This window comes from Nannobrachium achirus (assembly GCF_963921795.1).
Source record: "Nannobrachium achirus genome assembly, chromosome: 6".
NCBI lineage: Eukaryota > Metazoa > Chordata > Actinopteri > Myctophiformes > Myctophidae > Nannobrachium > Nannobrachium achirus.
The window spans coordinates 63586019-63713357 of record NC_137815.1 but is presented as its reverse complement, the minus strand read 5'-3'; the positions used below and the strand labels follow the sequence as shown (position 1 = coordinate 63713357).

Sequence of the window (127339 nt, the reverse complement as noted above, 5' to 3'; positions counted from 1 at the left end):
TGAGTAAAATATTGTCTGGGTGGAAGTGTGCATTTGACATTTGGATTTCATGGCACATACAAATGTATACATCTTCCTGTTGAAACACTTTGACTTTTCACTGCGCAATTGGATCAACTCAGGACCAACAAGAAAAAACAAACTCTCTTCTATCAACTTCACTGTTACCTTCAGAAGCCCAGGAACATCAAGTAAGACATGTGGCTGCCTTGGATATCGATGGGGTATGTCGTTGTTGTCGGGTGGAAACCTTATATGTCCAAGACCGTTTGTTTTGTATTTATCATTTTAAAAATCTACAAGCACACAACGCCTCGCACCGCGAGGCGTTGTGTGCTTGTAGATCGGCTGTTTTCACTACTTTTGTGCAACAGCCTTGTATGATGAAGCAGGGCTTTACTTGGTGAAAAAACATACAAATTTGAAACTTGGAGATACGAGGTTTCTGCCCGACAGTGACGATATGACAGTCTAGAATGTGTGGGAGTGATAGGAGTGGTTGTTGGGTCTAGTTTCCTTGAGGTGATACAGAGGTGATACATACAGTATCAGTAGTTCTGTCCACAGCAGGTGGCAGGTTGTGCACCAGCTCATTCTTGATGTCAGAACTCAGACCAAACCTGCTGGTAGGCAAAGGACATTTTATGTTTTGTTTGCGTCAAAAACAGTTTCAGTGTCACAATAAATTGAAACTAACAGATTTCTACATATTTTGTCTGTAATGCTTTTTCTTACACAGCCAAAACACAGCCTGGCTGTAATGTTAATTGCGACCGAAGGTCACAGTTTACCACGAGAAATGTCACAGCTTGTCTGTGTCCGTGTAGACGAGTGTACACATTTTGCAGCTCTGACATCATGCTCTGATGTCACTGTGATGTGTATGGGTATTCCCCAGAATCCCTTTTATGCCCATATATAGAGATGTCATCAATATTAAGCCCATATCTAACAGAACTTCATATGGGAATGCCCATATATGGACGGAGATCTCCATGTATGGGCATAAAAGGGATTGTATGTATGATGTCAGATGTGATAGACATAGGATTTTCACATAACGAATTACTGAGTAAGCATGTTTGGGGTCTCACAGCATATCTCCATCCCATATATGGGCATTCCCTGATCACACTTGCAAATTAATTACGTCCTTGTCCGTTTTATGCCCATATATGGAGATCCCTGTCCCAATGTAAACATCTGGGAATGCCCATATTTGGTAATACCCATATATGGGCATGTTCTGACATAACTTGTTGACTATCTCCATATATGGGTAACTGGTCTGATATACATCACTGGCCAGATGGCCAAGAGAGTTTTTATTTATTTCTACACACTAAGAAGTAAATCATATACATGGTACCACGTTTAAATGCCTTTATTTATCAACCAACTCCAATGTTTCCCTTAGTTGTCTGGATTGCACAAGCGGCGCTGCCACTCTTTGTATCCTACAGCAGTAGAAAATATATTTATTGACACTATAAATAACATCAGTGGAAAAGGCAAAGCAGCATTCCTCTACTTTATACAGCACACAGGGACACCGACATTCAGTGACAGGCTGTCTCAAACAGAGGTAGAAGATGTCTGATACATCCTAAAAACTACACCCTTCCTGTAAATACTAAGATTGTTTACAGTTCCCTCTGGCTTTGAAAACTTGTATTTAGGCAATGATTTTCCACCATTTTGAAGAATCTGACCAAAGCAATTATTATCAAGTTAAAAAATAATGGTCACTATGACTGAGACTAAGGACCTTATTGCGGCTACTGTAGTAGATATTGCTTATAAAACATTTTAGAGGATGTAATCATGCATTGGAAATTGCAAGCAATGAACATTAGGCCTATGTACGTTTTACGTACCACCTTTTTTGGAAAGAAACCCTCTTTTCTCCCCTTTAACCCATTTAGGCCTAGAATTATTGAATGCTTTAACCAGTGAAAAATAGCAGATATATAAGCTCACAGCGCGGCACCGAGTGCCACGCTGTGAGCTTGTAGATCTGCTATTTTTGAAAAAGTCGTAAAAAATGTGTGCAAATCTTTTAATATATGTATTTTCAAAGCGACCGTTTGTAACTCAAATTTTGCTTCTGGTTGGTCCCTGGAACTAGATATTTTGAGATGGTGGTCCGTGGCCAAATAAATATCAGTTTGGGGGTCCTTCACATGAAAAAGTTTGAGAACCACTGACATAGTAGTCTCTCAAGAACAGACTAACTGAGTGAAAAGGACCTTTTCTTTGACGATAGCTAGCCAAGCCATATTGCTGACATAGAAACATAGGTTTTTCCAAAAAACCTTAGAAGGATTCAAAAAAGACACTTATAGAATTGCGTCAAAATTCAAATTTTCACGATTTTTCAAAAATAGCAGATCTACAAGCTCGCAGCGCGGCACTCGGTGCCGCGCTGTGAGCCTGTATATCTGCAATTTTTGGAGCTGTGTGAAGCACAGGCTCCCTATACGTGGCTGTGTGGGTCTGTCTGTGTGTGTGTGTATGTAGCCTGAACTTCCTAAACTTCGGCACGCCACTAGTCCCACAGTTTTGCCACCACACACTCGCGCCATATGTCAAATCGACCGGCTTACTCGGGAATCGTGGGCTATTACTTTTCTAAGAGAAAGGTTCTATAGTTTAATTGATATTAATTTATTAGTGAATTAATTTTCCCCATTGACTTATAATGGGAATCGCAAAAACTCACATTCAATTATTTGTCTCTCGCAAACCATAGGGGCTAGAGTTTCAAGACTTGGAGAGGAGGTTCATAATGATTTCAAGGATTAAATAAAAAATAATTGTGTCATTTGGCCGCATGGTGGCGCCATAACACCCCACTTTACGTTTTGGCCTGTAACTCTTGAACCGTAGGTCGGAAAATTTAAAATATTTTTTCCCTGGATTCCTTGGGCCATGACGCATCTCCCCATATAGGCCACGCCCATTTGCGCCATGATAGATTTTCCGCCATCTTGAATTTTCTCCAAAACACACTTTTTGCTCCTTTTCCTACATATTTTCTTCAAATGTCACAAAAATCGGTACACATGATCCACACACACACACACACACACACACACACACACACACACACACACACACACACACACACTTCACACACTTCACACCCGTGTGAAGCTCCACTTCACACGGGTGTGATTTTCAATAGTTAAAGCATAATATAATAATAAACTATAATGTGTACCCGTTAATTGTTTCCACTTTTTTGTCCCCAATGTAGTTGTAAATGCCAATTCCCTACGTGTACCCCTGTCGTTAGCGAGTTGCCAGCTGCTTCTTTTCAGCTAGGGTGGAGTTTAATGGGGTTTAATGCACCTTCCCTGTTGAACAGGTTCCCTTGAAAACCATCAAGCAACAACCAACAAGCTACCCACAAGCACATGATCCTTTGCCCAGGACCGCTGCCCCCGGTCTCTACTGTGGTGGGCACCTTTTTTTATGCCTCCCAGACACCTGAACGCCTTAGAGCAGGGGTTCCCAAACTTTTTTGTCTCAGGTCACCCCATAAATATTTTTTTAATCCGAGGCACCCCTACATTATCATTTTCACTCCCAGCACCTTATATTTATAGCGTATCGTCGTTGTCAGGTGGAAACCGTGTATGTCCAAAACCGTTCGTTTTGTATTTATCCTCTATTAAATGATCTTGATGCGAGGCGTTGTGTGCTTGTAGATCTGCTGTTTTCACTAGTTTTGTGCGACAGTCTTGTATGATGAAGCAGGGCTTTGCTTTACCAAAAGACGTACACATTTGAAACTTGGAGATACGAGGTTTCTGCCCGACAGTGACGATATTTTAGTGATTATGTTGCAAGGGAAACGTTGAGATAAAAGCCATTTTGGTTAGAACTGACTGAAAATAACTTCGAGTACATCAAGTTTAAAATGATACTAAATATTTTTTCAAGTGTCCAAATAAATTCCAAATATTATCAATTTATCTCGAAAACCCCTGCCTTAGAGAAGATAGAAATGATTATCAATGGAGATCATGGGTGTTTGTCTTTCTGTCTTCTAAAGATCCATGTTTATCCTCTTTTTACCAAACATAGTGAGTCTCTAACAGTTGATAATGCCAGACAAATACGAACATCAATGACTATGCATAATGTAAATTATACAAAAGTTTCTCCTGAGAGCCAGTTGTCTCCCTACCCTAGATGTAATTCCTTTAATACAAAAGAAAACAACAACAACAACAGAGAAAGAACAGCAGAAAGCACAGAAAAAGACAGGCTTTACGAGGTAGAAGTACGGTACAGTACAACAGCTCTAGCTTTAATATCATTTGACTTGGTCCGTGTGCGTGTCTGTGGAACAGTGCGTTTTCAACTCAGGGGTTGACCAACTGTCAAGCGCCCTTTTCTGCACCCCAGTGGGCTGTCTGAGAAGTCCTGTGTGAGGGCATTGTGGCTTTAGAGATTCCCAACACACTTCCTCTAGTGCAGTGGGTCTCAAACTTCAAGGATCTCCATAGTTCTCAGAGTTACAGACCCATATGGGTCTTTTATTTGGATTCCCCCCCCCCTCCCCATCAGGGGCATCACAAGGGGGGGAAGTGGTACTGAGTTCCTAGGGCCCAAGGTGGAGGGGCCTTCATTATTTCATACTTTAGCTATTGAAAAATAGCAGATATACAAGCTCACAGCGCGGCACCGAGTGCCGCGCTTCGAGCTTGTAGATCTGCTATTTTTGAAAAGGCGTGAAAATGTGTGCAAATCTTTGAATATATGTATTTTTTTAAGCGAACATTTGTAACTCAAATTTTGCTTCTGGGGGGTCCCCGGAACTAAGTATTTTGAGATGGGGGTCCTTGGCCAAATACATATAATTTTGGGGGTTCTTCACTGACATAGAAACATGCTTTAGAAACGTTTTTTCAAAGACTTGCACAAATGTTCATGATTTTTCAAAAAATAGCAGGTCTACAAGCTTGCAGCGCGGCACTCGGTGCTGCGCTGTGAGCTTGTATATCTGCTATTTTTCAATAGTTAAAGCACAAAATAATGCGTAATTCCCAGTCTAAATGGGTTAAACCACCCCCAGAACATTCATGGGGGGCCCGCAGTGAATCCTTGTACCCAGGGCCCAGGATTTGGTGCGACACCCCTGGTCCCCATACCCCACTTAGCATCACTGCACACCGTGTGAGTGCGGCGTTGGGCTTTGGGGAACCTTGTGGCGGAGGCTGGGGTTAAGGAAATCCATTTGGTGACACAGGGGTGAGAGCCAAGCAGACGTCCCCCACACTGAGCTGACGGCACTGCAGGCCACACAGCCGGGCGGTCCCCTGGGGACAACAGGACGACCAGCCTTGCCCGCGCACGAAGAACGGGTACTCTGGGTACACATCCACTGATTCCTGTATGAATGGAAACGCAGGATAACGTAGATTAATGCCACAAATACAATAATCAATGTGTGTTCATTCATGCCCACTCATGACAATGCAGTTTGTCTACCATTTGTTATTTAGACTTTAGATCTGATTAGAAAAATATGCCTATATACCCAGTAATGGCGAGTGCCAAAGTGCGGCCGGCCCTCGGCCGCGGCGGCACTCGCCCTCTCTCTATATACCCTCCCAATGAGTACTATGGGGATTAGCAGGGATGGGTCTAGCGTACACTGTAAAATAATTCGCTGTAAATTTACAGTAAATTACTGGATACTAATTGCATTACTTTCACAGTAATTTTCACAGTAAATATTGAGCAGTAAATTACTGTAATTTCACAGCTGTGAAATGTTAGTAATTTACTGTGATTTAGCAGTATGTATTGCAGTTATTTACTGTAATATTACAGTAGTTGCCTGTATTTTTACACTATTACTGTGAATGTAAGGCTGCTCAGTAGCCAGTAATTTACTGTAAATTTACAGTAAATTGTATCTAATACAGTAAAATATAGTAAATTTGAATTCATAGGCCCATTCCCACTGGGCCAGATAACAGATTAAAAAAAGCTCTTTCTCCAGATATTTTTCCATTCAAAGTGGATGGTAGATACAGATAAAACATATCTGCCACAGATATTTCTTTTATCTGTGACAGATATTTTTTATCTGTATCTATCATCCACTTTGAATGGAAAAAATATCTGAAGAAAGAGATTTTTTTTTATCTGTTATCTGGCTCAGTGGGAATGGGCCTTAACTGTGATTTTACCATACATACACAAACATGCTAAAACAAAAACAAAAAAAATACAACTTCATTCATTTAAACTTTTTATTGTACAATTCCAACACAAAGTGCAACATTTCAAATGGACAAAGAAGAACCACACCAGTCTCTCTTAAAGCCTTTTACTCAGTAGATGTGTTAAGTCTACAAACACTCCTGGAGTTTGGTCTGGTGTCTGGAGGCACTCTTTTTTAACCAGTTTGAAAACTGGTTGTCATAGACTTTAGTTATTTAGGAGACTGCAACACAGTTTTCCTGTGAAACTCCAGGAGTGATGTTGTGGACTAAAAAACTTCACCTGACTTTGTATCAGCATGGTGGTGAGTAGATACAACATTTTCCCTTTTGGGTGAACTGTTCCTTTAACTGCAAAATAACTAATCTACTCACCCTCATGCCAGTTGGAACAGAGGTGAAATGTGTCCATATAACACAAATGGAGGTTGCCTTCACAACTTGGGGAGAAATGGAGACTGGTTCTCTCTGGCAACCCTCCTGTGTGTTATATGAACACACTTCAGCAGGCACGAAGTATGTGAAGTACACCTCAACATTGCACTCAGTCACATAAGTCCTGAAGGTATAAGGCAACACAGCAGTGTTAAAAACAAAGCTACCTAATGATTACAGTATGCACCTTGCTAACATGCAGGCCGAGACAGAAGAGACAAAAGTGAAAGGGCATCGGCAAAGAATATTGGCAATTTTACATATCCAGATAAGAATAATGGCTGGTGGAGTTGGACAAACAAGAGTAGGGCATCTGAAACACGTATGAGTGTGTCTCATATTGGAGTCCTGAATGCCATCGACCATTCAAAGTCCACAAGTTTTCTCAAATGCGTATGAGTGTGTCTCATATTGGAGTCCTGAATACCATCGACCATTCAAAGTCCACAAGTTGTCTCAAAAGTGTGCTCACGTGTGGGTTGATACCGCCACACTTCTTCGATTTGGAGCCTCTCTCCCATGAAGCACCTGTAAACAATAAGACAAGACAACAACTTTTAGTTTCACATAGATATATATTGCATCGTTTATACAAGGCACATGCAGCGGTTCCCCTTTCCCTTAAGTAAACGCTACACCAGGGGTTCCCAAACTTTTTTGTCTCAGGGTACCCCAAAAATATCTTTTTAATCCGAAGCACCCCTACATTATAATTTTCACTCCCAGCACCTTATATTTATAGCATATCTACGTTGTCGGGTGGAAACCTTGTCCAAAACCGTTAGTTTTGTATTTATCATCCATAAAATGTACTAAACTAGTGAAAAGTGATTATGTTGAGAGGATAACGTTGCGATAATAGCCATTTTGGTTAGAGCTGTACTTAAATGACACTAAATATTTGTCCAAATAAATACATTCCAAATATTATCAAATGATCTCGCGGCACCCCTGGACTGCCGTCGCAGCACCCCAGGGTGCCCCGTTACCCACTTTGAAAACCCCTGCCCTACACACCACAGAAAGAAAGTAGTACTGAGAGTAAGTAACATTCAAGTATCAATGTTGCAAGCAATCCAGTATAATGTTTCAGTACACACCATCCTCAGGAGCAGATTGAAGTTGTAGTAGATCGCGAAAACCACAGCTATCCAATAATGATCCCATCGTGTTGTCCCATCACCACTTGTTCTTCAATGGACAGCATCCAGGCCATAGACTTCATTAAATCACCTGAACAGAGATACCCATTATGTGATATTGTAGAGGTGAAATGCTAATTGAACAAGAGTAGAATTTCAATGATCAGCAACATCACAAACTGTGACACAACTCACTTTATTTTGATTTAACGGGCATTTAGGACAATTCTCAAATTAGGGTCAGATTCAGCAATGTTTTTTTGTCTGGGATTTTGAAGGGTAGGTAAAACAGAAATATAAGCCAGATTTAGTCACTTTACTTACACTATTTTTACAACCAGGTTGATGAATCGTCTGGGGACCCCCAGGGGTCCTTGAGGGAGTTCTAGGGGGTCCCCAGCTAAATGATAATTAGGAACTAAATGGACCCTTATTGGGTATGTAACTCAGAACCAAATGGACCCTAACATGTCAATTTTGTTCCCATTTGTACACTCAGAATTAAATTAACATAGATTTTACAATATACTGTAGATTGGGGTCTCAGAGATTGATATGCTATTAAATGGGGGGTCTGTAGCCTAATCTTCTCTTATGGGGGTCCCTGGCATTGCTTTTCAAATGGGGTCTACTGGCTTGTCAATTCGGGGGTCCTTGACACGAAAAGGTTTGAGAACCACTGCTGTAGATCAAGACACTGATCAGCTTATGTGAAAAGTAGCTTATGATCATGTAGATTATAATATAAAATCCAGATATCAACAGTACCTTGAACAATCAAGCAGGGGGTGCTTGGTAATTTCTCTGTCCTCTGCGCATCGGCGGCTGCGGCACACGCCTGTAAAATAAATAAGACAAGACAACAACCACCTCAATGACCATGCCCAAGAGATCTCAAGCTGACACCAAACTCTCTCCAGGACCTCTAAAACCTTATCTAGAACCTCAATCAATTTGTCAATCACATTAGATCTACTTTGTATTATTCTATGCCAAATTCTATTAACAATGTTAAATTCAGTATAATTAATTTTCATTAGCCTATAAGTATAATACCTTTGGATAAACTCCAGAGTGCACGTGCAATCCTCAGGATACTGCAGACATACTTGTTCTTCAATGGACAGCATCCTTCCAGGCCCAAGGTTTCATTGTATCACCTGAACAGAGATACCCATCGTGTGATATTGTTAAGAGGTGAAATGCTAAATGCATTCCACAATCCACACACACACACACACACACACACACACACACACACACACACACACACACACACACACACACACACACACAAACAATTTATTTATGCCCACAGAGTGGTGTATCACTCTGTGGCATGTACTGTTTTGGTACATTAAAAAAAAAAAAAATCTTTCCAAAATGTTCAGTTTATTTTACTTTAATATTATTTGATGAAGATAAAAAATAAAATCTCTATTCAGACACATTCCAGTATTTTCTGACTTACATTATTAGGTATGCTAGGTATGCTTACATTATGATATTAAGGGGGAAAAAATCACCCTATGTCACCCTAATGACCATAATGTCTCACATGTGGAGAAAAGGGGAGGGGCGAGGAGATTCCAACAAAGTCAAAACAAAGTTTTAATGTAGGCAATTAAATATATAGATGTAATCCATGCATAAGGATTTAAGGACATTATACTTATGATGGGATTTCTGACAGAAATTGAATTTATGCTCCTACTGCAGTGGACAGCACAACGTCAGGTATGCTAATAATCAATCATTAATCTGATGGTGTCACCCGTCGAATATAGACCAACTACAGCAGTGGTTCTCAAACTTTTTCACGTCAACAAACCCCAATTTAACACTTATCTGCCAGTGGACGTCCATTTGAAAAGATATACACGCCAGGGACCCCCATAAGAGAAGATTTTTAAGGCTCTGTAGTGATTCCATTTTAATTTCAAGGACCCCCAGGACACCCATTTAATGGCATTTCTATCTCTGAGATGATATATGTTAATTTAACTCTCAGAATGTACAAATAGAACAAATGGACCTGTTATCATTTAGCCAGGGACCCTCTGGAACTCCCTGAAGGACTCCTGAGGGGTCCCGGACCCCACTTTGAAAACCAATGATCTACAGACTCCTGTGTCGTGATGCTTGGCTTGTGTTGTGGATCGGTTGCTTTTACAACAGCAACTTTTAGCCACACTGGAGCATAAAACCTCCCCCGCGGTGCAAATATTATCATTGATATAGTTGAGAACCAAATGGACCCGGCGTAACGCGTAAGGATACAACAACTGACACAAGGATTGTCTGTGGTTCTCAAAGTGGTGTCCGGTCATTATCGCGTCTGGGTGATGAAGTTCCAGGTGGTCCACAGCTAAATGATAGGAACCAAATGGACCCGCATTCTTCCCCGCGCCGGCTGTATTGAACCGGCGGGGCGAACGTTCCCTACCGCTAGTAAGCAGCCAACATATGACACTAAGCCCCGCTGACGTGAGCCTGTGTCCACACCGAAACCACACAATGGACCCGCGTAACTCGTGCGTCGCGGGAGAGCTCCCCGCGCGTCGGTCGGCGAACATTGCGTAGCCGACTTACATAACACTAAAGCCCCATGGACGTGAGCCTGTGAGCGGCACAAACCACACACACACCGGCTTGGCTTACAAGCTCACAGCGCGGCACCGAGTGCCGCCGCTGTGAGCTTGTATATCTGTTATTTAGTTACTTATAACGGTGTGTGAGGGAAACACACATTTAAAATGTTATTACAGACATGAAAAACTTCGGCGGCAGTGCTGCACACAATTTGCTGGAGCAAGACTGATAGCACAACTATAAGGTGGAGGAGAGAAAACTGACTTACCTTAGCAGAGCACTGTTATGAACTTCACACGACTTCTGAAAGCTCCTTTGAATTGAAAATAATTTCATAATTCCATCTTCACCATCAGTTCACTGCTTCTCCCTCTCACAATGGATGAAAATTTGAAATGAAATCCCACAATGCAGCGCGGTTCAAGTCATTTGTTGTGATATCACAATAACATTCTGAACACAATATTTTATTGTGAGATATATTGTAAAGTGTTGTGTAATCCTGATAACAATTTAGAGTACAGTCATTCGTTGTGTTATCACAGAGGATGGTGTGATTACACAGTAATATTCAGAATACAGTATTATATTGTGAAATAATAATGTAAAGTATTGTGAGATCCTGGTAATAATTAACAGTGTAGAGTATGGGGAATGGAGGAATTGGCTTAACACTAAATTGGGTATAGGGGAGAAAATGTTTTCTTTTATTATCTTCTATGGGCAGGGTTTCTCTTCTTATACTGAATTTCTACGTAGGCCTACCGTGATGGCCTCAGATCTCGTGCTAATTTGTACCAATGATTACTGTGATGGGAATGGGACTTGGGGTGTCATCAATATATGTATGCACCTGCCTCATTATGACACTGACTGTACTTTAATAAAAAAGATTTGAAAAGAAAAGAAAAATATGCCTATATAGAGGGGTGCTGCAACTTTTGTGTGTGTTTCATAATGAAGTTAAAATAGTATTATAATACTATCCATTTAATATTACCAGGCTGATTCCCGTGGGAACTACTATGCCAGCAAGCCCCTGGGCATGAAAGGGAAGAAGACAGCGGGTATTCTAACAACGGATACAACAGATATAGCATAACTGGGCATAACTCCCTGCATTATTTTCCAACTTGCATCTTCCTGACTTGTATCATTCCCGAGTAGGCTGGTGCTCTGACTAGTACAATGATAAAAGCACAGGGATACAGTATGTGCAAAGGTCTTCCGGAGAGTTTACGTGCTATGGATATGAGCTGTGCGTATGCACATATACTATTCTCTCTCTCAGGGGTGTCGCTCCAAATTCTGGGCCCTGGGTACAAGGATTCACTCACATGTTGTGCTTTAACTATTGAAAAATAGCAGATATACAAGCTCCCAATATATAAATATATAAAAAAAAAATCCAAACAAGCATTTTCAAGCAACATAGTAAGTCTCTAATAGTTGATAATGCCAGACAAATACATTTTCAAGCAACTTATTATGTTGCTTGAAAATGCTTGTTTGGATTTTTTTATATATATATATTTATATATTGTGAGCTTGTATATCTGCTATTTTTCAAAAATATTTGTATATAAAAAATCAGATATACAAACTCATGCTGCGAGCTTGTAGATCTGCTATTTTTGAAAAATCGTGAAAAAAAAATCCTTCTAAGGTTTTTTGAAAAATCTATGTTTCTATCAGTGGTGCTCAAACTTTTTTATGTCAAGAATCCCCATCTCAAAATATTTAGTTCCAGGGACCCTCCAGAAGCAAAATTGGAGTTACAAATGTTCGCTTAAAAAGTATATTCTTAAAAAAAATAGCAGATCTAGAAGCTTGCAGATCTGCTATTTTTCAATAGCCAAAGTATAAAATAATTAAGGCCCCTGCACCTTGGGCCCTCGTAACTCAATCCCACTTTCCCTCCCCTTGTGACGCCCCTGCTCTCTACCTGGGAGTGCTGGTCATGGAGCAGGATCAGCAGGTGTGAGAATGCTGCGGAGGTGGCAGAAGGGGAGATGATGTCCTGCACCGTGCAGCAACTCAGGCGGAGTTGCGGACAGGCCAGCGAGCCGAGCAGGAAGTCCTCCGTCTTCAGGTCCTCCACCCTCCTCAGGCGGCCGTCTCTCAGCTCGATCAGAGATCCCACCGCAAAGTGAGGGAGCAGCCAGGGGACGGTGACCGGAGAGGAGGAGGAGGAGGAGGTGGCGGGAGACGCATGGGGGAGGAGGCGCTGGGAGAGCAGGATGGGAGGTTCTACATCCTCTGGCACCCCTGTGGAGGTGAATTCAGTATGGGACAGTATGAAACAGAGCTGCTACCTTTAAATGCATTTTGAGAAAAAAAGATCAAACCTCGGTTCGAAGTGAAGCGGTGAATTTGTATTCTATGTGTTCTAGAGCTATGAAATCTGTGTTCTAGATCTATGCATTCTGTGTTCTAGATCTATACTTTCTATGTGCTTTAGTTCTATATTTTTATGAATTCTGAAAGAATTAATGATTTTGGGGCCAAATTGGCATGTGAAGCTTGACCAATCCTCAATTCACTAGTTTGCAAATCCCGCCCCATTCTGCCCTGTTACTATGATGGGACATTTGACCCTGGGCAGATTGTTTTTATAGTGGCAGTGAATGGGATTTTTTTATTTTTTCATAGCCTCATTACAGCTATATAAAGTACCAAAGGAAAAACATCTAGGTGATATTAATAAAAAGGGAAGACAAAGGTACAGTAGTTACATTGCAAAACAGGGGGTTTCCCCGAAAATATATGTTTTAATTTGTTTAATCCCAGTGGGACAGAATCACCCATTGCAGATTCTTTTATAGTGGCAGTGAATGGGATTTTTTATTGTTTTCATAGCCTCATTACAGCTATATAAACTAAAGTACCAAAAAAAACACATCTACGTGATATTAATAAAAAGGGAAGAAAAAGGTACAGTAATTACATAGCAAAACAGTAGTTTTCCCCAAAAAATATATGTTTTAATTAGTTTAATCCTCTGGATCAGAGAGAGAATAGAAATAGAAAGAAAAAGCGCATTGCATCTTGGGTAGGAAGAGGACAGGCTGATTATAGTTCTCCTCACATAATAGGCTGGCTTTTCGTAATTCTGCCCATTTAAATTATATGTACCCAATCGTGACTCTTAGACCATTGATAAGGTCCATGTGAACTAGTTTGTTGAAGCTTATTCGTTATGATGAGCGAGATCGCTTGCCGTCGCTATCACCTCCCGCGGCCGTACCGGGCGAACTCCGTGTCGCGCAGTGCGGACAGTTCTTGAAAGCCACATTCAACATTCTCCACTGCACAAACTCCACCCCCGATAGCAAAAAGTGAATGGTTTTTTCTGGTTGGCCAGTCAGGGAGTCTCAGGGACCAATCAGAAGGCTGACAAACGGTGAATTCTGCATTCATGGGACATGTACAGGACAGATAAGGCCACTCCTTGGGAATCTATGGGAATCCTCAAAAAAACATGTACGGGACAGACAAAGCCACACCTTGGAAGCAGCTTTCACCGCTTCAATAATGCTGATATTTGTTCCAAATGCTTTACACCCTGTATACCAGTAAGACTCCCTAATCAGGAGATAAGCGACCGTCACGTCGTAAACACAAACTTTAGAAGGCAATCGTAGCCAATCAGGAGGGAATATGGGAAATGGGACAGATCCATGTTGATGACATGACTTTAGAGATAGTGTGTAACGCTTTGAGTGATTTTAGGCCAAAATCTGTAGGAGAAGTGTCCAAAAATATGTTTTGCAAAAATCGGCCTGATGGTGGCGCTAGAAGAGGGCCATATGATAAATCAGGGCTGGAGGTTGTGATTTGCCATCCAAGGAGTGTGTGTGCAAAGTGTGATGTGACGGACAGACATACAGACAGACAGACAGACGGACAGACAGCCGGTGGAGCTTTTCATAGTAACTTGCGACCTGACGGTCGCAATAAAATGTCACAATGCGACCAACCCCAACCCCGTCCAACTGTATATATTATGTTCCCGATTTTCAACTGTTTTATTTTATTTGCGACACTTTCTTTGACAACGTAAACGTATGTTTTCTCATGCCAATAAAGCTCCTTGGAATTGAATTGAAAATTGAATTCACCATTCAAGGAATCTCCTAAGGATGGCGGGGAGCGCAGTAGGGAACTGCGTCTGGAAAACGGATGCTCGGCCGCAACCCCTGTGGTCGAGTGCTTGTACATCAGTCCAGCTTGGCGTCCTCCACGGTCCTCTGTGTGCAAATGAGATCTGAGCCTGTGTGTGTTGAAGGAAACACGGCCCGTATGGGAATAGCTGACCTGCTTGTCTCTCCTCTTCATATACAGACCTCTGTGCCTCCCAATGCTCAGCCTCTCTCCGTTCAGACTCAACTGTTCCCTTAACATGGGCGCTTCCCACCTGTGTCTTATACCCGCCCCATAGTCGCCCTCAGTCTCTGGGGGAGGGGCAGGTCTCAACTTCAACAGGTAGTGGAGATGGTCCGGGTGGATGCCGGGGGGATAACCGGCCCTGCGGTGGTTCCCAGGGAACGGGCTGTGGTAATGGGGATTGTCCCATCCGAAGTACAGGGGGTTCCATTCTCTCTGCTCCTCCCAGGCACGGTGCTCTCTGAAGGCAGAACATGTCTGAGGCTTGGTCCAGGTGGATGTTTGGGTCTGGAGCCAGGGTTGGTAGAGGGCCGGCACTCGTCTAGGTACGGGCTGGAAGAGGCCAGTGTGCGACGTGGCCTTCAAAGCTTTATGGCTCTTGCAAGGGTACGGCACCTTGAAGGTGGCGTCGGGTGACTGCACCGGCTTTGGGTCCCCGCTCGTGGGCAGGAGGCAGTCCCCGTCCGGGTCCAGCATCAGGTCAGTTGGGATGCTCATTGGTTCGACTATCTGTCGCTCACACTGGGTTCTTATCACATGACTCAGATCCCGCCATTCCCTCGACAAACATGATGGTTCACCGGTTGTCACAGTCCTGAAAAGTAACAAAATGAAATGTTTTAAATATAGTATTTCAAAACTTGGAACATTGTTCTATTTTCTACCCAGAGTATCCAAACAAGCATTTTCTCTGTCTATATTGCTCTTCTGCTCTCTCCCTCTCCCTCTCTGTTTATATAATCTTAAGAATAGAGCCTTTCTCTCCCCTTCATATTATCTGCCATGTGTTCATATGACTTCATATGAGTACAAATACTGTCCATCGTCTCTATCTGTTGTGCTTGTGCTGTGTGATTCTCTCTTGTTGCATGGAGGGGTCTCAACATATACACAGCACATAAACAAATGCAAACAATGCAGATTTTGTCACACGAACAAATTAAAATTCGTGATTATAATGTATTTGTCTATTTTACATACTGTGGTGGCACTCACTGTGTGAGTGTGATTTTGAGACTTGTTTCACCGTACAGTGAGTGTGACTTCTGAGATTGTTACTTCTCGGTTCTCGTTCACAGAGCACTGAAGCCAACCACCCACTGAAGCCAATAGAACTTCATGGCACATGTAGACAGTTATTTTAATCAGCTATTTTATGTTATGTGCACGTGTCATTTGGCATGCCGCCTTTTGGTCAATTGGCATGAAAGATTTATCGGTTCTTCTGTAGTCCAGGACCAACAAGTTTTGTTCAAATCTGTCGCTAACTACTTGAGATATCCTGCCAACATCCAGACAGACAGACAGACAGACAGACAGACAGACAGACAGACAGGCAGGTGAAAACATTGATGGAGGTAATAATAATGATTGACTAATGACTTGCTCCAAGTCTACGAATGGACTAATAGGCCTACATTTAGCCTCAGATTATAAACGGTTACACACCTCTATTCAGAAGATTGACTTCCATTATTCTAAATAGAGGTGTCACCTAACCCTAACCTAAACCCTAACCTCAGTGGGGGTGTTTCTGAATAGGGGTGTTTCTAAGTAGGGGTGTTTCTGAATAGAGGGCTGCCCCCATTATAAACAGCAGGCCTATTCTATACACACACACACACACACACACACACACACACACACACACACACACACACACACACACACACACACACACACCTGCCAAGCATACACTGTATCTGAGACATGACTGTCTGGGGATGTGAAAGAGCTTGGTTCAGTGGCAGTGCTGGGTGCACTGGCATGGGGATGACATAATGTCAGTGCTGGAGATTAGCTTTGCACTGGCCATAAAAGCCACTGCTGTCACCTCCCCGGCCCCGCGGCCTCGACCGGTTGGTTTAAATAATGACCGTGGGGACATTTGAATAGGTACATACTACAACTGTTTTTATAACTGTGTGTGTGTGTGTGTCTGTGTATCAAGGAGACAGACAGACAGTACACTGTGATTACTGAGACATGGCAGACATGGAGATGATTACAGGCAAAAAGGCGGACAAGTATAAGAGGATATGTTGATAGACAGATGACTAATGGGAACATAGAGCTCGTTTCAAGTATGGATGCTGAATGACCTTATGTGGTGATCATGACATGCCTCTAATCTATGGAAATGAGGCATACACACACAACACTGCTATAAGTGTTTTTGGTGCCATCATGATATAGTTCAATAAAATGTAATTGCAATATTCACTGACGTAAAGTTTCTTTTTTGCATACATACAAACCCACAGCCACAGCTCTCACTGCACACTATTCTATATATAGCTCTTTAATGTGAAAACACAAATGTTAACGTCAAATACAGTCTTGCAGACTTGCGAATTGTTCTTGTGTTAATAATATTTTGCATCTTATTCTTTCTTTTTATACATTTTGGTAGAGTAAAGGTGTTGCATCATTGCTATTACTTTGCGTTCCTACACAGACTGTTATGCATTCTAATCATTAGACATTCACTAAACAAAACACACTCATGGACGTTAGACTTTTTTCCTCTGGTTGGAAAGAGAAAACGTGTGAATGCTGAGTGCTGAACCGCATTGGTAGATGAACAAAGACTAACAAACTCGAAGTACCACCACCATTCTGGACTCGCATGATCCTTGTCTGTACATCCACCCTGCAGCCCACTCACCCAAACCCTGTCATCCATACATCCATTCAAAAATAGCTGTAATAACTGCCAGTCTACAAGGCAAGCTCACAACGATCTGCTATTTTCTCTATATTTTCGAAATAGTTGTTAAGAATGTGTGCTAGACTATACTACCCACCTGTCTAGTCTGTCTGTCCTCTCCAGGGCTGGTAGATACCGCAGGGTTCCTCAGTAGGACATGACACCACGTAGCAGAGTCAATGGAAGCATCCAAGCTCAATAGACTGTCTAGTCAGATGCATTCACTCTCTTCTCCTCTCCTCTCTCTCTCTCTCTCTCTCTCTCTCTCCTCCCTCCTACTTGCTTTTATATTTGACACCCCCTCTCTGCTCATCCAGTCCTCTCAAACTGTCTCAAACAGATTTCATGTTTCTGTTTCTCATCCTCTTTCTCACTGTCTTTGAATCTGTCACAGCTTTCATCTTTTTCGCTCCTATATGTTAATAGCTCTTATCATCAGCAGAGTAAGAGTTACCAGGCACGTGCACACATTAGACATCAAAGGGGGCTTGAGCCCCTGCCCTTTTATCTTTCTGTAAAAAGTGCCCTCCCTAGACCATGAATGCAGTTTTCAGTATGGTGAAAGAAATGCAAATGCCCCCTTTCCATGCCATACCCAAAGGCAGCATTCAAGAGAATTGCCTTGTCCAAACTCTCCTGAACTTGAATGCAGCAATTGCCCTCACTGTCCAGAAAGCCACACCACATTTCCACTATCGCCTTTTTTGTGCTTAGTTTAGTGTGTTATGAAGTACCGAAAATAGCCGACCTCCAAGCTCACAACGCGTCGCGCTCGCGCTGCGACGCGTTGCGAGCTTGGAGGTCGGCTATTTTTGATATTTTCACCAAAAGGCCCTTTAAGAAATGTCAGCCCCTGCCTCTCTAACATTCTCTGCACGTCCCTGAGAGTTATATCCTCCACTTGTAATCACCCTCCTCCTCCTCTTCCTCTCCTCTCTCCCTGGCTCTCTCCCTCTCTTTAGCTGGGTGTATAATTAGACATGATGCTCTCTGCTGTGCGACTCCTCAGCTGATAGTAGGCGTATGACACTATGGCTCTCTGCCTGCATGTACTGTACTGAGGGCGGGAAGGGAATGCTATGCACCAGTATGGCCACACTTGTTTGATTATGTGTGTGCGTGCATGTAAACACACACAGGCACGCACGCACGCACGCACGCACGCAGGGGTGTTGCACCAAATTCTGGGCCCTTTAACTATTGAAAAATAGCAGATATACAAGCTTAAAGTGCCGCACTGCGAGCTTGTAGATCTGATATTTTTTTTAAATCGTGAAAAGGTATTTGAAAATACTATGTCAGTGGTGCTCAAATTTTTCATGTGAAGGACCCCCAAAATGATATCTATTTAGCCACGGACCCTCATCTCAAAATATTTAGTTCCAGGGACCCCCCCAGAAGCAAAATTTGAGTTACAAATGTTCGCTTGTGTTGGCTTGCGTGTGTGTTAGCACACACGCTGGTATATGTGCGTCCGTGACCAAATACATTTTTTTATTTACAATTTTGAGAACCACTGACCACAGTGCTTTTGCTGTTAACTGTGATACTGTATCAGGATATTGCTCACATGACAAGCTCAGCATTAAAACTCAGCCTTAAAACCTAATGTAAGCTCCATCGTACAATGGGGTTGCTTGCTTGCCCAAAACAATAGATTTCGCATCACTTTACATAAAGTGCAACATTGCTTCGAAAGAAACGGGCCTGTGTAATTTAATTACACCCAACTGAAGGGCTAAAAGGTCACAACGTCCACTTTCTGCACCTGAGTTCCATTGTGTTTCACCTTTAGCCCATTTCTTCCACCTGTTGCCCTTTAGCTCAGTTTAACGTATACAGAGAGAGAGATCCTGGCTTCTATAGCAGCTTGCCTCAGCAGCAGTCTTTAGCCTGTCCTCTATTGATTGATTCTGCAGGCCTCAGCAGGTGAAAGCGTCACGGTGTGGCCCACGCACACATTAGACAGAGGTGAGAGGACTTCTCATTTTGAGTCACATCATGCTTCCTCTGCCCACACAGACAGACAGACAAACACACTGGCAGACAGCATGGAGCAGCAGTAGACATAGAAGCAAAGAAGTCTTCACTGCACCCCAGCAACCTTTACACCACCACATCCATCACATGACATTTCAAAACCGTTTCATTTGTTGGCATTGAACTCCCTCATCCCACACTCCCACTTCCATACCGCTTGTTATGTTGCAATGTAAACGGTTTCAGTCTGCACACACTGGCCCAGTTGACAATTGTGAGTTTTAATATAGGCCTAATTAGATATCATACCTTTACACATGAAGACAAAGAGGCCAAAGAAGCAGCAGTGTCCTTTCACTCTTCTTTTGCAGTATGTACAGTATATTATTACGACCGTATACAGCATATATCATTGCGACCGTAGGTCGCAGATTAGTATGTAAACGGTCACAGCTTGTCCGTATATATGTACGTATGCATCTCTATATATCTCTGTCACGGCTGACACTGTGGTTCTATGGGTTTGTCGCTCTGACATCATGCTCCGATGTCACTGTGATGTCAGGGGAACCACTCTTAACAGAATGGGTTTGCCGCTCTGACATCACGCTCTGGCTTCATTGTGATGTCACACTAACATAATCACTTTTATACCCATATATGGAGTTCTGTGATGTCATCAATATTAAGCGCATATCTAACAGGACTTCGGGAATGCCCATATATGTAGGCCACATCGGACAAATAGGCCTACCACAATAACGGCTGGTTCTACAGACAGGGATCTCCATGTATGGGCATAAAAGGGTATGATGTCAGACATCATAGGACACTGAGGACACTGAGTAAGCATGTTTGGGCTCTCCCAGCATATCTCCATATACAGTACATGGAGTCTCCATATATGGGTACCAGGGGTCTCCATATATGGGTAACTGGTCCGATATACATCACTGTGGCCCTTTAGGGCGAGGTTGCAGGTCGCCCTGAGGCGTCTTACTAGTATAGGCCTACTAGAGGTTCAGGCAACTATGCGGCCCTCACAATACTTTGCACCGCTGATCCGACCAATATGCCCATAAATGGAGATCTCTGTTTCTGTCAGTCTGTGTCCATTTTATGCCCATAGTTGCCCAAATATGTGTGTGTGTGTGTGTGTGTGTGTGTGTGTGTGTGTGTGTGTGTGTGTGTGTGTGTATGTGTGTGTGTGTGTGTGTGTGTGTGTGTGTGTGTGTGTGTGTTTCCTTGTCTTGACTCTACATCTATGGGCATAAAAGAGACACAGAAAGACAGACAGGTAAAATGCGTAGCCTAACCATGTTTGTGGGACATGAGTAGGCTGATATTAAATGGAAGAGGTTGGGCTAAATGGAATAGAGAAGAATGACACAATGTTATTGTTATTGCGACCGTAGGTCGCACTTACTACAGAAAGCTGCTCGAGGTGTCCGTCTGTCCGTCCGTCCGTCCGTCACACACGTCACACGTCACACTTTTGCCCTGCTCATATCTCCGCAACCGTTGCCCCGATCCATGCCAGATTTTGCACACACACTCCTTACCTGCCAAACTACAACCTCCAAGGACCCCCGGAGCTCCAGGGACCCCCAGCTCCCTCGGGGACCCCCAAGTGTAAAAAATGAGCACATGTGCAAAAATTACCAAATGACCACCCCAACGGGGCTGCTCACGGGGCATTCCCGGGGACCACCCACTCCTGGTGCTCCAGAACGGATGCAAAAGTGGTGGCGCCCCCAGTGGAGGACCCCCTGCCACTGCAGCTCACATAAAATGCCGTAACTCGGGCTAGGAGCGACCGGGAGAGCCGGGGCCGGTACCTATTCGTCCGCCTTGGCGGCGCGGAGACCCCACCCCTCATTTCTCACATGGCCCTCTAGCGCCACCATGAGGCCGATTAAGATTTTGCCCTAAAATCACGAAAATCACTACACAGTATGTCTACACTCATGTCATCAACATGGATCAGGAAGATTTTGGAAAAACACATTTTTGCTCTATTTGTGGAGATAAGTGACCTACGGTCGCTTATCTCCCGATTAGGGAGTCTTACTGGTTAAAATGCAGTTTTAGCAGCCTAAACTGCATGCTAAATGTCATGATGACATATTATCTAATAATTATCTAATACATTATCTAATATTTTTCTAAATAGGGAATGGTAGACATGCAGTCATTGTGCTTGAATTAATTAGAGGTTTAATAAATTATAGAAAAACTTACTTCACATAACTTTTATAATACTAGGCCTACTAACACCAACAACAGCAACAACAACAACAACAACAATAATAATATCATCATCATCATCATCATCATCATCATCGAAATCATAATAATACCTCATTCTTTTACCGCATTACTTGATGTAGTTTACAAAGGGTGGGGTTTTACAACTTTTACACACAATTGTTTTCATAAAGGATCCTACACTTCACTCACGTGACCATGAATGCACTTACTCACATCCTCTCGATGCGGTTTGCTAGAGTCTATTTTGAAAGAATATGCCTATTCACCACTAGGTGGTACTAAGTACATACATATTATTATGTTGTAACAACCTGCCACTACTACATGATAGATTGGTTCAAGTGGTTGTCTGTAGCTACTGAATTTTAGACTTGGATCAAGACTAATCAAGTAGGCCTATTTCATAGATTTTGACATTTGTAGGTCTATATCTATCCAATACTAAAAGTCAGACTCATCAAAATACCTCTTGATCCAATAATGAATGTAGGCCTACTTCAATATTTCATTCTCTTCAAATGTAACCATGAATATAAAAGTAAATGTCATCTCATAATGATGAGCCTACTCTACTCTACATAATCTGTCATTGTTGTGTATGACAAATAAGAATACCCCAAATGTACAGAAAGAAAGAAAGAAAGAAAGAAAGAAAGAAAGAAAGAAAGGGAGATAAACTCACTTGGTATCTTCTGCTATTAATCTACTTAATTACCATACATAAAATCCTCCTTTTCATTTCCCCATAATCCCTCACATCATGCTCCTCCCCCCTGTCCAGTGGCCAGATGGTATGCTCCACAAAGCCCTAAACTTGCTCTAGCCTTTTCCCAAGTAGCTGAGCTGTCAGCAGACTGAGCAGAGTGAGTCCACTGTGGGAATCAGGCTAAGCAGAGTATTTGTGTGCACACACTGGAGGAGGAACACAGTCAACGACAACCGGTTTGGACTGCTACAAGCTTGAGTCCATTAGAGGAGAGGAGGAGGGAGCTGTCTCCAGGAAGAGCTAAACTGACCTGTGGGCACTGTAAAGGCACTCTGCATCTGTATTTGTGAATAAAGCTTCATCCTAGTGTGACTCTGGGCTGGAGCAAGTATGACTTCCCCAGCAGCCAGCCTCCACAACCAACGTGGTGAGTAAATGGACCATCAAAACCTGCTGCTCTTAAAAATGCTATTATTAGGGAAATATGTGTGTGTGTGTGTGTGTGTGTGTGTGTGTGTGTGTGTGTGTGTGTGTGTGTGTGTGTGTGTGTGTGTGTGTGTGTGTGTGTGTGTGTGTGTGTGTGTCTGCTGTAGAAGTGGATGGTGAAGAATATATTGGGTACCTGAAGTTAATTGCATATACAGACCCATGCATTAAATATTTAATGGAAACAAAACCCAGGACACAATTAGATGCTATTGAAGTGATTACTGGTGATTCATTCCCTTTCAGACTGACTGTTATAGTGTGTGTGTGTGTGTGTGTGTGTGTGTGTGTGTGTGTGTGTGTGTGTGTGTGTGTGTGTGTGTGTGTGTGTGTGTGTGTGTGTGTGTGTGTGTGTGTGTGTGTGTGAGAGTGTGAGTGTGAGAGAGAGAGAGAGAGAGAGAGAGAGAGAGAACATCATAGATGTATTTGATCGATTTTGGCATTTCTAAGAAAGTAAAAGTCAGATTTGATAATGCCAGGCATGCCACTGTCCATATAATCTAAACTGTGCAACAACGCAATACAATGTGTTCATATTGGATAGAGAGCCAGTGTGGAACCTGACATGCAGCTCAATGTGTTAAATAGCTTCTGTGGACGCTGCCCTGAGTGACATGTGGTGCTGGAAGTGCTGCGCAAGCCAAAATCAGACAGGAATGTTGAATCATCACCATGAGTAATGTCCGCTAATACTAATGCTGAATGGGTCTCACACACACACACACACACACACACACACACACACACACACACACACACACACACACACACACACACACACACACACACACACACACACACACACACACACACACACACACTGCATGAGCAGATGGATACATAAACAAAAGTGATGAATGCACACATGCACACACACTAACAAATAGGTGGGGACTGTGGGAGCCACAGAGTGCCAGACAAAGATCTCTTTACTCTTAATGGGATTGTGCCTGTTGATCTCATTGGGTCAGATGGACTGCAGCGACTGGGAATGGTGGTCTGGACTGGAGGCTGTCCTACAGGCACCACGACCCAGTTACACCACCTGGAAATGGAATTAGGCCAAGCGAGATCAGTGATCGATTGTGTATGTATGGCAAAGTAGGATCAGACCCCGGGTTGTGTTGTGAGAAGACTGCCTCCAATGTCAACATTGATTGAATGATTGAGTGTTTTATTAGACAAAATGGAGAACATAACAAGTATAGTCAATACATTGAAATAATGTAGTACAGTACAAGTACAGTTAAACACCCTGCCTAAAAGGAGCATCCCAAATAAGTCCTTTTATGGTCTTTTTTACGTCGAAAGTCCTAGGTATTCAACTCATGGATAAAACAAATAGCAAAAAACAAAACAAAAAAAACATTCAAATATTCATCACATACTCATCGTTGCTGTCGGGCAGAAACATTTATCTGTCTCTTTTATCTCCATATTTTAACTTATGTTTCTTCATAAATGAATGTCCCACTTCATCAGTGTCACACGAAAGTAGCAGAACATTGCAGATCAGATCTGAGCTTAGCTTGTATAGAGCGAATCTGAATACCGAAAAGTAACAGTTTTGGACATATGAGGTTTCCACCGAGAGCTACATCATGCATGTGAGCAGGCATGTGCACTACATAGACACCATCTGTAAAAAGTGCCCTCTCCAGACCATGAATGCAGTTCTTTGAAGAAATGCAAATGCCCCCTTTCCACGCGTTGCATTCAAGAGAATTGCCTTGTTCAAACTCTCCTGAACTTGAATGCAGCATCTTATGTTGAAAGAATTGCCCTCTCTGTGTATAAATTCATGCCGTTACGCCACAACTACAGTATTCACTTGATTATGATTTGTTCAGTGTGGTATCACGCACCAAAAACAGCCGACCTCCAAGCTAACCCCTAACCCTAACCCATTTCCACCAAAAGGCCCTTTAAGAAATGTCAGCCCCTCAGGGTTCCCACGGTCATGAAATTCCTGGAAATATTTTGAAATTAGAAAAATATTTTTCCAGTATTGGAAAAGTTTTGGAATTTATCAAGGGTCCTGGAAGGTCCTGGAAAAAATACCTATGCATTGTCTTTGGTTATTGATTTTGTTAATACCTCTGAAATGACAAATTAAACATGGGCCAAATTGTCAAATATTAGAGGCAGAAATTGTGAAAATAGCCGATCTACATGCTCACAACGCCTCGCAACGCGAGGCGTTGTGAGCATGTGGATCAGCTATTTTCACAATAGAACCGTGTTATACAAAATTCCTCAACTCTTAGTGCTCGTCAGGGTGGGGGTCCCCAGTTAAAATATGATTATTTCGGGGGCCACGGCCTGAAAAGGTTGAGAACCACTGGCATACACTACCTGTCTTTGGGCATTGCGCATAGGAGTAAGCGACCTGTTATTGAGCTGAATTATTGTTATTATAGTCCTGGAAATTGGGTTAAATATTCTGGAAAAGTTTTGGAAAGGTTTTTGAAATGAATTGGTAAAAATGTGTGGGAACCCTGGCCCCTGCCTCTCTAACATTCTCTGCACGTCCCTGACGTCATGCATGTGAGGGTTTGATTGCATGGGGACTCGTGCCAAGGAGCGACGTACTGGTGGCTGTGGCATGAAGGATTGACCAGCTGTTGTCAGTATTTAAAGTTAGATGGAGGGCAGGAAGCTGGAAAGTGAAGGGGATCTTTGTATTTGTCGTGTTCTCCACTCAGCTCACTTTGGATGGATGACCCAGATAAGATGAAAGGGAATCGATGAGGTTTAACAAGTAAAATGAATTACATTCTGTATCTTTAATTCAGTGCACTATGCTCCCCACAGAGGAGCAAAGAGCTTAAAGGAGTCATCCAGACCAAAACACATATAGGGTTAAATCTGTCTTTTATCATACCCCTTTATACCTGCTTTAGTCCATTTTTTTCATAGCTGCCCCTGTTGCTAGATTTCGGCTGCCCCTGTTGCTAGATTTCGCAGGCCCTCTCATAACTAACAGAGTAGATAGACTTTATACTAGTGCGGTTATTTCTTCAGCTTCAAAGTTAGTATTTTTTTATTGGATTGTGTTTACACAACGTCCTGAGACCAACCACACCACTGTTTTGACCTCACAGGCACCCTTACTTGTCAAACCAACCCCTCCCTCCCCTCCCTTTCTAGCCTCTCCTCTCCCTGCTCTGGTGCAGAGCAGAAGCCGTTTGACAAGTAAGGGTGCCTCGTGCCTGTGAGGTCAAAACAGCGGTTTGGTTGGTCTCAGGACGTTGTGTAAACACAATCCAATAAAAAAATACTAACTTTGAAGCTGAAGAAATTACAGCACTTGTATAAAGTCTATCTACTCTGTTAGTTATGAGAGGGCCAGCAAAATCTAGCAACAGGGGCAGCCGAAATCTAGCAACAGGGGCAGCTATGAAAAAAATGGACTAAAGCAGGTATAAAGGGGTATGATAAAAGGCAGATTTAACCCTATATGTGTTTTGGTCTGGATGACTCCTTTAAGTCAGACTCTACACTGCCAAATCCTGAATGATAATTTAATTCATTTACATGAACAGATTTGACTGTACATGAATGTTTTCTCATTTATCGGCTCCAGTTGGATAACTCTATATTCGTGAGCCTTATGATGCCTAATTGCCTAATGACACCCAGGACTCCTTTAATTACTTCGATTTTGATCCCTAAATATTGCTGGGAAAATAAATAGGTTCATAAATATTTTGTGCGTGTTTGTAAAGCTCTGAGACAGAAGGAACTGTTGTATACACATGTCTGGATAACTATGGACACAAGAAGGACTTGATACTGCATACCCATCGTAAAAAGAGCGTATAACAGCACGTGACCAGCTGAAATATATTTGTTGCCAGTGTAACAATCACTGCTGCTGCTATTTATGACTGCTGTTTCCATGGGTTGGAAATATGTAAGAAGCAATAGGAAGAATGATGACTTTTAACGAAAGACCAATGTGAAACTGTTTGTGTTACAATCAATGTGTGTCACAGCCGCAGGGTGTTTAACATTTGAAGAGAATGGGTGTGTGTGTGAGAGAGTGAGAGTTAGGGAGCTTATATTAAATGTTGACCTTGACTAACAGTCTCAGTCAGGGGTCTTCAACAGGGGGTCCTCAGAGTTACTACAGTTTGTGTGATAGAAACTGTTTTTCTTCTTTTTTATATTAACCACTTGAAACCTAGTGTCCTTATTCTGAGAACTTTAGCCAAAAATAGCAGCTCTACAAGCTCACAACGCCTCGCACTGCGAGGCGTTGTGAGCTTGTAAATCGTCTATTTTTGGCAAAGAGCTTTGGTGTAGAGGGGAAAAAGAGCAACTAAGTACAGAGTGAAAGGTCAAGTTTATTAATTATTGACGGTTCAAGTGGTTAAATATCTGAAAACACAAATCGACATGAATCCAAAATACACTGATGATCGATCGTGCTGTCAAACAACAATGAAACTATATGGAATCTATGAAAAGGTTGTGGGGGTCCCTGCTTCATCTCTCTCTCAACTAAGGGGTCCTTGGCCTGAAATGTTGAAGACCCTGATCTCAGTCATGGTTTCCATCTAGTCTTCTTGTCTAAATGTTCGAAGAAGTTGCACAGACCGGGGCCTTTCTTTGGTTTCCTAACAAATCATTTCTTTGCTGTTAACAACATAGACAGAGTTAAATGCCTCCAGCTAAACGTTACCTGTTAAGGGTCATATCAGAGAAAAGCAGAGTTGATTTATTTTGTACAATTGCACCCCCCAAAAAGTAATGTTTGTCATACAATCAATCATAGGCTAATTTGGTTGGAGAGTAGGCTAAATCACGACTTGCCCCAGAGGTATTAAAGGTGAAATGCCCCTTTGATGAATGAAATCGCCTCCACAACTCCACAATCCAAGTGCTCATAGCAGAAACTCCATGGTAAGCTTACAAAACATAGTGTTTGTCCCAATCATTTTTACTGTATCTGTCTCACAGCCAACCAGCAGTATTTATTCTGTATTTCTGTCAGGCGAAAGCGTTGTGCAATTATAAATTAGCCCTTAGACTCAACAAAAAGTGTGAGCAATGCCAGAGGTATTTCGTTGAGTTTGGCCAGCATTCCAGTGGCTGTCCGTGCTTAACTGAAAATAGCATTCATCTTCCCTCCCAGATATGAGGAGTCATAACAGTCTTCCAGAAACACTAGAGAGCAACACAACGTGGTGTTTAATTTCATTTCATGTCATCATCATGTGAGTAGACTGAGTAATAGAATAGGATTGTGAACTTTAATCATCTGTGAGAAATGTGAAGGGCGTCTGTTCAGCTAATCGTACCCTATGACATTCACTTCCTTGAGGTGAACATACCCCGAGCAAAATCCTTGAATGTTGCTTCCGTCTCTCCTCCTAATAGTTCTGTGTTGTTTTTCCCATTGATTGGGAATAATAATTCATAATATATATGAATTACTCTCTTAAAGGTGATACACCATGCATTTAAAAAGTATTTATGTCATATTGTGTATGTCCCAAAAACGTTTTTCAAAAGGTTTGAGGCTAAATTACCACTCCTAAATAGAGAGCCTCTCTCATTTTTGAATGGCTCTCAGAGCATTTTCAGCTGCAGTACCACCTTTGGCCTGAACTTCTTTTTTTTAAACATTTTTTTTATGATTATTTTTGTGATGATGTCACAATCGGCAGATGACGTCACAATCGGCAGCAAATCTGGACAGCCTGTTTTGAGAACCCGTGGGATACTTTTAACCTTCGCCTTCTCAAAACCAGAGAAAGACACAACGGTCAGAAATGGGACTTTGTGAGGATAGAAGGTGCTAGTGGGACCCCCAAAAAAGGTTTTAAAATAGGAAAGGTGAAATTTCATGGTGTATCACCTTTAACATTCTGAAATACATGCTGCTTGAAATACAGTAATTATAAGAAGTTAATCTCATTCTACTTTTTACTTAAAGGGGCACTCCACCGCTTTTCAACCTATGTTCATATAATTGGTCCTCACTCAAAAATAGCTTTTCTTTTTTTTTTTCTTTTTTTTTCTCAGAGGAGGGCTGTGGGCAGGTCAGAAACCCATAGTCTTGTGACATCATCGATTGCCAATCCAGCTTATAGAAACTGCAGGCTTTCTATTCCTGAAAAGTTGCAATTTTAAAGTGGAAGCCATTGTTCTCGCAATAATAAAAATCTAAATATTTTTTTCAAAAATATTGATTAATTTTTTTTTTTGGAAAATGATGATGTCACAAGACTATGGATTCTGAACTTCCCACAGCTCTCCTAGGAGACTTGGACGGAGTAGAAAAAAATGGTGATATTTTATCATGAACATTAGTGAGGACCTATTATATGAAGACAGGTTGAAAAGTGGTGAACTACTCCTTTAAGTTTTGATTCAAGTTTGCCTGGACAAGACAAATACATGTATAACATGTAAACGTATAAAACAGAGCTGAAGATAAATGTTGTGTGGAACAGAATTCCCAGTAGTTTATGTTTACAATTTGAATTTGAAGAGTCTTCTGCTTATGGAGGGCCATAAGCAGGGCGCTGACGTTGCATATTGCCAGTGAGTCTGTGGTCAAATCTAGGCAGGGAGGGGAGAGAGTTAACCATGATGTCACAGTTGAGCTTAGCGATGATGGTGCTGGGCACTGCTTCACCCCACTGAAAACATATACTCCCATCTTGGACTTTGTAAGTCACTCTGGATAGGAGTGTCTGTTAAATGCTTACATCATACTTTTAAAACAGTCACACACAGTGAAACACAACACTGCAAGTGACTGCATATACAGACATGGACATAGACACAGTTGCACACACACACTCACGCACGCACACACACTTAGAGCTTGACCTAGACAGGGTTTAAGACAAAAACAGTGAATGAGAGACACCTAAACTAAAAGTGACAGCACAGCTCCCAGATATATTTTATTCGCTTCATCACAAGAGTGAAGTTGCTCTCTGTTCCACACAGTGTTCAAGCTAATAGCCTATGTTTTTCTGTCAATGTCTAATGGATAGGTCATAGGTGCAGATGATTGATGATTGATTTATTGACATATTGATTGATGATAGATTCCTAGCTCTGCAAGTAATTCTAGATGTAAAAAAAAAAAAGAAAAAAAAAAAAGAAAGAAAAAAAAAACTTCTACCACTTTTTCGAGTCACGTGTTCAAATACTGGATTCTGATTGGCTAAATTCCGGAGGTTATGAGAGGACAACTGCCGCAAAGTTGTGTGCGGACTTGTCCGAGATCAATGCGCCTCAGTGTACATCCGGGGACTTCAGGAGGTAGTCGGAACACCTTTCCCCCAACCAACAAATGAAGGTCGCAGCGGTCCTATGTTTACTAACGTGCGTACTATCGTCGCCGATTTATTTGGATCCAATGCAATCCGCCAACTTTAAAGCCCCTTTTCTCTGAACCTATGCCTTTCTGGAAGCGAACAGCCTCTATTTACGGCCGGAACGGTGCTTTTAACTGACGTTAGCTTAGCTGTAAGCTAGACGCATGGATTAGTATGGAGTTGGCGCCATCTGTTGGTGAGTAGAAGATGTTGTTGGTGGAACTATCTGCTGTCTCGCGGAAGTTTTATAGGCAATAATGATTGTAACTTAAGATCCTTGCAAGTTACAACTATGTGTTTTCTTTCATGTATAAGGGAAAAAGTGGTAGAAAAGCTATTTACCACTCGGGGTCGGCTTCGCCTCGTCCGATAACACCCTAACACAGGACATTATCAGAGCATAATGTCCTCTCACTCGGGATAAATTGCTTACACTGTCATCGCTAGCCACCCAGGGTGGCCTTTCTGGTCTGTCTTTCTTTCTAATGTTTCAGAAACTAAATTGTTGCACTTCTGCTCCTGTATGTTATGGCAGGATGTTTCTTCTTCCTATACAACATTTTGACCAGTGTCTAGTGACCCACTACTAGATACTGTTGTGTCAGTGACCTACTAGCCACTAGACACTGTTATGTCAGTAGTTGTGTCATAGAAAATCCCTGGCCAACAGATTGACCTGTCTGGTAGAGGCCAGCCTGTCAGTAGTTTTATGCAGACGGTCCTATGCTGCAAAACATGGGAGAGTCAAGTCAGTAAAAAAGAATCAACATTTCCAGAATTCCCTTTCTCTATAGCCTCTCCCTCCACGTCTTTTTTCCACTTTGGCTCTCCCTCTCTCAAGCATTATTAGACAAATTGCTCTCATCATACTCATCGTTCTCTGCTCTCACCAGAGTCCCTTTCCGTCCTGACCTCTCCTCCTCCTACACTCGAGTCCTCACTACTTTCATGCTGCACCACTCCCCTGTCTTGTCACAGCTGGGAGCAGTGTTGTTTTTGACATCAAATTTTGATTTAGTTTTAGTCATAGTCTTTTGAATAAAATGTCTTTTAGTTTTAGTCATAATTTAGTCACCTGAAAAGTTTTAGTTTTAGTCTAATTTTAGTCGACTAAATATCATAAGATGTATTTTGGCAGGCCTTGATGGCATCGCAATGACTGATTTTACACTTGGTTGCGTGCTGAAAATCGCCAATCTACAAGCTCACAATGCGTCGCAGCGCGACACGTTGTGAGCTTGTAGATCTGCGATTTTTAGTATGCAACACCGGAGACCAACCAAACATAAAATTACTCTCTTCTCCACTAGTCCCTCCCTAACGTTTTACTCTAGTTTTTATTTTGTTGACGAAATTGTCAATATATTTAGTCTTAGTTTTAGTCACCATAGCTTATTTTTCATTTAGTTTTTATTTAGTTTTCGTCAGTGAAAAAAACGTAGTCGACAAACATTTTTCGTCGTTGTTTTAGTCGACGAAATCAACACTGGCTGGGAGCTGGCCCTTGTGAAACAGAATCTCTCCTCTCTGACCGGCCATTATGCCTGGAATGGATAGAAAGGACAGAGCTAGGGCTGTCACAATTATTACATAATCGTCTAATCGTGATTATTTGACATTATCGCAATTATTTTGTCATAATCGTCATAGTCGTGAATGTTGAAAAATTACCGAAATAGTGGAAATAGCAGATCTACAAGCTCACAACGAGCTTGTAGATCGGCTATTTCCACTATCAAAGTTATTTTTTAAGTAGTAAGTTGTCAAATATGTCAGTCATTTCTTTGTATATTTAGATTATGTGTCATATCTACCATGTACAACTTCAAAGCCTAAAAGCCAAACAGAAATGTAATTATCAACGACAAAAACACAATTAAATCGTTAATCGCCAATTATTTGAGTGACAATTAATCGTCATGTAAAATGTCATATCGTGACAGCCCTAGACAGAGAGAGAGTCCTGCTATCTCACCCTCCAGCCCAAACAAAAGTTATGTCAATGTTATGGATCTCGTTGATGGGCAGTTGAAGCCGCTGGCTGGCCCAGTACAAAATGAAGATTTGTGTGCTTTATCTCCAGTATCACGCATAGACAAGTCGAGAGAAAGAGAGAGAGACCGACAGATTGGAAAGAGGGGAAGGATGCTAGCCTGGCTTGGCCAGACTATATACTAATGCAGCTAACTAACCCATGTTAAAACTCCTTGTTTTAACATGGGTGGGTTGTCTAGCTGCGCTAGGCTAGAAGGACGCAAGTGTGCGACAATTATGAGTTTATTATGGCATTGGCTCTTCACAATACTTCATTTGATATGATCTATTAATCTACATGATGAGAGTCGAGTGGAAATAAGTGTAGTCTTCCTCACATTGGAGGTTCTAACCGTGATGACCACATCAGTTCCTTCTTGGAAACCTTTTCGTAACCACCTCAACATGGTTTGCGCAGAAACCTTCAGAATGAGGCTCTCTGGCAAAGTAATCTACAATCTGTCTAGGTGAGGGATGGTTCCTATGGGGATTTCTGTTTGACTGCTGCGTACCAGCAGACTGTAGCCAGGGTCACTCAGCTAAGCAGCACATCTATAAACAACTGGATCTTCTGGAAAGGCCATCCTGTCTGCTCTGTTCCCAAAACGCCTGTCCTGAAGTCCTCTCTTCCTGCAGTCACAGTGGCATTTGCCATAAAGCAAAGTCCTCTGTGTTAAATTAACTGACAATTTTACTATTGTGCCAAGCTCCGACTTTCATTTATCATGGTGATGGGCTGTAATATCCACATGTCTGGACCTGGTATCGGCCCCCAGAGCGATTCCTCACCACTACCGCACATGCATTAATTATAATATAATGCGCTGTCTGAGAAAATGTGAGTGCAAAAAGACTTGGTTGTTATGTAATATTCCCAAGGCAAATCTGCTAACACAATGCTGCGTAATTCAGACGTATTACAGAAAATAGTCTCTTTACTCTTATTTGTTGCACTTTGGAAAGTGTGTGGTGGTACTTGTTGAAATTATCACCATGTCAAGATGAATGTGTTTTTTTACACTTTGTTATACAGTATGTGTGAACATGTGCCTTGGTTGTTCCCATTAGGTTTATCATACTAAGGCAGTACTACACAACTCATAGTTATACAGTACATATTTTCTTCAAACATTCACAGCTGATAGTGTGAGTAATATGCACACTGAGCTATACTTTATATGACTTACTATAACTTACTAAGACTTTAATTACCAATTCCTCCACAAACAACCATTTTCCACTACTAATGCAAAGACCGGTTTTAATGCCAGTTGGGTTGCATACAAATAGGTACAGAGACTTGTTTTAGTGCTTTTGTTGTTTGTTTTCAGTTCAGTTTCAGTTCAGGCATAACTAATGCACCTTTTGAATATTTTTCCAGTAACATTGTAAAATCACTGGGTTTTTGTTAAGGTTCACTGGCTATACAGAAACTCCTACGCCAGTTTGGCTGCCAAAGAATGAGAGCCAGGGTTTTTAGCTTTTATAAAATTGTTTTATCGACTCCATGCATAACTTACTTACTTACTTACTTATAACCTTATATGGACATATAACCATGGAGTACCAGACAGCATGCAGTGCAACATCTTCACCCTTCTGATAAAGTTGATCTGACACTCTACCATGTATAGACCCAGGTAGGGTTAGGCTAAAACCAGACTCCACTCACCACTGAGTATGATTAGAACCACCAGTATCCAACTCCACCCACTCCAAGCCAGAGAGAGGGGATTTTGTGCAACATGTTTTTAAACCCCTAGAGGCTGGTCTGCCTCTAGGGGACCCAGCCGGACCAAAGTGGTTTGATCTGACCACTTTGCTATAGATTTTACATTCACTGAATGATTAAACACAACAACAGCAAAGGGACTAAAGCAGGGGTCTTCAACAGGGGGTCCGGGACCCCTAGGGGGTCCTCAGAGTTACTACAGGGGGGCCGCCAAATCTTTGTGATAACAACTTTAACCGCATCCTTATGAGGATAACTTTAGCCAAAAATATCAGATCTAAAAGCTCTCAACGCCTATATGTCCACAGCAAATTCCATGGCAAATCCAGCCAGTAGTTGTCTTAAGATATGGTGGTTTGGACCGTAGTGTTGGATGGACGGATGGACATTGGGTTTACCCTCCTCAACACTAAAATGACTTCCTGTCACTGGCGTCATGTCTAGGGCGTCCAGGCCGTGTGTATCTATTCTGCATCTAGCTTGAGGCATGACCCAAATTCAGAGTGAACATTTTTAACTCAAATCTTTGCTTCTGGGGGTCCCCGGGACAAAATATTTTGAGATGGTTGTCTGCGGCTAAATACATATCATTTTGGTGGTCCTTGACAATGACAAAGTCTGAGAACCGCTGATATAGGCCGATTCTACAAATGTTTTCTAAATCCTAAGAGCTTTCTGAAAAACTTATGTTGCTATATCAGTGGTTCTCAAAATTCGTCATGTCAAAATGATTATGTATTTGGCCGCGGACCCCCATCTAAAAAAATCTGTTCCGGGGACCCCCAGAAGCAAATATTTGAGTTAAAAATGTTCACTCTGAATTTTGGTCTTGCCTCAAGCTAGATGCAGAATAGATGTACGCGTCCAGGCGAGTCCCTCTCCTCCTCCTCTCTGCTTTTGTCTGCCACTGAATGGATCCTTTCTGTTTCTGCCCTCAGAACAGTGGATCTGGGTTTGTCTCTTTGTGTGTGTGTGTGTGTGTGTGTGTGTGTGTGTGTGTGTGTGTGTGTGTGTGTGTGTGTGTGTGTGTGTGTGTGTGTGTGTGTGTGTGTGTGTGTGTGTGTGTGTGTGTGTGTGTGTGTGTGTGTGTGTGTGTGTGTGTGCGTGCGTGTTGGGCAGACAGACACTTCCGGCCCTCTCTGTGCGTCAAGTCTTTCCAGTCATTCTACATGATCATCTGGGTCAGAGCCCTGATGTAGAATTATGTTCGATGAAGCCTACTTTATACTCCGTACTGTTCACCGAAAATACATTTTGTCAAGTGAAACGTCAAGTTATGAATTATAAATTTAGCCACTGATGGATATGGATTATGAATATGATACATAAATATATGATCCATGTATGAGGCTATGACCATGAAGTTATATTCTGTGAACTACTGTCTGACTTACAGGTCATTGCGACTGTGGTTACCCTGACTACGAGATCATGTTTGGGTTATAATGTAGGTTCTGGCGTGTGGAAAGTTACTAGTGAAGAACCTATTGTCTCTGTCATGTTGTTATGATCTGTGAACCAATCAAAGACTTGCACAGTTATACTGTATTCTTTTATATATTTGATGTCTAACCTCCATCTTGGGAGAGAGAGAGAAAGCTGCCACTAGGGGATGGTATGCTCACTGTTATGTCCTCTTCTCTGCTCTCTTCAAATACAACAATTTAAGATATAGTCCTTTGGGTGTCTCTGAGTCTTATTTGGTTATGGATTTATTCACTTATAGCAACAAGCAATGACAATGATGTAAGAAAGAAAGTAAGAAAAACTGTCAGGGTACTAGAAAGAAAGGGTAGATGGCAATGCATTAAAAAAGGGTGACCCCTCTCCTGCAGGATGTTAGGTCAGTTAGGTCACTCAAAACCCAATCTGGCAAGCCATTATCAAAGAAAGGGGAACGCCCACTCGGTCTGTCCCTCTAGCTACAGACTCTGTCTCGAGTAGCCTGGGATCGCTTCCAATTTCGGGCTTTTGATCCAGTCGGGAGCGGATGACGTCTTACGTCATTTTGTATTCAAAACTGACTACACTTTGGCCGGAACTACCAACCGGAATCAGTTTTAACCATAGAGTTGGTTTTAGTTAGCGCCAGTTTTGCGCATACGCTAACTGGGTTAAAACTGATTCCGGTTGGTAGTTCCGGCCAAATGTAGTCCGTTTTGGATACAAAATGACGTAACATGTCGTCCGCTCCCAACCGGATCAACCAACCTGTTTAGTAAACGAATACCAGGCTTTCTCCCTGAAAGCCTGGTGAGGTGAGGTTAGTCTCGAGAGACTGCTCAAAACCTAAAGATGTTTGGTCAGAACTGGACACGTCATGTGCTTTTTTAGCTTGTTTCTGCTCATCATTTCAAATGCCTCCCTCATTTTCCCTCTGGTCTTGAATAGCCACTCTGTGCAGCCTGCTGGCTGGCACACTGGATGCCCTGTGGTGTGAAACTATGGCTTTTAGGTCTGAGGCATGACTGACCGGAGATGTGATCTCATCAGCGCGGGACATCGTGACCCTATTTATTTTTTCATGTGTCTGAGCATTTTCCCCCGTGACCACCAGCTGCACTAATCAGGGGTCACCGGGGTTACTTGCGGTGCACAGGGAAAAGCCTTATTGATCGAGATGATTCGATGGTAAGCGAATTGGATAGGGTAACAAAATCAATTTGAGCACATGCATCTTTAACTTTCAGGTCTCAGCGGTGCTGAGACTCAAGGTAAAAACAATCAATACCACAATCGATCTGTGTTCAATGGTATGGAAAATTCACTTCATAAGGATTAGAAAATGAACAAGCTGACATCTGATTTGAGACTGTACTGTGTATAACCTGACCACGAGATCTTTAACGTGTTCTAATGCCTTGTTATCAAAACAAAGAACTGTTTACAACCAAACACACTCATCAAATTAGTCAACCCCAATTAATACTGACATCCCCCTTTGTCAGTGCGGCTCCCATAGTTCCTTATGAGTCTATGCACAATGGCATCTCTGATTGTGTAAGAGAATGAGGAGAGGAAAGACACACACACACACACACACACACACACACACACACACACACACACACACACACACACACACACACACACACACACACACACACACACACACACACACACACACAGTTCCAATAGGCACACAATCTGCTCCAATCACATAGACACAGTCCAATATGAAGTGCCCTCTATATTCCTTAAGGCCATGCGGTACAGTGACCGTAGACTACCATTCTGACATCACTATCATGCCTATAGTGCCATGGCAACAAATAAACACTGGCATTCATTCTTCCAGGGTCCAGATGGTAAAAATAGGAGTATTCCCTGAAGTGTGTCCGAGTGAACTCTGTTCAGCTCCTTTGTTATATAATCTCATCTCCTCCCCATTGCTCACATCACAATTGCTGCAGTGCCACTGAAAGTGGCACCTGCTTCACATGATTTAATCTCTTAGAAAAGCCATGGTAGTAGTGCTAGAAATGTGATCACCTGGGGTGAGTAGGGCTGACATGCATGAGAGGACGGAAATAGCTACAGTATTCAACCATTGAATCCAGGATTCATTTGACTAAAGATCACATGACAGAAAGGTCTTACAGTAAATGATCTTCCCTCTCAAGACTGGTTGCTCACACCAATCCATTTCAAAATAAAGGTTCCTGTTTCAATTAAATACCAGTAAGACTCCCTAATCGGGAGATAAGCGACCGTCAGGTCGCATACACAAACTTTAGAAGGCAATGGTAGCCAATCAGGAGGGAATATGGGAAATGGGGCAGATCCATGTTGATGACATGACTTTAGAGATACTGTGTACCGCTTTGGGTGATTGTATGGCAAGATCTGTAGGAACGTCCAAAAATGTGTTTTGCAAGAATCTGCCTCTTGGTGGCGCTAGAAGAGGGCCATGTGAGTGGGTGGAGGTTGTGGTTTGGCAGCCAAGGAGTGTGTGTGCAAAGTTTGGCATGGATAGGGGCAACGGTGGCAGAGATATGAGCAGGGCAAAAGTGTGACGTGTGACGGACAGACCAAATACAACTTACGTTACACTCACATCTTTGAGAATTTGTTGTTGTGTGCCTGCTGTGTTACACCCACCACATTATGCCCCCGAAGGACATTGCTGTCAGCCAGACAGAACCATGTCACTCTATCTTGTCCCAGAGACAGCCAGTACCCAGTGCTTAGGAGGCAGGCTGTCAAAGGAAGAGAGAGCAGAGCTACTGTGACAGCTCTGTGTCCAGTCAACGTGGGCAAGTGCCCGGGCAGGACTCAAGGGCGTGGGCGATGGCCCGGCACTGACCCAGCAATGTAGAAAAGGCAACCTGTTGCCCTTTTTCAGTTCTCAACATATTTCTAAACATTCACAATGATGGCAGTTTTTATGGAGAGTTGTTGTCGTAACTACATGGCTATTATTGATACTATCAATATTAATATTATGTCGATTTTTTTTTGCAAGTTCATGTTATTGTGAATTTTCTTGGAAATTTGTGTTATTGTTAGAGGAATAAAGAGGAGGAATTAGACGCATGCATATGCATAACCTGTGAGAAAATGGATAGCCCTGGTATTTTTAGTCTTCCTTGGTATTGTAGCTATTTTTAAGGTGTTCTAGTTCTATTACTCTGTTCTGTTTATAGACCCTTATGAAACAGGCCAGATCATCTTCTTTACAATAATCCAAATTCAGGCAGGGCTTAAAAGCCTCATCCAATTAGTTCAGGCCCTGCCTTTGGCTTCGAATTATGCTTCACGCTACAGACCTTTGTCTGAGGGAACATTCAATATTATAGATTTTAGGTAGAGGGGAAAACAAAGGGGGGGATGCACTTTAGTAGTTGTGTGTTAAAAGGCAAAAAAAATAAGTTAATCCTCCTCATTGTGTTTCATGAAGGCCATGAGTCTTGCCAACAGCAAAATTAAGTGAATCCATCGTTCATTTGATGTGATTTTCATGTTACTCTCAGACATTTTAAAGGCTAGTTCTGACTGAGTGCATGTTGATTTATATTTGTCGCTAAAAGGCAATCTTAGACTGAAATGAAAAATATCACTCAGGATTTATAGTGTTTATGTCTGCAGTTTATAGAATGACAACAAGGTGTGTTTTATATTCTCTGAGAACGCCATAAAAGGCAATGGAAGATGCTGTGGCAACTGAAGAGACTAGGATCACTTCTAGTAAGGTCAACCCAGACACTTTAAAGAGTATATATAGCAGGGGTCTTCAACAGGGGGTCCGGGACCCCAAGGGGGTCCTCGGAGTTACTACAGAGGGTCCTCCAAATCTTTGTGAGATAGAAACCTTTTTCTCCTTTTTTATAATAACTAAACTTTGCCAAACTTTAGCCAAAAATAGCAGATCTACAAGCTCAAAAGCTTGTAGATCGGCTATTTTCGGCAAAGAGGTTTGGTGTAGAGGGGGAAAAAGAGCAGACTAAGTACAGAGTGAACGGTCAAGTTTATTACGTTTTGACGGTTCAAGTGGTTAAATATCTGAAAACACAAATTGAAACTATATGGAATCCACAAGGTTGTGGGGGTCATCTCTCTCTAAAATAAGGGGTCCTTGGCCTGAAAATGTTGAAGACTATTTTGAAAGACATTTAAAAATACTTAAAAAAGCCAATCTACATTGACATGTTGTGAGCTATTTGAACTAAATGTTACAAATAGTAAAAAAAAAAAAAAAAAAAAGGCAAAGCAGTTTAGGAATAAGGGGTAAGGCATGGACAAAAACAGGGCCTTTTGTTTGTTTTATCTACTTCTGTCTGTCTGTTCCTGCATAACATTCAGACAGATGGCTCATGTGCCGAAGCATTCAAAGCCTCATTTCAAACATTGTCTCCTCTCTATGGTGACCATAGCCTGATGTTTACAATGTGGCACTTAAACCGAGAGCAGCCTGAATGTGTAGCTATTGAGATAGAGCCTGGCTGGCCAGCCCTACGAGAAGGGGTGTCACAAGGGGGGGAAAAGTGGGACTGGGTTACTAGGGCCCAAGGTGGAGGGGCCTTAATTATTTTATACTTTAACTATTGAAAAATAGCAGATATACAAGCTCACAGCGCGGCACCGAGTGCCGCGCTGCGAGCTTGTAGATCTGCTATTTTTGAAAAGTCATGAAAATGTGTACAAATCTTTGAATACATTGATTTTTTAAGCGAACATTTTTGTAACTCAAACTTTGCCCCTGGAACTAAATATTTTGAGATGGAGCTCCGGGGCCAAATACATATCATTTTGGGGGTCCTTCACATGAAAAAGTTTGAGCACCACTGACATAGAAACATAGGTTTTTCAAAAAAGCCTTCAAAGACTTGTACACATTTTCAAGATTTTTCAATAGTTAAAGCACAACATAACGCAGTGAATCCTTGTACCCAGGGCCCAGAATTTGGTGGGACACCCCTGCCTATACGAGCAGCCTTTTGCCTTCTTCTCATCCTTCTTTTCACACCCACACACTACGCTAGCATGTGCACTTTGCTTTATTGCAATGATGCTGATGACACAGAAAAGGGGATTGCATGTTAAAGGTAAACAAGATTAACCCAGAGAATTGATGACTCACCTGCGGACTCCATGGGTATTTGGACATTACAGCCAACGAGCCCAGTATTAGTGAGGCCATTTATAACCTGCTGTGCAGCGGCGGCAGCAAAGGCAAGGCAATGTGTGACAATTAATGTCATGATACTGTATGTTAGTTGCACCGATGTAAGCAAGAAAAAAAGTTTCAAATTAGAGGCCATGGTTGTTGAAGATAGCAGACAGTGGCGGAAGTAGAGTTCAATATAGAAGAGGGAAAAAAAACAGTGGTGGAAAAGGTTCTCTGATGTTTTACTTAAGTAAAAGTCAGAAATTCAAAATGTAGTTGAGTAAAAGTATGAAATTGTAAGCACCAAAATGTACTTAAAGTACAAAAGTAAAAGTACAAAATGTTTGAAAATAGCATATCTACAAGCTCACAACGCGTCGCATATCTTCAAGCTCACAACGCGTCACGATGCGAGGCCTTGTGAGCTTGTAGATCGGCTATTTTCAAATAGCCAGGTATAAAATAGTGCCAAAGTGGTTAATTTATGTTTTATAATATAATCATAATCATGTATATCTGCAAAGTAACTAGTAATTAAAAATGTCAAATAATTGTAGTGGAGTAAAAGTACAATATTTGGATCCCAGACGTAGTGGAGTAGAAGTAAAAGTATTGGAAATTGGAAATACTAAGTAAAGTACAAATACCTCAAAGCTGTACTTAAGTACAGTACTTAAGTAAATGTACTTAGTTACTTTACACCACTGCAAATTAAAGGCCATGGTTGTTGAAGATAGCAGACAGTGGCGGAAGTAGAGTTCAATACAGAAGAGGGGAAAAAAAAGCCCAACTGGCTAAAAAAATCCAATAATCCCTGGTTTATTTCACTCGTAGCTCAATGGCGCCCCCTTTTGTTTACAAGCAACTGGACCTGCATCTATTGCAGTGTTGTTTTTGACAGCAAATTTTGATTTAGTTTTAGTCAGTCTTTTGAATAAAATGTCATTTAGTTGTAGTCATAATTTAGTCACCTGAATTTTTTTAGTTTTAGTCTTGTTTTAGTCGACTAAATATCATAAGATTTTAGTCGACTAAATCTAAAGTTGATTTAGTCAACTAAAATGTGTTTTGGCAGGCCTTGATGGCATCGTAATGATTGATTTTACACTTGGTTGCGTGCTGAAAATAGCCGATCAACAAGCTCACAACGCATTGTGAGCTTGTAGATCTGCTATTTTCAGCACCAGAGAGCAACCAAACATAAAACGACTCTCTTCTCCACTAGTCCCTCCCTAACGTTTTAGTCTAGTTTTTATTTTGTTGAGGAAATTGTCAATATATTTAGTCTTAGTTTTAGTCATCACAGCTTAGTTTTTATTTAGTTTTCGTCAGTGAAAAAAAACACATCGACAAACATTTTTCGTCGTACATTTAGTCGAAGAAATCAACACTGCTCTACTGTAGTCCAACTCCAGTATTTTGTGTCACCAGCAGAGTCAGAGCACAGCCAGAGGGTTCCAGACGTCGACTCTGCCCAGCAGATGAAACTGAAGGAGAGACAGCGCTTCTTTGAGGAGGTCTTCCAGCATGATGTGGATCATCTGTATCACTCCTCGTCTCACCTCACTATCAGAGACTACAGGAGACGTGAGTTCAACTGCAGTGAAAACACCTTCACATCTTTATTTTGCATTGTATTATTGCACTTGTATAGTGTTGTTTCTCTATCATGTTTGTAGCCTACTGTTGGTTTGCTGCTGTATTGCTGCTAAAGCAGGGGACTTCAAACAGGGGGTCCGGGACCCCTATAGGGGGTCCTCAGAGTTACTACAGGGGGACCCTCCAAATCTTTGTGTCATAGAAACTTTTTTTTCTCCTCCTTTTTCATATTAACCACTTGAACCTTAGCGTTCATATTCAGAGAACTTTAGCCAAAAATAGCAGATCTACAAGCTCACAACGCCTCGCAGCGCGAGGCGTTGTGAACTTGTAGATCGGCTATTTCCGGCAAAGAGGTTTGGTCTAGTACAGAGTACAGACTAAGTACAGAGTGAAAAGTCAAGTTTATTAAGTATACGTTTATTAAGTAATGACAGTTCAAGTGGTTAAATATCTAATATATGAAAACACAAATTGACATGAATCCAAAATACACTGACGATTGTGCTGTCAAACGATGAAACTATATGGAATCTATGTATGATAAGGTCGTGGGGGGTCCCTGCTTCATCTCTCTCTCAACTAAGGGGTCCTTGGCCTGAAAACGTTGAAGACCCCTGATCTAAAGCATTTGAGGAGAGTATCTATTTAGACACACACACACACACACACACACACACACACACACACACACACACACACACACACACACACACACACACACACACACACACACACACACACACACACACCCATGACTATCATTTCACTTTGCCTTCCATGCCCATGGCAGCTCCCATTGGCAGCATCTCATCCATGGAGGTGAATGTGGACATGCTGGAGCAGATGGAGCTGTTCGATATCCCCGACCACGAAACTCTGGATGTGTTCTTCAGCTCCGGGGCAGAAGAAGGGATGACCTCCCCAGTGCCAGGTACGGAGGGTTGAGCTGGGATGGAGCTTAATGGTAAAGACCAGGGGTGTCGCACCAAATTCTGGGCCCTGGGTACAAGGATTAGATTCAGTGCGGGCCCCCCATGAATGTTCTTCAGGGGGTTTAACCCATTTAGACTGGGAAGGCATTATTTTGTGCTTTAACTATTGAAAAATAGCAGATATACAAGCTCACAGTGGTGCCGCGCTGCGAGCTTGTAGATGAAAAATCGTGGAGATTTGTGCAAGTCTTTGAATATTTCAAATCCTTCTAGGTCTTTTGAAAAACCTATGTTTCCCATCTCAAAGTATTTAGTTCCAGGGACCCCCCCAGAAGCAAAATTTGAGTTACAAATGTTCGCTTAAAAATTACATATATTCAAAGATTTGCACACATTTTCACGACTTTTCAAAAATAGTAGATCTACAAGCTCGCAGCGCTGTGAGCTTGTAGATCTGCTATTTTTCAATAGCCTAAATAATTAAGGCCCCTCCACCTTGGGCCCTAGTGACTCAGTCCCACCCAGCCCCTCCCCCCCTTGTGACGCCCCTGGTAAAGACAATGGAAGGCGTTGATGTATAGCAGTGGTTCTCAAACCTTTTTTATTTCAAGTTCCCCCATAACTCTGAGCGGGTACAAACGGAACCAAATGAGACAGACCTATAAGAGTCCAGTAAGAACTGCAGTAAGGAACCCTGAGGTGCCCCTGGACACCACTTTAGCCCCTTTTCCACTGACATGGCCCAACACCACACCACTCCACTCCGCCCACTTGTGCCAGGTTTTCCACTACAAGGACCTGGGTACTGGTGTGAAAGTGGTACTAAACGTGGTACCAAAGGGTATCCAAACTAGAGTAGGTCTGAGCTAGGCCAAACAGGGCCAAACACGTCATAATGACATATTCACTCACTGACTTTTCATTTAGACCACCATGATATAGTATAATACATGATTCTATTGTGTTATAACCGCTATTATAATCTATTATAGTGTATTATAGTTATCATAGTAATACATTAATACTTTATAGTGAATTATAATCACAGTTATAATCCATTATAGTGTATTGTAATTAGGATAGTTGTAATACAAAGATTGTATTATAATAACAGTTAAAAGGGTAGATTTGTTTCTTACCGATAGGGGTACTTTTGTGTAATGGAAAATGTAGACATTTTTATGTGGTGTGGTGTGGTGCGGTGTAGTGTTGTGTAGTGTAATGCTAAAGCTGCAGTCGAAAAGTGGCTAAAATTGTGATCCATTGATGCGGTATAACCTTAAGTAGATGTACAAGCTCGAAGCGCGGCACGAAGTGACGCACTGGGAGCTTGTATATCTGCTATTTTTGAGAGCTACTGTTCTAAACCATTGTTCTAAAGAGTTTTCTGAAAAACGTATGTTGCTAAAATCTAAAATGACATGGTTTTAATGGGTTATGCATGGTCACCCTGCGTCCAGAAGGAAACAACGTAAGAGTGTTTCAGGACCATAGACAGTGCCTTTAATTTACCCAGACAAAGGCGGTCTGTATAAGCCTATTTTCCAAATAAACTTGTAAAATTAATTCAGCTACATTAAATGGTGCAAAAGGCATTCACACCCATGATGAGAATGCAGCTTATTTACTTCTACATTTATGATCTATTTTAGTCGTCTTTATGTTTCATTTTTTGTTACTATTATTATTATTATTATTATTATTATTATTATTATGTTGTGCCTTTTGCCATTTAGGGTGGGGGAAGGGAGCAGGTAAAAGTTTAAAGAAAGGAGTGATAAACTGTATATCTCTGCTGCCGGGCTGAAACCTCCTAACTCCAAAATGTTCATTTTCGGGAAAATGAGCTCAAGTGGAGTTAGGAGGTTTTGAACGAAGGGCTTTTCACTACTTTTCATTGGTTCAATATTATTTTAGCCAACACACAGATGTAAATGTTGTTCAGTAGCACATATAGAGAGGGCCAATCGGGTGGAGTTAGCTGGTTTGGCAGAAAGCGTGGAGTTAGGAGGTTTTGTCCCAAGCACCTTTTACTACTTTCCATTGGTTCAATATTACTTTAACCAACACTCAGATGTAAAGGGTGTTCAATAGCCCTGATTTATGCCAAAAAATCTAAAACCTCAGAAATGGAGTTAAGAGGTTTTGGCCATACAGCGACAAAATGTATGTTAGAACTACCAAATGTTCTATTTGTATGCAAACATTTGTGCTGTAGAAATGCCTGTCTGATCCTCCAGCAAGGTTCTTTTTTTCTGTTAATTTTCCAATACAACAAATAGGACATCAGACAAACATAAAACATTAGACAGACATCCTCCAGCAAGGTTCATATAAAAAAAAGAAAATGATGAGAATGCTGTGTCAGCTGGGGAGTCAGTGTCTGACTGTCTGTAATCTACCCTACAGCACAAGGAAACGACAACAACAACAACGACGGCGAGGAAGAAGTCATCGGCAACAACGGACTCCTCCGACACGTCCTGGAGGGCTGGGACGCCAAGTACCGCATGTCCTCCACCTCCTCCAACTCTTCCTCCAACAGCGACAACACCACCCACAACATGGAGGGAGGAGACACTCCGGTCATCCAGTCGGATGAAGACGAGGAGGAGGAAGCAGCACACGCCAGCGCAGGCCTGCACAATGCTTCGTCCATGGACAGAGAGAAGGGGAAGCAGTCTCCGTCATCAGGGGCGTCACAAGGGGGGGAAAAGTGGGACTGAGTTACTAGGGCCCAAGGTGGAGGGGGCCTTAATTATTTTATACTTTAGCTATTGAAAAATAGCAGATATACAAGCTCGCAGCGAGCTTGTAGATCTGCTATTTTTTGAAAAGTCATGAAAATGTGTGCAAATCTTTGAATATATGTATTTTTTAAGCGAACATTTGTAACTCAAATTTTGCTTCTGGGGGGTCCCTGGAACTAAATATTTTGAGATGGGGGTCTGTGGCCAAATACCTATCATTTTGGGGGTCCTTCACAAGAAAAGGTTTGAGCACCACTGACATAGAAACCGATTTTTCAAAAAACCTTGGAAGGATTTTTCAAAAATAGCAGATCTACAAGCTCACAGCGCGGCACTCGGTGCCACGCTGTGAGCTTGTATATCTGCTATTTCTCAATAGTTAAAGCACAACATGTGAGTGAATCCTTGTACCCAGAGCCCAGAATTTGGTGTGACACCCCTGTAGAGCACCCTGCACTCCCCAAGACCTTCAGCGTCAGTAGGAATAGACCGGCGGGGAGAGGACATTGGAATGGGTGATATTGTATGTGGACTCTCAAATGCAAAAAAACTTGTTCCATAGACTGTGCTCCTATAATATAACTCGCCCTCTCAAGTGTGTGTGTGTGTGTGTGTGTGTGTGTGTGTGTGTGTGGTGGTGACATGTTTGGACTGTATATAAAGAGAAATGTACACAAGGCATCCATATTTCTTCTTTGTAGTTTTGGCATGTTTTAAAGGATATCATATTTTCCCTGTTTTCTGCTTTATAGAGAGTTGAAATGCGAGATAATTATTGAAGTTGTGACATTGTATATTTTACTGAGCTTTGTACAGTGTAAACACGGCCCGGAGGAAAGTGTATGAATCACAATAAATTGTGAATGAAAATATACCATAATTGCATTAGCCTGCTATTATTAGACTATTATTTAGAACCGGGGGTTTCAACTGATTTTGAACCAGGGACCACCGAGAACCACTGATCTATGGTTGCCCTTATTCTGTGATCTTAACCATCCATATTAAACTCTTGTCAACTGATAATTGCAACTTATGTGAGTCAGCAGACACATGCATTTGATTGTGCACATTTCCTAATGACTGACTCAAACTCTGGGACTCTTTCATTTTGAGATTCGTTTTGAGAATCTGGGCCCTATTATGATCCAGGTCTTATGCCTTATGCCTTAACTTCTTTGCCTTTTTTTTTACTATTTTGTTTTTGTTTTTTAAATATTTCAAATAGCTGATCTGCAAGTTCACAACGTGCAAATGTAGATCAGCATTTGAAGTATTTAAAAATGTTTTTCAAAATAGTGAAAAAAAGGTAAAGAAGTTAAGGCATAAGGCATAAGACCTGGATCATAATAGGGCCCCTATCTCATTTTCTGTGGAAGTTCTTGACTAGACATTGATGCGTCATCATACGTCAACCGATACCAGTGATTTACTGTTTCTCAAGGAGTGGTCGAAAAAAAGAAGAAGAAAAAATCTTTACTGCATTACTAAATGCATGGTTAGGGACCACTAGTGGTCCATGGACCACCAGTTGAAAACCCCTGATTTAGAACTATAATATTACACCAACAAATGAAGTTTCTCTTTCCTCTTTTGTGTTTGATTTCAACACACTGTCCTGACATTGATTATTTGGTTGCACATTGTTAAAATCAAAGAAAATATCTACTTTACTTTGGCAAACCATATTGTTTGACTAATGACCTGTTGAAGCCTATGACTGTACTTTTACATTTGTAAATTTGTACCCCTGTGTACGGGGGAAGAGACATTAAAAGTAGATGAAGTGATATTTTATGGTCAAATCTTTTTTTGTTGAAAAGCTAAAGCTCTATATTGTGATAGCAATCATTGCTTTATAGAATGTTTGTTCAGTAACAGAGTGTTTCACTGTCTCTCTACATCTTTAATAAACATGAAATACATTTTCGGGTGCAGGGTTGCCAATTTCAGCCAATAGAGTAGCCATATATCAGCTTCAAATTTAAAGTGTTTAGATTTTGTCTGCTCTCTTCTTTGTGTCATCATTTCCAGTTTCACCTGTTTGCATGTATCCTGTATGAGTTCTCTCCTCTGATTGGATAACATTGGTATCCTGACCTGAAAATGTTTGCTAAAGACAGCAGGACAAACACTTCACTGAACAAACACTTTATAGCAATGATTACTATCAGAAGCAGAGCTATTTCACACAAAAACTATCTCACTTATACTCTACCTTAAACGTGTTTTCAGCACGAGTTGGCTTCAGTTTCCCAGATATTTATTTAGGACACTGCTCTCAAGATTATAGGTGTGCTCTAAAGCAGCCACCTTTCATCTCAAACATTGCATGTAGAATCATTAAATTGGGTTAGAAAAGGAATCCAGACATCCACATCTTCTCTTCATAAATCCACGTCAAAGTCCACAGTCATTTTGTGTCATTATTCCATTATGTGTCTTAGTTACTAGTTACTAGCCTACACAGCATAACAACATTCTCCTCAAACATTGCAAACAAAGCATTTAATTCATGCAAGGAATGATCTCTCCATACCCAAGAATGCAGCTCAACTCCATTCAATTCATACATCAAAACGCAATGAGCAGGACAGGTAATGTGTTGAATGTTTGAATCCATCACCTCTGTAATGTGCTGCATGTGTAGTGTGGGGGTGTGTGTGGGGTGTGTGTGCGCGCGCGCGTGCTGGAGAAAGTGATAAAGGGTTGAGTCTCTTGGCTGCCACTTGCTCATAGCTAACAGAAAGGCAGGTCACAGATTGAGATCAACACCACAATGCTTCTGCTCTACCTACTGGTAAGTAAAGAGAGGATTATCCTTTGTTGTTGCATATATTATTGATGTTTTGTTTACGAGATCATAGTTTATTTAAACCAAATTTTCTTAAACAAAGTTTTCTTAAATGTCTGTCAATATTTACTTTGTGTTTTGTGTATGACACAACTGTCACACTACTGTGAAACAATGCTGTTTTCTTTTGTAGACCAGGTCGCTTCGCTACTTTAAGTACTAAGTAGCATAGGTTACTATTGTGAGCACATTTATGTTATTGTATTACCTATTGCAACATGTGTGTAGCAGTCAGTCTAATTATTAGACTCTAATATGTGATAATAGATTTAAATTCAGCATTTTTATTGATGACACATCAATGTCAAGAACTTCCACAGAAAGACCTTTATTAGGAAATGTGCACCATCAATTGCACAAGTCTGCTGACTCACATAAGTTGCAATTATCAGCTGACATGAGTTTAATATGGACGGGTAAGAGAACAGAATAAGGACAACCATAGATCAGTGGTTCTCAATAGTTTTTGAGCTCGGGACCACTAGCATATCTCAAAATCTATAGTCAGGCAATACCTTGTAAACAAGTGTACAAACCTGTTCTCATTCCAGATAAACACTGGGTCTGTAGGACTATGGTCAAACATGCGGAGCATTTCTGACATTTTAAGTACTACTCTTCACCTCAAGAACCAGTTTAACAACTACAGTGGCTCTTGAACAAGTAGAAATTCTCAGACATAAAACATGTACTGCTAACCACTGTCAAAAATGTTGTGTTGTTATGCAGGCACGTGCACACATAGACATGAAAGGGGGCTTGAGCCCCTGCCCTTTTATCCGTCTGTAAAAAAGTGCCCTCTCCAGACCATGAATGCAGTTTTTACTATGGTGAAAGAAATGCAAATGCCCACTTTCCATGCCATACCCGAAGGCAGCATTCAAGAGAATTGCCTTGTCCAAACACTCCTGAACATGAATGCATCATCTTATGTTGAAATAATTGCCCTCACTGTGTAGAAATCCATGCCGTTACGCCACATCTCCAGTATTGCCTAGTATAGTAGTTTAGTGTGTTATCAAGTACTGAAAATAGCCGACTTCCAAGCTCACGACGCGCCGCGCCGCATTGTGAGCTTGGAGGTCTGCTATTTTCAATATTTTCACCAAAAGGCCCTTTTAGAAATTTCAGCCCCTGCCTCTCTAACATTCTCTGCACATCCCTGTTTTTATGGCTTATAGATCTTCTGTAGTGCTGCCAGTTCAGAGCAGCTAAGACGGGAAAAAAGGGCTTGGATCATTGACTCCTTTAGCATTGTGGAGGAGCACCCTGGGCCCTTTCCATACGAGCTGGGAAACGTAAGCAAGCTATTGAAGAGAGAACGTTTAAGGGTTCTTTAAAATTATACCTGTTATTTTCAGAAATGTCATATTTAGATCAGTGGTTCTCAACCTTTTCAGGCCGCCACCCCCAAAATAATCATATTTTAACTGGGGACCCCCCCACCCTGACGAGCACTAAGAGTTGAGACATTACATTTTGTATAAAATGGTTCTGTTGTGAAAATAGCAGATCTATACATACTCACAAAACCTCGCGTTGCGAGGCGTTGTGAGCATGTAGATCACAATTTATGCCTCTAATTATTTTACAATTTGGCCAATGTTTAATTTGTCATTTTAGAGATATTAAAAAGTCCTTAAATTGTCAAATGTGCAGATGCCCTCTACTCAAACTTTATGTTGGTTTGTTTACTGTTGAGTGAGAAGACAATGTTGCACATTATTAAGTTAATCATCTGGGGACCCCCCAAAATAATTTGGGGACCCCCCTGGGGTATCCCAGACCCACAGGTCGAGAACCACTGATTTAGATAACAATTACTAATTTAGCTATTTTTTGTGATTTGATTCAACCAAACATTTTCAGATGTTATTTCCATTCAAACGCATTTGATGTGTTTTTTTTTCAAAGGTAATTCACATTTTTGAGGTTATATAAAGTGTGTAAAATATGAGTGCTCTGATATTGCAGATCGACATCGAGCGCAAGTACCGTGTATATTTTGGTCTCTATGGAGCAGGGGTGGACGAGGAGCCAAAGGGAGTCCTCTCCATAGATAAAGAATCTGGCATCGTGTACGTCCACAAGGCTGTCGATTACGAGGAGATCCAAGTCCTCAAGGTTTGGACCTGCACATATTACGACTTACGTACATATCATGACGCTATGGGCCATATTTTCATCCATGCCATCTCTAAACACTTTTGCCATTTTTTTACTTTTTTCTTTTTCTTTTTTAATAGTTAAAATAGCTGATCTACAAGCTCACAACATGTCGATGTAGATCGTCTATTCAAAATATTTTAAAATATGTTTCAAAAGGGCAAAGACGTTAGGTAGGTAGGTAGGTACGTAGGTAGGTACGTACGTAGGTACTTTATTGATCCCCAAGGGGAAAGCAGCTCATATAGACATCAATGAAAACATGTCATGATAATAAATAAATATCTAAAAAAGTGTCTAAGTGTCTATCTAAGCAAGTGTCTATCTAAGCAAGCTAAACTATACAATAAATAACTGACAAACCAAACCAAACCAAACCAAACATTACTAATAGAGATCTGAAAGCTTGTATCCCACATCCCCCATCCTAACTGGCCTGGTCAAGCCAACCAGATGAGGAGTTGTACAGTCTTATTGCTGTGGGGGGATAAGGGGTAGTTTAGGGATAAGGGGTAAGGCATGGATGAAATATAGGGCGCATGTTTTTTTTTACCCCATATATATCTGCTTTCCTAAAAGCAATGTGTACATTTCAATGATTTCAAATGGGTGCTGTCTTATATTCTGTATAGCTGAGATTCGAGGCACTAAAGGAAGACCTATCATTGGACACCCAGTTGGGGGTTGAAGTTACCATACAAGACATCAACGATAACCCACCACGCTTTCAGAGAGACTTATATGAGTTAACCATCCGTGAAGAAGAGGTACAAGGTAAAGAATACAGATATACAATGTACATTTGTGAAATGACACTGTGACTGCATTTATCATAGTTTTAACGATTGAAAAATAGCATATATACAAGCTCACCGTGCGGCACCGAGTGCCGGGCTGCAAGCTTGTAGATCTACTATTTTTGAAAAAAAAAACATGAAAGTTTGTGGTAGTCTTTGAATATTTCAATAAAGGTTTTTGAAAAACCTATGTTTCTGTGTCAGTGATGCTCAAACCTTTTCATGTGAAGGACCCCCAAAATGATATGTATTTGGCCACGGTCCCCCATCTCAAAATATTTAGGTCCAGGGACCCCCCCAGAAGCAACATTTGAGTTACAAATGTTTTGCTTAAAAAATACATATATTCAAAGATTTGCACACATTTTCACGACTTAAAAAATAGCAGCTCTACAAGCTTGCAGCGCGGCACGTGGTGCCGCGCTGCGAGCTTGTATATCTGCTATTTTTCAATAGCTAAAGTATAAATTAATTAAGGCCTCTCCACCTTGGGCCCTAGTAACTCAGTCCCACTCCCCCCCCCCCCCCTTGTGACGCCCCTGTGTTTCCCCTCCAATAGGCTCCTTCCTCCTATCTGTGCTAGCCCATGACAGAGACAAGCGAGGAACACCAGCGTCAACCTTCCACTATGAAATCAAATCTGTGTCTCCAACACCACCGAACGCTGAGTTCTTTATTAATGATGTTGGCAGGATCTCATTTAAAGGATGTTTGGATTATGAGGCAGGTGACACATTTAACACCTAATATCTCAAAATTGTTTGAAATGTGTGAGTGAAGATAACTGAGCAGTAGGTCTATACATTTACCCAGTTTGTACTTTGAAACCTATCCACCTGTTTCCGCGGGAGTTTACTGGAGATTATTTGGACCACACTTCCGGTTTAACATGCAGCAGACATACAAGCTCACGTCGCGTTGCAGATGCAACCCGTTGTGAGCTTGTAAATCACACTCGGCTGCGGTGCCGGAAGCTCGGTACAACATCTGCGCAATGCACTATGGGCGTTGGAAACCTGTGGATACTTTGTTTTACAAGTCCATGCTTTTCATGCTGAAAAAAAAACACTCCAAAAACAAAAAAAATTGATTAAACACTATACATTATTTTAATGCCCCGACTTACTTACAGAACATAACCGTAAAGGCCTGTTTTATTGTTAATGCAAGAAATACGTAAAGACACCCTTTTCTTGAAAAAATAAACAATTGATGATCCTTCTTTTAATCCATTTAGGCCTATTAGTTAGGCCTAAATCAGAAATTAGCCTACAAAAACAAATATGTTGCTACATACTGTACATGTACTGTAAGCCCCTCCCATACACTAAAATGTGTTCCCAGCCTGAATTAAGTAACATGCCATGCATCCGTATTTACGTTGAGTAACCCTCCATCCCCCAACATTCACAAAAACGATGTGGTTGTTCCAGTTTTCTTACCTCACCTTAACTTTTATTGGGACAGAAGGATGCTACTGCAAATTATGAACGTCATTGTGCAATAATATAGGCATGAAACCTCTGTGTAGAATGTAATGTATGTAGGACAGATACATTCAACACAATCCATACAATAAATAAAGATTTACAGATTAATTTACAATTTAGGCATTTACAATAAGGTAATCACATACATAGAATGCAGAGAGATAGAAACTATAGGATCCCAGGTACAACAAGAACCCAGCACCCGTCTAAACAATATACAGATACAAAAAATGACCTGTTTGTTTATCCGTACTCTGTATTCAGGTGAGTGACAGTTACACAGTGCTTGTGGAGGCCATGGACCATGGAGAGGTGGTCCAACTGTCAAGTTCAACCACGGTGCTAATTCATATCCAGGATGGCAACAACCATCTGCCGACTATCAGCGGACAAACAGTACGTATTCACGTTATCAACGCTTTAACACCAAATTTAGGAACAAATACAAAATGTCAGATAGTCAGGCATCGATTGTTGTAGTTCAGGAGACGATCACTTGGGTTAAGATATACTTTATTGACCAGAATGAAGCAGAAAGCAAGCATCACACAACATGGCATATTGAGCACCCTACTATAGAGACAGCATAGAATCTAAGCCTATATCTAAGCGCATAGTATTGGCAGCCTACCTTAGCTCTACTATAAGACAGCATAGAATCTATAGCCTAAGTTAGCATGGTTTGGCATGGGGTTCTGCCTCGGGCCATGGCTCGCTGAACCCACGATCCTCATGTTACCATGAGCATCGAGGGCATAATCTAATTACAGCGAGCCCTGGCCCGATACCCCCCGAGGGGGATCTAAGGCAGAACCTGAAGGTGGCGCTGGGGTGGTGGCGGGGCAGTGCTATGCAACGAGACTGAGTCCCACCATCTGACTTCCCTAAGAACTATGGGTAAGGGGGGGGCAGGACCTAATGACCCACCCCCCTCCGCGCGCGCGCTCCCTTGGGACCGCCCCCTGAACTCGCTTTGATCCTTACGAATCGTCGCACTATTTCAGGAGACGATCACTTGGGTTAAGATATACTTTATTGACCAGAATGAAGCAGAAAGCAAGCATCACACAACATGGCATATTGAGCACCCTACTATAGAGACAGCATAGAATCTAAGCCTATATCTAAGCGCATAGTATTGGCAGCCTACCTTAGCTCTACTATAAGACAGCATAGAATCTATAGCCTAAGTTAGCATGGTTTGGCATGGGGTTCTGCCTCGGGCCATGGCTCGCTGAACCCACGATCCTCATGTTACCATGAGCATCGAGGGCATAATCTAATTACAGCGAGCCCTGGCCCGATACCCCCCAAAACTACAAACCCCCAAAGCACGCCAAAATCTCAGAATCCCATGCCAGTGCTAGCCAATATTACTAAGCAAAATATTAAGCAATGATATTGGCAGCTTGCCAAAACGCTATAAGTACTGCTAAAGCAATTTAATAATTAAGAATGTTAGCAGCTGCAGACCGAAACCAACGGTGAGGAAGGTGGTACTGCTGACTATAACGATATACTGCAATCTGACTGAAGCCATACTAAACACCCTAGAGAAAGCGGAAGCAGCAACATGGACGTATATATATATAGACAGCAGAACCAAAAGCAGCGATGAAACCTTTAATTCATATAACTACAGCGTCATACAGCTTCACATCCTACCTAACTAACACCCCAGCAACCACCTAGCTTTTGCATGATAGAATATTGGAGCGCGCAGCGATGCAATTAACCTAGAACGAGCAACCTATCAGCAACACAGTGGCCTACTATAGTGCGGCAGCACTGACATATCTAACTTGCAGCAATACTGAAACTATCTAACTTGCAGTACTGCTAAACGGCCCAAGTGAATAACGGGAGCAGCATCACTGAAAACTATATAACTGACAGCAGAACCAGAAGCAGTGGTGAGCACCGTTTATTCAGAATAATAATCTTATGCCAGTGCTAGCCAACGGCGAAGGAGGCAGCTTGGCTGTAATCTAAGCAAAACCTTTTAACCTTACTGCGGAGCGGGGGGCAACTAAACTATGTACCGCCTAACCTAATGCTTTAGAGCGCTATGGAATACTAAAGGCAACAGCGAATGAATGCGCGATTACTGCTGAGCCGGAGGCAATTACACTATACCTACTGACCGACTCTAGAGCGCTATTGTATACTAGAATGAGCCAGCAAAGAAAAAGCACAGTAGTACCGAATGTATTAATACTAGCAGCTTCCCTAAAGCCAACCAGCGATAAGAAGGTAGCTCTACTTTTAGCGATGCTAGTGGGCAGGAGCCACTAAGTATAACACTAATTAAAGACCTGTGGAGCGCAGCAGAGAGGCAGCACGAAAAACACACAAATATATCAGGTATACGCCGAAGCAGAGCAGCAAACTGTACTGGTGTAACCTTGAAGGACACCTTGCCTTGCATTTTACATACATGTGCAACACAGCAATAAACCTATGCAGGTGAGAGGCAGCAATAGAACACACAACCTTAACAGGTATACACTGAAGCAGAACCGCATAATGTAACCTTCTAAACCTGTGCTAATGGTGCGGCCGCTTCAGTCCTGAGTTGCGTGGTCTTGATGCTCATGACAGCTGGGCGTGCTGGACTTCATATGCAGAGTGTGATGAACGGACACGGCTGCCGATGCCCGATGGCTAAAGGATTTCATGGTTGATGACGGCACCCGGAGCACTGCTGTTGTCGCTGCACCGGTCCAGAGAGAGAGCTGTGCGAAGGTTTGGGAGACAGGCTGTCGGGCGGGGGGGCCGGCGTGCAGGCAGCCAGCTGGGTGGGCAGGCTGCAGCTCTCGGTTTTATGCCGAACCAGGTGCGTGTCATGGGTGCCCGGCGTCGGGAGCAGACATCAGGCGGATGACCAGGTGTTTCGGCATGGAAATAAAGGACGGAAAAGTGGGTTAGTTCTGCTGCAGAGTCCGCTGAAGCACATATAAGAACTCAACCCAAACCACATCTTGACTTTTAAAGTCAAGCAATGCAAGAGAGCGGCTAAAACCCAACAAACAGAACAAGCGAATGTGCTGCTATTTAACTATGGCTACCCTTTATTTCCCAGCTTAGAGAGCGACTGACACCCCAACAGAACCGACCAAGCAAATGCGCCGCTATTTACCTGCTAGAGTCTGGCTCCGCAATGCTTCCGGGATAGCCGTCGCTGGTGAGAGGAATGGAGTTCCCGCCGCTGGTGCTGGAACTGCCGTTCCCGGGTTCCTTCGCGGCATGATGGCGGCGTGACCGGCGTCGGCGTGTTACAGCATGACAACGCCCCCGGAAAAGGGGCCTGCGCCCCACAAGCTTCCAGCACGATGCGGCGGGTTGGCGGGCATGCCGACCGCCTTGCTTGCGTTAGCTGATGCTGTAGTAGCAGAGCCCTTTGCCATGCCAATCGACTCCTGACTGGCTTCATGGTATTATACAGCCGTGGACGAAGCTATAGAGATGACATGTTAATAGAAAAAACGCAGCGGCTGCGGCATGACGCTGCAATGCCATACATGCAGCCGCTCCGGCCTGAAACTGAAAAACATGATGTTAGCAGGCATGTAGCAGCCGCAGCACGAAGCTATGAAGAAAACACACTGTTAGCGGAACATGTAGCAGCTTAGCCTGCAGCTGCCATGATAACATGATGCTGTAGTAGATGCCTGCCGCCGCTCCGGCATGGATCTGTAGAGACATAATAGTGTTAGCAACAGACCTGTAGCACTTTAGCCTGAAGCTGCCATGATAACATGATGCTGTAGTAGCGGGCCTGCCACAGCTCCGGCATGGATCTGTAGTGATAAAGTAATGTTAGCAGCCGACATGTAGCACTTTAGCCTGAAGCTGAAAAGAAAGCATGTCGTTAGCAGCCTTTATCCTGGAGCTGCAATGGTGAACATGATAGCAACAGTCCTGTGGCCGCTTTAATGTGCTTGTAAAGATAAACAACTCGTCATTTTTCACTAGCAGTAGCCTTAGCTGTAATTATTAGCTCGAGTGCCGCAGCTACGGAAACACCACAAGGACATACAGCTCGATACGCGGTGACCCAGAACTATAACCTTAGATAAAAACGAATACGGCAGCTCGATAGTGGATAGTATCCAAATACTTCACCTCATGAACAAACACTAGTTATAGGGCTTGTCAAACCCTAAAAACTGAGAGGAAAGCCTGCCGATCTGCAGCTTGTCAAAATGCCTTTAGAATAAACAAGCTGCAAACGAAGCCTGAATGAATGACTTCCACTGGCCCGACGTGACCACGATTCTTACTACTAACACGACCTAGCTTGTATAGTAGCATGAGTGAAGCATAGACATGCTAGTACGTGCGCATCCCTGCCATATTAAACTGCGCGTGCACATAAATAATATAACGAAAAGAATCGTAACGGACCTATTGACAAGTGACAAGGAGGTTGAATGCTAGGCTACATTACCCGTTGTGCTCGGTATGCGCAGAACGTGCGCAACCCTTCGCTTCGTGACGTTACCCTCTGCTAGCCTGTATGCTAGGTAGATGCTGACTACGGACACACGCAACTCCCAAGGAATAGACAGCTTGAAGAGTCATTACAGTTCGATAGCCAACATCTTTAGCTACATGCGTCCTGAGTTGTAAGCTAGCCGACTATCAACAAACAGCTCATGGCTGGAATGAACCATAGCTCATACAGTAGCAGAACGGACAACATCATCGATAATAAAATATGTGGAACAAATGAGGGCAGCTAGACGTTAGGTAGATGCTGTTTACAGACACATGCAACCTACATAAACAACCCTCCTGAATTGGGCCATCGACATAATAACTAAAACATACACATGGAAACCGAGGAGAGGCAGCCTTCTCCTGGCCCGCCATGCCTGTAGTTCATACGCCTCTTACTTCTAACACGGCACCGCGGCTTGAAATGATAGATAACTACACTTCCCACCCACCGTGCTTAGTTATGCACCGACGGGCGCAACCCTCCGCTTGATGACGTAACTCTGTTAGCGTGGACGCCAGGTATATGCTGTTTACATACACACGCAACCTACGTAAAATAATATCATCCTGAATTAGTCATTGCTGTTCATAGGGGCAACGATTTAACACGGGCCATTACTTGTGCTTTGGATATGAATAGCAAGCTGTTTTAGCAGCTAATAGCTACTATTAAAGAAGTTATAGCTAGCCAGCTAACAACAGCACAAAACTACCCCCTGGCTGACTGTCTGAATGGAGAAAACGCTTGCCCAACAACTAGCAGATAAGGCCAGCGCCATCAACAACAACACGGCCACTGTTACCAGCACCGCACCTGGGTTTACCTTAGCGAACGGTAGCAGAGCAATGGCCCGCAAAGGCACAATAAGAATAGCTTGGCAACAACAACAATGGCCCAAACATATTTAAATTAGCTTAGCAACAACAACTGCTGCATTGGATCAGCAGCACTGCACTGCGGATATCAGCTGGGAATCAGCAACATCCGCTGAGACCACAACTTGTTGAAACAGTACTAGAACCCTTCTACAGTCTATGACTAGAATACAGCAGTGTCCACCCGAATCCACGATCCCAGAGTTTTTCCATACAACCTTGCCTTGATCCCAGCATAGACAGCAGCGAAAAACACGATCCAAGCAGAAGTCAGCAGCACAAACAACCAGTAACCCCTTCGAGACAGCCATGCGTAGCAGCAGCAGCAGTGCTATGCAACGAGACTGAGTCCCACCATCTGACTTCCCTAAGAACTATGGGTAAGGGGGGGGCAGGACCTAATGACCCACCCCCCTCCGCGCGCGCGCTCCCTTGGGACCGCCCCCTGAACTCGCTTTGATCCTTACGAATCGTCGCACTATTTTTGAGTTTTTGCAGTGGACTTTGATGACACTGTGCTATAGGGCATGGGTCTTCAACAGGGAGTCCTGGACCACTAGGGGGTCCTCAGAGTTACTACAGAGGGTCCTCCAAATCTTTGAGCGACAGAAAGTTTTTTTCTCCTTTTTTATATTAACCGCTTGAACCCTAGTGTCCATATTCTGAGAACTTTAGCCAAAAATAGCAGATCTACAAGCGCACAACGCCTCGCGCTGCGAGGCGTTGTGAACTTGTAGATCAGCTATTTTCGGCAAAGAACTTTGGTGTAGAGCGGAAAAGGAGCAGACTATGTACAGAGTGAAAGGTCAAATTTATTAAGTATTTACGGTTCGAGTGGTTAAATATCTGAAAACACACATTGACATGCATTCAAAATACACTGATGATTGACTGATGAATCTATGATAAGGTTGTGGGGGTCCCTGCTTCATCTCTCTCTCAACTAAGGGGTCCTTGGCCTGAAAACGTTCAAGACCCCTGCTATAGGGCCATGGAAATCAGTCACTATAGACACCTTCCATTCATGAAAGAAGAAATGACTAACACTACCACAGTGAAATATAGGCTTATATAACTTGGATTGTTTGTTTTGACCTCTCTGTCTTTGCTGCATATGGCAGGGCACTGGAAACGTGACAGAAGGAGAGACGGGGTCGTCTCCTCTCAGACTACACACCACTGATAGGGACAGCAAGAACAGCCCGGCATGGAGGGCCACATACAGCATCAGCGGTGACAAGGGCGGGCATTTCATGATTCAGACCGAAAGAGACACCAACGATGGAATCCTGACTGTTGTAAAAGTGAGTTCTGTTTGACTGCATACTTTGCATTTTATTGGCGAACCCCTCCAGTCTTAGAACATTGTAATTACCATATGTTTTTTTGCTGTGCAAACGTACAGCCTCCTGTGTGCTAGACTCAAATGTATAAATTTAGTTTTCATTCATAAACACATCAATAATAAATAATATTAATGGCAATAATAAACGCTATTAACGATTCTAATTATCTATTCAAAACATCATCACAATAGATGAAGAATGGAAGTTCTTCAGTGAAGAAGAGGCACTGCATGATATATTTTTTGATAAAAACATTGTTTTTGTTGGACCTAACAATCAATGTTTTTTTCCCCTCCATGCCTTCTAATGCAAGTTGTCAAAATACTTCAGGCTCCGCTCCCTAAACCCTTGCCAGATTTGTTGAAACACCTGAGGACCTACACAATCTGACCATGATTCCCACTGATGTACTATGGCAGATTTTCCAGCACAAGTTTACGTCTAACCGTACTTCGGCTAAATGGCGATTATTATACTCTGTAAATCAGGAGTCTTCAACAGGGGGTCCTCAGAGTTACTACAGGGGGTCTTCCAAATCTTCCAATATTTTTTATATTAACAACTTGAACCCTGGTGTCCATATTCTGAGAACTGTAGCCAAAAATAGCAGATCTACAAGCTCACAACGCCTCGCGCTACGAGGCGTTGTGAGCTTGTAGATCGGCTATTTTCGGCAAAGAGGTTTGGTGTAGAGGGGAAAAAGAGCGGACTAAGTACAGAGTAAAAGGTCAAGTTCATTAGGTAATGACGGCTCAAGTGGTTAAATATCTGAAAACACAAATTGACATGAATCTAAAATACACTGATGATTGTGCTGTCAAACGATGAAACAATATGGCATCTATGAGAAGGCTGTGGGGGTCCCTGCTTCATCACTCTCTCAACTAAGGGGTCCTTGGCCTGAAAACGTTGCAGACCCCTGCTGTAAATCCATCCAAAACAACGAGGGCAACCTTATAATGGTATTCATAGTTGAGCTGCTAGAGTGGGATGTTTACTGCGCTCTCAGTAAAATAGAATAGAATAGACTTGATAAACAGGTTGCTGCAGCCTGCAGGGGAATGTAGTCAGTGGACTTAAGTATAGGTGCGGTCAGGTCAGGTCAGGTTAGGTCAGGTCAGGTCAGGTTAGGTTAGGTCAGTTCAGGTCAGGGAAGTGGACCTCAGACTGCACCAGGATATCAGCAACAAATATCTTGAATCCAACCATTGTGCAAAACAATTAGAATGTGCAAAGAAGTGTGGGATGGGTGAATTAAAACAAGATAGCAGGTTTCAGTTACATGCTCTATTCAGTGCTCATTGTAGAGCCATCCATTTACAATGATTTATTTATTATCTTAACATCATCTAGGAAACTTAATGCAGGGAGGTTGTAGTGTAGGCTATAAAACACATCAGCCTTCTCCTTTGGAATTGCATTACGGAACATACACGTTGTTACATTTTATGGGTTTATTTCGTCATATAACGCAACATATGGTGAAGTATTGTAGTGTAGGTGATTGCAACAACGCACAATGTAGTGAAAGTTGAAAACGAATTGAAAGCCAAATATTTGAAACCTTCCGCAATTCTGCCAATAATATATCCTTTGAGACACACATCCGATTTTTTTCCCCAGGCCAAATAAGGGAATCGCGTGAGGTTGATCCGCTTGCCCAATTCGCTCATTCTAGGACATGGCGTGAGTGTAATCAGAAGAATAGATCAGAAGTTATGACAATGTGTTGGTTGTTAGTTTTGTCCCAACAGGTTGCAGCTTGTGCCTCTGGTATACATGAATTATACATAACATGGACTACATGGTGTGGTGTGTACATGGTGGTATATAGTCAATTCTAAAATGGCTAGTTCCATTCCTTGATTCTGATTGGCTGGTTTCTCTTTAATTGCTGTGGTATATGAGACTATAATCCACACCTTGAATCAGTTTATATCAAACCCAGGTGCGTTATTTCTTTCCACAGTGTTCCACTGTGCACCAATTATCTGCATCTGTGTTGTTGGCAAAAAAGCTGGGAACTACTTTCTTGTAGCTGGGAACTACTTTCTTGCAGACCTTGTAGTGAATTATTAGTGAAATAGAACAGCGGCCGGAATGAGGATCAGCATCTCTAAATCTGAGGCCATGGTTCTCAGCAGGAAACCGATGGATTGTGCAGTCCAAGTAGGGAATGAGGCTTTACTCCAGGTGAAGGAGATGAAGTATCTCGGGGTCTTGTTCACGAATGAGAGAAAGGGGAAGACGGAGAAGGAGATCAGCCGGAGAATCGGAGCAGCAGGAGCGGTTTTGCAGTCGCTAAATCGCACTGTGGTGAAGAAAAAAGAGTTGAGCCGGAAGGCAAAGCTCTCTGTCTACCAAGCAATCTTCGTTCCTACTCTCACCTATGGTCATGAAGTGTGGGTCATGACCGAAAGTATAAGGTCGCGGGTGCAAGCGGCCGAAATGGGTTTCCTCAGACGGGTGGCTGGTATCTCCCTTAGAGATAGGGTAAATCTGGAGGTCTCAGTTGGAACTGTTACCCCCGCGACCCGATTCCGGATAAGTGGTTGAAGATGGATGGATGGATGGATAGAACAGTTTTAATTGGTACATGTCTATGATTTATCATGTTGCCATTGCCATATTGTAACCGTTTTATAAAAGCAATAAGCCATGCGAGGCATGTGGTTACCTGTATTATAACGGCTGAGAGGGTTTGGTTTCGCCTCGTGTCTCACCACGCCTCTCGGCCATTATAAATACCAGGTATGCTTCTTGTGGCTTATTGCTTCATCCTTGCACAATAGAGGCACTGATTCATATAATTTTATTTGGAAGAAGAAGCAAGTGTTACGTGTGTCAATCCACATGTTTAATTATATTGTTTATGGATCTCGTTTTCATGTCTTAGGGGTTTCTGGCGGTACGGACTGACAATGTAAACTGGCAAACAAATCAGTCAGCTTTAAAGGACAACTTTGTTTTTTTATAACAAGGGTTAATATTTTAGATTGTAATTAGAGAAAAGAAAAAGTGAGTGTTAAAATGTTTTCATTTGCTTCGTTCTATTGTTTTATCGCGTTTACCGTGCTAAAATGTGGGGCATGCTTACTCATGGGGGCAAGCGTACAAGTGGCTAAATATGTCTTTTTAGACACAATAAGCCAGCAGTTTCTTTATTGCTATTTACAGTAACTCTTCTAGCCCCCATAAGTCACATCCAACAAGGTTGCGTTGTATCTTGGGAATGGGCTTATTTTGTGTAAAACAAGATATTTAGCCACTTGTACGCATGCCCCCATCCACTGAAATAAGAATACAATAGATAGAAAACAATAGAAAGAAGTACATGAAATCAATTTAACACTCATCTTTTATGTTCTTTAACCCATTCAGAATTTAGCCATCAGAATTTAGCCTACAAAAACAAATATGTTGCAACATACTACATAGTACATGTACTGTAAGCCCCTCCCATACACTAAAATGTGTACCCGGCCTGAATGGGTTAATTACAATCTAAAATATGAACCCTTGTTGTAAAAAACTAAAGTTGTCCTTTAAATAATAATTTGGCTCCTTACATTTGGGTGCACTGTGTCATTTCAGGCCTTGGACTTTGAAGAGGGTGCAGAGAGAGAACTATCCATCTCAGTGGAGAACGAGGTGCCATATTTCTCGTGTAAAGTGACGGAGAGGACCTCCTCTGGCCTCTGGAAGGTTGAGACCACCAGGGGAGGCAGAACTAGTTCAGCTCGAACAGTGTCAGAGTCACAATCTGTGACGGTCATCATTCAAGTCGAGGACGCCAATGACGCCCCGATGTTTACCGTGGCTGTCACAGAGGTGGTGGTGGAGGAGAATGCAGCCATTGGAACAGATGTGGGGGGCGTAACAGCTGTCGATCCTGACAACAGTCATGCTAAAGATTTTGTGTAAGTAAAAAAAACAAAAAACACTTTCTTTCTTTTTTTTTACCAGGGGTCTTCAACAGGGGGTCCCCAGAGTTACTACAGGGGGTCCTCCAAATCTTTGAGTGATAGAAATATTTTTGTCCTTTTTTATATTAACCACTTGAACCCTAGCGTCCATATTCGGAGAACTTTAGCCACAAATAGCAGATCTACAAGCTTGTAGATCAGCTATTTTTGGCAAAGAGCTTTGGTGTAGAGGGGAAAAAGAGCAGACTAAGTACAGAGTGAAAGAGAGTTTATTAAGTATTGACAGTTCTAGTGGTTAAATATCTGAAAACACAAATTGACATGAATCCAAAATACACTGATGATTGTGCTGTCAAACAATGAAACTGTATGGAATCTATGAACAGGTTGTAGGGGTCCCTGCTTCGTCTCTCTCTCAGCTAAGGGGTCCTTGGCCTGAAAACATTGAAGACCCCTGTTTTATACAAATTGATAATTCATTTGGAACTGAATTATGGGCTCAGACGATAGGATATCAAATATCTTCTATGTATCAACAGGTATATGATAGCAGATGATCCTGATGGTTGGGTGAAAGTGGATCCTCACACAGGCAACATCACTACAGCCAAGATGTTGGACAGAGAATCTCCTCATGCCAACAATGGCACCTATACCGTCATACTGCATGCGGTTGACAATGGTAAAGCACCAAAGTCTGACGTCATTTACGTACACATCCTACCTGGGTCCTGTTTTTTCCCATTTCGTCATATAAGAACTGTTTTCCAAAAACAAATTATTTTGGCGGTTTGACTCATGTGGATATGAAGAATCAACTGACTGCGAGAAAGCGCTAATGTTACTCCCACTGAATTTGTTATTTTTTTGTCAGAAACAGACTATTATCTATTATCAACCGGCTCCCAGGCGACCCTGTGGGGGTCCCCGGAGTATCAAAAATGAGTGACTTACCATCGTAAACGATGCAGAGCCAACTCCCGACAATATCGCAGAGACAGTTTGTTTATTTTTGGACCACGATTCTTATCTACCTGTTTCCAACGTCCCATTGTGCATTGCACAGAAGGCATGCAGATTTCCAGCGTCGCAGCCGAGTGTGATCTACAAGCTCACATCGGTTGCATCTGTGACGCGGCGTGAGCTTAGATAGATACCTTTATTATCCCAAGGGGGAAAATCAGTTGCCCAGAGGCAGCACAGCAGTATAAAAAGCTTGTACGGCTGCTGTTAACCGGATGTGTCCCACAAATAATTCTACCGTAAATTCTGCCGGAAACAGGTGGATATGAGAATATTTTAAGATGACCCAAAGTTAAGGCCTATGCATACTAGGGTGAAGTTAGTAGCGCCTCACCTTTTTAGGTGAGGAGCTTGTTCTGTTCTGGAGTATGAATGAAACTTTATTCTCCATAGAGAAATTAGAGAAGTCAGTACTTCACTACTCTATGCCATGATATGGACAACATTTATTTATTTCATATTTTCACAACCATGCAATTTATTTCAATTGCGCTTTTCCCTGCACTTGTAACACAAGTTTGTGTTTGTCACAGGTAACCCGCCTATGACAGGTACAGCTACTCTGCTGATTCATGTGAAGGATCAGAATGACAATTTGCCCCAGCTGACCGTGAACCATGTGGACATGTGCGTGTCTGACGGCCCCACCACCAGCACAATAACAGCCGTTGACCTGGACAGTGAGCCTTTTGGAGGACCCTTTACATTTGAACTGCTGGGGGACGTAATGGGAAAATGGAAATTAGATCCTTTACATGGTAACACATTTATTATTTTTTGTTTGAAGCGCTGTTGAACCTTGCTAGAACCTTGGCTTGTAATAGCTACCTGGCATTGAATAATTCTAAATATTGTCCATCATCTATCATCTATCTGTCACTTCTATGCTCCTGGATGGAGTACAGAAGAAGTGATTCCATTAACACTCACTGCCAAAACAGGTCTCAGAATCGCACTTTTAGGACATAAACTAAATGTATTTATGTTAATGCAAACAAAGAGGACTTGTAATACATTAAATAAAATATACTGGTATTGGGTAAGGTGAGATAGCTGTATTTCTGTCATAATTACCCTTCAAGGCTCAATGCAAAGTTCAATATCGCTTATTGCATGACCAGAGAAGCACAAAATCACAATATTACAAATATTTAATGCAATTTACCATTCATTCCCTCAGGCTACACTGTGAACCTGGTGAGAGATTCAAGTGTATTTGCTGGTCCACACACCGTCGAGCTGAAGATATCAGACCTGCAGGGCCAGAGTGGCATCTACAACCTCTCTGTGACAGTGTGTGACTGCTCTGTGACGCCCAACTGCCACATCAGGAGGACCACAGGCTCCAATGTCAGCTATGGCGCCGTCATGGCTGTGTTTGCTGCCTTGCTCCTGCTCCTGTGTAAGAACATCTGCTCCATTTGTTTTGGTGGCTGAACGTTGTAATTTTGAGAACCCCCAGTTTTGGTATGGATTAGGCCAGGGGTCTTCAACAGGGGGTCCGGGACCCCTAGGGGGTCCGTAGAGCAGGGGGTCCTCCAACTCTTTGTGTGATAGAAACTTGTTTTTTTCCCTTTTTTATATTAACAACTTGAACTCTAGTTTCCATATTCTGAGAACTTTAGCCAAACATAGCCGATCTACAAGCTACAAAAGAAATAGCCGATCTACAACGCCTCGCGCTGCGAGGCATTGTGAGCTTGTAGATCGGCTATTTTCGGCAAAGAGGTTTGGTGTAGAGGGGACAAATTTAACAAAAGAATGTTTAAGTGGTTAAACACAAATTGACATGAACCCAAAATATACTGATGATCGTGCTGTCAAACAATGAAACTATATGGAATCTATGAGAAGGTTGTGGGGGTCCCTGCCTCATCTCTCTCTCAACTAAGGGGTCCTTGGCCTGAAAACATTGAAGACCCCTGGATTAGGCCACAGACCCATCCATTTATTTTTACACTGTCAGAGTTACAAACATTCAAGTGTCCATTTATGTTTGATTCTCATTCAGGTAACATTTTGTTCATGGGAGATGCCTTACATATTCTTGTTTATCCTTGCAGGTTGGCCAAGCAAGGGGCAGTAACTAGGGGGAAAAAGACTATTTTATAACATTTGTATTCAATGTTTTTTTTTTCACCAGGCAGATTATTAAGAGCTAAATATAATTTACAATCATGGCCTGGGGAACTCCTGGCAATACAACTGTAATGGGTTTGTAGGTTCAGGGCCCTGTTGTCATCCATGCCTTACCCCTTATCCCTAAACTCTTTTGCCATCTATACTATAATTTAGCGAATGTCTGAGTGTCTGTCTGAGTGAGTGTCTGTCTGTCTCAGCGTTTCTCCTCGGTGGCTGGAGCAATTGATCTGAAATCGCATCACCATCAGCATATGAACACACCTGACATAACTGTGAAGCCCGTTTGTCACTTTCACGAATCGTATGCTGTATAATAGCATTTTTATGGTGTATCTATATCTATTTAGCCTACAGTACCTTTTGTGACCACACCATGTTAAGGGAGGGGCGCTGTTGTTCAGGCCATGCACAATCACACACAAACCCACACACACACACACACACACACACACACACACACACAGGGGGGGTGCAGGCGGGCAGGCGGGCGGGCGGGCGGGGGGGGTTCTGGCCCTGTTACAGATGTTGTCCAAAATCATGCAGATCGGTACACAGTATCTCTGTAGCCGTTAAATGGAACGGGTATTTACATTGATGCTCACATCCCATAATCCACACACTGCACATCATTTCGGAGCTCATATCTTTGAACGGGTAAGGGCTAGTTTTTTACTATTTTGAAAAACGTTTTTAAATGTTTCAAATAGCTGATCTACAAGCTCACAACATTTCGATGTAGACCAGCTATTTGAAGTATTTTAAAATGTTTTTCAAAATAGTAGTAAAAAAGGCAAAGAGGTTTAGTGATAAGGCATGGACAAAGATATAGCTCACAGTGTTAAGTGTATCTACCCATTGGAATAGAATGGAGGAATCAGGAAAAATTACAATGGTATGGTACAGTACAATATATTCATTATTTAAAATGCATTTCCCTATACTGACAGGTTTCCTGCTGCTGGCGATGTTCATCTCATGTAAAAAGGAGTTCTCCACTATGCAGATTGACAATACTTGCGGAGAAACTCTGCTTTCATCGAACATTGAGAATCCAGGAACAGACTGCAAGGTCATACATACTGTACATCCCTCGGCAAAATTACAAACAAAACAACAATATTCTCTCTCTCTCTCTTTCCCTCCCCAGAAATAGCTATTGCGTCATATTCTTTTCCTCTTTGAATTCCAGGTACCATTTATAACAGGAGAAGAAAATAATGAGCAAAAGCACCAATCCCACTGGCAAAAGGGTGGTAAAGGAAAACACCGAACACATGTACTCATAAACGTAAGCATTCATTATTAACAGTTTCCATAATTGATACTTTGAGAATAGTATGAAGCTAAAGATGAAGCTATAACTTCTATCTCATTCATTCTTGCAGGTTAATGATCAATCTTCCTTTTCCCAAGATGTCACACATACAGGAAATCAATACTTTTATTATGTTAATGGCAACTCAATGAAACAGGTATTTGCATCTCTTAATTTATCTAACGCACACTCACACGCACCCACCCACCCACGCACGCACACACACACCAAGATATTCTTGAACACAAATAATGGTAGATGCACAAACTTGGGAAACTCAACAACAATATTTCATGGTACAGATCATGGGTATACAGGAAGCATCGCCTCCTCTATGGTGACTGCCAATTATCACAGACACCGAACAGAATTTTGCCAATACCTTAGCTCTTGGCTTGGGCATTCCTGCAATCTGCAGGACCCCCACAAGTCACAACTGATTTATGGACATTACCGAGGCTTCCAAATATGAACACAAGCAGTTTACATTTTTAACCAAGCAGTATAATAGCATCCTCACACTCACACACACACACACACACACACACACACACACACACACACACACACACACATCCATTTAAAAACATTTGAATATTGTGGAAAGGTTAAACAAATCGTAATGTTATTTAAAAAGTGAAACTAACTATATTCTACATTTATTGCACATAAAGTGAAATATTTCAAGCCTTGAAACTTGAAAAATCCAGTTATTCAAATATTACATAAGACCAATCAAAAGAAGGATTTATTATAAGAACATAATGAACAAAAGCACCTATTCCACTGACACAGAGGAGATACATGAAAAAAACAAACACATTGCCATTGGAAAACAACAAACACGTTTCTCATAAGAGCCACATTGTTGTTTCGTAAAGGTAGCATTATTTATTAACAGTTTACATAATTCATACTTTGAGAGCAGTGTAGCCCAAAATGAAGCTATAACTTCTGTCATTCATGCTTACAGGTTCATGATAAAGCTTCGATGGATGTCACAGGAAATCAATACTTTCATGTTCTTAATGGCAACTCAGTGAAACAGGTACTGTATATGCATCTCCAACACACACACACACGCACGCACGCACACACGCACACTCATGTGCATCTCAAAACATTTTAATATCATGGAAAAGTGAAATGAAAATTAAAAATCCAGTAGCTCAAAAAGAAGTATTTATAATACAGAACTTCTGAAAAGTATCCATTTATGGACACCATACTTGGTTTTTTTGGTGAGGTGCTATGGAAGCCCCTTGTTATTTGTTTTGGTTTTTTTTAGAGGATAGAGGAATAGATAGCGGAATAGAGTCTGGGAGTGACAAATGCCAACGCGCTCAAATCGAACCCAGGTCACGTCTACGTACCAGTCTACAGCTTGATATTTCTGTATTATTAAGTCCTTTCTTTAATTGGTCTTATGTAATATTCTAATATTTTTAGATTTTTTATTTTACAGGAAAAAATAAAATTTCCCACGATGTTCAGTTTCTTTTATATATGCACCTGTATATATAAATCTGGTCAATAACAATTACCAGAGCGTCACACTAAAATATATTGTTTTCTAATCTCTATAATTATTTCCCATAATTCAGAGGACTTCTACTGTTGTGGACTATGACCATCGTTGCCACCAGGTACAGTAATAGCTGTATAGCTTGTGCTCATTGAAATATCTGTTGGAGAAAAACGACTGATTTGTCTGCATGGCTGTGTACAGGTGGAGGACGGGAAAAGGACACAGTCCTTACACAATTTGGACACACGCTATGGCTATATCTCAGACAGATCATTCATCTCCTTTCTTCATCAGGTTGGTAGTGTACACATACTGTAGGACCTCTCATGCACTTGACTTTCAATCATCTATTAGTTTATCTTGTCACTATCAGCTGCAAGTATGTTTTGATACAAATATTTTGAGAACAAGCATGAATAAACAGTCTTTTAATGATTGCCACTTCCACCTGCATCGTTTCAGGAAAATAAGACATCACATTTCTGGTCTCGCCTTTTTCGATGTGCACTCTATTGCCATGTTCACACTGGCACCCCAAATCAGTTTTGGCTAATCCAGATGGGAACAGAAACAGTCCAAACAGAAACATCCACAAACTGATTTTTGCCAATCACATTTCTTAGCCTTGTTCAGACTGCATAAAACCAATTGAAGCCAATCTGGATAGGAAATCAAATTTGGTCTGCATTTGCCAAGGGGCTGCCAATCTGAACAAGGCCTTGAGGAGTAGTTCACCCACAAAATGACTTTTTCCTATTGATTACTCACGCCATGGAGACTTGAGTTCAATATTTTTCCTTTTGTCGCATTCCTAAGACAAATTTGATAATACATTGATTCCGGATGGGGTCACCATCCAGAGGGGTAAATTTGCTATAATCGAACTATTGAACTCGAGTCTACATGGCATAGGTAATCAATAGAAAGTCATTTTGGGGGTGAACTACTCCTTAAGAGTGCATTTCTGACTAGGTTTCTGTCTAGCCTGAAAACCCAAATCTGCCAGAACGAACACTGCCCAATCAGGAACTAGCATGCACATCAAAAATAGATCAGAAATAGTAAGGTTTCATTTTCCTGAACCAATCTGAGAAAGTCAATTAAAAATGGTGTTACAAGTACTGTAAGGTTTGCCTTCCCTGTCCTTTCCAGAGGCTGCTTTCTGTCAAGGCCACAGAGATGGATCTGGGGGACGACAAGCCTCACATCTATGCTGATGAGGGCAACTCTTTTGACACCATCTCAGACCTGGAGAACATCATCCCTGAAGACCATTTAGATTTTACTTTAAGCGAGCTGGATGACCTAGACCCCAAGTTTGGCGAATTGGCCGCCATTTGCAATACAACCGCATGCAAACCCGATTGCCTATAACCAAGATAATTGGCAGTGAAAACCGATAGTTGTAAATATGCGCCACATTCTTACTGCACATTTAGAATACCTCCTTACCCAAATGTACAATAAATAAAAAAAGGCTCTTGAATCAAGTCACTCATTTATTTATTATTGGTTGTTTAAGAACCAAGCCCACAGTATTGATGGAAAAGAAAAGATCTATAGTAATTCATGTCCATCTCAGTTGTGGAAAATAAATAGCATTCAGAAGGGCTTACATCTGGGCAGTCAAACATGCCTCTAAAATATTTACAAAACGAAAAAGAAAAAAAGAAAAAGTAACCATTGCTGGTCAAACCTCAAGTGAAAGTTCATATTTAAATAGTTAATTATTTAAACAAATATGGTTTAGTCAAGAGGTAGAAACCCAACTTTCATGCCTCTGAATTGATTGCCAACTAATACTCTTTAGACAACGCCACTTCCGATCATGATATTTCAATAATTTCGCAACTACAAAGTACAATATTCCCAAGGAGACATTGGGATGAATTTAGAAAAAAGAAATCTTTGCTTCAAATTTCCCCCAAAAGAAAAGTGCATTTTCAAGTAAATTCACACCCTCCCACTACCAATTTTAGGAAGGGATCGCTGGTCAGCGTTGCCTTGTCCTCTGCGTCCACGATAACCCCTGAATCCCCTGGCCCTCAGGAAGCGGCCTGGTACACCAAACGTCTCCATGTTCAACTTTTTCTCCTCTGCCCAGGTAGTTCTCCTATAAGGACACAAATAAAACCTGTTACATAACATACTTTAACCGATTTAGACCTAAGGCCGATTCTAAAAACGCCTTCTAAAACCTAACCTAAGGTTTTTGAAAACCATCAAATTCTCATTCAAAAAATGTCAAATAAATGTTGCTGCTATATGTAAAGCAAATACTAATGTGACAGAGGTCGCTCCCGGCCTTAAAGGTAAAACAACGTATAGGTAGCGCCAGCTCTAAATGGGTTAATAGCATTAAAGACAAAGTGAAAATATGGATTTAATAGAAGCACATCTATGTGATGAAAGGAACAAATGAACATTCACCTGGGCTTCAAGTCTGATGAGATGTTGTCAAAGAAGCATTTGGCTTTGTCATAGAATTTGTCCCCAGGAAACTCCATCTCCTCTATATCCTGGCTGTTCTGAGTTTCCACCCCAGAATCCACTTTGGCTTCTCCCTCAGCTGCAAGAAAGGCTAACAGTTTACCACCTTAACAAAAACTTAAGTAAACACAACAAAAATATGTCACTTTAATGGACCAGCTGACCTTGAGACTCCTTTGTGAGATCATCTTTGAACTGAGCATTTGCCGTTTCAAAATCAAAATCTGACTCAAATTGCAAGGTAGCGTTTGAGTTTTCCACAAGAAGCTGGCCTCTGCCACGGTTCCTAGTCCTGCGACTGCCTGCATGCCAAGTACCACAATCAAATCATGCACTACAACGATACCCATGTGTTTTTAATATGTATGTATATAAATGTATGTATTTAAATGTTTTATACCTTGCCTTCGTCTTGGCCTCTTGTTTTCCTCATTACTTTGTCCTGGGACCTTGGGTGCGGCATTCTGAGATTTCACCTGACCTAGAACAGAAAGATGTCCAATTATATACCTGTAGCTGCATGAGTGACAAGTCGAGGATTGCATGTTTCCATTCCGACATGTCTCCTTTCCGACACCAACCCTCTCTCTTACCCTAACCTCTATGGAAGTGTTGCCACTCCGACAATAAGAAGTCAATGTCGGAATGGAGACATGTCGGAATGGAGAGAGCCCCCCAAGTCGAGGCCCAAAAGGTCTATTGAACCCCATTTACAGTTCAGCATGAGCTGCTGCTTTTTTTTAATCCAAATAAGTGTCAAGTGTGATTTTTTAGTGTGAACTAAGGGATATTCCACTTTCAAAAGAACTTGGACATTTTATCGTCTAATCAGGCTTTTGGGAACACCCTGAACAGTTTTTAGTTTGCTTCATTCAGTATTTAGATAGGCCTATTTGATGTAAATGTTATCAGGCCCTCCTCCTCCAGGACCTTTCCCCATACACACCCATTGTAACTTCAAACTCCATTTTAACCACGATAAGATTCATTAAAAACACCCATCATTTTGTCTGGTGACTCATAATACCATCCCAATACGTGAGCAGGCCGTGTTCTTTCAATAACTGTTTTCAATTCTTTTTAATCATTTTGGGAAAAATGGAAAAATACAATAAAATATAAAAGATAATTGAAAAAGGTTAGTGAAAAAACACAGCCTGCTCAAGTATTAGGATGGTATTATGAGTCATCAGAAAAAACAATGGGTGTTTTTAATGAATCCATCATGGTTAAAATAGAGTTTGAAGTTACAATGGGTGTGTATAGGGAAAGGTCCTGGAGGAGGGCCTGGTAACATGTACATCAAATATCTAAATACTCAATGAAGCAAATTAAAATCTGTTCAGGGTGTTAATAAAAGCCTGATTAGACGATAAAATTACCAAAGTTTTTTTTTAAAGTGGAATATCCCTTTAAAGGGGAAGACCACCCATTTTCAACATTGAACTATGTCATTAATATACCTTAGAGTTGTGTGGAAATAGAAAAAAAAGTTCCCCCTCTTCTGTGTTGCCTAGAACTGGAGGATTGATTTTGGGGTTTCACACATTGTACTTTACAATACAAACCCCAAAATCAATCCTCCAGTTCTAGGCAACACAGAAGAGGGGGAACCTTTTTTCTATTTCCACACAACCCCTCCAAGTTATATTAATGACATAGTTCAATATTGAAAATGGGTGGTCTACCCCTTTAAGACCAATTTCCCCCATCTGCTTACTCTGCGGTACATTCTTCTTGGGAGTCTGGAAGCCATCTTGTCCAGAGCGCTGGGATGAACGAGCAGACCCCCTGTTCTGCGGCTGGGATGCAGTTTGGCCCCGTTTCTGGCCGGTATTGGCCATTGGAACCGTCTGGACAGCCTGCTCTACCATGGGGCTTCTTTGTTGTACCGGAATGCCATGGAGTCCTGCTCCTAAAAGATGAGAATAAGCACTATACGGTTTAAATAGGCCTAGATCTAGGCAGGTTGAGACTCAAAGAAATGTGGTAGGCCAAGTGTTCCAAATTTGGCTTCAACATGTCAACCACACTTATCAAAGAGCAGTGCTTACCAAGGCCCAGCGCTGCTGCATACCGCTGGTTGAGCAGAGAACTAGCAGCCAGCTGGTCATAGGATGGCATTGGATCTCTATATGGACTCCAGCGTTGGTGGTATGGGTTCGGTGCACTGCCAATGGAGGACTGCACAATAATATAGTTAAATGCATAATAGTAGTTGTGGTTATGGGGTCATTATGCACCTAGCAGGTAATTGGAAGCAGTTACCTGTACAATGGCAGGGTCATGAGGCAATCCATGATGAGTTTTTGGTGGCTCGGAAACGGTGATATCCTTGATATCACTCCCTCTGAAAATTATGTATTCATAAATTTCATCTTTGGGTGGGACTGGTCTATCTGATGGTCGGCCCTCGGTCCCATATGATTTAACTGTTGGAGAAGGTTAAAAATACTATCAGATGCAGCAACTCAAGTCATGTTTATGAGATATGGTTAATTTATATGAAGATACAGCATGAGTGCTTTACATAACTGAAGACAATGATCTACAAGACAGTGAAAATATAAAGTGCAGTGTGGATAAGGGAATAAAACAAGATTGCACAAGTTGTAGGCCTATTTTATAATGACAAGACCAAAGTAGGGTTTAAAGTGGTTAAGAAGCTATCCAAAAGGTGTTGCTAATGATTTAATAATCTCGTGGTTCCAGAGCATCCAGAGCTGATGAAGGGAGAAGCACACATTAGAAAAATGCCAGCTTACCTTTGGCCAAAGCAACAGTGGACTTTTCTGTGTCAACAGAGGACAAAATCCCCTCATAACGAATCTGGGCCTTGGATATCAGACTTATCTTGCTACCAATGTAAGGAGTTCCTCCTCCTGTACTCATGTTTGCTCTAGTTAGGCTACAGGCAAACGGACGCCGTGTGCTCACACCTACACCTAATAAACTGGAGAGGTCCAATTAAGCATCAGCTGTGTGCCCTTTATAAGAACGCGGTGACGCACCTCCTTTGTTTGGTCATGGCCATGGGGGTTGCTTATTTGGGCTAGTTTTGATTGATTGAAGATTGATTGATTGAAGACTTTATTAGAAGTTTGCAGGGGAAAAGGTACAGTTTCATGACGGTATACAGTTCACTGGTACAAGGTCTACTAAAAGGAGATCCATGAAAAGACTAAGCTTATTTCCACAGGAAACCATTAAAGTATCTCATATAACATTGAATGACAGACGAATAGAACACAGTACTATGCAGTAGATATGTAAATAAAAATAAAAATGAGAGAACAAAAAAAAAAAAAGGAAAACAGTAATTCAAAACAAACAGTAAGTATATACAAAGAAGGGGCAGGGCAGGGTAGGGTTGGGCTAGTTTAGTTTTTTTTACCAGTTGCGAACGGCTGCTGCCTGTAAAGTGGTTTTTCAGGGCAATTTTAAAGGATGCTAGTGATCCACACTCCTTTATGGCCTTCGGTAAGGCTTTCCACATTTTGGTGATATAGCAGAAAAAAATAGTTTGACCCTTTGTTGGGTCAAAGTTGGTCAAAGTTGTTGGGTCATAGTTCCGCTCATTTAAAGGGATATTTCACTTTCCAAAAAACGTTTGGTCATTTTATCGTCTAATCAGGCTTTTATGAACACCCTGAACAGTTTTTATTTTGCTTCATTCAGTATTTAAACATTTGATGTAAATATTATCAGGCCTTCCTCCTGCAGGAGGGACACCTCCCCATGCACACCCATTGTAACTTCAAACTCCATTAGATTCATTAAAAAAACACCCATATTTTTTTTAGTGACTCATAATACCCTCCTATTACGTGAGCATGCCGTGTATTTTTGATAACTTTTTTCATTTATTTTTAATAATCTTTTATTGTATTTAATTTTTCCATTTTACCAAAGAATTATTAAAAATAAATGAAAAATACTCACGTAAAATGACCAAAAGTTTATTTGAAAGTTAAATACCCCATTTATAGTTACACCCAGTTTGGTGGACTGGAGATAAAAATCAATTAGATATTTTTTTGTAATGACCTGTCTATAGGCTAGCCTATTATGGGCCATGGCTTATTCGTCTCATTTATGGTTTCTAGACTATAATATAAGATATAATAACCAGTTTTTAAGTGTAGGCCTATATAGATTTCAGAAAGCCTGGTGGGCGAGGTTAAGATTTCATTAATGCAAATAACTTTTAGTTGGAATTTGAAACGGCTGCACACACGTATATCTATTTTAAAAACAGTATCTATTTATATTATCATTCCCAGGTCCATGTTTTGCCACGTGTGCTTATGCAGAAACAGGGTAGGGATAAATGTATCTATTTGCGTGTGCACTCATTGATGCTGCTCAAGTACTTGAGGATGATACAATGTTTCCTCTTAAAAACGGAGGGTGTGGCGCCCTCAAACGCATTTTTTCAGCAGCAGCAGCAGCAACTCCACTCGCTGCTGGGGCAAAACACTGCAGCCATCTTGCGCAGCACACCGAGAACGACAAAACTCTCGATTTCACTCCATAGTCATGCTGCAAACCACACTCTTGGAGCATTTAAAGTCGCGTGGCGCGATTTTGCAACAGACAAGCTCGAGTGCGGGCGCAAACGTGTCGGTTTTACAACGTAACGTCTCGTGTGAAACATTTCCCGTGACACCCGCAGCCCGATGTGACTCCGTCTCATACATCCACCGAACTGACAGCTGAAAGCCAACCATTGGCACCGCCCTATAAAAACGGCGAGCGGCCAATCACGGCGCTCCGGAATCCCTGTGCGGTGACGTTCCGTTCGCTGTGCGCATGCGCACGTCAGCTGGGTAAGCAGCTCTCACTTCTCACAAGCTCGCAGGAGTGCGAAGATGGCGGTTGGCCCCGATCCGCTGCTGGGCGAGCTTCCCTCGAAAACAGCGGTGAATAAGAGAGTAGTTTGTCACATTATTTCGCCGTCTCTGGAAGCAGTGCCATCGGTGTTGAGTGACAGGAAGCCTGGCGCTAGCAGCCAGGCGGCCGTTAAATCACATGGCTAGTTCCGGGACGAGCTCATGTCCAGCTGGGACTTGGTCAAGACGTTGCTAAAGCAGGTACGCTGTGTCAACTACTAATGTTTTTGTTTTTGTTCTTTTGTCTCCCCAAAGAAGTGCACACTCAAAGCAAAGCACCCCCGAGCAGACAGAGCACAGCAGTTGATGTGTTGTAGAGTTTGCCCCCCACCACCACCATCACATTCAGGACTGTTTCTGCGCCTCCTAAAAATAAGTTGAAGTACAGGAGAGTGTCATTTAGAACGAGGTTCCCCATGGTTCAGAATCAGATATGGATGCATCATCGACCAGTTCGGACTCGGCTACTACCACGGCGCACCACGACCAGGGAAAGGCACTTGTTGCCAGCGCAACTTCTCTCCCAAATCACGATGGAAATAATGGCCCGTCCCCGGTTCAAACTTTGAATGGAAGCCAGACCATGAACTCGCACGGTTCAGGTGGTGGTCGCCTCGCGGGGACGACGACAGTGACATGTGTTCGGAGTGACAGCGGCGGTGCTGCGATGGCTGTCACGGCTGTAAACAGTAGTGGGACGGCGGCGGGGCTGTCAAAGCAGGGGCTCGTCGGTGCCTATGTCATGTCAAACAGTGTCATCCACGCGCCGTTCATGAACTCGCCAAATGTCACCAGCGCGCCGCAGCCGGCAGCGCTGAGCCACCACCACACAGGGGGGGCACAACACACAGTGACACAGTTGAGACCGTCTATGCAAACCGCTGGGTCGGGTATAACTTTGAACGGGAACAACAACAATACGGGGACCCATGTGGCTGCTAATGCGGCGACTCAGCCCGCTGCTGCTGCTGGCATCCCAACTCAGCTTCATGCGAACAATGGTCAGCCGTACGGCAGCAGCAGCTCGCTGTCTGTCAGTGCGGGCTCCAACATAATGAAGGCAGAGGCACCCAAAGCGATTATACAACAAGCGGGACCGCAACAACATCATCAGACGAATGCTCCTGGAGTTGTCAGCTCTCCCAGGACTCCTTTCCCAGCTCCGGCAACTGTTGCTGCCTGCAGTCCAGGCGGGAACAACCGACCCCTGGCGCCACAGATGTTGGCCCCCAGGCCCCAACAGGGACCCCCGGGACAGCCTAATGTACACAACTTGCAGCTCCCCCCGGGTAAGTAGGATTATTAATACAATTTTGTCTTATTCAGACCAATTACAGTACGATCTATCGCAGTGTTTCTCAAACTTTGAAATGTCAAGGTCTCCCCTTAACTCTGACAGTGTACAAATGGAACATCCTTTGGTTCCATTTGTATGCTGTTGGAGTTACAGACTTGTATGGGTCCATTTAGGCCCCCCTAAAAGGAACCCACAGAGTCCTTGGAATACACTTTAGCCCCTTTTCGACTGCAGTTTTAGCACCACACCACACCACACCGCACCACATAAAAATATCTACATTTTCCATTACAAAAAAGTACCCCTATCGGTAAGAAACAAATTGACCCTTTTAACTGTGTTTATAATACAATATTAATTTTTATTACAACTATCCTAATTATAATGCACTGTAATGGATTATAACTGTGATTATAATACATTATAAAGTATTAATGTATTACTATGATAATTAAAATACACTATAATCTATCTATAAATGCGACAAATCTCTGTCTGTCTGTCTGTTTGTTTGTTTGTAATCCGCGTATCTCGAGAACCGTTCGTCCCACCGGCTTCAGATTCGGCACGCGCGTTCCCCGCCGCGGCGCGGAGTGCAGTGCCGGGTCTCGACCCGACCCGACGCGCGGTTTTCCCGAACCGGCGCGAAACGTTCGGAATCTGACATCAGGCTGTTTCTGAGGAAATCGGCGAAAGCTCTGACTCATTGTGACATCACTTCATAAAAGGCTCTGACATCACGTACGCCACATGAGTCAACAAAAAATCTCTGTGAGTGTGTATGTATGTAGGTAATCCGCGTATCTCGAGAACCGTTCGTCCCACGGGCACGCGCGTTCTCCATATATGGGCATAAAATGAATGCCCCCATATGAGAACCGTTCGTCCCACGGGCACGCGCGTTCTCCATATACAAAAAATCTCTGTGAGTGTGTATGTATGTAGGTAATCCGCGTATCTCGAGAACCGTTCGTCCCACGGGCACGCGCGTTCTCCATATATGGGCATAAAATGAATGCCCCCATATGAGAACCGTTCGTCCCACGGGCACGCGCGTTCTCCATATATGGGCATAAAATGAATGCCCCCATATATGGGCATAAAATGGATAAAGGGACACAGACAGACAGATTCAGAGATCTCCATATATGGGCGTGAAATGGACGCAAATAGACAGATATCTCCATATATGGGCATATATGGGCATAAAATGGACCCAGAACTATATGGACGCAAATGGCATATATGGGCATAAAATTTACGCAGAATCACAAAGATCTCCATATACGGGCACAATAGCACAAAATGCATAAGAAACCCTAAGGCAGTGGTCCTCAACCTTTTTTCTCAATTTCTGCCTCTAATCTATCTATAAATGCGAGAAGTCTCTGCGTGCGTGTGTGTGTGTTTGTAATCCGCGTATCTCGAGAACCGTTCGTCCCACCGGCTTCAGATTCGGCACGCGCGTTCCCCGCCGCGGCACAGAGTGCAGTGCCGGGTCTCGACCCGACCCGACGCGCGGTTTTCCCGAACCGGCGCGAAACGTTCGGAATCTCCTTATGCGGGGTTGATTGTTGACATCAGGCTGTTTCTGAGGAAATCGGCGAAAGCTCTGACTCATTGTGACATCACTTCATAAAAGGCTCTGACATCACGTACGCCACATGAGTCAACAAAAAATCTCTGTGAGTGTGTATGTATGTAGGTAATCCGCGTATCTCGAGAACCGTTCGTCCCACGGGCACGCGCGTTCTCCATAGACAGATATCTCCATATATGGGCATAAAATGGACCCAGAACTATAACTGCAGTGATCTCCATATATCCATATATGGGCATAAAATGGACGCAGATAGCCAGATATCTCCATATATGGACATAAATGGACAGAGGCAAACAGATGGTCAAAGATCTCCATATATGGGCATAAAATGGACGCAGACAGACAGATACAGATATCTCCATATATGGGCATAAATGGACACAGGCAAACAGATGTTCAAAACGGGTCCTATGACAACAGGTATAATGAGGTTTGCATTAAAGGGGGAACCGGCACTGTGTCTGCAACACAGTTGGAGGCACAGACAGATACTCCATATATGGGCATAAAATGGACGCAGATAGACAGATATCTCCATATATGGGCATAAAATGGACCCAGAACTATAACTGCAGTGATCTCCATATATGGACATAAAATGGACGCCGACAGACAGACAGACAGACAGATACAGATATCTCCATATATGGGCATAAATGGACACAGGCAAACAGATGTTCAAAACGGGTCCTATGACAACAGGTATAATGAGGTTTGCATTAAAGGGGGAACCGGCACTCTGTCTGCAACACAGTTGGAGGCACAGACAGATACTCCATATATGGGCATAAAATGGACGCAGATAGACAGATATCTCCATATATGGGCATAAAATGGACCCAGAACTATAACTGCAGTGATCTCCATATATGGACATAAAATGGACGCCGACAGACAGACAGACAGACAGATACAGATATCTCCATATATGGGCATAAATGGACACAGGCAAACAGATGTTCAAAACGGGTCCTATGACAACAGGTATAATGAGGTTTGCATTAAAGGGGGAACCGGCACTGTGTCTGCAACACAGTTGGAGGCACAGACAGATACTCCATATATGGGCATAAAATGGACGCAGATAGACAGATATCTCCATATATGCATGGGCATAAAATGGACCCAGAACTATAACTGCAGTGATCTCCATATATGGACATAAAATGGACGCCGACAGACAGACAGACAGACAGATACAAATATCTCCATATATGGGCATAAATGGACACAGGCAGACAGATGGTCAAAACGGGTCCTATGACCAGGTAAAAAACAGGTATAATGGGGTTTGCATTAAAGGGCGGGGCATTCATTCCCTATTTACATTGTTCCGAGTTGGCCAGGTCGCCGACTAGACGCTGGGCCGCCCGAAACAAAAAATCTCTGTGAGTGTGTATGTATGTAGGTAATCCGCGTATCTCGAGAACCGTTCGTCCCACGGGCACGCGCGTTCTCCATAGACAGATATCTCCATATATGGGCATAAAATGGACCCAGAACTATAACTGCAGTGATCTCCATATATCCATATATGGGCATAAAATGGACGCAGATAGCCAGATATCTCCATATATGGACATAAATGGACAGAGGCAAACAGATGGTCAAAGATCTCCATATATGGGCATAAAATGGACGCAGACAGACAGATACAGATATCTCCATATATGGGCATAAATGGACACAGGCAAACAGATGTTCAAAACGGGTCCTATGACAACAGGTATAATGAGGTTTGCATTAAAGGGGGAACCGGCACTGTGTCTGCAACACAGTTGGAGGCACAGACAGATACTCCATATATGGGCATAAAATGGACGCAGATAGACAGATATCTCCATATATGGGCATAAAATGGACCCAGAACTATAACTGCAGTGATCTCCATATATGGACATAAAATGGACGCCGACAGACAGACAGACAGACAGATACAGATATCTCCATATATGGGCATAAATGGACACAGGCAAACAGATGTTCAAAACGGGTCCTATGACAACAGGTATAATGAGGTTTGCATTAAAGGGGGAACCGGCACTCTGTCTGCAACACAGTTGGAGGCACAGACAGATACTCCATATATGGGCATAAAATGGACGCAGATAGACAGATATCTCCATATATGGGCATAAAATGGACCCAGAACTATAACTGCAGTGATCTCCATATATGGACATAAAATGGACGCCGACAGACAGACAGACAGACAGACAGACAGATACAGATATCTCCATATATGGGCATAAATGGACACAGGCAAACAGATGTTCAAAACGGGTCCTATGACAACAGGTATAATGAGGTTTGCATTAAAGGGGGAACCGGCACTGTGTCTGCAACACAGTTGGAGGCACAGACAGATACTCCATATATGGGCATAAAATGGACGCAGATAGACAGATATCTCCATATATGCATGGGCATAAAATGGACCCAGAACTATAACTGCAGTGATCTCCATATATGGACATAAAATGGACGCCGACAGACAGACAGACAGATACAAATATCTCCATATATGGGCATAAATGGACACAGGCAGACAGATGGTCAAAACGGGTCCTATGACCAGGTAAAAAACAGGTATAATGGGGTTTGCATTAAAGGGCGGGGCATTCATTCCCTATTTACATTGTTCCGAGTTGGCCAGGTCGCCGACTAGACGCTGGGCCGCCCGAGCTTCTAGTCTATCTATAAATGCGAGAAGTCTCTGCGTGCGTGTGTGTGTGTTTGTAATCCGCGTATCTCGAGAACCGTTCGTCCCACCGGCTTCAGATTCGGCACGCGCGTTCCCCGCCGCGGCACGGAGTGCAGTGCCGGGTCTCGACCCGACCCGACGCGCGGTTTTCCCGAACCGGCGCGAAACGTTCGGAATCTCCTTATGCGGGGTTGATTGTTGACATCAGGCTGTTTCTGAGGAAATCGGCGAAAGCTCTGACTCATTGTGACATCACTTCATAAAAGGCTCTGACATCACGTACGCCACATGAGTCAACAAAAAATCTCTGAGTGTGTATGTATGTAGGTAATCCGCGTATCTCGAGAACCGTTCGTCCCACGGGCACGCGCGTTCTCCATATATGGGCATAACGCGTTCTCCATATATGGGCATAAAATGAATGCCCCCATATATGGGCATAAAATGGATAAAGGGACACAGACAGACAGATTCAGAGATCTCCATATATGGGCGTGAAATGGACGCAAATAGACAGATATCTCCATATATGGGCATATATGGGCATAAAATGGACCCAGAATCGGCACGCGCGTTCCCCGCCGCGGCACGGAGTGCAGTGCCGGGTCTCGACCCGACCCGACGCGCGGTTTTCCCGAACCGGCGCGAAACGTTCGGAATCTCCTTATGCGGGGTTGATTGTTGACATCAGGCTGTTTCTGAGGAAATCGGCGAAAGCTCTGACTCATTGTGACATCACTTCATAAAAGGCTCTGACATCACGTACGCCACATGAGTCAACAAAAAATCTCTGTGAGTGTGTATGTATGTAGGTAATCCGCGTATCTCGAGAACCGTTCGTCCCACGGGCACGCGCGTTCTCCATATATGGGCATAACGCGTTCTCCATATATGGGCATAAAATGAATGCCCCCATATATGGGCATAAAATGGATAAAGGGACACAGACAGACAGATTCAGAGATCTCCATATATGGGCGTGAAATGGACGCAAATAGACAGATATCTCCATATATGGGCATATATGGGCATAAAATGGACCCAGAACTATATGGACGCAAATGGCATATATGGGCATAAAATTTACGCAGAATCACAAAGATCTCCATATACGGGCATAAAGGGACACAGACAGACACACAGACAGACGGATACAGAGATCTCCATAAATGGGCATAAAATGGACGCAAATGGCATATATGGGCATAAAATTTACGCAGAATCACAAAGATCTCCATATACGGGCATAAAGGGACACAGACAGACAGATTCAGAGATCTCCATATATGGGCGTGAAATGGACGCAAATAGACAGATATCTCCATATATGGGCATATATGGGCATAAAATGGACCCAGAACTATATCTGCAGTGATCTCCATATATGGACATAAAATGGACGCTGACAGACAGACGGATAACAGATATCTCCATATATGGGCATAAATGGACACAGGCAAACAGATGGTCAAAACGGGTCCTATGACAACAGGTATAATGGGGTTTGCATTAAAAGGCGGGGCATTCATTCCCTATTTACATTGTTCCGACTTCGGGCGGCCCAGCTTCTAGTCTATCTATAAATGCGACAAATCTCTGTCTGTTTGTTTGTTTGTAATCCGCGTATCTCGAGAACCGTTCGTCCCACCGGCTTCAGATTCGGCACGCGCGTTCCCCGCCGCCGCGCGGAGTGCAGTGCCGGGCCTCGACCCGACCCGACTCGCGGTTTTCCGAAACCGGCGCGAAACGTTCGGAATCTCCTTATGCGGAGCTGATTGTTGACATCAGGCTGTTCCGGAGGAAGCGCTGACTCATTGTGACATCACTTCATAAAAGGCTCTGACATCACGTACGCCACATGAGTCAACAAAAAATCTCTGTGAATGTGTATGTATGTATGTAATCCGAGTATCTCTAAACCATTCTTCCCACGTTCTCCATATATGGGCATAAAATGAATGCCCGTATGCGGAACTGATGTCTGACATCAGTCAGACTCTGTGTGTGCAGAGATCTCCATATATGGGCATAAGGGGACAATGGCAAACAGATGGTCAAAATGGGTCCTATGACAACAGGTATATTGGGGTTTGCATTAAAGGGTGGGGACAAAGGCTAACAGATGGTCAAAACGGGTCCTATGACAACAGGTATATTGGGGTTTGCATTAAAGGGTGGGGCAGGCATAAAATGGACGCAAATAGACAGATATCTCCATATATGGGCATATGGGCATAAAATGGACCCAGAACTATATCTGCAGTGATCTCCATATATGGACATAAAATGGACGCCGACAGACATACAGATACAGATATCTCCATATATGGGCATAAATGGACACAGGCAAACAGATGGTCAAAACGGGTCCTATGACAACAGGTATAATGGGGTTTGCATTAAAGGGCGGGGCATTCATTCTCTATTTACATCGTTCCCGAGTTGGCCAGGTCGCCGACTAGACGCTGGGCCGCCCGACAGCTTCTAGTAGATTATAATAGTGGTTATAACACAATAGAATCTATTATCATGTATTTGCGACCGTAGGTCGCACTTACTACAGAAAGCTGCTCGAGGTGTCCGTGCGTCCGTCAGTCAGTCAGTCCGTCACACCTCACACTTTTGCCCTGCTCATATCTCGGCCACCGTTGGCCCGATCCATGCCAAAATTTCCACACAAACTCCTTGCCTGCCAAACTACAACCTCCAAGGACCCCCAGAGTTCCAGGGACCCCCAGGTCCCTGGGGGACCCCCAGGTGTAAAAAAAATACCAAATGTGCAAAAATTACCAAATGACCACCCCAACGGGCCTGCTCACGGGGAATTCCCGGGGACCACCCACTCCTGGTGCTCCAGAACGGATGCAAAAGTGGTGGCTCCATATATGGGCGTGAAATGGACGCAAATAGACAGATATCTCCATATATGGGCATATATGGGCATAAAATGGACCCAGAACTATATCTGCAGTGATCTCCATATATGGACATAAAATGGACGCTGACAGACAGACAGATAACAGATATCTCCATATATGGGCATAAATGGACACAGGCAAACAGATGGTCAAAACGGGTCCTATGACAACAGGTATAATGGGGTTTGCATTAAAAGGCGGGGCATTCATTCCCTATTTACATTGTTCCGACTTCGGGCGGCCCAGCTTCTAGTCTATCTATAAATGCGACAAATCTCTGTCTGTTTGTTTGTTTGTAATCCGCGTATCTCGAGAACCGTTCGTCCCACCGGCTTCAGATTCGGCACGCGCGTTCCCCGCCGCCGCGCGGAGTGCAGTGCCGGGCCTCGACCCGACCCGACTCGCGGTTTTCCGAAACCGGCGCGAAACGTTCGGAATCTCCTTATGCGGAGCTGATTGTTGACATCAGGCTGTTCCGGAGGAAGCGCTGACTCATTGTGACATCACTTCATAAAAGGCTCTGACATCACGTACGCCACATGAGTCAACAAAAAATCTCTGTGAATGTGTATGTATGTATGTAATCCGAGTATCTCTAAACCATTCTTCCCACGTTCTCCATATATGGGCATAAAATGAATGCCCGTATGCGGAACTGATGTCTGACATCAGTCAGACTCTGTGTGTGCAGAGATCTCCATATATGGGCATAAGGGGACAATGGCAAACAGATGGTCAAAATGGGTCCTATGACAACAGGTATATTGGGGTTTGCATTAAAGGGTGGGGACAAAGGCTAACAGATGGTCAAAACGGGTCCTATGACAACAGGTATATTGGGGTTTGCATTAAAGGGTGGGGCAGGCATAAAATGGACGCAAATAGACAGATATCTCCATATATGGGCATATGGGCATAAAATGGACCCAGAACTATATCTGCAGTGATCTCCATATATGGACATAAAATGGACGCCGACAGACATACAGATACAGATATCTCCATATATGGGCATAAATGGACACAGGCAAACAGATGGTCAAAACGGGTCCTATGACAACAGGTATAATGGGGTTTGCATTAAAGGGCGGGGCATTCATTCTCTATTTACATCGTTCCCGAGTTGGCCAGGTCGCCGACTAGACGCTGGGCCGCCCGACAGCTTCTAGTAGATTATAATAGTGGTTATAACACAATAGAATCTATTATCATGTATTTGCGACCGTAGGTCGCACTTACTACAGAAAGCTGCTCGAGGTGTCCGTGCGTCCGTCAGTCAGTCAGTCCGTCACACCTCACACTTTTGCCCTGCTCATATCTCGGCCACCGTTGGCCCGATCCATGCCAAAATTTCCACACAAACTCCTTGCCTGCCAAACTACAACCTCCAAGGACCCCCAGAGTTCCAGGGACCCCCAGGTCCCTGGGGGACCCCCAGGTGTAAAAAAAATACCAAATGTGCAAAAATTACCAAATGACCACCCCAACGGGCCTGCTCACGGGGAATTCCCGGGGACCACCCACTCCTGGTGCTCCAGAACGGATGCAAAAGTGGTGGCGCCCCCAGTGGAGGACCCCCTGCCACTGCAGCTCACATAAAATGCCGTAACTCGGGCTAGGAGCGTCCGGGAGAGCCGGGGCCGGTACCTAATCGTCCGCCAAGGCAACGCGGACACCCCACCCCTCATTTCTCACATGGCCCTCTTCTAGCGCCACCTACAGGCCGATTTTTAAAACACATTTTTGGCCACTGCTCCTACAGTTTTGGCCCTCAAATCACGGAAATCACTACACAGTATGTCTACACTCATGTCATCAACATGGATCCGGAAGTTTTTGGAAAAACTAATTTTTGCCCTATTTGTGGAGATAAGTGACCTACGGTCGCTTATCTCCCGATTAGGGAGTCTTACTGGTATAACTATATTCTGGTGGTCTAAATGAAAAGTCAGTGAGTGATCATCATTATGAAGTGTTTGGCCCTGTTTGGCCTAGCTCAGACCTACTCTAGAGTGGATACTTTTTAGTACCCTGTTTAGTACCACCTTCACACCACTCTACCCAGGTCCTTGTAGTGGAAAACCTGGCACAAGTGGGCGGTGTGGTGTGGAGTTGGGCCAGTGGAAAATGGGCTTTAGAGAACTATCTCCCCGACTCCCTCCCCAGTCAGAGTTTAATGAATGTAGAATTATGTGCAGGTGCAGGATGTAATGCTCTAAATTAGGTGACTTCATTTAATTGACCACGTTTAAAAAATATATTTGACTTAAAATAAAAAATACTCAAAAAAATACAGTGATCACCCTCCCCTGTGCCAATGTTGGCACCCTGTGCCCAAGGTTGCCTGCTCCAGTGCCCCTGCCATACAGTACAACTACTACAGTAACCTGCTGCTTACACATTATAACCCATCTTATTTCAGCTAACCATAATGAGTTCCCAGAACAGAAGCACTCTCTTAAAACGGGAACAAGTGAGAACACTAGAACCATAGTCATAACATAAAAGACATATTGTGTACGGATTGTTATGAGATCTTTCAATGTCACGGAGAGCCAGATTGAAGGCCAGCTCTGTTCTACTGACTGAGCTGTGCCTTTACAGTTGCCTCACACAATCAACACTTAATCAGCAGGATGTATGAACTTTACTACAACACCTTCCTCTGGTTTTCCATCATTACCTCTCAGTTCCATTCCTAGCGCAGTGCCCCTGTATGCTAAATGGATATGGATCAATGTATACCTCTTATTAGATTATAAATACTCTGGTTGTATGTTTGCCTTTTGGTTAGAGAGAGAGAGAGAGGGAGAGGGAGAGGGAGAGGGAGGGAGAGGGAGAGGGAGGGAGAGAGGAACCAGGTGAGAAAGTGGACAGGTAGACAAGACCACATAGTAGTTAATGCCAGCTTTCCCCCTTTCTTTATGCTGTGGCACCTAGGGGTCAAGACTCAGGCCATGGCCAGAGGGCTATTGTTGACTTCCGCACTAACTATGCCAGTTTGTCTTTTTTCTTTTCAGCACTCTACTGTATTGGGGTTTCACACAGGGCATAATCCTTGACTGCAGTTTCGATGAACAATATCAATCACTAGTCAATCTAATATAACCGTAAGCCTAAAGCCCGTATCAGAGTCGGGTCCAGTGCCGTGTAGTCTTTTTGAGCGTTAACGTTGTAGTTTTATGACTCAAAAAGACTACACGGCACTACACCGCGGTGGAACCGCGGACCCGACTCTGATACGGGCTTAAGTGGGGATGGGACGATAAGCAATATTATCGTTTATCGTGATAGAAAACACTCATGATAATCTTATCGTGGAGATTTCATTTATCATGATATTGTCCTCATTCATGCACTGGGATCAATTCAACTTTTATTTGCAGAGCTGCATATCCGGTACCACTTACACCTTCTATAATTGGTAAATGGTACTTATAATATACGTACTTTATACAGTCTTTTTTTTAACACTCTATCAAATGTTCCGCCCCAGGATAATGGATTTTGATTATCGCGATAATATCATAAATCGTGATTTCTTTTGTCTCAAAAATCGTGATATGAAATGTTCATATCGTCCCATCCCTAAGGCTGAGTTGTGTTTGATTTGCCTCAGGGATGGTGCTGGTGCGCAGTGAGAGTGGGCAGTTGCTGATGATCCACCACCAGGCGCTGGCCCAGATGCAGGCCCAGGCCCAGCAGGGAGCGCTACAGGCCCCTCGACCCGGCACACCAACAAGCATGCCTGCAGGCCAGGTAAGACCACTAAACCCTGCTAACATGACCCCTTTGGCCCCAGAGCAACCTCCTTTGACTGCAACATACACAGCCCTTGTGCAACCCCATCTCGCTTTACTGCCTCCAGCTCAGCAAGCAGCTATATTTCAAAACATAAGTAGCACATGAGTAGCACATTATGTCCTCTCTGTGTAAAAAGAGTGTATTGTTAGGGCTGTCACAATTATTACATAATCGTCAAAATCGCAATTATTTGACATAATCGCGATTATTTTGTGATAATCGTCATAATCGTTTACATGTTGAAAAATGTTTATATATGTTCAAACATTTAAAAAATTGTGGAAATAGCAGATCTACAAGCTCACAACGCGTCGCGATGCGACGTGTTGTGAGCTTGTAGATCGGCTATTTCCACTATCGATGTTCTTTTTTAAGTATAACATTTTCAAATATGTCAGTCATTTCTTTGTATATTTAGGTTATGTGTCATATCTACCATGTGCAACTTCAAAGCCTACAAGCCAAACAGGAATGTAATTGTCAACGACAGAAACACAATTAAATCGTTAATCGCAATTATTTGAGTGACGATTAATCGTCATGTAAAATGTCATAATCGTGACAGCCCTAGTCATCTCTGTGTAAAATGGGTGTAATGTATTGTAACGTGTGGGTCCTTTAAGACCCCTGGGAACTCCATGATCAGCAGGCAAGTGGCTCCCAGTACCATCATCAGACAGACGGCTCCATCCCCCACGCCCACCTCTGCCACCACCACTCTCCACAGACCGCCTGTACTCCAGGTAAGCCAAGCCCTTTGGGTGTACTGTATATATCTTAGGGATGGGACAAATTTCTTATCACAATTATTGTGACAAGAGAAATCGCGTTTTACGATATCATCGCAATAATCAAAATTAAAAATCCATTATCCTGGTGCAGAACATTTGCCAAAAAATTGCCGATCTACAAGCTCACAACAGTCAGTTCTTCACGACAGTTTTTCGCGGGACATCGCGTCGCTTGTGTCGCCGGCAGTGCGGATGAGCTGTAAGGGCGAAAAGCGACCTTGCGCTTTAATATATCATTTAAATGGTATAAGACGGAATTCATTTCTTAGCGGATTCCTCGTGACTCGAATGTCCAGCAACTTATTTTTTCACCATGTTGCTAGTCAGCTTGGCAACATGGTGAAAATAAGAGCTCAACAGATGAGTTCTGACTTCTGAGTGCAGTTCAACCATCCATTTGAAACCAATTCTGGGACTTGAGTGGATGCTGTCCATTTACGCCAAAGAAATAATTCACCTGGATAGTGTAAATCTTCTCCATCATCATCATCATCTTCAAAATCTAAGCCTGTGCTCTATAAAGGACTGGCACAGAAAACATCAAAATGCTGTCCATTGTTGTGTCGATTTCTGGGTCTTGAGTGGATGCTGTCCATTTACCCCAAAGAAATAATTCACCTAGATTGTATCCATCTTCCACCTTCTCCATCATCATTAACTTCAAACACATCTTGTGCTCTTATCAGTCGGGTGCTCAAAACAAAAGCAAAAACCTTTCATTCATACAAACATGTGCCAGCCTGCCTCAAATACTCTTGCTTTCCATGCCAATGACCCATGTAGAACATACTGAAATACTGTATCTACTTCCTCTTTTCTTCTAAGCCTGTGCTCTATAAAGGACTGGCACAGAAAACATCACAATGCATGAATGCAGTATGAAGCACAGCCTAATAAGTTATAGCCTAATATGCAGAAATGGGCACAAAATACAAAAAAAGTATTTGAAATACAAATAAAAAATACTATGTGCAATACTTACCAGGATACTGTCACCAGGATAGTGTCTTGGTGACAGTATCCTGGTCAGTATTAGACCAAGTACTGACCAAGCATTTAGATTTCTTTTAATTTTTTTTCAAAATACTTGTTTGTATTTTGTGTCCTAATGGACATACATGTCCATTGTTGTGTCTTATCGGACATATAGCGAACAACAAATGGTGAAACGGTTAACCATGTACATTTTTGTTAATTTCTGTTCTCACAGTCCTGTGGCCCCCGACTTCAATTGATTTTACAATTGTGGCCCACTGCCTAATCTAGTTGAATACCCCTGTCGTAGGTGTTGGCTGGGCCAGGAAGAGAACTGACCAGAGTAGTCTGGGTTGACAATTGATGTCGATGTTCGAGTTCTACAGCAATCTCCAGCTGAAATATAAAAAGATCTTACAAATAAATGAATAAACATGGTCATTTCAAGTGTATCCACACAATTCTATTTATTCTTTAAACCCTCCCAAACACACAGCTGATGTTTTAATGAAAGCCCTAGAAAACATGACGGCTCTAAGTAGGAATTCACTTTCTTTACCCAGACCTCCACCGGGGCTGCGCTGCCAGGCATGACCTCCAGGACTGTCACCCAAACAGCTGGGACCACAGTTACCTCAGCAACAGTGAGCAATGTGAGTTGAGCCAAGTCTCATGGAGCACACAAGGCTTGGCCTCTGCAGAAAGTGTTGATTGCAGTATTTATATCGCTGTCACCATTGTAGACGCATGCACAGAACACAATGTTATATCTTGTACAGTAACTCATCTTCATGTAACTGAACTTTGTCTTTCTCACTTTAAATTTGTTACGTGTCTCTGGTAGGAGACAATGGAGAACGTAAAGAAGTGCAAGAACTTCTTGTCTACATTGATCAAGCTGGCGTCAAGTGGGAGACAGTCTTCAGAGACAGCAGCCAATGTTAGAGGGCTGGTGAAGGACCTGCTGGTGAGCAAGCATCACATAGCTAGCACGTTTCTTAAAGTCGACTTCAGTTGTGTGACTGTATTCTTTCACATCTGTCAGGGACATTGATAATGACCAAGTTAAATGAAATGCTAATAGTTCTTAATCCTCATTATTTATTCTGCTTTGGGTATTCTAGGAGGGTAAGCTGGAAACCGAGGACTTTACCAGCAGATTGTACAGTGAGCTCAACTCCTCACCACAGCCTTATCTTGTGCCTTTCCTCAAGGTAAGGAAGTAACTTGTATCGGTATTCCTTTGGGAGAATAGACTAATGCAGGTGTCATCAACGTTTCTTCACGCCAAGGACGGTTTTTTGAAAGTCCTACAGCTTGCTCGATGGTGAGAACCTTTGAGCTCAGAAACTATTTCTGCCAGATATGCACATTTTGTGGCCCAGACATAATTCTCGCATTAAGTTTCGCATTAATTCTGCACTTCTGGAGCCACAGCCTTTACAAGTGCTAGTAGTGCCGTCGGTATCTGCCGTGGCACCATGCCGGCCCTGCCGCGGCTGTTGTCGGCAGTTCCGGCGACGTCGCCGCTGTCGTCGTTGCCGGTGAATGCACTCGGATGAAAAGCTCAAATATATATCTATACTATAATTTTGCGAATGTCTGAGTGAGTGTCTGTCTGTCTGTCTGTCACAGCGTTTCTCCTCAGTGGCTGGAGCAATTGATCTGAAATCGCATCACCATTAGCATATGAACACACCTGATATAACTGTGAAGCCCGTTTGTCACTTTCACAAATCGTATGCTGTATATTAGCATTTTTATGGTGTAACTACTATCTATTCTGCATCTAGCATGAGGCATATCTATTCTGCATCTAGCATGGGGCAACATGTTTAACCAGCTCTGTGTGTGCGTGTGTGTGCGCGTGTGTGTGTGTGTGGGTGTGGGTGTGGGTGTGGGTGTGGGTGTGGGCGGGCGGGGGGTGGGGGGGGGGGGGGGGGGGGGGGGGGGGGGTGTTGGCTGGCCCTCTTTCAGATGTTGTCATGTAGATCGGTACACAGTATCTCTGTAGCCTTTAAACGAAACGGGTATTTCTTACATTGATGCTCCTACATATTATCATGCAAGCACCAGAAAGTTACTTTCCATCCCTCATATACTGTGTGTACAGTGCACACCCCATAACCCACACACTGCACATCATTTCGGAGCTCATATCTTTGAACGGGTAAGGGCTAGTATATCAAATTCACCAGTATTGGAAAGGATATTCAAATATCTACCGTTTTTGTATGTCTTCCAGAGAAGCCTCCCAGCAGTGAGGCAGCTCACCCCAGATTCAGCAGCCTTCATTCAGCAGAGTCAACTCCCCCAGCTGTCCTCTGGACCAGCCTCCACCTCCACCACCTCCACCACCACCACCAACCCCACCACCACCACCACTACAGTGGTTCTGAGTAGCGCCGGTCCTCGCCTCACCGCCCCGCTCACAAGACCACAGTTGCCTCAGCTCCAGCCTGCCATCAGCAAACCAGGGCAGACGGCCCCACTGGTAAATGGCACATTCTCTTTCACAGAGAATAAGTAACATATCCTGTAACTTAGATCGAAGAACCACCTGAAAGGTGTTTTAGAGTCTAAAATCATCCATTAAAGGGGAATACCACTCATTTTCAATATTGAACTATGTCATTAATATACCAGTTGGAGTTGTTGTGTGGAAATAAGAGAAAAGTCCCCCCCCCTTCTGTGTTGCCTAGAACTGGAGGATTGATTGTGGGGTTTAGCTTGCAAAGTAGGCCTACACTTTGATGACATCAATGACAGTTCATTGTTGAAAATGAGTGGTATTCCCCTTTAAGCAAACCTCCTTTCAGGATAGCAGGATACGAGGATAGCGCTCCCCTTGCCTTCATTTATTCACAGTGGGTTGCCAGTAGGGATGGCGTCAATACCCTTTATTACACTTTGAAGCTACATTCTAAATGTTGCACAAAGCTTTTAGTTTTTTCTTGTTTTTTTTTAAACTGCGTTAACCAGGGCAGGAATTTCATGGAGGCCATGAAGGCCATGGCCGCCGTTGCCCCTCAGTTTGGCCTTGTGTCCCAAAAGAAATTTCTCATAGTCATATGTCCCTTTCTTGTCATATGTCCCTTTCTTGTCAATATGTATACAGTAGACACAGTGTCCTTCTTGTCATGTAGCCACACCTTTTGTTGAGACTCTTTAAACCAATCCAGTAACTTTGATTGGTGCAGGGCTGAACATGGATCAGATTGTAAATATCATCTTTTATCTATTTCACTGCAGATTAGGTTATCATCATCCCTAAACCTTAAATTCAACAAATTATTTCAATGGACTTGTTTTATTTGATGGCCTTCCTGCCCTGGCATTTGGCCTTTGTGCCCTTAAAAATGGCCAAGTTGCCTGCCCCTAAAATGACAAAACTCCAGGCCTAGCGTTAACATACAGTATGTCTAACTGGGAGCATTCTAGTAAAGGGTTTAATGCAGCTTGAAACATTTCAGCTTAATTTATTTTTGGAGCTGTGTGGAACACAAGCTCCCCTATACGTGGCCGTGTGTGTAGGTATGTGGGTATGTGGGTGGGTGGGTGGGTCTGTGGGTCTGTATGTAGCCTGTATGTAGTAACCCTGGGTGACCAGAGAGGTGCTGTTGAGTCTAGCCTGCCCTGAGCATCAACTGCAATACACACACACACACACACACCCACACACACACACACACACACACACAGCTCCACTTCGAACAGAGGTTCGATTTTGTACTGTATATGTATATATATATGCATATGTAGTTCAGGGTTCCCACGGTCATGAAATTCCTGGAAATATTTTGAAATTAGAAAAATATTTTTCTAGTACTGGAAAAGTTTGAAATTGATCAAGGGTCCTGGAAGGTCCTGGAAAAAAATTAATACCTCTGTCTGAAATGACAAATTAAACATTGCCAAGTTGTCAAATATTAGAGGGAGAAAGTGTGAAAATAGCTGATCCTACATGCTCACAACGCCTCGCGCTCACAAACGCTATTTTGCTATTTGCTATTTTCACAATAAAACCGTGTTATACAAAATTCCTCAACTCTTAGTGCTCGTCAGGGTGCCGGGGTTCCCAGTTCAAATATGATTATTTCGGGGGTCACGGCCTGATAAGGTTGAGAACCACTGGCATACACTACCTGTCTTTGGGCATTGCGCATAGGACTCGTTATTGAGCTGAATTATTGTTATATAGTATTGGAAATTGGGTTAAATATTCTGGAAAGGTTTTGGAAATGAATTGGTAAAAATGTGTGGGAACCCTGGTAGTTGGACACGCCATCTCCATGCAAATATATTTTCACCACATAGTTATTTCAATCTTGCTTTTCTGTCGCTAGTCGCTACAACATCATGTTCATTTTCAGGTATTCCAACCTCAGCAGCAGGGGGCAATTCAGAGACCTCAAGTTACCGTGGCAACAACGCCCATGGTGACCCTCAGGAATCAGGCCCCAGGACGCATCATGCTGGGTCAGCCACAGGTGCTCAACTCAGGTGAGTCATCATCACGACTACTGTATACTGGGCAAAAGGCAAAAAATATCCCAGAAATCTCAAAAATGCCTCTGAACCCATTTAGAACGGGTACACATTATTGTGTATCATTATTTTATGCTTTAACTATTGAAGAATAGCAGATATACAAGCTCACAGCGCGGCACCGAGTGCCGCGCTGCAAGCTTGTAGATCTGCTATTTTTGAAAAATCGTGAACATTTGAATTTTGACTCGATTCTATAAGTGTCTTTTGAATCCTTCTAAGATGTTTTGAAAAAACTATGTTTCTGAGTCAGCAATCTGGCCAGCCATCGTCAAAGAAAAGGTCCTTTTCACCTAAATGGAGCTGAGTTAGTCTGTTCTTGAGAGACTACTATGTCAGTGGTTCTCAAACCTTTTCAAGTGAAGGACCCCCAAAATGATATTTATTTGGACACGGACCCCCATCTCAAAATATTTAGTTCCAGGGACCCCCCAGAAGCAAAATTTGAGTTACAAATGTTCACTTTGAAAATACATATACCGGTAGTCAAAGATTTGCACACATTTTCACGACTTTTTCAAAAATCAAACCTCGGTTCGAAGTGAAGCGTTGAATTTTTATTCTATGTCTTCTAGAGCTATGAAATCTGTTCTAGATCTATACATTCTGTGTTCTAGATCTATACTTTCTATGTGCTTTAGTTCTATATGTTTATGAATTCTGAATGAATGAATGATGAGGAAACCATGCAAGGCACCAATCTGCTCACCGGGAGCAACTAGGGGTTCAGAGTCTTGCTCAAGGACTCTTTGACACTAACACTGAGGGAGCCCGGGATTGAACTGGGAACCCTTTGGGAACCCTCCGTGTTCTAATGACGCTTTCTCTACCCCTAAGCCACTGCCACCCATGTGTGGTATTATTCATTCATACTTCAGTGACTTTAATATCTACCTGTCATCATTTGTCTTCCTGCACTGCTGTGAGTAGGTAGTGCGCCTGTGCATTATGTGTATTGGTGTGTAATTCGGGTGATTAGCCCATCTGCCTGTCACTGTCTTTCTCTCCAGTTCCTATGGTGAGACCTGGTTTGGCGCCAGCTACTAAACAAGTCCCTGCTACAGCCCTGTCGCTTGCTCAAAAAAACAACCTGAAAGAGGCCGGTGGCACTTTCAAGTAAGAGCTGTAACATACTGTATATCTCATTTTCATTTTGGGGTCTTCAGTTCACATAATGGTCTGGGAATGTTTTGCTTGTAGACAGGAAACACTTTCTTTCTGAATCCTATCATTCTTTTGTGAGGAGGAAATGTGATAATCGGTTTTATGTCAGATTTTCAAATGCCATCGTCACAATACGATTCATGCTAAATATTGGTGTGCTCTTTAATCTTTGCAAATGCCCCAAATGGGGACGCTCAGTTTAAAGTGACTAAGAAATCCCCACCATCATCATCATGCGTTTATGATTGAGGCTTTTTACTGATGTTGTCTTTGTGACCAGGGATGATGATGATATCAATGATGTGGCATCCATGGCTGGAGTTAACCTATCAGAGGAAAGTGCCCGCATCCTAGCAACCAACTCTGAGCTGGTGGGTGCAGTGACACGCTCGTGTAAGGACCAGACGTTCCTCAGCTCCTCCGTGCTGCACAGAAGGATGCTGGACATAGGTGAGATACACCAGGGGTTCCCAAACTTTTTTGTCTTAGGGTACCCCATGAATATCTTTTAATCCGAGGCACCCCTACATTATAATCTTCACTCCCAGCACCTTATATTTATCATCCTCGTTGTCGGGTGGAAACCTTGTATGTCCAAAACCGTTCGTTTTATATTTATCATCTATAAAATGTACTAAACTAGTGAAAACAGCAGATCTACAAGCACACAACGCCTCGCATCGCGAGGCGTTGTGTGCTTGTAGATCGGCTGTTTTCACTAGTTTTGTGCGACAGAGGTCTCTGCCTGACAGTGACGATATTTGAGTGATTATGTTGCGAGGAAAACGTTGAGATAATAGCCATTTTGGTTAGAACTGACTGAAAATAACTTTGTACTTCAAGTTTAAAATGATACTAAAATGATACTAAATATAATAGTGTCCAAATAAATTCCAAATATTATCAAATGATCTCGCGGCACCCCTGGACTGCCGTCACGGCACCCCAGGGTGCCCCGTCACCCACTTTGAAAACCCTTGAGATACACACACTAACGTTTTCCTCTTCCATCCAACCATTTGTCTGTCTGTCTGTCTGTCTCTCTCTAAAACCCTTCACTGTGCATGTCTCTGTGCTCCAGGCAAGAGGTTTGGGGTAACTGAGCTCGATGGTGAGGTGGTGACCTATGTCTCCCATGCCACTCAACAGCGGCTCCGGAATCTTCTGGAGAAGGTCACCCAGGTGGCCCAGCAGAAGAACTTCAGTTTCAAGGTTTGCTAAATCTTGCTAGGCTGTTAGTCTTCAAAATTATTATTATATTATTATTATTGTCTCCGCCAGGCCAAAGGCATGGGGAGAATATATTATGCAACCTGTCTGTCTGTCTGTCTGTCTGTCTGTCTGTCTGTCTGTCTGTGTGTGTGTGTGTGTGTGTGTGTGTGTGTGTGTGTGTGTGTGTGTGTGTGTGTGTGTGTGTGTGTGTGTGTGTGTGTGTGTGTGTGTGTGTGTGTGTGTGTGTGTGTGTGTGTGTGTGTGTCTCTCTCCACACACATTGGATCAAAGCATTTTATTCTATCCTTTTTCAAATTTAGTGAAAAACTGTAAAAATGCTGGCAAAGAATGATAAATAAATAAGTAAAGTGAAAATGAGTTTTAACACTTGGGCTGCACATCCAGGAACATGATAAGGATTACCCCCCGTTTAACTTTCCAGGAATAGAAAGCAGGCTGTAGTTTCTTTTAGCTTGACGATGTCACTGGTAGACAGGTTTCAGAACTGTCCACAGACGACCTCTGAGACACAAAGTGAGTAGACAAAGATCGTATCATATTATAGTTATTTCATACAGAAGGATGGTCTTCCTTGCTAGACTTTGCCTCCAACGGGGACTGCTCTCCATTCTGACATGTCTCCACTCCGACATTGACTTCTTATTGTCGGAGTGGCAACACTTCCATAGAGGTTAAGGTTAGGGTTAGGGTTAGGTATAGGGTTAGTGTCGGAATGGAGACATGTCGGAAAGGAGACATGTCAGATGGAGATGTGTAACCGCCTCCAACAGTGCCCATGGTGGACTATGCATGGCAGAGGCGTCCTCTCCCTGAGCCAGGCCTAAACCTGACCGCATACCAAATAAATAAGTTGTGCCCCTCTTAAATCCAGAACATGTCCACTTATTTTGATTTTTCTTCTTTTTTTTTTACTTAATTCTTTTTATTTTGATGTATTTTATTACTGAGAAGGACTGTTCAACTGTGAACTTACCAAAGTCTGAGTCTATGCTACTGTTCTATTTTATCTCATGCAATTGAATAACTCACTGTGTGTCAGTGTAGCTCAGTCGGTAGAGCCTTGCCTTTGGACCCACAAGGTCAAGGGTTCAATCTCAGCCACCGCCAACTCAGCATAATTATGAGTAGCACGGCTTTGGTGCGTCAAGTCATCTCCCTGGGGTCTAGTGCATTGTAACGGGGATACACTCCCACGTTTTCAGCTGATACCGATAAATATTAAGCCTCTCCGACCTACTTACTTATTGTTCTTGATCAATACTGTCTTCTGTTGACAGGAGGAAGGTTGCTACGAGCAGAGCAGTGACGTTCGGGCTGAGCTGAAGTTCTTTGAGCAGCTGGACCAGCTGGAGAAACAGAGGAAGGAGGAGCAGGAGAGGGAGATTCTCCTGAAGGCAGCTAAGGTACCAACAGCAGTGTTGATTCCGTCGACTAAAACTATGACGAAAAATGTTTGTCGACTGCTTTTTTTTCACTGACGAAAACGAAATAAAAACTAAGCTGTGATGACTAAAACTAAGACTAAATATATTGACAATTTCGTCAACAAAATAAAAACTAGACGGAGGGCACTAGTCCTTTTTATGTTTGGTTGCTCTTAGGTGTTGCGTGCTGAAAATAGCAGATCTACAAGCTCACAATGCGTCATGCTCCGACACATTGTGAGCTTGTAGATCTGCTATTTTCAGCACACAACCAAGAGTAAAATCAGTCATTACGATGCCATCAAGGCCTGCCAAAATACATTTCAGTTGACTAAATCAACTGAAGATTTAGTTGCCTAAAGTCGACTAAAATTAGACTAAAACTAAAACTTTTCAGGTGACTAAATTATGACTAAAACTAAAAGACATTTTATTCAAAAGACTATGACTAAAACTAAATCAAAATTTGCTGTCAAAAACAACACTGACCAACAGACAGATATGACTATATATATATACACCTTACAGACTTTATGATCCTCCCATTACAATCACCTGAACAGGGTAATGTCACAGCCAATTCACACCAGCATCATCACGACACTGGCACGTTCTGATGGAGCTGTGAGTTTCAACGCAAAGTCTAGGGAGGCCATAAGCTCCACAAACCTGAGAAAACCTCAGCCTTGCTGCAAGCGCACCAGCATCCAACCAATCATATCCCCTCTCTTCCCCCATTTCTCCACTCACAAGGAACACGTTTTCTCCCTGTCTGTCAGTCCGCACTGTATTCAAAGCTGGAAAAACTGTACTGTAATTCTTGAAGAATGAAATTGACTTGAACTTTTACTTATTACTGTGTGTGTGTGTGTGTGTGTGTGTGTGTGTGTGTGTGTGTGTGTGTGTGTGTGTGTGTGTGTGTGTGTGTGTGTGTGTGTGTGTGTGTGTGTGTGTGTGTGTGTGTGTGGAGATAGAGACATATATATATCATGTGGTTGTTGTGGTACTATGCAATCAGCTATTGGCGCATCCCCTTTAAAAATAATCTTGAGGCCAAAAATATATATAAACAAGGTTACTCTAATCTTGAGGCCAAAAATATGCATAAACAAGGTTACTCTAAGCATGGTATTAATGTCATTGTTTAGCCTGGTACTATGTGGACCCCTAGTGCAAAGGGAGAGACATTACAGCCTTCAAGTACAGTGCAGATGCTATGTAGCCTGTATAGAAGACAAGGATTTAATAATTGACACAAAGTATCCTACTGTATAATAGCTGGATTTATGGACCGTTTGATTGTTGACATACTGTAACAGTGTTACTTGTAGGTTGTTATTACAATTGCATCCTCTGTGTAAATGCATTATAGGAGGCTTTGAGTTTATAAAGTATGTGATTACTTAATAATGTCCATATGACGCAAAATCAGGTCTGGTCACACTAGTAGTCATTTAGCTTGTGGAAACAACACTGGGCTATAACGAGAAGGCTTATGATAATTCATGCCACAGCTTCTGCGTTCACCAGTTTCCTGAGGTCCTGAGTTTGTTCACTCTCAAGTGACTTCTGTGCCTTCTCGTCCTCACCTCTCTGTTTATTACCGTAGTTATTTAGTCACATTGTGTTTTTATGGAGTTAACTTAGCCAAAGAAATACAGTGGCTGCCCAACTTGCCCATTCCTCCTCATACTTACAGTTTTGAACGCACCAAGGCTCTGGCTATGAAGAGTCTAGTTGTAACATTGGGTGCACAGCGTCAATAACTATGAGGAGTCTGCAGCTATTTGTTCTTAGTTCTACTTCTAATATGTATGATTGTCCACTAGTTCTCTAGCCAGCACCTCGTTAGGTGTGGATTCTTTCTGCCATTGTCCGTTTAAGATGTTTACAATACTTCCTTAACTAACGTTTGTGAATGAACTGTTAAAGGACAATTTCGTTTTTTTACAACATGGGTTCAGAGAAAATATAAGATGAGTGTTAAAATGTTTTAATTTACTGCTTTCTATGGTTTTAGCGATTTTAATTATGTTGATTTCAGTGGGTGGGGGGATGCGTACAAGTGGCTAAATATGTATTTTTAGACACAATAAGCACATTCCCAAGATGCACCACAATCTTTCATGGGCAGATGTGACTTATGGGGGTTAGTAGTGTTACTGTAATTAGTATTAAAGAAATCGTCGGCTTATTGTGTCTAAAAAGACAGATTTAGTCACTTGTACGCATTTATCCCACTGAAATGCTAAAACGAAAGAAAGTCAATGAAAACATTTTAACACTTATGTTTTCTTTTCTTTTCTTTAATTATAATCTAAAACATGAATTGTAAAAAAACAAAGTTGTCCTTTAACTAGTTTATAACAGATGGTTATTCTAAAGTGTTACCCAAAGTTTGGGATGGAAACACTGATTCTTTGGCAAAGGTGTATTTTGTGAATTTGTAAATTGTGTATTAACCTTTACTGTTTTGGCCCTGCAGTCCCGAGCTCGTCAAGAAGACCCAGAACAGCTGCGTCTCAAACAGAAGGCCAAAGAGGTACGGGTCAAATTGGATGTGGGGAGAGGTGTATTGCAGTGAGTTTTGCGCAGGGGTGTTGCACCAAATTCTGGGCCCTAGGTACAAAGATCCTCCCACATTTTGTGCTTTAACTATTGAAAAATAGCAGATATACAAGCTCACAGCACGGCACCAAGTGCCGCGCTGCGAGCTTGTAGATCTGCTATTTTTGAAAAAACGTGAAAATGTGTGCAAGTCTTTGAATATTATAAATCCTTCTAAGGTTTTTTGAAAAATCCTATGTTTCTGTGTCAGTGGTGCTGACACTTTTTCATGTCAAGGACCCCCAAAATGATATGTATTTGGCCACGGACCCCCATCTCAAAATATGTAGTTCCAGGGACCCCCCAGAAGCAAAATTTGAGTTACAAATGTTTGCTTACAAAATACATATATTCAAAGATTTGCACACATTTTCACGACTTTTCAAAAATAGCAGATCTACAAGCTCGCAAGCGGGGCACTCGGTGCCGCGCTGTGAGCTTGTATATCTGCTATTCTTCAATAGCTAAAGGCCCCTCCACCTTGGGCCCTAGTAACTCTCAGTCCCACTTCCCCCCTCCCTTGTGACGCCCCTGTGTTCGCGTGTCTGATCCTCACACTGGTTGTGGCTGTTCTGTCCAGATGCAGCAGCAGGAGTTGTTTCAGTTGAGACAGAAAGAGGCCAACCTGACAGCTCTGGCTGCCATCGGCCCCAGGAAGAAGAGGAAAATGGGTTCTGGATCCTCTGCTGCCGGAGCTGAGGTATACTAACTAACTAAACGCCCACATCTCCCCGGATTTGCCATCATTACCTCTCAATTGCCATCCCTGGCCTGCCAGTGGCTGGTTATTAAAGCAGCTGACGCACCTGTTATTGTCAGTTATTTAATGCAATTTCCCCAAATTTGACTGTCTTTTGATATTCATCAACCCAGGAGAAAGTACCTGCAGTGCAGTGGTGAGATGAGTCGATTTAGGCTGGATATATTGTCTGTGGGTGTATTGGATTAAATTATAACTAATCAAAAAAGAATCATGCTCGAAAATGTAATTTCTCCTCAGAGCAAACTGATGTCCTTGTGCGCCGGTCATAAACAAATCACAGACCACCAAGAGTGGATGATGTAAAATAATCTTGGGAGGCAATGACAAATGCATTTTATACGTCTACTGTAGTATTGATACAGTTTACAGTTTAGGCATTTAGCAGACGCTTTTAATCCAAAGCGACTTACAATAAGCAGATACAAAACATCACAATATAATATGTCAGTACATCAACAGCAATATAACAAGTGCAAATGGATATCTATCTAGAAAAAAAAACACAATATAATCAAAGTTCTAAAAAAAAAAAAAAAATGCTAACTATCTTCATGTATGGTCATTGATTTTCTGTAGTGCTAAGGGTTTAGGTGGAGTTGATTGATCCAAAGAGAAGCTTTTCTCAGTATAAAGCTTAATACATTCCAAATACCGGTAGTCACCAACTAAACCACTCTGATGGACTTAACACAGGATACCTGCTGGCATACTGTATTGTGAACACTTTCTGCCTAGGATAGGGGTGTCAGATTGGTGGCCAGGGACGTGCTGGCCATTGGGAAAAGCGGGACAACTCCCGAACGGCCGGTTCATTCCTGGCCGGTCCAGGCCGGCCATTAGGAAAAAATCTAACTGTTTGCACAAAAGTAAAAATTAAACTGTTTGCACAAAAGTAGTGAAAACAGCAGATCTACAAGCACACAACGCCTCGCACCGCGAGGCGTTGTGTGCTTGTAGATCGGCTGTTTTCACTAGTGTAAATCAGTTTTAAAATGATAAATACAAAACAAACGGTTTTGGGCATAAGGTTTCCACCCGACAACGACGAAATTAACTCATGTAATTGGCCCACTGGCTTGTCACTTGTCATGATCTGAAATGGCAAATCTTTGAGTAGCAGCAGCGCTATAGAGAGAGATCTCTCTCTATAGCGCGCAATGAGGGCCTCTACAACTCTTTTTCCCGGGCCCAGGGGCCCAGCACGTCCCTGTTGGTGGCCCCCGCAAGATGATTCTGGAAAGATGTCTGTACAGCAGCTGCTCTCATGCTGCTCACTCGCCACTATCCCTTTCTACCACGGTCTGTTAGGTAGCCTGCTGCATGTGTACTTGGGGAAACTATTATAGACTGTAGTTAACCATCCATTGTGCATGACTCGTTAACCCCCAGTCTGTCCAGGGCTTGAATGAGGCTGGAGAAAACCTCATTTGCGGTTGTGGTGCTTAAAGTGGCAATGCCATAGATAGACCTATTCCCCTACAGTCTTCTAGGGAATAATGGATTGCTACATAAGTGAAGTAAAAACGTTTTTCGTCTTTTTCCCCCCCTTTTTTATCGTTTTAGGTTTGCATGATTTTGAATCGTGAATTGTTTAGAACGGGTACACATTATTGTGTATCATTATTTTATGCTTTAACTATTGAAAAATAGCAGATATACAAGCTCACAGCGCGGCACCGAGTGCCGCGCTGCGAGCTCGTAGATCTGCTATTTTTGAAAAATCGTGAAAAAATTAGAATTTTGACCCGATTCTATAAGTGTCTTTTGAATCCTTCTAAGATATTTTGAAAAACCTATGTTTCTATGGCAGCAATCTGGCCAGCCATCGTCAAAGAAAAGGTCCTTTTCACTTAACTGGAGCTCAGTTAGTCTGTTCTTGAGAGACTACTATGTCAGTGGTTCTCAAACCTTTTCATGTGAAGGACCCCCAAAATGATATGTATTTGCACACATTTTCACGACTTTTTCAAAAATAGCAGATCTACAAGCTCGCAGCGCGGCACTCAATGCCGCGCTGTGAGCTTGTATATCTGCTATTTTTCAATAGTTAAAGCAGTCAATAATTCTAGGCCTAAATGGGTTTAATACATGATTTTAACACATACTTTTAGAAGCAGACCAAACAATCAATCAATCAGCCTGAGGCTGGTCTGAGGACTAAACATTACATTAGCCTTTAGCGGTTTCAATATCAAAGGGCGGACACAAACCTCTGGAGTGTTACCAAAACAATCAGACCACACACAGTGAACGTCTCCGTGGGCAGCGTCTGAAGCCCGTATCAGAGTGTACGGTGGAGAGCTATCCACCGCAAATTTGAGGTGGAAAGCTTTCCACCTCAAGTCAGAAAATAAGTGCAGGCCATCATAGTCACGGCCCACGGTGAAGTCCTTTACCCCGTCTAGACCGGTTCAGGGCGACCAATCAGTGAACGGGGTGTAGAGCCTGCCTGTCTGATAGTAAAAACAGAGAGTGTTGGGACTCACGGTGGAAAGCTCTCCACCGTGAGGAATGATGTAACGTTGTAGTTTCATGACTCAAAAAGACTCGAAAAGACTACACCGCGGTGTAAAGCCTTCCACCGCGGACCCGACTATGATCCGGGCTTAACACACTGCCAAACTACAGTACACAACTGGTGACAGTTCTTAAATAGGAGGCCTCAACTCTGAAGGTGGGGAATCAATCGACGATGAGTTATCTGAGAAGGTGGCACCTGTGAGCTGAATGAATGATAGAGATTCTCCTATTGCGATTTTTTGGGCCGATACCGATCAACTGGAACCAGTATCTGCTGATACCGATATTCCTGATCACAGCGCCAAATCCATAAATTCTTCTATTTATTGTGTTACTGGAGCAGCATTTATATATTTAATTCTTCTTACAAAACATTGACATTGTATATTAAGTAGAAACATTAGGAGATTGCAGGCTGAGGTTCTTTAGTATCCAATTCAACTTGTAGGAGTTGAAGCTGAGATTACATTCAGTCCCACAGATAAATATTGTGAAAATAGCTGATCTAGCTTGTAGATCGGAAAAGCCGATAGAGGCAAAGCCGATACCAAGCAAAGCCGATAGAGGCAAAGCCGATACCGATCAAAGCCGATAGAGGCATTATCGGCCGATCGCGATCAGTCACCGATCAGTCGGCACATCTCTAATGAATGAAGTCAGGGCCTATCCGAGGCAAAATAGAATAATACAATAAATGGATTTAATTAACCCATTTAGAACGGGTACACATTATTGGGTATCATTATTGTATGCTTTAACTATTGAAAAATAGCAGATATACAAGCTCACACGCTGCGAGCTTGTAGATCTGCTATTTTTGAAAAATTGTGAAAATTAGAATTTTGACCCGATTCCATAAGTGTCTTTTGAATCCTTCTAAGACCTTTTGAAAAACCTATGTTTCTATGTCAGCAATCTGGCCAGCCATCGTCAAAGAAAAGGTCCTTTTCACTTAACTGGAGCTCAGTTAGTCTGTTCTTGAGAGACTACTATGTCAGTGGTTCTCAAACCTTTTCATGTGAAGGACCCCCAAAATGATATTTATTTGGCCACGGACCCGCATCTCAAAATATTTAGTTCCAGGGACCACCCAGAAGCAAAATTTTAGATGCAAAACGTTCGCTTTGAAAATACATATATTCAAAGATGTGCACACATTTTCACGACTTTTTCAAAAATAGCAGATCTACAAGCTCGCACGAGCTTGTATATCTGCTATTTTTCACTGGTTAAATCATTCAATAATTCTTGGCCTCATTGGGTATGATTATACTTGAAAAATATGTTTCTGCATTCAGTCTCTCTACAACTCTCTCAGCATTGTTCCCTCTGTTTTTCCATGGCCAGGGCTCGGGGTCGAGTCCCTCTGTTTCGGGCGGCGCTGGTCCATCTGGTTCCAGACCCACCAGGCAGCGAATCACACGCGTCAACCTCAGGGACCTGCTTTTCTGTCTGGAAAACGAGCGATTCACCGGTCGCTCCCACTTCCTCTACAAGGGCTTCCTAAAATAAGGCTGACGGCGTAAAAGAGTGACAGAAAAACAGAGCGCGTGGAGAGGACGATCCACTCCCACAGTAGAGAGAACTCTTCGAGAGACTACCGATATGTAACGAGGGCTATGTCAGCGACTGGACAGGTGTCGGGAGATTTCCAGGTATGCTTGATATGGCGGCCACAACGGATGAGCATGTCCACCTGGAAGGGTTCTTTGACCCTGGCTTACGAAATGGACTTTGGTTGTGTGTGCAGTCACCCTCTGCTTCTCATGATCCTACGCTGTCTACCTCCCTCAAACAAAGCCTAACTATTTTCCTTCACAAAGTCGGAAACTCCACTCCTTTTAGTATCACTTTCCTGAAAACTGTAAAGAATAGATTCTATGTTTTTATGAAGGATCTTTTTTTTTATGTAAAAATTACACAACAAAAAAGACTTACTGTACAATTATACACTGTAACATAATACAATTGATTTTATTTTTTAGATTTTATCTATATGTGAAAAAGGTTATAAATACATTTCTTTTCTATAGGCCATCAATTAATTTTATGGGTTTCTCCCCTTTAACTGATTTCTGAATCAACTCTGAACTGTGTAATCTACTGAGATGCCTTCCTAACGTCAAAATAAGCCATATAACCAACTGATCTTAACAAAACAATTAACCCAGCTGTTTCACTTCGACTTGACACGACTAGTAGTTTTTTTCTTTCTTTCTTTCTTTGGCTTTCAACATTCAACATATTTATTTACCAAACTCAAGTTATTTATTTAAATAATGTGTGGGACCGCATCTGTTTATGTTGCTTCAGTTGAATACATAATTATTAGGAGCGTGTTTGTTAAGGCAAGGACTAATTATTTCTTAGTGGTTACATGGTATGTGCTGGTTTGTAGAATTTTAATAAGCTTGCGTCTTTTTCTTAACATAATATACTGCTATACCAAAAGTCAATCAACCTGAGACTTGAGAAACTATTTTTCTAACAACCAACAACATGCATTCTTACGCTTTTGATATTAGACTGGCTATGTTCTCCAATCATGACTGGACACGCTTCACTTTTACAGTCTTCTATATAACTTCCTGGCATCCATATCCATAACTTCAGAACTCTGGAGAAGTTACTCTTCTTGTACATTTCTTGTACATTTGTAAATGTTATACCTGAAGTTTGACAAAGCAATGGTTTTGTATAGTGTTGAGAGAATTTACCCACACGTCGATAGCAAAAACGCAATTTTTCTTGTTTTGAAAAGTTTGGAATAAACTGTGATTTTGCAATAACTGTCTTTACATTTATTTTTATTTTATTTGTCATGGACATCACAATTACATTGGACGAACCAGATGCATTGATATAAGTTTATTATAGCACACATGCTAGTTCTCATCACCTGTCCACAGGAGGCTTTTCTATTTTACAAAAATCAAATCTAACACCCAATCAAGTACAATAAACATTAATACTATTCTAAAACCCAATCAAGTACAAAAACAATAATACTAATCTAAAACCCAGTTAGGTACAAACAATTATAATATGTGCTTACTAATAAGAACTATCAACAAACCACAATCGGACCCATCAGCTTGTGGGACATACAACATGTCTTTGTTGGTTGCTGAGATTTGAAAGCTCTGTCGAACAAGGTGTGATACTCACAATAATGCACTAGAGGGCAGTGTCACTCCACCAGAATGTACACGCGGCATTAGGAACACTGTGATCTGCCCAACTCAGAGTGGGATCCACATAGGCTCAAGTGCCTGACGGCGGGTACCCAGTTCGATTCCCAGCCGGCCGGACCAGTTGCCCTACCCGCTGTGTTTCCTGTCTCTTATCAAAGAAAGGCTTGAAGAAGTAAAGGGAATGCTTTGGTCTAAAGTTATAGAGCAGTGGTTTTCAACCTGTGGGTCGGACCCAGGGGGGTCCCCAAATTTTTTTGGGGGGTCCCCAGATGATTAACTTAATGACATTGTCTTCTCACTCAACAGTAAACAAACCAACATAAAGTTTAAGTGTATAGAGGGTATTTGCACATTTCTAAAGTGACAATTTAAGGACTTTTTAATAGCTCTAAAAGGATAAATTAAACATTGGCCAAGCTGTCAAACATTAGAGGCAGAAATGCGAGGCATTGTGAGCATGTAGAACGGCTATTTTCACAATAGAACCGTGTCATACAAAATGTAAGGCCTCAACTCTTAGTGCTCTTAGGGTCTCCAGTTAAAATATGATTATTTGGGTGGTCGCGGCCTGAAAAGGTTGAGAACCACTGTTATAGAGCACAATTACCTACAGTATGTGCCACCTCATAAACCAACCCTGTCTATACATAGATGATGTACATGAATCTGTACACATCTGTGTAGTTCATAGCATCTGTTTAGCGTACAAAACAGACTGGGTATACCTCTCACGAACAACACACATGATCCCCACACAGTCTGCTTCCAGTCTGCGCTGGTCTGTTCTACGCTTTGAGCCTGTCTACATTGTCATCCCGAAAATGCAAATGGCGCTCTGGCAACAGCTGCCACATCAGATGCTGGCAATCTGCTGACATTCATCGCAACTTTTGGGTGGGAATAATCGGGCCTGTTCTGCCACTGGGACAAGCAGTCTGATGTCACGCTGATTGAAGCGGCTTTCATATCCTTGCCAAACAACGAGGAACTGTGATGAGAGGACATTTGCGGCTGTCAATGGTGATGCATCACATTTCCACGTTCCACAGTGGAGGTACAGCTGTTGTCCATTGGGTGGCAATAGCTCATCCTCTGATGTTCTATCATCACATAGAAAACAATAGAAATCACCTGAGCTTTAAGAGATAAGATGATACCTTTAATGGTCGTTTGGGGGGGGGGGGGGGGGGGAGGCAGTCGCCAAGGGCAAAGCTATGGCTAGTGAACACCACGTTCCTCGTTGTCTAGCCAAATGCTAAGAAGAACGGAATGTTGGAGAGGCAGGGGCTGAAATTTCTAAGGGCCTTTTGGTGAAAAAATAGAAAATAGCAGACCTCCAAGCTCACAACGTGTCGCACTGCGACGTGTTGTGAGCTTGGAGGTGCTTGATACCACACTGAACTAAGCAAAACTGGATTCAGGAGAGTTTGGACAAGGCAATTTAATTCTCTTGAATGCCGCCTTCAGCTATGGCATGGAAAGAGGGGGGCATTTTTATTTCTTTGGTCTGGAGGGGGCACTTTTTACAGACAGATAAAAGGGCTGGGGCTCGAGCCCCACTTGATGTCTATGTGTGCACCTGCCTGAAGAAGAATGCCAGTTTAAGCCCTGTTCATAAGGCATCTGTATTCTGCGGTTCTAATCATATTTTGCACATAATGTAAACCTCCATTTCTTTGTATACAAAGCCGCTGAGAGAAGGCATGATCCTGATCAAAGATGGCATAAACGGTTATAGTTGACAGTCACTCACAGCATCTCCGTCTGTTGAATCGAGGGGGGGGGACGCCCCTTGGCCCAAACCTATATTTCCCCATGGTAATCCCCCTCCCCTTCTACTCCTCAACAGCACTTCTCTTTCAGAGTTAAGTCCACATAAGCTCCCACATGAGCGCCAGAGATGGAGCGACAACAGGATGCTGCGGTTGCCTAGCGACGTCTCACTCGCTGCACCAGAGGGCGTTGGGTAAACACCCCGAGCCTGCCAGGAGAGAGAGAGAGGAGAAGAGTGCAAGTGACATTACTCTGTGCCCTGTCACTGTGCTCATTAGCTGGGTCTGAAGGGCAGGTTATTAATGTGTTAGATTCAATGGAGCCATCTCCCTTCTCACCCCTGGGTGAAATTAAGTTATAAACAATACCTTTGGGCAAGATAATGTGTCGCGTAGGCCTGGTTGACTACCCTGGGCTGTGTGTGTCAGTCATGCGCGCACGCACGCACACACACACGCACACACACACGCACGCACACACACGCACGCACATTATCTTGCCCAAAGGTGGTAACATGTCCTTGGGTAGTGGGTACACCCTTCAAGTTTATCTTCTTTCTTAGTAAGATGGTGTTTGAGTGCTCTCATGGCACTTCCCACAATGTTGTCCCACAACTTGCACTTTTATGATCAGCGTCCTTGCCATTCTTGTTCACCCTTTCAGTCGGATTCAGATTCTTTTGTTGCCTTTGCTTTCAAATACTCAAAGAGGAAGGATATTAAATAATTTTGTTTCTGGACTCCTACAGCTAAATGAATTAGACAGTGATGAGGTTTTCAAATGAATTCAAAGATTAGTTATTCCGGAAATGTTATTCTTAATGTTCTATTCATGCTGTGAGACAAATGCAAGTCAGTTTGTTAATTTGATTCCCTTCCAACGCCTCTGCTGATTAAGGCTTGAGCATACAGTATGAATGAATAAAACTCCATCCTTGGAGGAGGAATGGAAGAATGCAGTCTGAATAAACAGAGCTTTCTTTAATTCTCTCGTGGCACTTAATCATCAGTAAAGGACACACCGATTCAGTAGCCCATAACCACTTTTATCCTCCGCTTAAATAGAATATTTCTCCATCTTCCAGAGGAAGCAGACGCTGAAATATAACACATGGGACCAGTGGCGTCAGTTCAGCAAAAGCTAGCGTATGGCAAAGATGGGAGTCCTCATGGAAATGGAGGCATTACATTTTGGATAACACGGTTCTATTGTGAAAATAGCAGATCTACATGCTCACAACGCCTCGCAGCGAGATCGTCTATTTTCACAATGTCTGAAAAAAAAAAAAAAAAACTTTTGTCAGTTTTTTACACAGGTTTCTACGGTTTCTTGGGCTGGATATGGCAGCCTGGAATGGTTGTTCAGGTGCAGCTAAACTTAGCATGTTAGTAAACGTGCCACAATTAACAATAATGCATTGCACCTGTGCAGCTGACCTGCGGAACCTGGGAATATACTATCTTGTCAAGATGGGGAGAATACAAGTGTGGAGAATATAATTATAATACCTTGTTAAAGAGACCATTTTGTTAAATGTTGCATTTGTAGTTATTTGTTACTGTAAGTTAACAACATAATAACCAGCACAGATAGACAAAGAGACATTCATGGATTTATATTTAAAAGTAACTTTTATTTCCCCCCCTGGACCCAGGGTATGGCAGCTGCATACCCCTGCCATACCCAATTGACGCCCCTGGGAAGCATACGCTGAAATATAACACATGGGACCAATCCATTAGTTTACATGTTGTCACAATTCCATTTACTGTGCGTCTCTGCCCTTGTTCCACGGGGTTAATGCTGACTTTAGGACTCCTTTGTTATGGGGTTGAAAGGAGCAGTCGGTTTACGGCCTAGAGATGCTATAATAAGGCTGGTGTTTATGACTGGCGTTGGAATGGGTTCATAAGTGCGGCGGAACCTGTGAGGTATTGACGCCGGGGTTAATAGCCTGTTGGCCTCTTTAATGGAGCTGATTCAGGCCAAACCCGGGCAGCAGCAGGACACCACAGGCAGGTCAGCCCACAGGAGCGAAACCTCTCTTCAGGAAAAGCCATTCTCGTTTACAAAGCCACCTAACATATGGGGTTGGACGTGCACAGAGATGTGTCTCAAACGTGTGTGTGTGTGTGTGTGTGTGTGTGTGTGTGTGTGTGTGTGTGTATACCTATAACAGAAAATGCTTTATCTTAAACATAACCACTTCCATGAATCAGTCACCCGAAACAGACTACTAGACCTTTTAGTACTACAGTATCTAGTATGGGCCTACATCAAATCACGTTTTAACATACCTGCCAACAGAAAACAGGAGATTTCTTGAGGGAGGGTGGGGGGGGGGGGGGTCATGACTGCAAAAAGTATGCGCACAGAAATTGATTTGATGACTTAAGCAATGTAAGACCCATCTTTAATTATAATGCAGTCATGACTTAAATGAATATCTGTGTATGACGGCATGTAATGGCCCCACCCTTTAAGGGAGGGGTCTGGGGGTCTTCCCCCAGAAAAGAATGTACAGTAGATGTAATTTCCAGTGTTCTGGTGAATTTTGGGAGTTTGACACCTCCAGGAGAAATTCCCACAATTTGTTTGTTGTTCGTCTAATAAGAAGAAAGACAATTTTGTTTCAAGTAGCAAGTAGCTTAATGAGTTAGGATACTGAGCTAAAGATACAGAGGCTGTGGGTTCAAGCCCCACTGAAGATCTTACTTTAAAGACTGATTTCCAGTTCAGAAAACATTGTGAGATGACCACACCGTGCTGTCGCAGCAGACTAGTAATGAGGTCTGTGTAGTAGAATACCTTTAATAGGTTTGTTCAAAGCTGGCCATGGTCGAGGCGGGGTCAGCTTGGGGCGTGGGCAATGCATGCAAGATCATACAGATATTCACTTAAGTAATGACTTAAAGATGATAAGTCAAGATATCTTACTTTGCATCAAATCTGTACACCATTTGGCATTTTAAGGCTGAAATTGTACCCACGCTAAAGCAAACATGTAAAAAACTGTAACAGAACACAGGGAAATATTATATTTCTGTTAAGAAGTTTTGGGGGGAACCCCAGACCCTCGTTGTGGAGTTCCGTGCACCCCCACCAACCTAAAAAAGTATGTCCCAAAATCAAGGCGAAAAAAGTGAGTCCCATCAAGGCGAAACACCCGGAGAAAAGTGAGTCCCAAAATCCCCCAAAAAGTGAGTCCCAAAATCAAGGCGAAACACCTGGAAAAAGGTGAGTCCCATCAAGATGAAACACCCGGAGAAAAGTGAGTCCCATCAAGGCGAAACACCTAGAGAAAAGTGAGTCCCATCAAGGTGAAACACCCGGAGAAAAGTGAGTCCCAAAATCCCCAAAAATCCCCCAAAAGGTGAGTCCCAAAATCAAGGCGAAACACCTGGAAAAAGTGAGTCCCATCAAGGCGAAACACCCGGAGAGAAGTGAGTCCCAAAATTCCGCAAAAAGTGAGTCCCAAAATCAAGGAGAAACGGAAAAAGGTGAGTCCGATCAAGACTAAACACCCGGAGAAAAAGTGAGTCCCAAAATACCAAAAAATCCCCAAAAAGTGAGTCCCAAAATCAAGGCGGAACACCTGGAAAAAAGTGAGTCCCATCAAGACGAAACACCCGGAGAAAAGTGAGTCCCATCAAGGCGAAACACCCGGAGAAAAGTGAGTCCCATCAAGGCGAAACACCTAGAGAAAAGTGAGTTCCATCAAGGCAAAACACCCGGAGAAAATGGTGTGCTCTCTTTTTCTTATTTACAATAGAATATTACATGATACAGCTACAAAACATGCAAAACAGAAGCACATAAACTAAATTAGATTTTCAGTCAAGAAAAAGAAAAGAGCCAATTATAGGCTATACAGCTTTCGTTCTATTTCAGAGACACCGTTAGCCCTATACAATCACCTGCCTTGAAGCCTTTTACCTTCTGTAGGCTTCAGCAGAACATAAATGAATTACGCATTGTTTCTTTTGATGGAGAAATGCCACGAAGCACATGTAAATACTGTACCTACTGTAGAGGTGTAATGAGAAGTCCACACACGCACATAGCAGTTACCCCCTCCTTGCTCATTCACACACAAAAGTCAGCAAAAAGAGACAAACAAGCTTCCATTGGGAACATGGCTATAGAGATGTTGGCCATCCTCTCTGTCATGTTATTGTAATGTCATCATTATGCTTACAAGCTTAATGCTAGTACACACGTGTAGTGTGTAAGTAATTATTCATACTAATGACCCTACTATAGATCAATTATTCATTTCTGAGCGCTGGTCTGTGTGCCTGCAGGGATGCTGACAAATGGAAATGGGATTGGACGGAAAGAGAAGTCAAGGCAGTAGTTAAAACATGCTATATAATGGACACCAGAGACTGCCCTTGGTTGTGAAGGAAACCATCTCACACCGTTAAGAAAGCATTTAACCCCCGAGTTAGGCTGAGGATTACTTCTAGTTGGATAGAGCAATGGCTGATTACTGTTACAGTTAAGTGTGCTCTGCGGTTTAACCATTGCACTCTAAGAAAGTGATCATTGCGACCGAATGATTTAGTATGTGAAACAGCACATGCTGACTCCGTCCGTGTGGACGTGTACACGTGTACGGTCTATGGGTTTGCCGCTCTGACGTCACTCTGATGTCAGGGGTACCACTCTAAGAGAATGGGTTTGCCGCTCTGACATCACGCTCTGACATCACTGTGATGTCATGGGAACCACACTAACAGAATCCCTTTATGCCCATATATGGAGTTCCCTGATGTCATCAATAAGCCCATATCTAATAGGATTTCATATGGAAATGCCCATATATGGAGGCCACATCGGCCACATACTACACTAACGGAATCCATACCTGTATATAGCCAAGACAGCCCATATCTGTGTGTCTGGTTTTACAGACTGGGATCTCCATGTATGGGCATAAAAGGGATTGTATGTATGATGTCAGATGTCATAGACGTCATAGGACTTTCACGTAACGAAAAACTGAGTAAGCATGTTTGGGCTCTCACAGCATATCTCCATATACAGTACATGGATCTCCATATATGGGTACCAGGGGTCTCCATATATGGGTAAACGGTCCGATATACATCACTGGCCAGATGGCCAAGACATGGCGCGCCCTTTAGGGCGAGGTCGCTTGTCGCCCTGAGGCGTCTTACTAGTACAAAGTCTGTACAGGGAGATTTGGCCATGCTTTCACTTGACTTGCCATGGGCGAACATTGTCAAACTAATGAGCAATTTAACGACTTGGCTCTTCACTTCCTTACAGCGGCTCCCTCTGTCCTCTCCTTCCTCTCCACTGGACCAATCACCCGCTGTATCAATTGCCAGACCTGTTAAACAGCAGATATAGTCACTCCTTCGGTCCCAGCAGTATAACATCAGATTGATTCTGCCGGGTTTCATCTAATTTTCCACTTGGTATTGAAATAGCAGAAGGGCCCAAGTGCTGTGTCAGCGCAAAGCCATGCCGGGGCGAAAGCTCCGTCAGTCCTGGCCGGAGCCTAGCCCGAGCAGCAGCAAACCCATCAACACTACAGTAAATTGTAAACAGTCGATTACCCAGCCGGCACCAGAACCAAAACCCGGTGGTCCGAGTCATTTCTAGATTGGATTGTTCCCACCGCCAGCCCAGGAGACCCACTGCATTTATGGAGGGGAAATGAAAAGCTCCTGGGCTTGGAGTCGTTTGAAGAGGAGAACTTTATTTACAACACACATGGCAGTGGCTTCAGGCCAGAGGCAAAGCTCAGTCTGTAGGCGCCATTTATCAAGGGGATGACTCTTCGCTCGCTTTACTCTCTCTCGCTCTCGCTATCTGCCACTGGGAAGCTGAGTGAACTTCGACTAACCCCATCAAATAGACCCTGGCATGAAGTTAATCTCCTTATCATGACCGACCGAGATGACTTTTCACCATCTTTATTGTTATTCCAGAGAACCTGGAGCTGATAGCGTTCCTCATTAACATGCTTTGACCTAAAAAAAGAAAGAAAGCCCATCATTATTGTATTGAGGATTAGCTTATATAGCTGGGTGTGTTCTCATTTGGGAGATAGTCTGATGGACATTAGTGGCTCGGATCACCTCTCATTAAGACAGTTGGCCAGTATGCTCACGGTTCATCAGCTATGGCCATCAGGGGTGTCGCACCTAATTCTGGGCCCTGGGTACAAGCCAAGGATCCACTCACATTTTATGCTTTAACTATTGAAAAATAGCTGATATACAATGCAAGCTTGTAGATCTGCTATTTTTGAAAAATCGTGAAAATGTGTGCAAGTCTTTGAATATTTAAATGTTTCTATGTCAGTGGTGCCCAGACTTTTTCATGTGAAGGACCCCCAAAATGATATGTATTTGGCCACGGATCCCCATCTCAAAATATTTAGTTCCAGGGACCCCCCCAGAAGAAAAATTTGAGTTACAAATGTTCGCTTAAAAAATTACATACGTATATTCAGTATATATACAGATCCTTCTCGAAAAATTAGAATATTGTGTGAAAAAGCATTGCAGATGCCATAGCACCCCAAATCAAGGTTGACATTTCTCTATTATAAATCCTTATTTTGAGTGGTCTCGTGTAATATTGTAATATTTTGATATTCATAAGCTGTATGCCATAAAAATTCAAAATTGTAACAAAAAAAGGTTTGGAATAATTCACTGAATGTCCAATGTATCTAGAATATATGAAAGTTTCAAGAAATATATGAAAGTTTCAAGACAATTGACTTTTACACAATATTCAAATTTTTCAAGAAGGATCTGTATATATATATATAAGATTTGCACACATTTTCACGACTTTTCAGAAATAGCAGATCTACAAGCTCATAGCGCGGCACCAAGTGCTGCGCTGTGAGCTTGTATATCTGTTATTTTTCAATAGCTAAAGTATAAAATAATATGTGACGCCCCTGATGGCCATCTCCCTTCGCTCTCCCGCACCCTGTCTCTCTGGAGAGACGGTCATTGACAGGCCAGGCAATAGAAGCAAAGAGCAAACGCATCACTCCATCTCATTTTACTTATATTTACCGTTTCCCCGCACCCCCCCCATACTCCTCTAAATGTTATGCATTGGCTCTGCTGTGGCTGAATCTCTATTTCTCTTTTTTCCACCCTCTGTTGACCCTCCATTACCTCCATCCAATCATTTCTCCACTGGGCCTGCACCTGCATCTTGGCACCCCCCCGCCCCCTCCTTGCTTCTCTCTCTGCCTCCCTCACTGCTCTCTCTCTCTGGGTGTCTCATTAAAGGCGCTCTATCTAATGAGATTACGCCATGGGGATTAATGGTGTGGCTAATTGATAGACACACAGCCGGGGAGGATTAAATCCCTTTAAATCCCCAGCGGGTTTTTTGGTGCCTTTGCTGACTAATTGAAATCACAGGAACGGACACAAATGCACTCCCTCTCCTCAGACTTGGAGCGTTCATTCCCAGTCTGGGCCGAAGAGAGATGAAGCAGGAAAGGATCTTTCACGTGTGGTCTCCAGAGTAGCGGACAGCATTATATGAACAACAATGCATGGTCAACGATAAACTTTTCATTTCTAACGGCAGGCCCCCTCCATTCCACAATCCAACACTTATATAGCCTCTTAGGGAAGAAAGATAGCACACATAGACGTCAAAGGGGGCTTGAGCCCCTGCCCTTTTATCCGTCAGTAAAAATTGCCCTCATCAGACCATGAATGCAGTTTTCACTATGGTGAAAGAAATGCAAATGCCCACCTTTCCATGCCATACCTGAAGGCAGCATTCAGAATGCTTCAGAAGAGCGAGAGAGAGGAGCACTCATCAAACACAGTTCCATCAAATACTTGTTTTGGGTGCACGGCTCAGGGAACGAATGGAATTTTAGAAAGGAGATGCCAGCACTCACTTTAGAATGAAATCTTGGAATTTTTATTTCATGTTGCCCCAGCAGCATTCAGAATGCAGCATCTTATGTTGAAAAAAATTGCCCCCTCTGTGTAGAAATTCATGCCGTTACGCCACATCTCCAGTATTCACTTGATTATGCTTAGTTCAGTGTGGTATCAAGAACCGAAAATAGCCGGTCTGCTATTTTCGATATTTTCACCTAAAGGCCCTTTAGAAATGTCAGCCCCTGCCTCTAGTATTCTCTGCACGTCCCTGGAAGAAAGCATAAATGCATAATCTCTACTACAACTACTGTAAAATACCCTAGATGCAGCTGTTCAATTGCACAAGCATACGGTGCAACCCAGCGAGTACAGGATGGTGCAACCATCTGTTCCCACATTCTATCCTGAAAACAAATACTTGTTTGGGGTGTTTACTTTTCAACACAGTCTAAAAGTAATTTTGTTTTTGTGCCTGGTTTGGCGTATATGCTAAATATATAATATATAAGAATTGGTTCTCAGTGTGTTTCCTTGGTTCATTTAGTAATAGTAGTTAAGTTCATCATAGAACTGATGGTCATTGTGCATTGTGAGCTTGTAGATCTGCTATTTTCAAAAGATTTTGATACATTTTAAATCTTGAAACGGGACACTGTATAATGAGTAAGCTACTTTTAATTTTGGTACTTTAAGTACATTTTGATGACGATTTTTTTGTACTTTTACTCAAGTACATTTTGAATTCTGGACTTCTACTTGTGACAGAGTATTTCTACATTGAAGTATTGACTTTTTACTTAAAAATGTAGTGCTTTTTCTAATTTTTGCCAATAAATCTTTAACTTGGAGATATTCAGTATTGGACATTGAGAAGAGAATTAACAATGAGCTATCATGAGCAATCACAAACCCTGGAAAAGTGGAAGTATTGCAAGGCAGTATCCTTGGAGCTGCTTCTTACATTACATCTAGCTGAAGTGAATACAGTGTGCAGGTGTTTACTGTTTTTTTGATTAATTTGTGTGAGATGAGGGAAAGAAAAGTACTAGATTTAGTTAATGCCTTATGAATTATGGTCTGGAGTTACTGTGATTTGGTGGAACACATTTTAAATCAAATTGTACCTTCCCCCCATGATCTTTAGCATCCAGGGGTTAAGTTATGGAAGTTAAAGGGACACTTTAATTATTAGGGCAGTGGCATTGCTCTACTGGCTAAAGCTTGCATCACAGGCACGTGCACAGATAGACATCAAAGTGGGCTTGAGCCCCTGCCCTTTTATCAGTCTGTATACGTGCCCTCTCCAGACCATGAATGCATGTTACTTTTTACTATGGTGAAAGAAATGCGAATGCCCCCTTTTACCATACGAGGCAGCATTCAAGAGAATTGCCTTGTCCAAACTCTCCTGAACTTGAATGCAGCATCTTATGTGTAGAAATCCATGCCGTACGCCACATTGACTTGATTATGCTTAGTTCAGTGTGGTAATCAAGCACCAAAAATAGCCAACCTCCGAGCTCACAACTCGTCGCAGCGCGACGCGTTGTGCTCGGAAGTCTGCTATTTTCGATATTTCCACCAAAAGGCCCTTTTAGAAATTTCAGCCCCTGCCTCTCTAACATTCTCTGCACGACCCTGTTGCATCACACAATAGCGAGTTTAAGCTTGTTAAGGCAACGGCAGATGACAACGGTAATCGGAAATGATTCTGCGCTCGATAGATAAACCTGCCGTCGCCCCAGCCGTCTCTACTATGGCAGAAGGTCCCTTCCCACGTAGCGCCTACTCCGTCTGCTGCGTGTACGCGTCGCCATGGGAACCAAAGCGTTCAGTGAAAGGGGTGGGAACCCGTCGCCGCCGAGGCTTTGCTTAACCATTTTGATCGCTACGGCGATTACGTCATAGCAGCCGTAGTCCGCCTGGCGTTGCCGTATTGAAAACCATCTAGCTTAAACTCGCTAATGTTTAGCTAACAGCTGGTGCTATAGTATATTGTACTGCACAATATGTCTCAAAAACGTTACGGGCACATTTTCAAAATGTATTGTTTTATTTTCTAAAGCACACATCCAGTATCTAGATGAATTAAGAAAGGAATTCTGATACACCGTATAATAGAACAACTATCAGCAGGCATGGCTATTGAATCTGTCACTGTCCCACGTCGTCCAGAAGAGGCTGACACAAGAGAAAATGTTGACGTTACAGAGCAAGAGGGGAAAGGCTGTTTTTAGATATAAAAAAACAGGAGTATAACAAAGCTTTCTTAAAACTCTTCTAAATCGATCCGCCGAATTGAAACGGAAAATACATAAGCAGGCATCTGGTGCAAAGTAAGGAGGTAAACGCTGAACCTAAAGATGGAATTAAATGGAGATAACACACATATCGTCACTGACTGTCGGGCAGAAACCTCATATCTCCAAGTTGCAAATTTGTAACTTTTTTCGCTAAGTAAAGCACTGCTTCATCATACAAGGCCATCGCACAAAAGTAGTGAAAACAGCTGATCTACAAGCACACAACGCCTTGCGGTGCGAGTGCTTGTAGATCGGCTGTTTTTACTAGTTTAAATCATTTTAAAAATAATAAATACAAAACAAACGGTTTTGGACATACAAGGTTTCCACCCGACAACGACGATGTACAGAAAATGAATGGGGAAAGAGATAAGACAGAAAAGAACTATCCTTAAGCCCACTGAAGAACTTGAGAAAGAGAGCAGCAACTTTTATGTTATTAATACTTCAAAAATATGTATCTTACAGTAATGTTTTTTTTATTTTTTTCAGTGTCTTTATACAGAGTATATTCATATAGTTTATTTCCGCTGACTATGTTCACATTCTCACCACATAGTAACAAGTGCGTCGAGTAAAACATTTTCGGGAAAAAAAGAAAATCATGCACCTTTTAATAGTTTTCATCGACCTATATAAAAAAAGGGAATGTTCAAGGCGAGTAAAATCCTTCCAATACTTCTCCGGTGTCTTCTCTCCCAAGCTGCTGCTTCTCACACTTTGTCTTACTACGCAGATCATGCCTATATAAGCTTTACAACTGTGGAGAAAGCAACAGAAAACCGCACAGGGCAGGCAAGCGTCTGAACATAAAGGCTCCTAGACTCACGAGTCCACAGAGGAAAGGCAGGCATTCTCCACTAATTTAGAAAACCCCCACAGACAGGTCAAGGTATGTATAAAAACAGTCACACCAGATGACACAAGACACTCAGCAGGTCCTTCCAGCAGAGGGTGGCTTCATTCCTCCACGAAACGACTATTTTTTTCTCTCTTTTTTTTCACGCCAATTGGCTGCAGATTTCATTGCGTTATCCTGTAGCATATTATGTCCCCATTGTGTCCTTCTATATTTTGATTGGCCGTTTGGTGTTGGTCACTTGCACCATTGTGAAGGACACTAAGGGGGCTTGTGAGGGGGTGGGGGGGGGGTCAGGAGGAGGGAACGTGCCGCCCGAAACCGCTTTCGAATGGCAACCGACCCTGAGATAGCAGGAGTCTCGATACAAAAAACACACCACAAAAGGCACTTTAAAAAACAACAGTGCTTCTGTTCTAAGGAAATTCAAGTTGACAGAGTGAAAGTAGAGAGTCAGAGTGTTCCCCGGAACATTCTTTTTTCAGTGTGAGACTAAAGTGAAAGATGGTTTTGTCCCAAGTAAACCAAGTCCGGAGCGTATCACTTGACACTCGCATCACTTTCATGACTGCCTTGATTTGTCCCCAGAGAGAGTTCCAGGTCCAGCACGGTGAGAAAAAAAAAGATCACACTATAAGAACTTGCCACTAAAAAACAAAACCAAAGCCAGAATACAGTTGCATCGCAGTGTAGCTCATGTGTGTGAGAGAGCTTGGTTTGCCGTGTACTAAACTAACACAGCACACGTAAGGGTCCAGTCCTCACATGTCTACAATGTCATGTTCTTGGGCCCCCTTATGGCCGTGGTTTCGAGGGGCGTTCGGCCGCCTTGAGACCAACCCCGCCTTCACCCCCGCGGCCCCTTCTACCCCGGCGCCACTCCGCTTCCCCCCTCCTCCCCCTCAGTCGTCGTCCCCTCCGCCGTAGAGGTCGGCCAGCTTCTTGAAGCGCGGGCCCCAGTCGTTGAGGTAGTCGTAGTCCTGGTCCCCCGAGCTGGTGGAGTTGAGCGTGCTGACGGAGCCGGCGGTGGAGCCGCTGCCCTCGTAGTCGAACACCAGCAGGGAGTCGTAGGGAGGGGCCGTGGGGTCGTTGTCGGCCGCCCGCAGGCCCTGCAGTCCAGGGAGAGATGGAAAACACTGTTTTACCAGTGGTGGAAAGTAACTAAGTATATTATTTACTTAAGTACTGTACTTAAAGGGATATTCCACTTTCAAAAAAACTCTGCCTTGCATGACGGGCTGAAAAGAACAGCGTGTCACATTTTCGTTCTTATCATCACTCTAAGGGTGCAAACAAGCTATGCTACATTCAGAAACAGCCAACGCATGCAGAAACGAAATAAAAGAAAAATCCATAAGAGCTATTCTTTTGCTGAATCAGACACACATATACCGGTACGCACACGCACGCGCACACGCACACACACACGCACACACACACACACACACACACACACACACACACACACAGTGGTGTAAATGTGCTGTCCATCAGTAAACGTACGTCGTGAATAAAGTCTCCTATGTCTCCAGGGTGAGGCAGACTGGGTCTGACAGGGTACTGGGACTCAGAGATCACAGGCCTCTCATCCACCCGCCGAACTCCTGACGGCTTGTTGATGATGTGGTCCAGAGACTCCGGCTGCTGCAGCTGGCTCAGGTCGTAGTCCTGCAATGGGAGACAAAGATCAGTGAGAGAATGTTTGGGTCTTCTGCTGTCCCTGGTCAAGAAGACATGAAGTGTTTAGCAGATAATTCAACACAAAGGACGAATTAACCATGAGTTGCCATGCAGTTAAACAGATGTTTCATGGCTTTCTCTTGATATAAAACCAGTAAGACTCCAAAATCGGGAGATAAGCGACCGTCAGGTCGCAGAGTGATTTTAGGGCAAAATGTGTAGGAGCAGTGTCCAAAAATGTGTTTGAAAAAATCGGCCTGATGGTGGCGCTATATGGGACAGATCCATGTTGATGAGATGAGTGTAGACATACTGTGTAGCGATTTGCGTGATTTTAGGGCAAAATCTGTAGGAGTAGTGTCCAAAAATGTGTTTGAAAAAATCAGCCTGATGGTCGCGCTATATGGGACAGATCCATGTTGATGACATGACTTTAGAGATACTGTGTACCGCTTTGCGTGATTTTAGGGCTAAATCTGTAGGAGCAGTGTCCAAAAATGTGTTTTGCAAGAATCGGCCTCATGGTGGTGTTAGAAGAGGGCCATATGTCCATGCGTGCGTGCATGTGAAAATACATAAAGTATTTTGAAACAAATTATAAATGCTGGGTATTTTTTTTTATCACAATACACATACAGCCATGTTCAGACTAAGGCTGTGGCAGATTATTCTTCTGGTTTCCAGGCTAGGTCTGAGAAATGTATTTGAGATATAATATGGATTTTGTATTTTGAAAAAACATTTTATAAATACTGATGCAATGACAAGTCAATTCATAGAGTTGTTGGTAAATATGTCTGTCTCAAGACCCGTCATACTCTGCCTCTCAATTGTGGTTGAATTTGTTCTCAGAGTAGAATCCACATTTCACAATAAATATATTTATTACATGGTATAAACCTGGGTAAATGACATAAAAATGACATAATGACATAATTATGTATTTTCTGTATTTCTGAAATACGGAAAATACAAGATCTGAAAGTATCTTGACACAAATGACATCACATTTTCCCTCCCAGCCAAATGACAAAACAAGAATTAATATTTGAAATACTTTCAAATAGTGCATCTGTGCGTGCGTATGTGCATACCTGGTCCTCCTCTCCGCCTCCCTCCTCGTCATACTTGAGGATGTTGTCTCTGACGTCGTCTTCAGGGTCGATGAGCAGAGGCTTGGCCTGGCGCTCCTTCTCCCTGCGCTTCATCCACACTACGAACAGCAACACCATGCCTACAACACGCACACAGAGGGAAGAACAAAGTATAAATTATTATTTGAGACCGAAGGTCGCAAGTTTACTATGAAAACCGGCACATCTTGTTCGTGTATCTCTGTCTGAAGGTCACGCCTGACACTGTGGTTCCCCTGACACATCACTGTGACATCACAGGTGATATCACAGGTGACATCACCTATGTAAAAGTCCATATATGGGTATTCCCTAGAATCCCTTTTATGCCCATATATGAAGATCCCTGATGTCATCAATATACATCACTGGCCAGATGGCCAAGACATGGCCCATATCTGTGTGGCTGGTTCAGATAGGGATCTCCATGTATGGGCATAAAAGGGATTGTATGTTGTGATGTCATGGGAACCACTCTAACAAAATCCCTTTATGCCCATATATGGAGATCCCTGATGTCATCAATATTAAGCCCATCTAACAGGAATTAATATGGGAATGCCCTTATATGGAGGAAGACATATCCATATATGTGTGGCTGGTTCAGACAGGGATCTCCATGTATGGTCATAAAAGGGACGTACCATACACAGTACATGGATCTCCATATATGGGTACCAGGGGTCTCCATATGGGTAACTGGTCCGATATACATCACTGGCCAGATGGCCAAGAAAGGGCGAGGTCGCATGTCACCCTGAGGCCTCTTACTAGTTATAGTAGAAAGAGAGAGATAGAGTGTCCAACATAAGGAGCTTGAGTATAGCATGTGGATTTGGGGCTGGACAGAAAACTCAGGCAAACTTTCCAGACAACGGGTCCTCCAGCTGCAGCATGCAGATGACTCTTGTGCCGCACTCTCCAGAGAATCCTCAGTCCATCCTTAGAGCTTGCAACGGGATGGGGCTGTCTGTCTGTGAACACCGCCAAGACAGGAGTAGCCTGCCAATGGAGTTCAAGAGGTACCCCACATACATACACACTGCCTGTCTCCACCATCAGGCAAGCATCAGCTGCCTTTGGGAGACTGCGACGCCGGGTCTTTGAGAATAATAACCTCCACCTACACGTTGTCGTTGTCGCGTGGAAACCGTGTATGTCCAAAACCGTTCGTTCTGCATTTATCATTTAAAAAATGATTTAAACAAGTAAAAATAGCCGATCTACAAGCACACAACGGCGTTGTGTGCTTGTAGATCTGCTATTTTCACTAGTCTTGTGTGACAGTCTTGTATGATGAAGCAGGGCTTTACTTTACGAAAAAAGTGACGACATCCAAGGTGGCTGTCTACGAGGTTGTCCGCATCACCACCCTCCTCTAAAGCTGTGAAGCATGGACCACACGCAGCTGTCACATCAAGTCCCCAGGAGCGTTTCCACATGGGTTGCCTACATCGCATCCTGGGGCTCACCACAGCGTGATTGTGTGCCTCACACTGAAATGCTTGGAAAGACCAACCGCGGGAGTATTGAGGCCACGATCACCCATCACCAACTGCTCTGGCTTGGACACGTGATCCAGGTGCCCCAAGACTAGGGATGGGTACCGAATTTCGGTACCAAGCCAGAACCAATAAGGAAATGACGGTTCCTGGGAACCCAAAACATATTTGTAATTTCGGTACTGCCTATCGGTTCCTAGACACGGCTGACACACTAGTAAAATAAATAAAGGCTTCATGATTACATGACATATATATCTTAAAAGATGTATTTGACTATCTGTCAGGACCTGTCTAACTTACGTGACTATGCGACTTGTATTCCTCCACACACACGGGACACGGCAGCGTGTAGATGTGAGCTTCGCGAGCAACAGCCAGACAGGCATGCAAAATATGGACCGTGGAAAGCACTCTTAAGTGTGGCTTCATTAAAGCAGGGAACCCAAAGTGGGTTTAATCCACGTCTGGTTTGACAGCGTGGCATTCATCTGACTGAAAGAGTGTACGGTACCCCGACTGTCCCACAAAGTGTTGTATATCTCTTCATGGGTCCGTTGGTACCGAAAAACACCTGACACCACCTGGTGGGTACCGATTCTATTACCTCGGATCAAGGGTCTTTGTCATTATGCTTAATACCTGAGTCGATCCGGGATACCCGTACTGAGCGCTGCTCAGTAGAGAAAAGTATTAATATGAAGTGCTGCGATGGTCAGACTGTCCTGGGATCAGATTAGTGCAGCTGGACCAAAGTTGAGCGGTGCATGCTGTCAGTTCAGTGACTGGAGAGCGGAGGAGGCACAAAGCACAAAGCACACCAAAGCGTGCAATTTGGGAAGAAAATGCCAATTTAACATTGAGGTGCCCAGAATACTAAGGTTCCCTTCTCTTCCTGTTATCGAAAAAAGACTCAGGAGGAACACATGACTGCCAGTATGTGTAAGTGTTTTTCTTTGTCATAGTGGTGCCCTGATGAGCTGGTATCCAAGATGGAAATTGGACCTGATCAAGACACACTTTGAAGAAACCGTATTGTTACATGTCGTCTGATTCATTTCTCCGCCTCTAACTTTACACAAATTGATAAAAAAAAAAGTATGAAAAAACGAATGTGATGTGAACAAAGGTGTTCCTCTATTAATGGCATGCTTTGAAACCAACATCAAAATCATGTCTGCAGTCTGGGGATTATCATATTTGTATCAATTACCAACGCTGTGATGTCTGTCTTGATGCATGCCTTTACAGGGAACAGACATTGCATAATCAGTGGCCAATCCTGATATAACATCGCTCAGTCATATTATTTTTAACTCTGGCAGCAGGATGTATTTTC

At 42.7% G+C, this 127339-nt stretch overlaps 4 protein-coding genes across 5 annotated transcripts in view; 2 read left to right on the top strand and 2 right to left on the bottom strand.

Moving 5' to 3' along the window:
• Window positions 1–22854: 22854 nt before the first annotated feature.
• On the top strand, window positions 22855–71290 carry LOC308287240 (cadherin-like protein 26; the record flags this gene model as incomplete). Its single annotated transcript, XM_080728355.1, has 17 exons — window positions 22855–22891; window positions 42101–42253; window positions 43059–43199; window positions 45610–45880; window positions 46416–46473; window positions 49986–50102; window positions 50779–50928; window positions 51603–51744; window positions 52327–52490; window positions 53522–53653; window positions 59758–59940; window positions 63577–63902; window positions 64448–64590; window positions 65465–65689; window positions 66112–66333; window positions 68021–68142; window positions 71069–71290. 17 exons carry the CDS (start codon window positions 22855–22857, stop codon window positions 71288–71290), a joined length of 2808 nt encoding a protein of 935 aa, XP_080584481.1.
• A 579-nt stretch (window positions 71291–71869) lies between these two features.
• LOC308287239 (protein LSM14 homolog B-like) lies at window positions 71870–75298 on the bottom strand (the record flags this gene model as incomplete). Its single annotated transcript, XM_080728354.1, has 8 exons — window positions 71870–72029; window positions 72347–72476; window positions 72571–72708; window positions 72807–72887; window positions 74127–74321; window positions 74461–74590; window positions 74675–74838; window positions 75172–75298. 8 exons carry the CDS (start codon window positions 75296–75298, stop codon window positions 71870–71872), a joined length of 1125 nt encoding a protein of 374 aa, XP_080584480.1.
• A 2041-nt stretch (window positions 75299–77339) lies between these two features.
• LOC308287622 (transcription initiation factor TFIID subunit 4-like) lies at window positions 77340–108383 on the top strand. The gene is made up of 15 exons (XM_080728849.1): window positions 77340–78587; window positions 89440–89579; window positions 90248–90367; window positions 91954–92043; window positions 92235–92357; window positions 92515–92604; window positions 93636–93884; window positions 95764–95893; window positions 96949–97054; window positions 97383–97552; window positions 98184–98314; window positions 99613–99738; window positions 102245–102301; window positions 102947–103066; window positions 106997–108383. Exons 1-15 carry the CDS (start codon window positions 77732–77734, stop codon window positions 107159–107161), a joined length of 2673 nt encoding a protein of 890 aa, XP_080584975.1. The 5' UTR covers window positions 77340–77731; the 3' UTR covers window positions 107162–108383.
• Window positions 108384–122587: 14204 nt separating this feature from the next.
• cdh4 (cadherin 4, type 1, R-cadherin (retinal)) overlaps window positions 122588–127339 on the bottom strand; it is a gene marked incomplete at its 3' end in the record, with an annotated part of 159755 nt that continues 155003 nt past the window's right edge. For both annotated transcript variants that reach the window (XM_080728850.1, XM_080728851.1), the window contains exons 13-15: window positions 124460–124599; window positions 123189–123353; window positions 122588–122794 (exon numbers count right to left, since the gene is read on the bottom strand). In XM_080728850.1, coding sequence (XP_080584976.1) covers window positions 122588–122794; window positions 123189–123353; window positions 124460–124599 — 512 coding nt within the window. The remainder of the gene's footprint in view (window positions 122795–123188; window positions 123354–124459; window positions 124600–127339) is intronic.

Coding starts and splice junctions, on each gene's coding strand:
- LOC308287622 (XM_080728849.1), top strand. CDS start 77,732: ATGGATGCATCATCGACCAGTTCGGACTCGGCTACTACCACGGCGCAC. Junction 90,368..91,953: donor ACAGACCGCCTGTACTCCAG/GTAAGCCAAGCC, acceptor TTCTTTACCCAG/ACCTCCACCGGGGCTGCGCT. Junction 99,739..102,244: donor TTCTCCTGAAGGCAGCTAAG/GTACCAACAGCA, acceptor TTGGCCCTGCAG/TCCCGAGCTCGTCAAGAAGA.